At 36.4% G+C, this 124,843-nt stretch overlaps 8 protein-coding genes and 1 long non-coding RNA gene across 12 annotated transcripts in view; 3 read left to right on the top strand and 6 right to left on the bottom strand.

Annotated features, from left to right (window-relative positions):
• Window positions 1–5,068: 5,068 nt before the first annotated feature.
• Window positions 5,069–21,274, bottom strand: LOC133875700 (uncharacterized). Of its 3 annotated transcripts, none has more exons than XM_062313907.1 (21): window positions 21,117–21,274; window positions 20,442–20,572; window positions 18,083–18,139; window positions 12,542–12,569; window positions 12,223–12,345; window positions 11,435–11,546; window positions 11,180–11,217; window positions 10,984–11,037; window positions 10,795–10,863; window positions 10,509–10,625; window positions 10,320–10,388; window positions 9,245–9,324; window positions 8,882–9,010; window positions 8,519–8,798; window positions 7,841–7,930; window positions 7,577–7,744; window positions 6,895–7,022; window positions 6,656–6,788; window positions 6,148–6,272; window positions 5,852–6,034; window positions 5,069–5,404 (listed from the first exon to the last, which is right to left on the bottom strand). In XM_062313907.1, the coding sequence occupies exons 2-21, from the start codon at window positions 20,534–20,536 to the stop codon at window positions 5,365–5,367; spliced, it is 2,118 nt and encodes a 705-aa protein (XP_062169891.1). In that variant the 5' UTR covers window positions 20,537–20,572; window positions 21,117–21,274; the 3' UTR covers window positions 5,069–5,364. The 3 variants fall into 3 exon arrangements, with proteins under 3 accessions (XP_062169891.1, XP_062169889.1, XP_062169892.1); XM_062313905.1 differs by having other exon boundaries at window positions 20,442–20,738; window positions 21,117–21,253; XM_062313908.1 differs by lacking the exons at window positions 12,542–12,569; window positions 18,083–18,139; window positions 20,442–20,572; window positions 21,117–21,274 and having other exon boundaries at window positions 12,219–12,332.
• Window positions 21,275–32,805: 11,531 nt separating this feature from the next.
• LOC133876256 (uncharacterized) lies at window positions 32,806–35,241 on the bottom strand. Its single transcript, XM_062314538.1, has 4 exons — window positions 34,694–35,241; window positions 34,101–34,546; window positions 33,416–33,911; window positions 32,806–33,271 (listed from the first exon to the last, which is right to left on the bottom strand). The coding sequence occupies exons 1-4, from the start codon at window positions 35,239–35,241 to the stop codon at window positions 32,806–32,808; spliced, it is 1,956 nt and encodes a 651-aa protein (XP_062170522.1).
• Window positions 35,242–36,259: 1,018 nt separating this feature from the next.
• LOC133874673 (uncharacterized) lies at window positions 36,260–36,728 on the top strand. Its single transcript, XR_009901346.1, has 2 exons — window positions 36,260–36,318; window positions 36,427–36,728. It is a non-coding gene; the product is annotated as an uncharacterized LOC133874673 (long non-coding RNA).
• A 20,062-nt stretch (window positions 36,729–56,790) lies between these two features.
• LOC133875795 (protein RICE SALT SENSITIVE 3-like) lies at window positions 56,791–59,579 on the top strand. 2 transcript variants are annotated; one of them, XM_062314031.1, is made up of 7 exons: window positions 56,791–57,342; window positions 57,479–57,529; window positions 57,837–57,965; window positions 58,104–58,209; window positions 58,407–58,448; window positions 58,555–58,611; window positions 58,717–59,579. In XM_062314031.1, exons 1-7 carry the CDS (start codon window positions 57,212–57,214, stop codon window positions 59,440–59,442), a joined length of 1,242 nt encoding a protein of 413 aa, XP_062170015.1. In that variant the 5' UTR covers window positions 56,791–57,211; the 3' UTR covers window positions 59,443–59,579. The 2 variants fall into 2 exon arrangements, with proteins under 2 accessions (XP_062170015.1, XP_062170016.1); XM_062314032.1 differs by lacking the exons at window positions 56,791–57,342; window positions 57,479–57,529 and having other exon boundaries at window positions 57,845–57,976.
• Window positions 59,580–62,734: 3,155 nt separating this feature from the next.
• LOC133875591 (probable membrane-associated kinase regulator 1) lies at window positions 62,735–64,342 on the bottom strand. The gene is made up of 2 exons (XM_062313766.1): window positions 63,720–64,342; window positions 62,735–63,264 (listed from the first exon to the last, which is right to left on the bottom strand). The coding sequence occupies exons 1-2, from the start codon at window positions 64,189–64,191 to the stop codon at window positions 63,014–63,016; spliced, it is 723 nt and encodes a 240-aa protein (XP_062169750.1). The 5' UTR covers window positions 64,192–64,342; the 3' UTR covers window positions 62,735–63,013.
• Window positions 64,343–81,967: 17,625 nt separating this feature from the next.
• Window positions 81,968–89,006, top strand: LOC133874973 (probable protein phosphatase 2C 39). The gene is made up of 5 exons (XM_062312928.1): window positions 81,968–82,169; window positions 86,852–87,100; window positions 87,209–87,485; window positions 87,880–88,034; window positions 88,644–89,006. Exons 1-5 carry the CDS (start codon window positions 82,137–82,139, stop codon window positions 88,779–88,781), a joined length of 852 nt encoding a protein of 283 aa, XP_062168912.1. The 5' UTR covers window positions 81,968–82,136; the 3' UTR covers window positions 88,782–89,006.
• Window positions 89,007–89,824: 818 nt separating this feature from the next.
• LOC133875873 (squamosa promoter-binding-like protein 3) lies at window positions 89,825–91,786 on the bottom strand. Its single transcript, XM_062314131.1, has 2 exons — window positions 91,315–91,786; window positions 89,825–90,354 (listed from the first exon to the last, which is right to left on the bottom strand). Exons 1-2 carry the CDS (start codon window positions 91,659–91,661, stop codon window positions 90,138–90,140), a joined length of 564 nt encoding a protein of 187 aa, XP_062170115.1. The 5' UTR covers window positions 91,662–91,786; the 3' UTR covers window positions 89,825–90,137.
• Window positions 91,787–115,204: 23,418 nt separating this feature from the next.
• On the bottom strand, window positions 115,205–115,883 carry LOC133876253 (pentatricopeptide repeat-containing protein At4g19440, chloroplastic-like). The gene is made up of 2 exons (XM_062314537.1): window positions 115,629–115,883; window positions 115,205–115,546 (listed from the first exon to the last, which is right to left on the bottom strand). Exons 1-2 carry the CDS (start codon window positions 115,881–115,883, stop codon window positions 115,205–115,207), a joined length of 597 nt encoding a protein of 198 aa, XP_062170521.1.
• Window positions 115,884–121,866: 5,983 nt separating this feature from the next.
• The window catches only part of LOC133876399 (uncharacterized), a 6,770-nt gene continuing 3,793 nt past the window's right edge, over window positions 121,867–124,843 (bottom strand). The window contains exons 2-3 of the mRNA XM_062314673.1: window positions 122,395–122,628; window positions 121,867–122,323 (exon numbers count right to left, since the gene is read on the bottom strand). Coding sequence (XP_062170657.1) covers window positions 121,961–122,323; window positions 122,395–122,481 — 450 coding nt within the window. The 5' untranslated portion in view covers window positions 122,482–122,628 and the 3' untranslated portion in view covers window positions 121,867–121,960. The remainder of the gene's footprint in view (window positions 122,324–122,394; window positions 122,629–124,843) is intronic.

Here is a 124,843-nt window from a genome sequence, read left to right as displayed (position 1 = left end):
AACAATCAAGCATGCTTATTTACGAATTTAAACAATATGAAAACCAAGAGGTTAGAGGTTAGATTTCCAAGTTAGAGAGGCAAAAACCTCAAAGAATAGCCTCTTCTTCTTCTTCTTCTTCTTCTTCTTCTCTCTCTCTCTCCAAGAGGTCTGGGAAAGCACATGGGGGGGTCTAGGGTTTATCCTAGGCCTCTTTATAGAGCCTCCTTACGCAGATAAGGTTAAAAAAATGGTCCCCCCCTTAAAAAAGAACGTTGTCTGGATAGAATCGAACGTTCGTTGGATAGCCTCGAATGTTCCATGTCGATCGTTCGAATGACACTTAAAAAATTCGTGACAATGAACGTTCGAATGCAACTTTGATTGTTCGATTATCATACAATTTAAAATATTATTTAAAGGATCATTTTTAAATATATTTTTATAAATCTTAAAAACATTTTATTTATAAGGGAATTTACATAAATAAAAAGGTGTAAGAATCTTCTCAAATGGACAACCGATATTTATTCTATTATTATTATTATTATTATTATCATCATTAAAATTTGAATACTAGTATTACATATAGTAAGTTTATGTTTGACGAATTTGGATCGAATACTTATTCATTTGATTCTTAATGTTATTGTATATTTGTCATAAACAATGTCAAACCTTATAAAACTTAAAGTTGTCGCTCTTGACATTTCTGGTAAGAATTACTTATCATGGATCCTTGATGTTGAGATTCATCTTGATGCAATAAACTTTAAAAATATTATTAAGAGAGGAAACCAAGCATCCTAGCAAGATCGTGCAAAAGCAATGTTTTGTTTTCGCTATCATCTCCATGAAGAATTAAAACTAAGTACCTTATGGTAAAGAATCTTCTAACTTTGTGGAATTATTTAAAGGAGAGAGATGAACACTAGAAGACCGTAATCCTCTTAAAAGCTCGTTATGATTGGATGCACTTGAGGTTGCAAGATTTTAAGAGTGTTAGTGAGTATAACTCTACACTTAATCAACTCACAATTAAAATTATGCCGAAAAAAAAAAAAAAATCTTTGAAGATGATATGTTAGAAAAAGCATATATAGCATTTCATGCCTCGAATGTGCTCCTGCAATAGTTTTGAACTAATATTTTTCCTTCTAATGGCTAAACAAAACAATGAGCTTTTAATGATAAACCACCAGTCTCGTCCAATTGGTTCTACACCATTCCCTTAAGTGAATGGAATATCATTTTCATGGTCATAGAAGAAGCCATGATCATGGACGTGGTAGGAGCAATAATTTTTCAAATAAGAGCAACACACCATACCATCGAAAGTGGAACCACATTGAGGCAAAACGAGAAAAAGCAAAGGTTTTCAAAATAAGCCTCCAAAGAAGAATGCAAATGCAATGCAAACAAAAGTAAAAACACATGCACTAGGATGAGAGATGATGCATGAAATGAAATCCTAGGCATGCAGGATAACCACCCTAACACTAGGTAGGTCTACTACCACTTCCCTCAACGGGTCAATGGTGTCAACTTTCCCAACCCAAGTTTTCCTGAAACTAAGTGAAGACTTGTGACTTTGGACTCTCTGTTTTTTTCAAATCACCTAACCTAGCTAATACAACTCTCATCATTTTGAACAACCCTCATGATCATTCCTAGGAGAGGGATTTTCATTCACATGCTCATGTGGTCTCAACTTGATGCACTTAGGTCGAATGTCTCCAACCTTATCACAATGATAGCAAGTAGGAACAAATCTAGTTGTTGGTTGTTTTTTATTAGAGGGAAAAGACTTAGGCTTTGACACACCATTATCACAAGCAACCTTCTTATCTTTATCAACCACAACAAAAACAAAAACAACTTTACCTTTAGCATTATACTTTTCATTAGAAGTAGAAGGCAAAGAACAACAATTTTCAACATTATCCAAGTTAGACATAACAATGGAGCTTTTGAACATTCAACATCTTTTCAAACTTATCATTAGAGAGTTTTTTTTTTTTTTTTTTTTTTTTTTTTTTTTTTTTTTTTTTTTTTTTTTTTCAATACATTTTTCAAAAAACTTAGTATATGCAACTTGCAAGTCATCCCCATCATCATAATCATCTCCAGATGACTCTCCCATATCAGGTGAGGCATACTCACTAGACTCACCACTACTCTTAACAAGGGCGATGAAAGCCATAAAATTTCCATTTTTGTCAGCAAGCTAATCTGAGTCATCAAAGTCTAACTCATCACTTAAGGTCATATTCATGGCCTTTCCCTTAGATTTATTATAATCGGACACTCAGCCTCAATGCCCAAAACCAGAACACTCATAATAACATCGAATGCCTTAAGAGTTCTTGTCCTTCTTTCCTTGGGAGGCTCCACTAGAGTTACCCTCGGATTGCTTATTGAACTTGGAGGACTTGTTCATACTGTTTCCTTTCTTTGTTTTGAGGAACTTTGTAAATCTCTTGGCAAGCAATTCCAATTCCTCATCATCAATAGATAACTCATAAGAGGAGCCACTTGCCTCTTCTCTCACAGTCTTTAAAGCCAAGGTCTTTCTCTTGGGTTAAGACAATGATAATTCATAGGTCTGAAGGGATCTTACAAGTTTCAAAACTTTCATGGTTTCCGAGTTTTACTTTTCTCTGTGCAAGTGACCTTAGCTCTAAACCGTTCAGGGAAAGACCTCAAGATTTTCCTAACAATTCTATTATCATGAATCTTTTCCCCTAGGTTAAAGTTAGAGTTCACTATGTCGTTCAATTGACCATATAATTCATCAAATGTTTCATCCTCTTTCATTTTTATCTGTTTAAACTTAGAGGTCAACATCTAAAGTTTAGAGTTTTTTTTTTTTTAAACAATCTTAGTACCTTCATGAGTCACCTATAAAATGTCTCATGCCTCTTTGTTTGTTCTACACATGGATATTCTTTGAAACTCCTCTTGTGAAACCGCCATAAAGATGTCATTTATACCCTTCCTGTTTCAATTGCAAGCATTTAAGTCATCCGTATACCACACATCTACATTTGTAGGGGGCCTAGTCCAACCCTTCTCAAGGAGACCCAGACTCGTTCATCTGGGGACTTAAGGAATGCTCTTATACATACCTTCCAGTAAGCATAATTGTTGACAATCAAAATATGGGTTAACAATAAGATATTGTGATTGAGCCATGACAGCAAGGGTCACAAATCACACTTTGGAAGTTAATCTTAAAAGAGTGAACCTCGTTCTGATACCAATTGAAATTCGCCTAATGACCCCTAATAACACTTGAGAAGAGTGAATATGTGTTTTCCAATAAACTCAATCAATTAAAAATTGCAACCATACACAATCACCAAAATTAACAAAGGCAAAAAATAAATCAAGTACAACAATTTTAGTGCCGAAGTGGAAACCTTTTGAAAAACTCTTCAAAAGTAAAACCGAACTAGAGCAGCAAAACCCAAGAAATAAATCCATTATAGAATATTAAAATTACAATCAGTTTATACTCAGAAAACCTTTGTAGTAAACACCTTACTTGTACCCAACAAATGACCCATTTGTCTTTTACCGCAGCAGCTTTAGAACTCTGACCAATCTTCTATTCAGTCATCTCTACAATCTGAAACTTCAGTGGCTTGAAGGTTTTTGTGAATTTTTGTGGTTTAAAGAAACTCTAAGAGAGGTAAGGATTTGAAAGCATAAGGATGCAAGGGATCTCTATTAGCTCACAAAATATTGGCCACAAGATCTTATGAAAATCGTGCAGAAGAATGTTTATATAGGCCTAGAGATAAACTAAGATTTAGGACTACCGTCGAGCCACTCTGAGCCACCACTGAGCTACCTCGAACCATCACTGAGCCACCCACGGGCAACCACTGAGCCACCCTGAACCACCATCGAGCCATCGTTGGACCACCACCGGACCACCACTAGGCCACCGTTGACCACTGTCGGACCACCAACGGGCCTTTGTCAAACCACTACCCAAACTCAAATTATTAGTTTAATTTTTTTTTTAGTTATTTTATATTAAGATTTTTATATTGTGAATAAAAATTGATATTTATAGGTTAGTACGATTGAATGAAAATATTAAAAACAAAATATTAGTGATTTTCCATAAGTGTCAAATGCCGATAAATGTTTTCAGCAGAAACTATTTTCCTAAAAAATGATTTCTCTAAAAAAAAAATTTCGACGGAAAACATTTTACGCCTAAACAAACGGATTCTTAGGTAAAAGTCGATTTCTAAAAAACATAATTAGAGGCAACGGTGTTCGAACGCGTGCTAGGGTTTCACATTTGTCTAGCTGGCGGCGTTCAAATATGGTACGACCAAGCATTTTGGATCTACCCCAATAAAGACCGTGATCAAACCTTCTTCAAACAGCTTGCAATCGAGATTCTTTGTGGCTCTTTGAAAAATCATGGCGTTCGAGCAACCATGAACCGTTCTTTTGATCAAACAATTCTAGAACTCATTATATTGTGCATTAAAGTCTTTTGTTCGAACCCATTGCGACCGCCACTTTAACTGACCTCAAGAACTTGAATTTTTGAAGTATAAAGACCTATTCAAACCTTTTGCAATTGAGAAAGCGATCAAAGCTCTCAAATCTTAGTTCTTTAAAGTACTTGAAGATCTCGTTCAAACGACTATTGACCAACTTGCAGATTGACGTTCTATTTTTCAATTTTAAGCACCAAATCAAGTTCCAACTTAATCACTAAACCTTGGCCTCAGTGGCGGACCTACATATGCCCCCCAAGCCCCAAAATTTTCCCCCCAATTTTTTTTTTTTTTCAATTTATCCCCCCTATATTCACAAGGCTGGGTCCGCCACTGCTTGGCCTACAGCTAACTTAATTTTGACACTGAATTATCCAGCATAAACCTAACAAACTTGAAAAAACGACGACTTTGGCATGTGCTACAAAACAGCCTTAGCTTCATTAGTTAGTCAGAGGAAACAATCTAATTAGTTGTGGTTGGAGTTTGGAATTACTGAGAGTGCTGAAGAGAGAGAAAATTACAAAATTTAAACCATCGGAAGAGTTGACAAAGATAAGCCATAGCAAAAAGATCGTCCTCAACATGTTTGGTCATTTATTCACCACAAAGCAAACAGAAAAATATTTAATAAATACAATTATTGGTGATAATATTACAATTTTAATGTAATATTAGCAAACCCCTAATTATAGCAATGCTGCCACTACAAAACAAAAATGTGAAAACGAAAAATAATAATATAAATTTAATAAATACAGTTTCTTACAATGATGATATGTACATCGAATCAGAATAAATGCATAAACAAGAAACACACTACAAAAAAAGATGTGCAATCATGGACAAACATCTTCAATTAAGCTGGGTTGAGATCCCGTGAAACTTGGCCTTGCCATCTGCATAAAAAAAATTAGCCACCTTATTCAATATTAAAAATTAAGTAAAATCTTCCCAAACTAACAGGTGTGAGGGGCAGAATTGGGGAAGGGGCAGCAGTCAAACAATTCCACCTGAAAGTTCAAGCACATATACATATCGAGTTGGACCTTTTAATTGCTTATCTTAATCTTTTGACTAATGCTACACTTCACAGCCATGTCACACCAGTTGACATGGCATGTTTTAAGTGGCTTACACTTTCTTTATTTTTTTAAGTAGTTGGCATTATAAGTCAGTTAAAACACGTCATGTCAACCAGTGTAACATAGGTGTGATAAGTTGGTGTGAAGAGTAACATTGTTCTAATATTTTATGTTCATGTGACATAATCTCATGATGAGTTTACTAAGGTATGAGCACTCTAAAATCAAAATACAACCATCAGAGAGAATCACTTGACTAACCTTGAGAGCAGAAATCTTGCAAGTGGGCTTAAATTGGAATTTGAATTAAGTTCCTTGTTCTGTAGCTTTTTCTTGTTATCCGTTTCTGAATTTGCATTTTGCATTTCTTCAGGCATTGTCTTGCCCTTGGTGAACAAGCGAGCAGCGAGCTCCTGTAGGTCTTTCAATGAAGACTCCTTTGAACTGCAGAAAATTTATCTTCTACATGAATTTCTATATATAACAGAACGAACCAATTTAAGTGACAAGACATTGGACCAAGATGAGAATATGGGGAAGCGAACAGAGATATGAACCTTGCCAATTGCTTAAGCAAACTCTTTACAAGACCTTCACAAGATCCAGGCTTCTTGCGTTCCATATTCATGAGTGAATTTGCAACAGCACGCACAACAGACCCTTCTGGATCGTCAGCAATGGCCTACATTATACACACCAAATAGGTGGTTGAAGTCACTCATTGAACACTCAAAACTTGAAAACAAATGCATGATGATGATATCTTATAATAATTTATATTGTATGCATCAGTATCAGTGACAGAATATCCCCCAATTACGTTTTTAGTATTAAAAATCTCTTTCCAGTCACAGTATCATTTTACCCCCATTATCAGAATAATTAGGCCCCACTTCACTGACAAAAAGCTAATTATGAGAATCTGCACCAAACATGAATTCATTACAGGAAAACCTATAGCTCATTCTTGACAAATCGTAATTAGAAAAAGCAGCTTCATATCACCCAACAAATAAAATTACAATTCGAGAAAGTGATGCAAAGAAGGCACTTTTGGGTGCTCACCTCTTTTAGTGAAGGAATAAGCAAAACCGACAATGGCACAGATGATGATGCTATTTTTAAACTTTCTTCATCATCACTTGCATGCTGCGATCTTGAAAATCCTTTTTGTGCATCAAAGTATTCACGAGAATGTCTGAGGTAGAAATGTTGTTCTTTAAAAATTGTAATAACCAAAACCTGTTTTTTTTTTTTTTTTTCTGCAGCAGAAAGACTTGCAGCATGTCAGCAAATAGATGTACCTGGAAGAATCTGGGCTGCTTGTCATCTGCTCTCTTATATTTTCCTGCCAGTCATTGTTGATCTTTCCCTTTGCAGATCTTTCTCTGGCATTTCCTCTCTTCAACCCTCCTTGAAGTGCAGCCTTTGCCTAATTAGACATATCAACCAAATAATTGAAAAGCTTTTCAACATGAGTTTAGCAACACATTCCGGCCTAGGAAAGCCAATAATAATATCAAACTCTGATATTGATCAGCAGAACTGTCAGAAAGAAAGTCAGGAACCCAAGTGGTAAAAAAATTATTCAACAGGAAAATCTTTAAAAATGTCAGAATAAAACCTGTAGAAAGATCATGGAGTTTAATGAGAAAAATAAAGGGTTAAGATGTCACACTCGGAGTAATCAAACAAACTTTCATAAATATATTTGGAAATATATACAAATTTCTTTGGTTACTTCAGAAAATGCAATAAACCGATGCATGAAGACGCATCTAAACCATAATTCACATAAGAACAGGCTAGGGAGTACTCTTTGGGTTCAAGACCCACTGGGTGAGTAATTTACAAATAAAAAGGCATCTAAAACATAATCTGTGCTAATTCAATGTTGGGAAGTTAACTCTTAATTATTTATGTTTGCTAGGCACATTAGAAGCTAACATAAAAAAGATTGAAAGCAACATGAAAAACTAAAACAACCTCTGCAAGGTTTGTCGCACTGTCTTCAAATGAGGCAGTATAAGTTCTCTCTTGAATTCCCAATCTGGATTTTGGAGTCCGAGGAGAGTCAGAATCATCATGTTGGCCACGGAAAACTACAGTTCCACTGGTAGATGAATCTTCAAAAGACGTGTACGTGCTGCTAGACTACACAGTACAGTTAATTCAAATCAAATGCTGGCTAGCATGGCAAAGGGAAATAGGCACTTCAATTTTCTAATAACAACCAGACAGAAAACATACTGGCATGCTTTGATCGCGAAACAGAGATGACTGAGATTCCCTCGGCGATCGAATAACAACAGTTCCTGACCCACTCTCAAATAATTCATCCTGGAAATTGAGCAATTAAAATAACATTAGAAGATTTGACACTGAGAGGTTTATTGTACATCAATGTTTTGAAAACAACCAATTAACTTGAAACTTGGATAATCAAACTTTTATGTAGATTATTAGAAGCTCAAATTTGGTAAATTTAGCTGCTTAATCTAATCACAAGACTTGAATAATCCCAACCACTTCTGCTTAATTTAGTCACAAAATTAAATCATCTTATTGTATGGTTTTTCCCTCCAAATAATGTACAAACTCTATTAGGCAACTCCTGAAAAGCCAAGTGTTTGATTAACCCAGATAATCACATGTGCCAAAACCTAACTCGATTCAGCATTAATCTGGGCATAAAAGCACCCCAAGTATTAGCTGTAATACATACATAGATTGGCTAAATTTAAGCATGTTGAGTTAAGGGTGACAATCATAGCTTGTGCTTCAAGTACTGTAACATCCCCCAACATAAAGTAGCCATATCCCCTATCTTTCGTTCATGATATAAAACAACTCCCTAGAGCCAAAAAAAACAGGCAGAGTTCGACAAGAGAGAGAGAGAGAGAGAGAGAGAGAGAGAGAGAAGATTACATCTTCATGGTAATTATCCGGATGTTCATTGTGGTATGCTTCACTAGCATTTTTCCCATAGGACAAAAACGCTGGCAATGCATGATTTGCATTTCCGGATGCAGGCAACCCTTGATTACCACTCTCTAGATTTCTTCTTTGAGCAGCCTGATTATATAAATTTTCTGGTCTCCTTTCTCTTACTGGAGGCGGTCTTACAACACTCCGAACAGTCCCTGTACTCTGTGATCCACTAATGCTGAAGTCCCATCCAGCATTTTTCAGGGGTTTCCCCTGACCACTGCAGTAGAAAATGTAAGAGTTCAAAAAAAAAAAAAAAACAAAACAAAACAAAAGCAAAAGTAATCAACAGATTCAACACACCTGGCTCGAACCGTTTCATCTCCTCTTGGATCTTTTGTCACCTTCACAGTATCAGATGCCTCAGCTATAGCTTTAGGGCCATTCCTTGAAATGTCTTCATCTTCCTTTATTTGGTATTTTGGACGCTCTCTATCAAGAAAATAAAAGGCAGGATGTTAATAATTGCACCAACACATCATTTTAGCATTTTATTAGCATGATAATCATGCTGGTGCACACATCTCAGAAAGTGTTATAAGAACTGAGACCTCGAGTGCAGTTCAGGATGTTTCATTGATGTTCACTCACTTGAACTTCAATAACCAAATTCATAAAGCAGAGAGAAAAAGTAAAAGAAAACAAGCACAGAACAACATATTGCACCTTATTCTCTCCAGAAGTCTTGGACTCTTCCTAGCATTCCTAATGAAACGGTGTTTGAGAAGTTCCTTGGCACTTGGCCTCTGCAATTGATTAAAAAGAATAAAATAAAAATAAAAAAATTACAGAACTCAAAAAAAGCTAGAAGATATTGTGAAAAATGACATAAAACACTTTTTTTTTTTTTCAATTTCTAATGAAGACTTGCATTAGATGTGAGGACCTTTTGCCCCCAAAGCAACTAGCCAGGCTAGAATTGTTTACTTGATAAATGTCATATGATTTACCATGCAAAAGAATATTCGACAAAAGAGCTCCATACGCATTTTTTCTTCACAGTACATAAGAAAATATATGGCATCCAGATAAAAAGAAGTCTGCTTATATGACAATAACCAACTCACTTCAAAAATTACAGTCAAAATGATAAAGAGGAAGAAATTATGGCCGACTGGATTTGCATGTGTTAGTGAAGTGGCAAAACAGTTCTATGTTGCTCCATCACCCTGCTGCAAAGGACCTAGGAAGCATCAACACGGATATGGGATACACATGATACGATACAGACATAACGATACATCAATTCTTGAAAATCTAGGATACAATATACAAAAATACTTTAATTAATTAATATATAACTAACATTTTTAAATACAAATTATGCTAAAAGGTGTAAAATGTCTAAATAATTAGATTCATAGAGAGAGAGGATTAAAGTAAAATGCAGTATCCAGGAGTATCCATTTATGTGTCCGATGTGGGTACGGTTACTCGTTTAAAGTATCTATGCTTCCTAGCAAAGGACAGCAGTCAGCTCATTTTGTGCTCTTCGGTGTTAAATGGGTTATGCTGAACAGTGAAGACGGTATTTGCTCTACTACAATGTTGGCAAAGGAAGCCCAGATGGTCCAAGGTATTGAATTCAATTGAATAGGTCCAATGTGGAAGGTATAATTACCATTTCAAAGACATGCACTATGTGATCATTTGTACTCTACTCTCCACACCCCAGAATATTCAACAGGGAAAAGAATATGAAATAAAAAGTGGGAGATATTTGGAGGCAGTAATTACTTGCCTCTGCAGGTACTTTCTTCAAACACAACGAGACAAATTCTTTCATAAAACGGGAAAAGTGCTCATCCAGCTGCACAAAAAACACAAATCATGATTCTTCTAAAATATGAAGAATGATGTTTCCATCAGGCAAAGAACATCAGTATTCTACATTCTTTACCAAGAATAATCAAATGAGTAATAAGATAACCTGTGGTGGATTTTCTCGAGGTATGATAAAAAGCACTCTCATAGGGTGAAGATCTGCGAGTGGAGGTTCCCCTTTGGCCATTTCAATTGCAGTTATCCCCAGTGACCAGATATCTGCCTGCATCAAGAAAAGGGTGCCAGTGTGACAAAGTTCAAGGCCTCAACAAGCTGACACAGAGAAATTGAGGTGAAAAAGGGAAGTGAGGAGTGGGCTTGAGGTTGCAAGAGCAGCAACACAAATCAAAACTCCCAAAAGAAAAGATTCAAAACACTGTTTCCAGAGATACCTTCTCATTGTAACCGTCTGAATTCTGAATAACTTCTGGTGCCATCCAGAAAGGTGTTCCTACAAATGTCTGTTATTGTTAAACAATTAGTGCATCACCAAAAAACCACCAATTATTCCACCAAAATTTTGAATTCGCATATCCCAACAGTTAACTGATTAACAGTTTAGCTTCGGCAAAATGGAGTACCTTTCTTCTCGATATAGTCCTTGTTAATTGTGCAGAAACACCAAAATCTGCAACCTGTGACAAGGTCACCCACTCAATGCAGAAAGCCACAAGCAAACCCATGTAACTCAACTCATATTATCTATGTTCCTCCACTTAGTCACCCTTCATACAGAATTAAGCAAATTGTAGTCCTCATTGAGCATAAAAGTTATACCTTAACATCACCATTCTTGGTCAACAAAATGTTTGCCGCTGCAAAAATCATAATATAGGCGTCAAAACAAGATAATTTACAAAGAAAAGGGAGAAAGTCACTTGAAAAATTATTATGAAGCTGCAGTTGGAGGGGACCAAAAAAAAAAATCAAGCACTGTATATCAAATGTACAAAATATTTAATAACAAAATAAATTTGGAAAATTTCTCAGAATTTCGGCTATATGGATATTCAGAGAAAGGGGGAAGAATACCTTTAATATCTCTATGGATCTTTCCTTCATTGTGCAGATATTCAATTGCATGCAGTAAGTCACGCAATATGCAAGCAATTGACATTTCATCCAGCGGAGGACCTGACTGGAGCTGCAGAAGCAAAGGCTCTGTTAGTTTCAAGAAGAGTATATGCAATATAGCATTTTTTTTTTTTTTTTTTTTTACGGTAATGAATATTGTCATTGATGAAAGGAGCAGGCTCAAGCATACATAAAGTACACAGGAGAACATCTATGCTACGTAGAGAATTATCTACAACACAAACATGCATGTGTAGATAAGCACATGTTTGCATTCACAAAGACGCGCGCAGAAAAGAAAATAACAAGGAAAAGAAAGAACTCAATCTATCAACTTCAATTAGAAGTGCCCCTTGATATTCAAAAGTGTGCAGAAGATATTACATTGGTAAAATAATTAAGCAAGCCCAAATTTTTTTTTTCTTCTAATGACGGGGAACCCCTCTAAGGCAGGGCCACTTCGTGTACCCACCCTTGTCGAGTAAACCTCAGACTAGTATAAAGCGACCCCTCCACACGGATCGGGTAAGACTCTGGCTTCGCCGGAAGGTATAGCTCCAAGGAATTATTTGCACCCAAGAGGACAAACCCAAAATATAACCAAATATAGAGGAAATACAATTTTTATTGACGTTGCACAATAAAAGAGAGATCTCATTTTCATCACTACTCAAATCCTTAAAAGAGAGCAACTTCAAACTTTCATGCAATAAACATGTAGAAGCAAGTCAATAGAAGTAACCTACTAGATCAGCAACAGAGCCACCAGCCATATATTCCATTATGATCCATAGTTTAGTTTGGTGGAGATAGGAACCATAGTACTCAGTAATATATTGAGATCGACATTGTGACAAAACAGAAATTTCCTGGCAATAAAATAAGATAAATGAGCAACATAATCGTTTATTTATTGAAGATTTGAGCCAATAAGCTGTAACCCAATGGCACTTTCTCCCATCATACGAACAGGGTGAAAGGTAAGAACCACAAGGTGAGTTTGTAACTTCTAAAAAAATAATGGCAGATTTGATAAACTAGGAGAACAAAACTGTGAAGTAATACCTTCTGAATGTCTTCAATTTCATCCTCTCTGCAGAAGGAAATGGAAAAGCTAGTTTTAGACATTGCTCATTAAGCAAGAGTCAGACAAGCATCGAGTAAATATGAAGCATGCTGTAGACTGGAAAGTGTTCACTAGCTAACAAAGTCACATAAAAAGACAATGAAACAGAGAAAAAGAAGCATGTCGTCAATTTATGTACTACAAGAAATAAATCTAATAGGAAAATTGGACCAAATCAAACGTGCATTAAATAGGAAAAAAAGCCTGATTCACCCCCAAGTGAAACGCACGTTTCGGCCAAGGTTTAAACCAACTTTTAAGTGGGTGGCAAAGACGCGGGCTGGGGCTGCTGCTTCTTCGGGCAAGGGCCTGGGTGCACAACCTCCGCCCAGCCCAGAGGATCTCAAGGCTGTGATGCTCTCCCTCATCTCTGGGCTCACCGATATCGGTGTTAGAGGTAATGTCTTCAGGTCTATAGAGTGGCCTTGTGCTTTTCGGCAATTGGGCTCTCGCTTAGGCATTGAAATTGATAATGTGCGTATTAGAAATGATGGTTTGAATGCGAAGGTGGTTTCTGTAGAGCCAGTGAAGTTCCCTGCTACCAGTCTAGGTCCCTTGGGTGTTGACTCAAATACTAATCCTGCAGAGTGGGCTATTGTGGTTCAAGGGGGGAAGTAGGTTCCTTTGCCAGACTTTTCTCCTGCCGGAAGGTGTATGGTTGTGATAAGAATTGTGTGGAGGGGGGAGGGTAATCGTTTGGATATGGGAAAGGGAATTGTATCCTCTAAGGTGGATGGTTGTGATAAGGATTGTGTGGAAGGGCTCAGTTCTTGTGATATAATGATCCCACCTTGTATGGATATGGAATTGTACTCTCAGGAGAAGCCTTTGCCATTGATCTCTTACCCCCAAATGCAAAGCTTTGAGATTGGGGAGATGATTATCAGCGTGTGGTGACGAAAGTTAGCGTGTGAGGATTGTAGTGTTCTTGATTTTGTCGGAGTTTCTGAAGCTTTTTCTGATGGGTTATTTGGGCTATTTTTACGTTGAAACAAAGGCATACGAGACTCGGTTTGGAGTTGGATATTCCTCTTATAAGTAGGTCTTTCATGTGGTCGAATTCTCGGGATCCTCCCTCTTGGTCTAAAATTGATAGGTTTCTCATCTGTCCAGTTTTTTTAATTATCTTTTTTTTTTTTTTTGATTATCTTAGAAGAGGTTGCCTAGAATTGGCCCCATTCTTCTTGATTGTGAAGGCGTTCACGGTGGTAGAAGGTATTTTTGAGAATATGTGGCTAAAGTCGGAAGGCTTTGTAGATAAGGTGAAACAATGGTGGACTTCTTACCAATTTCAAGGTTCCCCGAGCTTCATTTTGGCACACAAACTTAAGGCTTTGAAAGCAAACTTAAGAGTCTGGAATGAGGAGGCGTTTGGCAATGTGGAGAATCAAAAAAAAAAAAAAAAAAACTTCTCTTGGATGAATTACAAGTTCTTGATGGTTTGGAGAAAGAGAGAGCATTATGTGATCATGAGAAATAGAGGAAGGATAAAGTTGTTAGTGATTTGGAGAGAGCTACATTCTTGGAGAAGGTGACTTGGAGGCAGAAGTCAAGGCCACTATGGTGAAGAGAGGGTGACATGTGCATGAAGTTCTTCCATCAAGTGGCCAACTCGAAGAGGAACAACTCCGTTGAATCATTCATGGTTAATGGTACAATTACATCCGATCTTGCTAAGATAAGGTAACACATTGTGCAATTCTATGATAGATGGTTTACCGAGTAGTTCAGGTGGCAACCTAAGTTGGTCTGTCTTTTGATTCTATTGGTGAGGATCAGGCTATTTGGTTGGAGAGGAAGTTTGAGGAATGTGAGGTCCTTAAGGTGGTGAAAGCTATGAATGGTGATAAGGCGCTGGGTCTTGATGGTTTTACTATGGCGTTCTTCCAATCTTGTTGGGATATTCTTAAAAAATATATAATGAATGTATTCCATGACCTTCAAGCTAGAAGCAAGTTTGAAAGAAGTCTCCCATTCGGAAGAAATTCGGGGCTATTGATATTAAGGATTTTCAACCTATTAGCCTAGTGAGTGGAGTTTACAAAATCGTTGCAAAAGTTCTAGCTAATAGGTTGAAAATGGTTATGGAGAAGATTATCTCCAAGCCCCAGAATACGTCCATCAGGATAGGCAGATCCTAGATTCAGTTCTTATAGAAAATGAATGTCAGGATAGTAGGATCAGATCTAGAGCGTTGGGCGTGCTTTGCAAATTGGATATTGAGAAGGCTTTATAATCATGTCAATTGGGATTTCATGTTGTATTTGCTGAGGAGGTGCGGCTTTAGGGAGAAATGAGTAGGTGGATACCGCACTGTATTTCTTTAGTGGGTTGTTTGTTATGGTGAATGGCACACTGACTGAATTTTTTAGTAGCTCTCGTGATCTAAAACAGAAGATACTTTGTCTCTTTTGTTGTTTATTATATCATGGAGTCTTTAAGTAAATGATCTCGGCTAAGTGGACCGGGGCTTTCTATCTGGTTTTTCTATGGGGTATAGGAATCTTGGTGCAAACAACATCTCCCACCTTTTGTTTGCGGATGATACTTTGATATTCTGCAGGGTAAATTCAGAACATTTTTGCTACTTGCGTGGCTTGTTCTTACGCTTTGAAGTTGTATCTGGCTTGAAAATTAACCTGGCTAAATATTAATTGGTTCTTGTTAGTAATGTCAACAATGTTGATGGTCTGCTAGTATCCGGGTTGCAAGGTTTCCTCTTTGCCTTTGAAATATCTTGGCCTTCCGCTAGGAATTTCTTTTAAGGCCATATCTATTTGGGATGGCATGATTGAGAAGATTCAACATCGTTTGGCTAGCTAGAAGAGGATGTACTTGCCCAATGGTGGGAGGATAACTTTGATTAAGGGCACATTATCCAATTTGCCTACTTATTTAATGTCTCTCTTTCTCCTCTCTGCTAATGTTGGCATTGCATATAAAAGTTCCAGCAGAATTTCATATGGGGAGGGCTCAATGAAGAATTCAAATTCGACTTGATTAGCTAGTCTAAAGTTTGTTCTCCGATCTCTGAATGAGGGTTAGGGGTTCGGAATTTACTTTTGCTCAATTGAGCTCTATTGGGAAAGTGGTTGTCACGGTATGTACATGAGAGAGGCCTTGAGAAGAGTGGTTGTGGATTCTAAATATGGTAGCGTGGAGTGGCTGGTGTTCAAATGAGGTTCATGGGCTTTATGGGGTGGGGTTATGAAAAATATCAGAAGCTAAGGGGAGTTTTCTAGCCATACGAGATTCAAGGTAGGTGGTGGCTCCAAAATTAGATTTTGACATGACATGTGTAAGGATCAAGCCCTCAAGGTAGCTTTTCCGGTCTTGTTCTGTATTGCCCATTATAAGGATGCTTCTGCGGCAGATCACTTGGATTTTTCTAAAGACTCTCCACAATGGAATGTTAACTTTATCAAAGCAGCTCATGACTAGGGTCTGGGAGGTGGATTTGTAGTCCTTCAAATTGAGACAAGAAAAAGAAGACAAGCTATGTTGGGTTCCTTCTAAGAGATGGTTGTTCAATGTTAGATCTTTCTACAATGTTCTTGTTCCCCACGATAGTACTCTTTTTCCTTGGAAGAATATTTGGCAGAATAAGGTTCCCATGAAAGTGACGTTCTTTGCTTGGTCAATCACTTTAAGGAAAATTCTCACCATGGATAACCTAAATGATATGTCATATATGTTGATTAGTGTTGTATGTGCAAGAAGAGTGGGGTGTCAGTGAATCACATTTTACTCCATTGTGAGATTGCTAGTGCTCTATGAAATACTATTTCCAGTTGGTGTAGGATTAGTTTGGGTTATGCCTCGAAGAGAAGAAGACCTTTTAGCTTGCTGGAGAGGGCAATTGGGTAGTATTCAAAATATTGTAGTGTAGAAGATGGTTTCGTCCTGCCTAATGTGGTATCTATAGAGGGAAAGAAATTATCAAATTTTTTAAGGCCATGAGCATACAGTGGTAGGATTAAAGGCTTTTTTCTTCAAAACACTTTACAACTAGGCAGCTGTCTTTGACTTTAATATTTCTAGTTTTCATGTTTTTCTTGATCGCTTTTCTTCTTCTGGTTAGGCATATCCCTTGTAGAGTTATTGTGTACTTCTTTATTTGGGGTAGAGTGGGTTATGCCACGATCGGTATTGGACTTGTTGAATAGTTGGGGGCCGGCGATAGGGTGTGGTCGTGCTAAAGAAGCTTGGCGGTTAGCTCCTCTGTGCTTATTGTAGTGTATTTGGAGGGAGTGGAATGCGCGGCTTTTGAAAATGTAGAGACATTTATGGTGGAGCTACGGAAGCGGTTGCTCAATACGTTATATATTTGGATAGCGTCCCATTATAGTTTGAATGTTTTTACTTATATAGACTTTTTAAAATTATTCTCTGTTCGTCTCTTTTAGGGGTTCTCTTGTATACTTCCCGTGTATAAGGGTTGCGCCCCTCTGCGCTTTTTTATAAATTGCAATTATTTATAAAAAAAAAAAAAAAAAAGAGCTATTGTGTACTTGGGTTGCACCTTTGCGCTTTTTAATGAAATTGTGTTTACTTATAAAAAAATAAAAATAAAAAATCTAGCACATGAATTAAAGACTGCAATGCACCATTTGATTAGTTAAACATGTGTGATAATGAACTGTCAAAAACTATCAAAAGCTTCCTAAGATATTCTGTACAAGAAAGGAAATACAGAAGACCGATGGTGCTTCTTTCCCTTGGATAATTCCACAATACAACAGACTCGGTCATGGCAAGTAGACAACCTCCACATCTAGAGGAGAATACATGTTGTTGGTCAATGAAAACAATGGTTCAGGTTATTAGCTTATTCAATAATAATTTTGAATGCAAAAGGTTAAAAAATAGGAACATGAACCCTCTAAAATGTCCCCGAGTCCCCTGGATTGGGATACAAGTAATAGAGCATGTTGAAACTTACCACCTAGGACTTGAGGACACTGATAAATTGTCAAAGATTCTGGCTGTTCTTCTTCAGTATCCTACTGTTAAATTATGTAGCATAGCACATCCAACACAAGCATTGCTCACTCTTATTAAGGCAACAAAAGGACATAAGAAGAAAATTGTGGGCAACTTCTAGTTAACACAGAATATTATCCTTTTAAAAATGTCATTTGGGAATATGCCCAAACGTTTTTATCAGACACATAACAGACACTCCTACTTGTTTCATGTTTTGGGCAAGGGCTTAAAATATTTTCAAGTGTCCATGCAATAATACTGGTTTTTAGTATTCACACAACAAGGTATCAAGCGGTCCTGGGCATTTTGTCCTTCACTTTGTGCTTTTCAAAAAGTTTTATGTCAGAAGAAGAAACAGCTCCTAAAGTAAAACAAAAACCTTAAGTTCATTAAATAAATAAAACATTAAATAATCTCAGAAAGAGCAAGCATCTGATGCTTAAATTTAAAATCTAAAAATTCGAAAACAAATACGTGGGAAGCTATCTACTTACGACTCTTCCAAATCAATTACTTTAATAGCTACTTCTTTTTTTAGCTCCTTATCAAACCTGCAAATCAGGAAAGGCATCAGGGTCATCAGCAAAGTAGGCAAATGTTCATCAGATTATGATGATTGAACTTCAATGACCAGCTTAACTAGACATTAAATTTTCATGATCACTCAAAAACTACGATTAAATCTGTACATGAGACAATCATGATCACTCACAAACTACGATTAAAGCTATCATGTATATCCATCAAAATCATGGGATGTATTGGTATCTGACGGGGCCAAAGAGTCAAACAAGTGAATGCACCACTCAAATGAAAGCAACATGTCCCATTGCTTCAAGTATAAAACAAAATGTGAATTTAAATAATTGATTTGGAAGAAGTTGATTTCCTGCAAAAGCCTTTCACTTAGAGCCCAAACAAGAAGTTGATTTCTTCAAGATATCATTGATTTATTTAAACAATTATAACAGCCTAGGTATAGTGTAACTTCTTTTTACTAGTTTTTCTTCCTTGCGTGCCCCATGTACATCATTTTGCGCCTTCTGAGCTAAGGCCACATAAATAGTAGCATGCACACTTCCAACACATCATGCATTGGCCATAGATAATTCCCAATAGATCTAGCTTGTGCAACTAAAATTGATAGAGGGGATAGTGGTGCCACCTCAGCCTTTTTTATACTTGACATATTTGGTATAATCTACTCAACTCAACTGAACTAAGTCATTGTCCCAACTAATTGGGGAGGACTACATGAATCCTCAATCTTCATTTGTCCCAATTGAAGGCCAGTGTTCACCTATTTGATTTAATACCATATCCATATGAGTAGGACATGAACACAAATGTTCTCCTTAGCTATTACAGGATAAATGTTTTATCCGAGATAAGAAAGACCTAGTGAAATTTGTCCTAATCAATTTGGTTTTAAAGGGGGGAATATAGCATTGCAATAGCAAATGTGAAATATCTTATTGTCAAAACCAAGGTTCACCAATCATCTTCCTCAATCCACTCTGAAATTTTTTAAGGGATTGAAGCTCACTACTATACAGTAGCACTAGCTTCAGCTTCACTTTTTGCATGAGGCATCAATAACTCATTCTAAATCCTTCACACCAACGTCAACAATGAAAACTCTTACAAATGAAGTACCCTACTTCACATCAACATCCCGAAGAGACAACAATCATTATTCCCTCTTAAATTGCATGGTTCCACAAAAGATACAAAAACTGAATCTTCTGATAAGTACTAAACACTACATAAGAATACTTCCTTTATTATTAATTAACAGCGCAAACATAACTTAAACCAAACAGTTGTTTAGGGACACAAGCGAATCACTCAAATCCAAAAGTGCGCACATAATCTCTTTACAACACTATTACCTTATCTCAAATAAGGGGCATATCTAATCACTTAGAAAACAGGTAAGTTACTGGTTTTTTGTTGTGTCCTAAGCAAGCAAAATATTTCTACACTGATCACATGGTCTATATCAAGGATCTAATGACTTCATAACTCTGGAAAAGTTAAGGTTCTACCCATAGATCCCACAATATGATTAATACACAACATGACCTGAGCCACTAATTCAACCTTACACTGTTCGCTGTGATTGGTACAAGCTTTGGCTAACTGAACTACCAGATTGAAATGGAAAATGCAAGTCAAAAAACAGCAATAGAGCGACCGAGATTGAGAGCCAGACCCAACAATCAAGTGTTCGGAGTGATAATTTGTAGTACCAGCTCCTAAATGTATATTAAAATTGAACAGTGCATGGCAAATTTAACTATATGCATTAACAGTTTAATTTGGCCTAAATCTGGGAGAAGCATGATTCTATTTAGGCTCTTTTTATTCTCACTGGGCAACATACTAAATAAGAAACAAGTTCCTGCTTTTGTATTATACTGTGTTAGAAAAAACTATATAATTGTTCTCTCTTGTATACATACAACACATGTACTTGGGCATTGTGTCTCTACGCTTCTTCAACAAATTGCTTGTTACTTATGATTTAATTATAAGATCATCACTTTTTTCTTTACATAAGTGAGATCATCACTTTTTTAAAAATAACGGCATATTATATAGCATTATCATGATGCCACATTAAATAAATTTAAAGTTGGGTCTTGAACTAATGATCTCACCCTCCATCATGTTTTTACAAGGGGAGGAGGGAAACATAAGATCACTATTCTGCAAAAGAAACAATCATGAGGATCTCAAAACCTTGAATGGATGGCAAAACCAATAGCAGTACATAAAGTTCACCAAGAAAGCAAATGCGTATTACAATACAGAGTGATTAAGAAGAAAAATGGCACCAATAACACTTACCCTTTATAGACGTCACCAAATGATCCTCTCCCAATCAGCTCCAACGAACCAAATCTTGATTCTGCAGCCTCTATAAACCCTGCCGCATCGGCCATCTTCACAAGGAAACCCTTTCTCTCCTCACTAACCAACTACACAAATCCAAAACATCAAACAGAACAATGCTGAAACATGAACTCAAGCCGAATGCCACAACATTCCCACATTCTCCAAAACCCACTACCAATTCACAATCCCAAATTCACAAAACCCCAAATGGGTCTCAATAAACCCAAATGTTGGCTCCAAATACCAAATCTGAAACAACATACGCAAGCACTAAATGAATCGGCCCATGAACTCTCCCGCAAAATCTTACACAAAGCACACAATAAATCCCATATCCAACAATGAAAATTTTCAAAAAAGAAATATAAAGGGAAAAAAAAAACACATAACACAATGTAAAGAAGCTCTTGGACTCAAAGCAAACCACATGGGTCTGACATAATTTTCCAATACTTGTTAGGTAAAATGAGAGAATGATAAAGTGACAGCCCAACAGAACTGAATTACAGGACACACATACGCAGGCGTACAGAAATTCCATCAAAAAAATGAAAGCGAAACGACAACGCACATGTGCCTTAAGGCTTTGGTTTTTGAAATTTTTGATGAATTGGGTTCAAAGCTAACCTGGGTTTCGCTGCACGGAGAGAGCGAGCAAAAGAAGAGACTTTGGGAGCATCAAATGGATCAAGAGGAACTATGCGTTGGTTTAAGGAAGTCTCTTTGTTTTCGTTCTCAACGTAATTATTGGTACAAAGAAAAAAAAAAACAAAACAAAAAAAAAACTGTGTAATTATTTAATGGAAGAAAATACTTATTAGTCTGGCTGGAGTTCCGGTTCTTAAGAAAAACCGGTTTCCAAATATCTTTTTTTGGTCCTAATTTCCATAAACCTTAATGCACTGTTTTCCCCTTTTGTTAGAGAGAACCTTTTTTTTTTTTTTTTTTTGGCCAAATAAGGAAAAAAAAAAAAAGAAAAAGAAAAGAGGAGGAAGAGTTTATGGATAATATCATTAAGTTGATAATATCACTTGCTTGTATTTTCTTTTCTCTTTTTCTCTTTTTTTTTTTTTTTTTTTTTTTTTAAAGAAGGATTCATTGATAAACCGTTAAAAACCTTGCTCGGAGTGCCGAAGGATAATCCTCCAACCAAACATGATCCATCGTACCAAAAATGGCCAACTTGGCCAAAGTATGAGCCACTAGGTTGGCTTCTCGACAAACATGTGTAACCTCATAACACTGCAACCCAAACAACCGAGATTTAACATCATCAAGCAAGTGACCAAACGAACTCAAGCAGGAAGAGGCCTGCCATAAAGCCTAGACCACCCACAAAGAATCACCTTCGAAAAGAACCTGTTGAAGGCCTAAGTCAAAACACAAGTTGACACCATGCCATAATGCAACTACCTCCGCACCTGTTAGATCTATGATGTAAGGGATAACCCTGGCCATGGCAACCCGAACACTCCTCTGCTCATCCCATAATAACCACCCCCACACCCATATTCTTGGAGGTCTTGCACAGCGCTGCGTCCCAGTTCATCTTAAAGAACTCCTCTGCAGGGCGAGTCCATTGAGACTGCCTTATATCCTGAGGCTGAGTCGACCTAGCATAAAGGTTATTTGCACTCTTAAAGTTTTCCACAGCCTCTAGAGCAGACATACTGACCTGTGTGGGAGAACTGAACTCTCTACCAAAGATTATTGAGTTCCAACGTAGCCAAAGGAACAGGGCCACTGTGAGAGCTACAAGAAAATCATCATCATGCAGCCAAACTTTGAGCTGCTGAAACAACCCCAAACCATCACTTTCTAGCAAAGAAAGCTTCTGCAACCTTAAAGAGCATTCCTGCCACATAACCACGCAGCAGGGCAACTCCAAAGAACATGTCAAATACTCTCAGTACAATTAGAACAAAGAGGACAAAGGGGGTCAGGCACAATATGTCTGCGATAGAGATTTTCCTTTGTGGGGAAGGCATTCGCGCAAAACTTCCACACAAAGTTTTTAAGGACCCTCGGACCATCTAAGCTCCAAATAATTCTCCAAACCTTAGCATTCTCTTGTGAGGTGGAGCACTCCCCTCGAGTAGAAGATCTTCTGGACATCTCCATATGATATGCACTCCTGACTGAGAACCGGGCATTAGAGTTTCCCAACCACACCAGCTTATCTGGCTGCCCCAAAGGACTTAAAATCAGACTGCAGATGGTATTAGCTTCTGTAGCAACAAAGGAGCTTCGTATAAGAGGGACATTCTGGCCAGTAGTAGCCGGATCAATGAGACATCTGACCTTTGCCTCCGGGTCCAAGCCTTCCACCGGAGATTGGACCTGATAAGAAGAAGGAAAAGGCACCCACTTGTCCCCCAAAATCCTTATGCTTTCCCCATTCCCCACCCTCCAAAATAAACCCCTATCTTAGACCTTCCTAGCATTAACAATGCTACGCTAGGCGTAGGAAGGACTGTGGCCCAACCTGGCACTCAGAAAATTGCTCCCCCTAAAGTACGTCTCCCTCAGAATAGTGGCCACCAGAGAGTTAGGAAATTGAAGCAGTCTCCATCCTTGTTTAGCCAACAAAGCAGAATTGAAAACCTCAAGATCCCTAAACCCCAGCTAATCATCGAATTAAGAGTTGTGCACAGGGTCTTGGGCAGTTTAAAAACACACATACTATACGTGGGGATGGCCTGAATCACAGCCTTGATTAAAATCTCCTTACCTACCTGAGAGAGAAACCTCTCTTCCACCCCTCCAACCTTTTCTACACCCTGGTTTGAATGCTAGCAAAAGTATGATTTTTGGAATAGCCAACCGTTGTTGGAAGTCCCAAATACTTCTCATATCCTAGCGTAGCAGAAATCCCCACAGAGGAAGCAATGAACTCCTGGAACTCCTTACATGTATTCTTGCTAAAATAAATAGTTGTCTTAGCACTATTCAAATTTTGTCCAGAGGCCACCACATATTGGTGAAGCAGTTTCATAATGTTCCCCCACTCTTGGAAGTTAGCTCGGCAGAAAAGAAGACAATCATCAGCAAAAAAGAGGTGACTCAGTCAGAAACTGTTTGCTGAAACTGGCACACCCGAAATGAATCGCTCCTACACGGCCCAATGCAATAAGACACTAAAGCATTTAGCACAAAACAAGAAAAGGTAAGGGGAGAGAGGATCCCCTCGCCTTATACCTCTAGTGGGAGTAATCGGACTAGAAGGCTTGCCATTAATCAAAATAGAGTAGGAAACCGTAGAGACACAAGTCATGATCAAAGTGATCCAATTTTCAGCAAAGCCTAACCTGCGCGTAGAAGCCTCAAGGAAAGACCATTAAACTCTGCGTATGCTTTTGTCATGTCCAATTTGATGGCCATATATCCCTTCCTTCCCTTCATGCGTATGGCCATTGTGTGAAGGGTCTCATAAGCAACCAAGATGTTGTTGGAAATGAGCTTGCCTGGGACGAAAGCACTCTGGTGCTATGAAATGATCGATGGCAGAACTACTTTTAGCCTGTTAGCCAGAACTTTAGCTATAAATTTGTACAATACATTGCACAAACTTATAGGACGGTAGTCATTGACGGATTCAGCAAAGGAGTTCTTTGGGATCTGTTGTAAGTTTTATAAGTATTCGCAAATGTACGAATCGTTTGCAATAAAGGGTTTTGCAAGTGCGAGATCGATTCCACAGAGAAATGGTCAAAAATCAAGTTTTTGTTTAACTAATCTCATTGTAACCTAGTTCCAAATGTTGATGTTCAAACATGCAAAATAACAACTAAGTTAACAATGATGATAAACTAAATACAAAATGAACTAAGGCTCAAGAATCCACCAAACCAAATCCAACAACACAGTCTTGTTTTCTATTTAAAACACCCAAAGAACACTTAAGCTTTGTATTGTCATTCAAGTACTTAAGCACATGTGCTAGAACCATTTAATGAGTCCAACTTAAATCAAAAAGAGTACCCATTAGAAATCAAATCATTCATTATACCCATTCAATGAACAAATCACAATGGATACCCTATTTCAAACCGACAACTCGATATACTCATTGGTTGAAACACATTAAATGCCCTACAACTTCAATAAATTTGCATTCACTTTAAGACATAAGCAATAAAGAGAATGAAACTTGAATAACATTTCACTAAAAATGGAATGTACAAATAGCTTAACAAGAGTGTGAGTGTTATCAATGGTGAGGCTTCATCCTCAACCTTAGTTGAGGGTTCTAGCCTACCATGACTAAAAACACCACAAAAGCTTGAAGAAACAGCATAAAATCAAATGAAACTTAAAAGTAAATAGTTACAAAATAGAAAGAGCTTCTGAAATGAAGCTAAAACTGAAGAGAAAATGGCTTAAACTACTGCCCAACTCGTTGGCTTTCAAAGGGGAGAATGTTATGGCTTTATAGAAGAGCATTAGGGTTTGAAAGCCATGTAGAAAGACTCACCTACCCCTCTCTAGGGTTCCTCTCTTGCAAGAGACAACCAAAATCATGAAACCAGTGTGCTCTGCTGCAGCAATCAAAAGAATAAGTGTTTTTATCATAAGAAATGGTCTAATTGGAGTTCTGGTACAAGTCTGTGTTTTTGCTAGTTCTGCAGGTTGCGCTCGAGCACACTCGAGCTTGAATGACTTCCCTACGCACATCGTGGTGCGTTAATGGCTGCTGGTAGCTAGTGCACTCGAGCTCACTAGGCTTGAAAAGCTCTTTTGCACTGCATTGTTATGGGGTGACGGCATGCTGTGGGCGCGTGCACTCGAGCTCAATAGAGTTGTGCTCGAGCCCATTGCCTTAAAATCTGAATTTTCACCTTTTTTTAACCTCAAAACCTACATTTTTCACTTAATGACCTGCAAAATGCTAAAACACGAAAACGAACAAAATACATCTGAAAATAACAAAGCTAAAGGCCTAACTCATGCAAATTAAAGGATCCAAATATACAATATTTGGCACTCATCAGGATTAAAACAACATGAGTTGCATTGATAGAAAGATCGAACCAGCCATGGTTAAGAAACTCCAGGGCTACATTACGGACACCCTCCCCTACTGTTTCCCAATGATGTTGGAAGAAGCAGACCCCAAAACCGTATGGATTGGGCGCCTTAAGGGCCTGCATTTGCGCCACAGCATTGTCTACTTCCTCAGCAGTGAAGGTCCTAGTAAATCCTGCATTCATAGCTTGAGTCACCCGAAGAGTAACCACTGCCATGCAGTTGTCGATACCCCTAGTACCCTCCGAGGTGAACAGAACCTAAAAATGCTAACAAAAAGCCCTCTCAATGTCTGCATGTTGAGTCCACAGAATTCCAACCACATCCTTGATCTTCTCAAGTCGATTAGTTCTCATGTGCTAAGTGGCCCAAACGTGGAAGAACTTAGTGTTGTGGTCGCCATTCACGAACCAATTTCTTTTTGCTCTCTACTTCCATCTGGTGTCCTCCATCTCCAATAAAACATGAATATCTTGTTGGAGCTTTTTAATGCTCTCCACATTACCTAGATGCTCCTGGCACTACAATCTCTCCAGCCGGCAAGAAATGGATTTTATCTATCTGCCCACAACCCCATATTTCACAGAGCTCCACGTAGATAAAGCCGACTGACAGCCCTCCAACTGGAGCCGAGCTATTACCCTCTCCCCTCATTCTCCAAGCTAATTTCACAATTTCCAAGCATTCTTCATCCAAACTCCACCCGACCTCAGACCTGAAGAGCTTTGGAGTTCTCGTATAATAAGAGTTGGGTAGGAATTGGATCCATAATGGCTTATGATCAGAACTCCTAGTAGGGAGTACATTAACCACAACCTCCGGGAATTGGCTACACCATCCTTCCGTGGCTAGAGCTCTATCCAAACGTTCCTTCACAAAATCTGCTAAGTCTCATTGATACGGGCAGGGCTAATCAACGACCTCCACCAATATCTCAGGAGAAAAATATTCCCAAACTGTATACCTCTTGTCCTTCTTGCACTGTGAGCCTTCCTTTGGTTTTAAGGCTGACTTCTCCAAACTCCTCTTCTCAGATAGAACTCTAGCATCTAAGCTCAGATTATGTCCTGAAATCTCCTAACGCGCAAGTCTCTTCCAGTGCTTAATCCTACCTCCCTCTGACTTTCCTAAAGACTGACGTTGAAGAGGAGAAACACAACGTGCTGAATCACCCACTAGAGCAAGCTCCATGTTCTACCCCTTTGACTGACTAGGAGACAGCTTTGGGGACAACTTCAATTCTGGTTTCTTCATTGGAGCTTCTAGAGGAGCTAGGGCCACACGTGCTTCTGAAACCATGACAAGTACGACACTAGTGTTAATAATAGTTATAGGCTGCGCAATCTTCTTACACGTGGAATAAATCCCCTTACTAGGTCTCGATGAAAGTTCGGATCTATCCTTATTAGTTTGGGCCTGCCAACTGTTACGCCTAAGACCATTGTCAGGCCCACCTTTGGGAACATAAGCCCGATTTGAAACCTATTTTGAAATTTAGTAACCGCCTTTCTTGCCACCAGTTACATTGCCATAAAAAGTGAATCTCGAACGGTCCTCCATTTCATTATGGGAATTGCTCGTTTTGGAATGAGAAAGAGGCCTAGAGCTAGCCTCCGAGGATACCAGAGGATTTGACGCCACTAATGGGGGATTTTTTGAAGATGAGTTTCCTTTTTGAGAATGTCCATGCTTAAAAGGAAAGTTTGACATCGAAGCCTTGTCCGTTGCCACTTCACGACCATAAAGGATCGGAGAAAGAGAAGGAGAACGTGACGCCCCTTGAGTGTCAAATATTACTGGAGCTCTGGAAAAATCGTCAGCACGGAGCCAGGATCCCCAAGCTAGAACCCATTCTGTGTGGCTGTGTTTCTTGGGCATCTTCACCATACAACCCTTCTCTCCGTGAAGGATTCTCCCACCCCTGTAACAAAAAGAGGGAAGCTTCTCGTATTTAAAGGAGACCTAACAAGAGCTTCTCGTTAGGAGTAAAGCACGCCCTTGATCCAAAGGTTGATACAGATCAATATCGGCCCGGACACTCATACACCTACCCCAGTCAACGTCGTCCTCAGCCACTGCTACGTCCTCCACCATCCCTAAGGTTCCGCCTATCTTGACGCCTACTCCACTGTTCATGCAGCCAAAGGGAATGTCATGGATCTGAACCCAAATAGGCGATCAAGAAAAGCTCATCTGTGACGGGGGCGTCTTTCCATCGAAATCATTCAGCACCAAAATTGTCCAATCGTAAGACCAGGGACGCCCATCCAACACTCTTTACTTGTCCCCATCCTCTCTGAACTCGAACAACCATAGATTTTCGAGTATCTCCTTAAAGAAAACATAACCGTCAATGTGCCAAACACGTAGCAACAAGGCTTTGAATGCCTCTTTGTTGAATTTCTTGTCTATACCAAATCTCCCCACCAGGTATTTGGCTCTTTTAGCACGTAAATCAACAGTTTCATCATCTGAAATAGGGATCCCATGTTGTTCACCCCTCTTCAATGGAATCTTTCCCCCGAAATCCCTACATACCCCGTCCATTTTCACTCTTGTACCTTCTCTAGAGAGGGAACGATGAAAAAGAAGAAAGGGTGAGGGCACAAAACTCCTATGCCAGCAACCCGAGAGGAGACACCACTGACAACTCTAGAGGTTCATAGAGAGAAAACCCTAGAGAGCCAGACGAAAACTTAACCATAGCCAAATTGACAAGGACAAATTACATCTTGTATTTTCTTGATCAATGCATATCAAGTTAATAAAACGATGTAGATGTAAAATTAGTCAATGTAGTTTTATTGAGTTCCAAATAACTCTATGAAGTTTAAAAAGTGACAGGAAATTTAATGTGATAAGTAAAAAACATAAATATGTCCTTGAACATAACTTCCATCCAAAATTTTGACGAAAACTATTAGGATTTTCCATCAGTATCAATCATATTGTGGCACGTGTCACCTGGTGTAAGAAACCAAATACAGAGAGGGTAAATGTTACAAGTCTCAACTTCAAAGACTTGTCCAAGGCGGTAAAGAATGAATTCATCAAGGGGTTGCCGAAATTGGATAAGATAGAGAAGACGTTGTGCGGTCCATATAAGATGGGTAAGCAACTCAAAGCCTAGAACAAAAAGACAAAGTCAATCCACACTTATAGAACTCTCGAATTGCTCCATATGTACTTGATGGGGCCATCAATAACTAAAAGCATTGGAGGAAAAATGTAAATCATGGTGATTGTGGATGACTTCTCCAAATTTACATGGGTCATCTTGTTCCATGAGAAGTCTGAAGCCTTTGAACAAGTCAAGGCCCTCTTTAAGAAGATTCAGAACGAAAAGAGATACTGCATCAAGAGGATTATAAGTGACCATTGTAAGGAGTTTGAAAAAGCCAAGTTCATTGAATTCTGTGACGAGAATGGTATTATGCAAAAGTTCTCTGCACTAATCACTTCTCTACAAAATGGTTTTGTCAAAATAAAAAATCAAGTAATTCAAGAGATGACTCGAACCATAATACATGGCAATAATTTGGCTACATATTTTTTGGGATAAGCTATCAACATTGTATGTCATTTAATCAATTAAGTCTACTTGAGACTTGGTACAAACAAAACTCTGTACAAATTGTGGAAAAGGAAAAAACTAATTGCCAAATACTCTCATGTTTTCAGAAGTAAAAGCTTTATATTGAGAGATAGGGAGAATCTGGGCAAGTTTGATAGCAAAAAGAGATGAAGCAATTTTTTTGGATTATTCTTCATCGAGTAGAGCCTATTGGGTGTAAAACAAAATGACAAAAATAGTAATGGAAACCATCAATGTGGTGATTAATGATCACTCCTCAGATACAACTTATGAAGGGGAGGTACAAATTGAAGAAGATAGTAAAAAAGTGATTGCTAAGAAAACTATTGAAGACTTGGGTAAACATTCTGACACTAAAGAATTTGAAGAACCATCTACTGCTAAGCCCAAGATGATTACTGGAGAATCTCCTTCAATACTTAGATTAAATCACCCTGAAGAGAACATATTGGGTGGTCTTAATGAAGGGAAAAGACTAGGCCTCGTTTGATTCGCGAAATAAGTCATTGAAATAGAATGACAATTCCATTGGAATAACTATTCATTTATTTAGTAAGGACCTATTCCTTGGAATAACTATTCCCTTACGAAGAGGAATAGTTATTCCTGAGGGAATAGACAACCTTTTTTTTTAAAAAAAAAAAAATCATATTTTTTTTTTTTAATTTTTCCAAACTAAACTTAAAAAAAAAAACAAAAAAAAACAAAGAATTTAGATCAGATATGTGGGTGGCCGGCCACCCATAGATCTAAGGTCCAACATGTTTTTTTATTGTTTTTTTAAGATTTGAGTTTTGTTTGAAAAATAAGAAATTATGTACGTTTTTCAGTAATTTTGGGTCAATTTCAATTGTGGTATATATGTTGTCACCAAACTAAGGAATTTGAATAATTATTTCATTCCACTCTTCTTCATTTCCAATAATAACTATTTATTTTCTTAATGGAATATATATTCCGCAAACCAAACGAGGTCTAAGGAGTCGCGTGATCAATCAGGTCTTCTATACTTGTTATTTGTCTCAACTTGAGTCCAAGAAGGTCAATGATGCCTTAAATGATGAAAGCTGGGTAGAAGCTATGCACAAGGTGTTTCATCAGTTTATTCAAAATGATGTTTGGAGCCTAGTACTCAGGCCTGCTGACCACAACATCATTGGTACCAAGTGGATTTTCAAAAACAAATCTAACAAACACAGTACTGTGGTAAGAAACAAGACTCATCTAGTAGCATATGGATATACTCAAGTGGAAGGTATTGATTTTTCCGAGACCTTTGCTCCAGTTGCTCGCCTCGAGTCGATTAGGACTCTTCTTGGAATTGCTTGTCATCTAAAATTTAAGTTGTATCAAATGGATGAGAAAAGTGTATTCCTGAATGGTCTACTGCATGAAGAAGTGTTTGTGGCTCAGCCAAAAGGGTTCATTGATCTACATTAATCGCATCACATATACAAGCTGAAAAAGGCACTGCATAGGTTAAACCAAGCACCTCAAGCATGGTATGAGAGGCTGACTGCTTATCTCTTGGACCATAGATTTTCTAGAGGACAAGCTGATAGAACTCTCTTAAATAGGAAAAAAGGAAAACACTTGTTGGTAGCTTAGATCTATGTAGACAACATTGTGTTTAGAGCTACAATATATTCTCATGCTCATGGCTTTGAAGCTAAAATGAAGAAGGAATTCGAAATAAGTATGATTGGAAAGCTAACTTATTTTTTGGGTCTTCAAGTCAAGCAAACAGATGAAGGCATGTTTGTGTCTCAATCCAAGTTTGCCAAGATCTGGTTAAGAAATTTGGTTTGAATGGGAAAAATCACTTTGCGCACTCTAATGAGCACGAGTGTTAAACTTGGTGTGGATCCAACAAGAAAGAGTGTTGATCAAACTCTTTATAGGAGCATGATTGAGAGTTTCCTGTATCACACTACTAGTATAACAGATATTGTTAGAATATATTTTGGGATTTGACTTCATAGATTTGGTTGTAATTTATTGTAATCTCCTATAATCATATTTCATTCTATTTAAATTAGATTTGATTTGATATCCTACTTTTTATGTAATCAGATTTGATATTATCTCCATAGTTGTATCATTCTCATATACCCTAATTATCCTATAAATATGAGCATTTTGTACTGTAAATTTAATTAATGAATAAGAGCAAAATGTAGCCCATAAGGCTTTGTCCTATGAACGTAGGTCATAAACTAAATCACGTAAAATTATGTCTATTTTATTATTCTGTTATTTTCTTTTAATTTTCATAGCCTTATGTTTTCTTTCAAATATCTCCTTCAATGTATGAATACTTACAATATTCCATGCAAATCCCAAGAAATCACTCCTGACAGCTGTAAGTTGTAACGAGAGAAATTTATTATGTGAATGGCACGTCAAATTATAGGGTATGATATTCGAGAGATACAAATAAAACTGTTGCATTAGATTTTGTAATCACTTACAATTAATTGGTATACCTATTTACTAAATATGTGGATGGCAATAGCTTTGAGGCACTTAGATAAGCAATTGGTGTGCGTGACCTTAGTTAGAGGTCACTGGACATGCTTAGCAGGAATGGCCTCACCTTGTTGATCATTCTATGGCATGTTTTTCTTTTTGTTTTATGATTTTGCTTGCCTTGCATTTAGTTTTTCATTCTTCTATTTGTGTCTTCTTCTTCTTCTTCTTCTTTTTGGTGTGTGTGTGTTTGCGCGTGTGTGTTTTGCATTAGTTTGCATAATTCCCTTTTTATAGTTTTTTTTATTAAAAAATAAAGGGAGGAAAAGATTGTGTGAGTGAGTGTTCTTGTCACTTGCACAAGTTTTTGAATCATCATAATCTTTATTGTCTTGTATAAATAGATATTACAAAGTCTAATATATATTTATTTTTTTACATGAGAGTTTAATGATATTTGATGGAATGTGTGTGCTTATTTTATTTTGCATGATTGGTGTGTCATCTAAATCATGATTTAGTTTTTGCACTTGTTTTTTTGTTCCATTGGGTTGAGTTTGGCTACATTGGTATATGTTTGGTAGGCAACCATATGAGAGAGGTCAACAAGCTTGTCTGTCAAATTGACTAATGCACTAGTTTAACATATGGCTAAAAATCATGCACCTTAACCTATAATTGAACATTTGAAAGCACCATTTGAATAAAAAGACAATTCCAAAATTTTGAAAAAAATAGTAAAAAGTTGTCTAAATGTGCCTGTCTTATCTTATATAATTAGTCATGACCATATTGTTACGCCTCCCAATTAATTAATTAAAATAATTAATTCATAGTGCTTCTATACTAATAAACTTATAATTATCTGGATTTACTACATTAAACACTAACTATCAAAGTAAAATATAACAGAATAATAATTATGTGAGTCGAAACTAAAATATCTCCAAAAATATCATTCACTACCATCAATGCAAAACACAAAGCTTCCAAATAAATATAACTACAATATTCAACATCATCTAACTATGCTACGCAAACCTGACTACATGAGTCATTCATTAAGTATCTTTAGCCCATCGAAATGCTCTAACTAGGGACGGAGCCAGAAAGTATTTTGAGCAGGGGCCAAGGCATTTTTGAACAAAAAAAAAAAAAAAAACTAAACAAAAGTAATTATAGAAAATAAGGGTTTCATAATACATCAAATTTAATCCAAAACACCTATCAAAATGGAACCCGCCGTTTTTTTAAATCCCGAAAATCATCTATGATTGAATCTATGCTAATTGTTGCAGCAATTTCTCTTTCAATGTACACCATTAAAGAATCCGTCAGAAACTCGTCTTCAATTTTGTTGCGAAGCCTAGTTTTGACAATATTCATGGCTGAAAATGCTCGTTCTGTAGTTGCGGTAGAAAAGGGAAGAGTAAGCACAAGTACAATAACTCGAAAAACAAGTTGGTAGATAGCTGATTTTCCGGTACTAACCAACCATTGGCACAATTCAGAAATATTTGACAATGCTTGAAAACTCGAATGTAGGACTACATTATGCTTATAATGGTTAAGTTCTATTTCCAACTGTTCCTTTTCAAGATCGGTAAAATCTTGAGGATAAAACTTGTTTACCAACTGACAAATATCATCAATTCTAAAAGATTCACGTGCAGCTCGAGGATCAAGAGCTGAGCTGAAAATAAGCAACTCCACTGCATGCTCACTAAATCGGCGATTTAATTCTTGCAATTGAGAATCTATAGAGGCACAAAAAATATCCACTCGATAATGTTGCTCGATTGTAAAGTCAGCTTGTTGATGGCGAGCTCGACCTCACCTCTCAACATAACGGGCATTCATATCTGGGATATCTATATTGCGTTTCTCGCAAAATGACTTCACATTGGTAAGTAAATCATCCCATTTATCATCTCTATATTGTTGGATATATGCTTTGGTAGATGAAACAAGATTCATGGCACTTAAAATGTCTTGAGATTTTGATTGCAATTCTTGACATAGATGATCAGTAATCTGCATCGTTTCTTTCATGAGATGCAAGATGAAAACAAATTCAAATGAAGTCATTACTTGATAAACTGAATCTGCTTCTGCTCGTTGTGAAGAAGTAGTTCCCACATCAATGATTTTAAGAATAACTTCACAAACTGGACTAAAAATTTTGATCAAGCTAGAAACTGATCTCAAGTGAGAACTCCAACGAGTATCTCCAGCCCGTTGTAAAGTACTAATTTGATTAAGTCCCCTTCCACTCTCAATCTCATTAATTTCAATCAGGTAAGCAATTTCAACAGTTTGAGAAATCCGCAATTCTTCAAATCGATTGCATGAGGCACAAACAATATTGACAATAGAATTCAAATTAGTAAAAAATTGATGAACAAGAATAACTTCTTTTGATGCCGCTACTAATGCCAATTGCAAACGATGTGCGAAACAATGAATGTAGTAGGCATATGGACAATCATTTGAAATCAAAGCTTGCAACCCATTCCGCTCACCTCGCATGTTGCTTGCGTCGTCATATCCTTGCCCTCGAATATTTTCAATGGCTAACTTATGTTGAGACAATACAAAATATATACCCTTTTGTAGGGTTAGTGCCGCAGTATTAGCGACATGAACAAGCCCAAAAAAACGTTCCCGCACAAAACCATCTTTGTCGACAAATCTTAAAACTATAGTCATTTGCTCTTTCATTGACTCATCACGAGCTTCATCAACCATTATGCAAAACTTTGCATTACTAATTTCTTTGCGAATTGCCTCCTTCAATCTGGTTGAAAAAATATGTAAAATTTCTTTTTGTATCATTGGTGATGTATAAGAGGCATTTTTTGGAGCTTTAGCTATCACTTTAGCAATCTGTTCATTATATGAAACCATTAAATTCAATATTTCAAGAAAATTTCCACGATTCGTTGAATCCACACTTTCATCCCGACCTCTAAAAGCAACACCTTGAAATGCAAGCACTCAAACAACATCAATCAAGGCTTTTAACTGCAGTCGATTGTTTGCAATTTGTTCAGAAGTGAAATTTTCAAACACATTTTGTATATGTTGAGATTGGTTCTTCAAGTCTTCGTATGACCTCTCAGCAATTCTGTGAAATGAATTAGGATCTTTTCCTATATGATTGAGAAAAGCACAATTTTTTCCATCTCTAACTTTCTTCCAATTCTTGAATCCATCTATAGTGAAAACACGTTGCGTAGGATGTCCAGATGGCTTATTAAAGAGAAAGCATGGTAGACAAAATGCTGCATCTGTTTCGCGCGAATATTCAAGCCATGAAGGAAATAGATTGAACCACGAAGGTTGAAAGCTACGAAGATAATTTCGATCTCCGGATTTTGGGTAGTCTGGGTGGATAAATTGGTACGGACCAACTTTAATGTAAGCTCGTCGAATTTCATCCCGTTGATTAACATTATACTCCCATATCTGACGACGCAATCCAGGATCAAACTCCAATGAACTAATATCAAATTCATTGACGTCAACTCTTCGAGATTTTTTAGAAGAATTTTCAGAAATTACGATATCAGAAGTTGGCGAAGATGCATCACCAACATTGGCATTTGAACTTTGTGTATTTTTTCTTTTGAAAAAGTCAAATATTGTATTTGGCTTTCCCATTATCTACAAATAAATTTACATGGTTATATTAGAGTCTTTAGAAAAGCAATAAAAAATATTTGTAAGATAGCAATTAACAAACTCAAATAAAAAACAAATTAAATACAATAGTTTTTACGTATTAAATTCTCTAATTAATTGTTTTGACTTATCAACTATAATAACCAATATTCTCAATATTTAATAACCATAATATCCAAATTATAATACCATTTATATTAGGAATTGAGCTTAGAAAACTAACCTCAAAAAGTGCGACTTGCGTAGAGTGGTTTCGCACTGCTTCTGTGTTGCGAATTAATTGTTGTTCTGTGTCGTAAAAATCAAATTAAATCAACAATTTCCAAAATCAAAATTTTATAATATTGTAAAGTAAAAACTAATAATAATAATAATAATAAAATTGTCAACGAGGCATTCAATAATCACTAAACAAACTATTTAAGCTATTTAATAATTCTCACCCTTACCAATTTTTCATTTTAATCAACCTATTAACTTTACTTGGACTACTTTTCTGATCCCCAACTTTAAACATTATTATAATTTATCAATAACACAAAGTAATCTCACAAATGACACAAATAATCAGTCTCACTCTCACTGTTCTCAACTTCTCATGGTAAAAGTAGCGGTTTTGAATTTTTGGTTTCTCCTAATTCTCTTATTGTGGATGTGAGATTTAAATTTTTTTGGGTAAATAAATTGTTTGAGCAATGCAAACATTTGTCCTAATTCTCCTAATTTTTTGACTTGCTCAGTTGCTTGTCCTGTTGTCCATCGATGCAGATGGAAAAAAATTGAAAAGACAAATACAAATTATGCATGACCCTTTTTTTTTCTTTTAAACACAAATTATATTTGTACATCAATACATGACTTGCTGTTGTCCATCCGTTCACTGTAGTAGATGGAGAAAAGTTGAAAAGGCAAACACAAATTATTATTATACAATTACATTTTTTTGTTTGACTTCCTTGCCTTTTCCTGACCTCTTCTTTTTCTTTTTTTGAGTTATCCTGACTTCTTCTCTTTCTTTAGTCTAGAGACTCTAGACTCTTCTAAATAGACTAAACAGTAAACTCTTCTTGTCTTCCTCTTCAACGTTAAGTTTTCTTTCTTCTTTTTTTCAGTTCTTCACGGTTTCACCATATATGACTGGAAAAAATGATTTTTTTTTTTTAGGGATTTCAGATTTGAGAACTTACAAAGCGATATTGTACTGGCTGGGCGATGGGTCTGTTGGCTTCGTGACTCTGGCAGTCCGTCCCTGAAATTTCCGGTGCAGTGATCGGTCGAATGGTCGCTTCATATGTAGGAGAAAGATGGTGAATCTAGAAGTGGTGATAGGCGAATTTGGTGGGTGTGGGTCGGCTAACAAAACTGTTAGGATCTGGAGGAGAGGGGTGGAGAAGACTAGAAGAGGTATTTTTGTTTGATGTTTCAGTTTTTTTTTATTTATTAAATAATAAATATTTTTGTTTTAAGTTGTTTGGTTTGGCTGTGTTGGAATTTGAAAGGGCACCGACGCCCTGTTAAGTGCTTGACGGCGCTGTTGATGTCTATAGCAATTTAGCAAATTTGTGGATTGTAGACTTGTAGTGGGTTTCTTTTTAGGTTTATTTGGTTAAGTCAAAAAAATTTAATTGGGTAAGGGCCAACAAAATTTGTTGAGTAGGGGCCAATGGGCTTGAATTTTTTTTTTTTTTTTTTTTTTTTTACAATTTTATTTTTCATCTGTATAAATTTTTTTTTTCAAAAAATTGGGGGGGGGGGGGGGGGGGGCAGGGCCCCTGCCGGCCCCCCCCTCCTCCGTCTCTGGCTCTAACCCAACAGTCTATCAAACTTGTTAATATGCAAAACACTAAGGTGTTTTACAATCGAAAAATAACTGCTTAAGTCCACAACTTATTAAGTAAATTATTACGAGACTTGTTATATAATGATTCTTAAATAACAAAACGTATTTCTTAAACTTTGGTAATCAAGAATGTTATGGATTTTGCAAAAATGGTAAGTGCTACCTTTGTTATTATACCAATAAAGAAAATATTTTTGAAATAGAGTAAGCATAATTTAAGAGACAATTCACATGTTATTTAATCTATAAATCATGCTAGTGGAAATTTTATACATAATTATACATAATCATAACTTTCTTCCATATGGTGTATTCGAGCTCTTAACCCCTTATTGAGAGTTTTTCACTGTCCCGAGTGACCTCTAGTACGACACCGATAACTCAGTGAAGCACGCATATTGTATCGCTAGTGGCTCGATCAAATTTAAACCTTAGGTGATCCACACTACTAACAATGTTGTCTATGTGATCACCACTCAAACATGGTTGTGTTGGTTACCTATAAAGCCATTGGATCTAAGGCCAAACAATAAACATAATTCTTTAGACCATAGTGTCAGGCCTTTATACCCATGTTCCTACCATCCGTACATGACGATCTACACAACATATGTTCAATTATCTTAACTCATTTATTAATTGCAATTATAATTGTTTGATGCAAACATTAGGCTCACAACATCGCATATACTAAAGAAGTTAATTGTTTTGTAAGTATTTACTTACCTCAAATGCTCATCCTAAATCCCGAACATCTTAATCTCCACATCACTGCAATTCGTACTCTAGTATTAGATATATATTATGTAACGACCCACCTTAAACGACACAATATTATTCTCTTTTGGCTCTCCTGAACCAAACTTTTCAAGAGGTCATCCGTTCAAGTATTACTCTCGTATAAGCATACTTAATTGCGAAATTTCGATAAGTTAATGACCATCACGACTTTAAAACGTATAGTGTCAAGAAAGATGCGAATAAACATATAAGCACATCCTCATTCTTATACCCAGTCGATGTGGGGCGTCACAATCACCCACTCTTGGAATCCAGCGTCCCCGCTAGCGACCCTTATAGAATTACCCTACTCTTGGCATCCCAATGAGTGCTCGCTAGTGACCCGCATGGGCTTGTGCACGCTCTCCCGACAATGGCTCTAATACAATTTGTAACGACCCACCCCGAACGATACAATATTTTTCGCTTTTCACTCCATTGAACCAGACTTTGTATGACGTCACACATCATGGTAATACTCTTGTATAAGCATGCTCAATTACAAAGTTCTGATAGGTTCATGATCATCACAGCTTTAAAGCACGTTGTGTTAAGAATGATGCGAATATAGGAGTAGAGCTATCGAGGGGCTTGGGGGGCCTGGCCCCTCCCAGGCCCCCCCAAGCCCCAAGATTTTCCAAAAAAAAAAAAAAATTAATGATTAAAATTTTACCCCTATTTTTTTTTTTTTAGTTTTGCCCCCCCAATATTTGTTTTTTTTTCAATTTGAGCCCCCCAAAATCCAAATCCAAATGCTGGCTTCACTCCTGATTGAGGATGTGCTTATATTTATATTCGCAGCGTATATTATATCTATAATGCATCCATGATGGCATTGTTAAATGATAAACTGTAACCTTGCACTGCTACATGTGATTTATATATAACTGAATTCACTACATGATAACTTGTCACTAGGAGTAAAAATGCGGGTGGATAATAACCGCCTGCATCCACTATTCGCACATAACTACTACCCTCATATGCGAATGCGGTTATCAAAATCCATTATCCGCATAAGCGGATAGCAATTTTAGGGTATGCGTTTGCGGTTAATAATCACATTCGCATTTTCTTTATATATATTTAATTAAATTCAATAAAACGATGTCGTTTTGAATTTGGTAAGTTTATGACCTTTAGGTTATGTCAGGTTTTTTTTCACTATCATCTCAAAGTCATACCTCACTACATTTTTTTTTTTTTCTTCTTTTCTTTGAGTAATCTAAATCCCGATTACTCTATGAGACAACAACCATCTATGGTTGATAATCGTGGATTGTATAACATGTGAAATCTTAATTTATTTAAACTTGTATATAGTAATAACCGCATTATTTAATGTTGCATATAGATTTAGATAGTAATTCAAAACACTAATTACCTCATATGCAGATAACGGATAATAACCACAGTAGTCGCGCGAATGCAGATATCACATTATGCAGATGCGAATACCTAAAAGTGATAACCGCATTATGTGGATACGGATAAAATATTGCTAATAACCGCAACCACATCTGCATATGCATTTGCACTCCTACATGTCACTGTGTGTATTATTACTCACTACGTCGTAGACTTACGCTTTTATATCTTCTACCTATGAAACACGTGTTGTTTTATAGTTGGATTACCTTTAAATGTCAAAATTGAGATAGACCTCGAGGTTGATGCAGGAGTTTACCGTAGTGACATCGATCCGGTTATGCTTGAGAACTGATTGCAAGATTCTGAAGATCACTCATAGTAATTAGTACTTTTTAGTGCTGCTGTAGGCTTAACATTTGATGCTTGATTGTATATTAATGTTTAGTTTTGATCTTTATTATCAACTATATGTATAGTTTGATTTCAGTTAATGTAATGACTCTTGCTTGATGTTCTGGTCTTAATTAATGTTGATAGAATATTTTATGTTTTCGCTATGTAGTATTCTATTTTTTAGAAGTAGAGATCCCTAAGTATTATTTCATACGGAATGAGACTGGGAGACGAACCGTGAAGTTAATAACCAGTTGATTAATTTATCGGGGGGTTACATATCTTAAGTCGATAAAATACACTTCTCGACACAACATTTTTGAACATAAGGCAAACGCCCTAGAGAAAATGCTGAGACTTCTTTTTCGGCATTCTTTTCCCCTATTAGCGTCGTTAGATAGCTTATTCTTTTTTTCTTTATATATGTATATATAACATTAAATAGAGATTTGTGAGGCCTTTAACCTTAAGAGGCCTACATCCACCATCCATGAAGCCCAGTAGAGTTACATCTTAATTATATTAACTTGAATAATATCGTACCATAATATGACTACAAAGAGAATATTTAATATATGATAATATGACAATGTAAATATAGTAAAAGGTGATAAGTAAAAAGTATTTTACCACGATTAATCGGAAAGTTTCTCTAGTTTAGAATCACACGGATGTTAAAATAAAAGAGCATATAGATGGTATTATTGGTTATTTGTTCTGCATTTATTAGTTTTTTAATCATATTTTTATCTATGATCTGATGGATTCAATCATTATTTTAATCGCAAGGAATGGTCTAAACTAAACCGGATATCTGTTCTGTTCTGATTTCCATTTGTTAAGATCTTTGTGGACTTATGAAGTATGAACACAACTAATGAATTAATTTAAGAGATAATTAATTTTTGTTTAAGATCTGTCCAACCCTGCCTTTAATTTGTGATTATCCAATTTTAATATTTGCAGCGCCCTTTTTTTTTTTTTTTTTTTTTTTTTTTTTTTACATATCCACACAAGAGGGGGGAGAGGGGATTCAAACTAGTGATCTCCGCTTCATGAGGCGTGGTCTCCAACCGATTGACATACCTCTTAGGGATATATTTGTAGCGCCCTTAAGTTGACATCGGTTTTAATTAGTAACTTAAGAGTATGTTTGGCTCAAGAAGATTTTTTATCTTGTAACTCAAAGAAAGGACAATCACAAGATATCTTGTCTGTAAGGGGTGTAGGTAATGTAGGTCCAAGTGTGTGGAATCCTCCGTCTCCTGGAGTGGTGAAAATCAATTGGGATGCTGCGGTAAATAAGAAAAATGGTTGTCTTGGTATTGGTATTATTGTTAGGGATTGTTATGGTTTGTTTCTTGGAGCTCGCAGTGTGTCCCAACAGTTAGTGGTGGATCCAAAAGGGGCAGAGGCAATTGCAGCTCTTCATGCGCTTATTTTTTGCAAGGAAGTTGGACTTTTTGATATTATTTTAAAAGGTGATGTGCTTCAGATTGTTACAAAAGTTAAGTCGAATATTTCTCCTAAGCATGGATCAGGTCATTTCATTGAGGGCATTCAAGTAGAGTTGGGCACTTTTAGATCTTCTTCCATTGTCCATATTAGGCGAGAAGCAAACTCAGTGGCACACGTTCTAACAAGGAATGCAGCCACCAATTTTGTTGATTTATTGTGGTAGGAAGATATTCCTAATAGCATTTCTGATATTGTTCTTAGGAAATTAGTTGTCCCTAAATCCTGATTTATAGAATCATTTGTTTTCTTGGTTCTCATTTATAAGATTGTTTGACTTTGTTTAAAAAATAAAAAAATAAATAAAGAGGGTATGTTTGGCTCAACGATTTTAACGGTTCAACAAGTGTTTTTAAATAAAATTACTAAAATATGAAAAATTTACGTTTTTGCATAGCATAAAAAGTATGGCAGTTTGAAAACATGAAAAATTCACATTTTTTTTAAAAAAATGTAAGCCAAACTGCATGTATTAAAACTACTAAACCAAACAAATACTAGTCTCAGGACTCGAGTCAATTAGTTAGGAACCCAGGCTAGCTAGAACTCCTAATTATTCAATTTGTGTCTCGGAAGGGCCAGGGAAAAATTGTTAGAGAGGTTAAAGAAAAGCAAAGGAAGATAAAAGAAAATTGATCGTTGAGTAATGTTATATATATTATAAAGAAAACTTCAATTATCATTTCTGATTTTTCATCACTTTTGCAATCATACTTATAAACTTTAAAAAGTATCAATTTAATATCGTATCTATCTTTCATTTTTATCCCTCCGTTAGGATTTTTCTTTAAACCCTGTAAAAATTTTTAAAATACTCATATTTTTTCTTTAAGAAAAAAAAAATCAAATATTAAGGCATTGGTATTTTTGCAAATTTCGTTAAATCTTTGCCCATAAAAAAAATTGAGGGGTATTTTATGAATTTTGACACACATCCGTTTGGATTTAATAGAAAATTGTAACGGAATGTTGAAATTGAAAAAAAAAAATAAAAAAAAAATAAAAAGAAAAGAAGAAGAAAGATGAATTCACTAAATTGACACGTTTTAAAGTTTAAAGATATAATTGCAAAAGTGATAAAAATTATGGGTGGTAAGTGAAGTTTTTCCTATATTATATTTTTATCTCACAAATGTCTTACAGATGTGATAGCTTCAACTAACTATTGGATCATTGTGAGATATTTGTGAGACTGGCAAATCAGTATTTGTTAGATAAAAATGTAATATATAGTATTACTCTACCGATAACCCATCATATTTGTTTGAGTATGAAAAAGAAAGTGATAATAATAATAAGGGAAAAATACAATTTAGCCTCCCAAACTACTAGTCATTTTCTGGATAGCCCCCCGAACTACAAGGCTTAAATTCTGGCATCCAAACAACCAAAACCTTTGAAAAAGAGGCAACTTTTGGCGAAATATCTCCATAGTACCCCTGCCACGTGTAATTTTTCAATTAAAAAATAATAATAATAAAAAATCAAAAAATTATAAAAAAGATTCAAAAAAAAAAGTCAAAAAATTTAAACAAATTTTTTAAAAAAAATTAAAAAATTAAAAATTAAAAAAATAAATAAACTCAAATTTTATTTCTTATTTTTTATTCTTTTTAAAGAAAGATGAGTGTTTGGAGTGGTGTTATTTCTCAATCGCGACCTGATCTTCCTAACACCTCTCCATCCACCGTCCGTTTTCAATGCCGCGATGATCGATTTTATAGCCCGACTCGACGAGTTGCGATTCATAATCGTCAACCTACTGGTCTCGATTGGGCTCAAGCTCACCCCGCTTTGGAAAATATCATCCACTTAAGAGAAAAGCTTGTAATCTTTGAGCCCCAGGTAGCTATTGGCCAACGTTTTGAGAGCAAAAAAATCACAGAAATGAAAATGGATATAAACATTGACAAACAAGGTCACGACCGTTGATTTCTTCGTTAGAAACCGATCGAGGTCTTCCACAACGATGATAGACTTGCTTGTCGTTTGTAATAAAACAAAATTCGGATTGGAATCGTTCATAACCTTTTAAAGATCAATATAATAGATATCAAATGATAGGAAATTAGCCATATTCGTGTTCGTTGAGACTGCAGGCATGCATCGTGCCCAACGACGATGCTGGAAAGAAGCAGTACGTCATCCGGTCGATCACAATATTTTTTTTTTAAAAGAAAAAGAAAATTTTAGTTTTTAATTTTTTTTGAGTTTTTTTTTTTAATTTGTTTTTTCAAATTTTATTATATTTTTAATTGAAAAACAACACGTGGTAGGGGTATTATAAGGATATTTCACCAAAATTAACATTTTTCAAATATTTTAGTAATTTAGGAGGTCGGAATCTAAGCCTTGATAGTTTGTGGGCTATCCAAAAAATAATTGGTAATTCGGAGGGTTAAATTATATTTTTCCATAAGAATAATAATAATAAAAAAGTCAACAAAATTCTCTTGAGAATAGCGGTATGGTGGTGATATATATTTTTTTGTTTAATTTAAAAAAAAAAATTGTTTTATATAGTAATTTTGTAGGCATACTTGTGATTTATTATTATTATTATTATTATTATTTTATATTATCATTCGGAATATCTACCCCACTACCGACAAACCAATCGCATGCGGTATGTTCAACTTGATCAATAATTACCAGAATCTAGTGGTCTCTATTTGACTTTATTATAAAAGCTGATGTAGACTCAATAATTCCCAGAATCTACTGCCTCTCATATATATGATCTTCCAGTTCCATCGTCGTAGCCTGAGAATGATCAAATCGTTTTTGGCCGTTGATCCTTATGTGTGGCACTGGACACAACCTCTAATTGTATAGTGGATTATTGCCATTGACACACCCTAGTATTGACTTCAACAAAAAGTAATGAATAATTGACGGCATAACTGCCTCTCTAATAAAAAGGTAGGAAGAAAGAATTGAGTCTTGCTTACGGTGAAAGTCTTTTTAATCTTTGTTCACGTGTTAAAATTATTATTTATTTTAAAAGTTTAAGTCCATAAAAGAAAATAAATTAAAGAAGAAATTTCACTTATTTTTTTAATTGTTATTTCTTTTCCAATGTCTCCCTAAAGTTTAAAACCCATCAATTTAGTATATCGTACTATTAATTTTTTGTAATGTCTTATTCTGTTATGGCTTGAGGTTAAATCAGATAGCGAAAAGTGTAAAATACCCTTTATACTCCTAAATTTTTTTATAAAATTTTAAATTTACCCTTATATATATATAAAAACAAAAACAAAGAAAAAACGTGACCTAATGGCGGGTCACGTACACTGTTGGGTCACATGAAGGGTGGGTTAGATCCACCCGCACCATTTTTTTTTCTTTAAGAAAAAAATCATGACATTTTGAGAATTTCACATCCCCTCCGTTAAGATTTAGTAGAAAATCCTAATGGATGGGAGACATTGCACAAAATTAAAAGTTTGATACACTAAATTGAAATGTTTTAAACTTTAGGAAGGACATTGCAAAAGATGTAACAATTAGGAGGTAAGTGAAGTTTCTCCTAAATACTCTCATTTTGTGTGTGGGTTCAAACTTCTCTTCAATAAATGAGGTCTTACAGTTACATGTGAAATATGTAATTGAAATGAGAGGTAAATTATTTAATTAGGGTTCGAACTCAAGACATCTATTCTAATACCATAATAAATAATCATTTATCTTCAAAACTTAAACAATAAAAAATAATAAATTTAATCATTAAATTAATATTTTAACACGAGACAAGGCATTGTAGTACCATCAACAACCACAAATTCTCAATGAGTTTCATGAAAAAATGAGAATGGTGTCCTGATTGAGACCCTCAAACACCCAAATCTTCACAAGATTTTCATATGATCTGAAGGAACATTTTATTTGTTTTTAGTACCATTAAACAAACAAATATGTCTTAATTTTCAAAGTTGATGACCTTAATTAGGACCAAAACAACATATATATATTTCATACGTTAGACCTAGCACCCTAACCATCATATATATATATATATATATATATATATATATATATATATATATATATATATACACACAGTTGACTTGTATAGAAGCCAAAGTTTTTGTATAAAATTGTGCTGTATCTTTAATTAATTTGATTATAGAACCTAGCTATGACCCTATGCAATTATATATGCGTGAACTTGGGCCAATCTCAACCTTTTAAGGGTCATCGTACCGACATAATGTTCATTCAACCACCAACAATAGACCAAGGTGGTATGCCTAGAGACAGGGTTTATTTGAAAGCAACATTTGCTGGCCGCGCGGCCGGATTGAAGTTGATCAACTCTCGCATGCACGAGTATTTGACGATCAGCGTGGAATTTTTGTTGTCGTCTTTGTTTCCTCCATAAAACCCTAGCTCCTTAGTTCATGAGCTTCTCTTAATTAGTTCACTATGAACATGTAAATATGTAATGCGTATGCATACTTTAATCTAGGGTTGGTTATCGACCCCTTCGCATCGGAAACCTAAGGAGGGTTGAAATTGAAAAAAAAAAAGGATTTCAGACTGAGCCGAATTTTGTCGAATTTCATGCATAGTAGAAAATTTTGGGTTGGCTTGAAATTTGGGTTTACTGTCTAGATGGGTCAAGCCTCTTTTCCAAGGTCGGTGTCACTGACCACCGCGCAGCGATCAAATTCAGGTTTACGAGGGTGGTTTTTACTTGTCTTAAAAGCTTAAGTTGATAAAAAATTATTGATGTAATCATTTAATTAATATTTGAAACTCCACTTTACGCGTGGGCTTAAACTTCCTCTTAATAAATGAAGTCTAACACATTAAATATTTAATTAAAATAAGAGGTGAATGACTGAACCAAGGTTCAAATTTATGGCATTTGCTTTTGCACTACAAAAAAAAAAAAAAAAAAAAAAAAAAAAATTCTAGACGGTTTAAAACAGTCCAGAATTGCAGAAAAACCGTCTGGAATTAAAACCGTCTAATTTATAATGTCGCTAAATGAATTTCTGGGCGGTTTGGGCAAAACCGTCTGGAATCCAAAAACAATTTTGGACGGTTTTTTATATTAATTAGTTTTTTTGATATTAAAACTAATTAATATGGTTTGATACCTTTTAAAAAAAATGATATGAACGTTTCATACGCTGGTCAGCGACAAAGAAGGAGAGAGGAAGAGAGATCCGGTCGGCGACAGAGAAAGAGAGAGAGGAAGAGAGAACCGGCCGGAATACGTGGTATTCTGGCCGGAACTCTCTCTGTATTCGGTCAGAGAGAGAGGCCAAGCGTGTGTTTCGGCTGGATCCAATCGGAAACCCAGATGACCTCGTCAGATCCAGCCGGAAACCCATGCACACTGGCGTGGGTTTGACAGATTCGACACTCTCTCCCGTCTTCCCGATCCCGTCGTTCCGTTCAGATCCCGTCGCCCATGTGAATCAATGAACCCAAAAAGGAAAGACCCTTTTGATCCAAAACAAACAAAAAAGTCACTGAATAGCAAAGCCTCAGGGCTGTCGTTCTTCCGGCTGGGGTTCACATTTTCGATGTGGGGTTTAGAGGGGATGGGTTCACATTTTGCTCTTCTTCTTCTCAATCCAAGTCATTTTCTTTAGACGTGTTTAAGCCGTTGATAGTGTTTTAATCTACAACTGAGGGTGTCAATCCGCGTCATTTGACTACCCTATGAATTTCAAGACGGTTTGAAACAAATTGTCCGGAAATGTAACTTTCTTCCAAACCATCTGAAAATTTACATTTGCATATGGTTTTTTTCAAACTGTCCATAATTAATAATTATTTTTTTTAATCTATGCGATTTTTGTCACCATTTTTTTTTTAATATCAATAATTCTAGACGGTTTGAAAAAAATCGTCTGGAAATGTAAATTTCCAGACAATTTGTTCCAAACTGTCTATAAATTTATAGACGATTTGATCAAAACCGTCTAGAAAAAAACCGTCCATAATTGTCATTTTTTTTGTAGTGTTAATACAATGTTAAATCATTACTTGTCATAAAAGCTTAAGTTGATAAGAAATATCATTTAATAGTATTTTAACATGCACTCATAAGAATTAGATCTATGACCTATACAGTGATAAAGGGCTTCCGGCGGTGGAGTTCGCAAGCCCTAACTCTGCCGAGGGGACCTCAAGGTTCAAGTGAAGAAGAAGGAGAATGTGTCAGCGGCGACAGTAGGGAGTGGTAAGTGGTAGAGTAGGGAGATTGGTGCAGGGACTAAGGGAGCAACGACAAAAATGAAATGAAAAAGAAGAGAATGACCCAAGGACTTGGGGTTTTTTGAAAAAAAAGTTTATATATGAAGAGAGCCATCAATTTAGGACTCTAATATTCAACGTTTCCAGCTATACTAGAAAGACACTCATATGCTAGCTGGATTACTAGCACAAGTGACAAAAAATCCACGTCCGATTAGGTATTTATCCTTGATGGATATGCTATTTCTTGAGCACGAAAGAAATAGACTTGTATTTCTCACTAGACAATAGAATAAAAAACTATACCATTGACGGTAGGAAAAGAGACAAAAGGACTTATGAATATGTTATTATATATAAAGTTGTAGCCACAACCTATGCCAACCATTTCCTTGCACTGTGATAGTAAAGCTACCATGTCTAGAGTATATAAAACATATAGTAAAGTGTACAATAGTAAGTCCATACACATTAGTCTAAGACAAGAATATGTTAGACAATTAATTTTTATATAGTAATTACAACCTAGTGTAGGTTGTGATATATAATAGGTTTCTATTTAAGTAAATCAATTTCAGTTTTATGCTTTTGTTATATTTTGGAGACAATTTACCAGCAACTTGATCAGAGACGAAGTCATAAAGTATTTTGGGTAGGGGCCAAGCTGCTAAGGCATGAATTACAAATATATTAAAATAAGGGTATGGGTCAAAGCATGAACAAGAAATATATTAAGATTGAAGATGAAATAAATATATAAAAATGAAAATTTTCAGATTTGACAAAAAAAAAAAATTAAACAAAAGAAAATATATAAAATAAATAAAACTTGTTTATCAATTGACAAATATAATCAATTCTAAAAGATTCAAGTGCGACTCGAGGATCAAGAGTCGAACCAAGAATAAGCAACTCCACCGCATGCTCACTAAACCGTTCCGTCTCTACTGTAGTGCTGTTGCATAAAACCGTCTAGCTTATTTCTCAAATAAGGTGTCAAGATGTAACATTGACTGGTTCTCGCTAGCCTAGAAATAGAAAATTAGGGACATCCTTGATTTACTTGTAGGCTCCGGTGGCACGTGTTAACCCATTTGATTGATATGGTCTAGAACTAGAAAATTAAGGATTTTTTTTAGGTTTAATTGGGAAAGGCAAATAATAATAATAATAAAAAGAATTAGTGAATATGGTCAAAATTTTTATTGGGTTGGCCACCATAATTTGTTGAGAATGGGCCAATGAGCTAAAAATATTGTTCTTTTTAGATTTTTTTTTTTTTTTTTTCCCAAAATTGAGGGGGGCGATGGCCCCTACGGCCCCCTCCCTCCGTCATTGAAGTTGATGGATAGCAAACTTTGATCAAGCGAAAAAAATATGGTCTTAAAGATAGCGATTCAACACGGCCAGGTACTTGTTGTTCATCGTTCTGAAAGGTGATCACGAGGGAGGGTCCACGTACTTGCTGTTCTGTTTCAAATTGTGTCCCCCGCTCCTGATGATGAACCAATGATCCTTTGACAACCTCGATCTGCCAGAGACATGCACGAACATGGCTATCGTAGAAATACCAAGTGCTTAATTCTTTGAATTTGTCTGCTGTCGGATGGGTTTTAGTCCAGTGGAGCCCCTCCCCTCTGCATTTAAGGCCCTTAAGGTTGTTCAACTAACCTTTATGGAGAACTTTTGTCTCTGCGACAAAAAAGAAAGAAAGAGGGCGATCCATATCCATATCATTGTCAAAAGACTTCTTCACTAATCCCATTAGCATATATGTATTGAATTATATATATATATATATATATATGTTTCATATATTGCAAAATTTGTTCTAAGTCCCTTTAATTTATGTCATTTTGAAATATATTTACCTTATAACTTTTTTAAAAAAAGAACGAAAAAAAAAAAGAGTAAAAACAAGTTAGAATTGTAATTTGAATTTTCTTAGAACCATTCATAAATCCAATCTTATTTATTCTAACGGCAAGAAATTTGGTCTTTAGCAACGTATGCAAAAGTAATCGCTAAGATTAGAAAATTATTTACTCTCAAAAAGGTCTTTAGCGACCATACTTTCAGCAACATAAAAGACGTCGCTAATATTAGAAAATTATTTACTCTTAGCAATGACAAATATGTAGGATTGGATCGACAATTTTTGACACGAATCTCAAACTCAACACAAAATTAAATGGTTAAGGTTGAGAAGTCTGAGACGTTTAATTAAATGAGTCAGATTAGGGTTGACTTATATAGTCTTATACCAAAGGATGGAACCAGGATTTAAAATGAGGGGGGACGAAACTAACAAATGAAGATCCTTAAGGGTAAAAATTTAATTTTAGGGGGGACAAACTCGTTAAAAAAATTATTATGAGAATTTTAAAAAAATTTACAAGTTTTTAAAAATTTTGGGGGGACAGAACTCAGAGGCAATTCCGCCCCTGCTTATACCCTTGTTTCGACACGACTAGAACTCAACACACGACATAATAGCATGCAATTTTTGACATGACTCATAAATCCGATACGAACCTAATACACAATTATAGGATTAGGGTTGATGGGTTTTATCCGTTTAATTAAATGTGTCGAATTATATTTGATATATATAGTCTTATACTCTTACTTCGAACCCAACACGCAAAAATGAATTATTACTCTTAAAAAAAGGTTGTCATTAATAACCTAGCGGGATTTTTTGCCACACACAAAATGTAGTAGAAAGATATTAGCGACGGCAAAGATTGTTGCAAATAGGAAAATATAAGCGACAACAATAGAGTCGTCGCCGATAGTATATATGATTTTTTTTTTTAAATATAAAAAAAAATGTTTAAAATTAATATTGGTTGGTCGCAAATTAAATGCCAAGACGAACGCATGGATGATAGGGCAAACAAAATTCTTTTTGGCAGCCCTCCTCTTTTTACTTTTTATTTGTGCGATGGCTTATTGTTCAACTAAAAAGGACAAAGATCGAACATCAACTAAAATTTGAAAAAGGTTTGCGTCTGACAAGGGGCAGGAAAATTTTGCCAATCTTTCTTGCTTCATTTTTCCAAAGAGTGTTATTAATTCAACAGTTTGTTGAATAGTCTGCCAAGCACGACTTGATGTTTCCAAGTTGCTTCATATTTTTATCACAAATAATGTCTGCAAATTTGCGATGACGAGGACGTTTGGATTTGCGATTATTTTTCAAAATTATGAATATTGAAAAAAAAAAAAATTATATTTGAAAGGTTTGAAGAATAAAATTCAAAATTGAAAAATAATGTTGGGTGATAGTGTTGTTTTTGAAAAGAATAGAGAAAATCATGCATCCAAATGGAGAAAAAGATCAAAGAGAATGAAAATTTAGTGGAGTCTCAACGCCGAGAAGAAAAGAAAAGTCGGGCCTTAAATAAAAGTTGTTTTATTATTCATAAACTCTATCTCTATTAGAGTGCAATAGCTCACTTAAATAGATTTAATGACTAAACCTAACCCTAATTTAGATACTTTGGGTCAAATCTTGAACTCTAGATTTGGATCAAGCATATATGGTAAATTCTTTGCAATGTATAGATCCATTATAAACTTGTGTATATGTACATGAGAGGCCATGAATGGTAAGACTCAAATTTAAGGGTATATCTAAGATAAATCCCTCCGTTAATACGCCTTTTTAAAATTTTTAAGTTTTTTTTTTTTTTTTTTTTTTTTTTTTTTTTTTTTTTCCTTCGAGTTTCATTGCATAAGTTTATCTCAAATTTGAAATATGTCATTTTGTGGAATTTTCATCCAAATTTGTACCGTCACATCACATTAAAATAATAATTAACTTTTTAATTTTACTAAAAAAACCTTTTAAAAAAAACAGAAACTCCTCGAGAGTAACAAGTCTGGCTTAGCCATAGGGTCACAGGCCACCACTAGCGGTGGCTAGCGGTTGGGTGCCCCTAAGGGGTTTTATTTGTTTACGAAATGACTCATTTCAAATGCGCAATAACTTATGCCGTGAAACTAGGGGAAAAAAATGTGGAATTCCAATAAAGTTATAATTTAAAATGCAATACTGAACTGTTGGTATTCAATTTTAAAACTTTTTTTTTAAAAAAAAAAAAAAAAAAAAATCATTTGACCAAAATGCATACTCACTACGATTTTACTAACATCCAGTAAATGTCCAATAAAAAAAAAAATGAATTAAAAGAAAAAAGAGAAAAAAAAATGAAGACAATCTGAATATCTTCTGTTTTAGGTTGCAATAGAAAAATCCATGTATACCAAGACCCATTTGAATTTGTAATTTTAAAAAATACGATTTATAATTAGTGATTTTAAAATATGTAATTTGAAAAAATAATTTTTAAAAATGCAGTTAAACATTTGACAGTTTGACCTTTAATATCACAAATTAACCGTTTAAAATTATGCGTTTTTAAAAAAGTATCTCATTGACTGCGATTTGAAAATGCAGTTTTATATGTTTTCAAATCATAATTTTTTAAAAATATAATTCTCAAACAATTTATTTTTTACGATTTAGTTTAAAATCATTTTTAAAAATCCACTCTAAATAACGAAAAAATATCCCAAAGCTAATTATTCCGTGAGATAAATTTGATTTGAACTTTTCACGTGGCACTTGATGCAGTGCACTAATTCTAAATGTACTATATATTTAAGAATTTATTTTTCTAATTTATTTTATTTGTGTGTAAAATATTTAGGAACAATTACTTAGTTTTAAATGAAATACTAAAGATTCAAGTACAATTATTATATCTGTCCTATAATTTTAAAATAAATTGCACTTTAAAGCTAACTGTTGGCAGTACTTTGATACTTGAAAAGACTGGTGAAAAAAAAAAAAAAACTTTTAATCATGAAAAAAAAAAATTCTAAAAATAAATATAATTTAGTAAAAATATTATTACTTTATCCGTCCTTTTCGTATTAAAATACTACTTGGTTTCACGTGAAGATTTCTTTTAATGTCTAAAAAAGACCTCAAGATTAATTTACCTGGATTTTCGATTTTTTTTTCTTTTTTTCTTTTTTAGCATGTACTCAACATAAATTCCAATGATTTTAGAGTTACTGATATATAGTATGTAATTAATAATTTTTTTTTTTAAAATTAACTTAAAATCAAAACCAAACTCTTGTCATTCTTTGTATCCTCCCAAAAGTCACATGACTCCTATAATTACCATTAAATTTGAGATGATTATTATTTTAAAAGTCATATGATATTTGAGAGGACATAAGAAAGACGAGTCTTATTTTTAACATTATTCGTGATATAGAATACATACAATATGTAGGGTAATGCATACAGTTCAATAGTTTTAATCTAAACCGATCATTTTAAATGAATGATATAAAGCATGATAACAATAAGAGAGACAAATTGTGGCCTACACGACTCTTAGAATGGCTGAACCAACTATGTGATCAAGAATTCTCGTGAGTTTGCAATTTTGTAGATAAATAATGCGATTTTTATTTTTAAACTAAATCGCAGAAAATAAATTGTTTGAGATTGCATTTTAAAAAAAATAAAAAAATAAAAAAATAGCATTTTCAAATCGCTGGCAATAGATTTTTTTTTTTTAACGTGCACAATTTTAAAGGTTAAACTGTAATTTTATCACATGTTTAACTGTTTGAGTTTATAAACTCAAATAAACCCTTAAAAAAAAAATGATTGGACCATCTTTAAAAGTTAGCTTAAAGGTGGCTGAACCACCGCAATGGAAAAGGCGGTTCATGACTTCGGATGATGACCCACGTGGCATGGAAACGATGGAATCCACTCATTCTCTCATTTGTACAAGCTGTCACATTATTGACCATTCATTTTGTTTGAAATGAAAGGACGAGATTGAAAATATTATACACAATGACCTTCAGAATCCCACAATTATGACCGTCATCAGTTTTATTGAAGAAGAACCAACGTGGATTAAGTTAAAGAGTTAGGTCGAGGATTTGAGAGTGGGACCCACAAAGATACGGTCGTGGGTTCGGAGCGAGGCCCGGGCCGGTCAACGCGGAGGAGAGGGAGCCCGATGCGTACATTTGTACTCTTTCACCGCCACCCGTTCCACGCGCGATACGTCCCACGCGCGGTCCTCAAACCGTTGTAAATCTGAATTTGGACCTTCGCTTTTGATGCGTGAAAGAAGACGCGCGTAATGAGGTCGGAGGGTGGCGCAGGTAAGGGACGCAGTGCCCCGCAATTCGTGCCCTCGCTTTGTTTAAGAGAAACGATGCACCGACTCACTGCCATGGCACGTGCTCACGTGACGCCTTAATCTCCCTATTCTTTTACCTTTGTTTAAGTAGTAGTAGTACTACTAGTCTACTACTACAACACCTGCTTTCATCAAAATGGCAAATGATTAGAGCACTCTGTTTAGATTTGACTATGACAGCAACCTTTGTTCGGTGAAAAGAAAACATGCATAGGATTGTAGTTTTTTTTTTTTTTTTTTTTTTTTTTTTTTTTTTTTTAAATATATATATATATATATATATATATATATATATATATATATTCTCAAGTTCCTCAAATGAAAATGAAGTTTTGCTTCAAAATTTGAAAAAATTTCACTTATTATTATTAATCTTTCAACACGGTTGTAATCATATTTATAAATTTTAAAAAGTGTTAATTTAGTATATTCATTTTTTATTTTATTTTTTTCAATTTCACTAATCCGTTAGGATTTCCTGTTAAATTATGTCAAAAATTTTAAAATAATAATAAAAAATTTAAGATTCAAGCATGCGTATTTTTGTAAATTCCGTTAAATCATGACCAACGCTTAAATCTTTATAATTTTTTTCTTAAAAAAGTGAAAGTATTTTAGGAATTTTGACACCCATACGTTAGGATTCAACAACAAAATTATAACGGACGGATGAAAATGAAAAAAAATAAAAATAAAATTGAAAGATGAATATATTAAATTGACATTTTTTAAAATTTATAGATATAATTACAAAAGTGATATAAAATCAAATGTAATAAAGTGAATTTTTTACATAAAATTTCATTACTTTCGAGTTTTATTTGCATAGCAAAATTATGGTTCACCTTCACTAACAATCAAAATAATTGACATGTAATAATATTAGCATAGTTCTATTAAACTCAAATCCATTTTTCTTGTGAACTTAAATATGGTTTCTTTAAAGGTTTGTTCTTCCCCTTTCACTAAAAACATGATTTTCGAAAGGGAATTATTAGGCTTAGAACTAGATGGTTTCTTAAAAATGAAGAGAATTAGAAAGTGAGAAAAACTTCTACACCAAGTTTTTACCTCTCGACAAATAAATTATTTTTCTCTTTTACTATCCAATTGATAAATATGACATAAAATTATGGAATTAGAAAGATGGGATAATTTCATTTAAAGGTATAAAACTTTCACCATTTTTAAAGGAAGATACATGAACTTCAAAACGTTTCAATTTTTTAAAAAGTCTCAATTAGGGGTCCTTCGTTAAGATTTTCCGTTAAATCCTATCAAAATTCACAAAATATATGTGTTTATTTTTTTAAAAAAATTATAAATTTTTTCAAAAATTCGGGCATAAGTATTTTTACAAATTCCATTAAATTCTAACTAACACCTAAATTTTAACAATTTTTTTTTTCTTCTAAAAAAAAAAAAAGGTATTTTGAAAATTTTAATATGATTTAACGGAAAATCCTAAAGGAGGACATCTAATTGAGACTTTTTGAAAAGTTAATGTTTTAAATTTAGACGTTTTGAAGTTCAAACATCTTTTTTAAAAAAGGATGAAAATTATATATATATACACATAGAAGGGTAATTTTGGTTTTGGGATTTCCTTAATGTGCAAGATAGGTTAAACAATAAACAAGAGGGAGGGAGTGGCCATATGTATGATTCAGATTTCCTCTTTTAACTTAAAATAATATGAAAATTATGATGATTACTCTAAGTTCGTCCTTTCAAACTGACATAATAACATTATCATATTCCTTTAAAATACTAATCCAAATCCAACGATCAGAATTCCCACCCTGCCTCTTTTGACTGGTAAAGATTCTGTGCCCTGCCAATTGTCCTGGTTATCCTCCACCTTATGCCATTACAAAATGAGATCTTGGGGGGGTCGTTTGGCAAATTCTACAGTATAACCAATTAACCATGTTTTTTAGGCACAAACGACGAAAGGGTCTTGAATCAATGCTTTCCATGATATATATATACATGGGATATTAACCCTAAAAAGCAATGAAAAAGTCATGCCTTTACTGGGTTTTGCAATTGAAATCAATCACTATGCTTGTCCCCCTTGTTGGAGGTTGCCAAATCTAATTTGATCTCTCTATTTCACACCCTTTCACCCTACTTCACTACTGTAGATATTCGGCTCCGTTTGTTAATGTGTTTTGAGACGGCGTTTTTTGTTTTTTATTTAAAAAAGTGTTCAAAAACGACGAATATAATTTTGATTTTGAAAAGAGAAGATGTAAAGGAGAAGAAAAATGTGTTATTAGATAAAGCTTTGTATGAAAATAAATTAAATAGCGACTACTTTTACTCATGCATTTGCTTTACAATGTTTGTTATTGTTAACAAAATGATGAAAGCTGTTTTTGCGTTTTAAGTTGTTTGTTAATTTTTTTTTTTTTTTTTTGAAAAAGGAAAAATAAAAGATAATTAACAAACATAGTCAGGACAATACTTTACCAATGCCTGGCCCACGTTAAGGATGACAATTCACGTTCGTGTGTCGAGTTTGAATTATGTCGAGACATGTGTATAATATTATATAAATAAACACTAATTCAATCAATTTAATTAAACGGGTTAAACTGCTCAACCCTAATATACAAATTTTATATCAAATTTATGGCCCTGTTTGAAATTTACTTTTCCCCTCTTTTTCCTTTATTTTTACATCTTCCAAAAAATATGGACTTCAAAATATTCTTAATTTTTTTTACTTTTTATATCATATCAACACTTTTTTATTACTTTTTAAATAAAAAAAATTCACTACAATACAAATTTATTTTACTTTTTCATATAAATTATTTAAACTTTATATCATGTCAATCATATTTTCTAATCATTAAAAAAAAAAAAAATTCCTTAAAGAGAAAGAAAAGGTAAAGAATTATCAAATTCACGAGTCTGTATAAAAAAAATTACCGGCTGTAACTCACACTACCAAAATGGGTTGATGAGGAGCCCAGCCTGGTTGACCCCTTCGCCAAAACAAGGTTTGCATTGCATGGTACAGAGCAACCAAAAAGCCAAGGTGAAATGAGACAGAGGGTAAAAATGTAATTTGGCTATCACAATTTTGCTTTATTTATTTTTTCTTCTCTTACCAGTTGTGCTTTGTTAAGAGACAGAGAAAGCAGAAAAAAGCTGTCCCCACGGTTTTTCATGGTGAATGCGTACAACATTCATCTCTCCCTCTCTCTCTAGCTTTTTTTTACCTCCCCATGGTCCAAGGTCACCGAACCTGTTCACTTGGGACAAACAAAAGGGATTAGTACAGAGAAAGAGAGAGAGCAGAGCCAAGCAAAGAAAAAATAAAACAGAGAGAGAGAGAGAGATGAAAGGGTATTCTCTGTGGTGGTTAAGCATTGTGGAGTTGGAAAAGAAGATAAAAAATTGAGTTGAGGTAGAAGAAGCAGTTTTTCAGAGGTTGAGAGGGGGGATAGAAGGAGAGGAAACTCAAAAGGGTCTAAGTGTAGTGTGTGAACTGTGAAGTGAAAGAAGAAAAAAAAGAAAAGGCATATATATTGGAGAGAGAGAGAGAGAGAGAGAGAGAGAGAGAAAGGGAGAGATGGTGGGCTCAGGAGCATCAGATAGGAGCAAAGAAGCTGTTGGGATGATGGCCCTTCATGAGGCCCTCAGAAGCGTCTGTCTCAACACAGAATGGACTTACTCTGTCTTCTGGACCATCCGTCCTCGCCCGTATGTCTCTCTCTGTGTCGCTTTGATTCTCTCTGTCTCTCTCAATCTCTCTCTGTCCCTCTCTCTCTCTCTAGCTTTGTGTTTTGCTTTGATTTGAGTAGCTTCCTTAAATGGGTCTCTCTCCCTTTAATTGCAGAAGAGTCAGAGGTGGTAATGGGTGCAAGGTTGGAGACGACAACGGCAGCTTGTAAGTATGCTTTTACTTTACCTAGGTCTTGTTCCTTAGTAAAACACAAGAATTAGCAAACAAACTAGAATTCTCAAAACACTATTTTCTTCTTTTCTGACCTTTGCTCAGCGAGGCAGAGCGTTACTGTTTTTCTTGTCAAAAACAGAGTGAATTCGGTTACTGGGAGATATATATATATATATTGGATTTTTGGATTTTATGATTGATAATTGAAGATGGGTATTCAGTAACTTGTCATTTTCCTGGTATGTGTTTTAGTAATTTTCCAAATTGATGTGATTTTTGTCTGTCAAATTTTGTGAAGAATGTTGATGTGGGAAGATGGATTCTGTCGAGGAAGAGTTGGGGATTGTCTCGAAGAGATTGATGGTGAAGATCCTGTCAGAAGAGCCTTCAGCAAGATGTCCATTCAGTTATATAATTATGGAGAAGGGTGGGTACTGGGTAGGTGTTTTTTTTTTGTGGTTTCAATTCTCTGTCTCCCTCATTCTAATCTTGTGGTAAACATAGAAAGTAGTGAGATATAAGAGGTGTGAATATGGGGTTTGATTGGGTGAATTTGTTTGAACAGGTTGATGGGGAAGGTTGCATCTGATAAGTGTCATAAATGGGTCTTCAAAGAACCAACAGAATGTGAACCAAACATATCCAACTACTGGCAGAGTTCTTTTGATGCTGTACGCCATAAAACGCAAATATCAATTATTTTTTATTTATTTTTTTTTCCTGTCTACTTAGAAGTTTGTGACTCATATTCTTCCATCTGAACTATGAGATTCCATTTATTATCCTATATTTTGATCTACTATTGGTTAGATGGTACCGTGTTAATGATTGATGATAATCTTCCTATATTTGGTGCTATTGAATGCAGCTTCCTTCTGAATGGACTGACCAGTTTGAGTCAGGAATCCAGGTCTGTATCGAAACAGTAATTTCACTGTTGCTAGTCTTATGCTATTTCTTTTCTCTGGTTTGTTTCTTCAATTACTTAAAGACTTTTTTGCTCCCTATTTGACCAGACAATAGCTGTAATTCAAGCTGGCCATGGCCTTCTACAGTTGGGTTCTTGCAAGATTGTGAGTTTTTTTTTTTTTTTTTTAATGATTATATACTTGGTTGGTTTCCTGGCAGTAATATTTTTGAACTGTTTGATTGAACTGATAGATAATGTGTAATAACAGATTCCTGAAGACCTGCATTTTGTGCTAAGAATGAGGCATACATTTGAATCTCTAGGCTACCAGTCTGGTTTCTACCTCTCCCAGCTCTTTTCTTCAACCAGAAACACTTCCTCATCTTCTTCACTCCCTTCAAAGCAATCCCCCATTCCAATCCGCCCGCCTGCTCCGCACTTTAACTGGGGTCAAAGGCAACTTCCATCTGCAACTTCTATGCTTTCTTCACCCAATTTCCCAAACTCTGCCAGACTTGGATTTCCACAACCTAAAGATGAGACCCACATGTTTCTCCTACCTCATTCATCCGAAACCCGAATTGAAGATATGGTGGCCGGAGAGCACGAAAACGACATCAAGTGGCCGAATGGGCTGTCGTTCTTCAATGCTCTCACCGGACGTACCGATGATGCCAAGCTGTTGTTTAACCCGGAGAGCTTAGGAAACAAACAAGACCAGAATCACCATCCTCTAAACCCTAATTCAGATGCCTCAAATATGCATAATGGTGGTGGAGCAAACCCCAATGAGTTCTTGAGCTTGGACAGCTGCCACCCGGACAGTGCAAGAAAGATTGAAAACAAATTTAAGAGGAGCTTTACTTTGCCTGCTAGAATGGCTTCATCCTCTTCTTCAACTTCTGTTGATCATCACCACCAGCACCAGCCTGAGTATAGGAATTCAGAGGCGGCCGGAATGTACTCCGATGTCATGGAGACCTTCTTGGAGTGAATTGAAGATGCTTGTGGTCGGATGTTGGTCTAGGAAAAAAGCCTTTGTGTTCCTTTTACTGCTCATGTTCTTGTGCTTGTTTTGATTCTCTTTGTATGTCGTGTTTCTTTCATCCATTACTATTGACTTCACGATCATTTGTTGTAGTTCCTCAAAATCATAAGTTCTTCAAATTTCCTCTTAATACCCGCTAAAATTCAAAAGAATACGGCAGCGACGAGCTTCGATCTGAATCTCAATCTAAGCACCTAATTCAATTTCATAGACGGAAATTTTGGCTATTGTTGGCAATTCTTTTCAAAACCGAAAAGTCAAAAACAAACTTTTCTTACAACATTTAACAAACAATTCACTTTCCATAAACGCATTTACAATTTAGCCACTCTATATAAGTTGATAAATGATTCATTTATTCTAATGGTTCTTTTTTTCATTTTCACTATTTAAAATTACTATTAGATTGTGCGGTCGTGTATCTTACACATGATCCTGCATATTCAATCTTGATTTTAAAAAATAGGAGGATAAGAGAATGATCAAAGGAGGGTTTATAGCGCGTCTTCATCTTCTTTTAATGTGAAATGGATATGGAATCCTACGTTTTTTTTTTTTTATTTTCTTTCAGCACTCCTTCCGGCTTTCGTTGGACATTCTGTGGCATGAATACGATTCAGGCAACTTAGTTGCTTACGAAGTAGGCTCGGTAGAGATGAAAGATTCTCTCAATCCCTTGCTCGTTAGAACAAGCGACGGACGAGCACGAAAGCCGTTGCTGTGCTAACAAACAAGCAACGAACAGACGAGCGACCATCGTTTCTTTCCATTCCAAAAAGGAATGGTTGATATCTCTACTATTTAGCCTGAGAGGGAGAAGGATAGTTGAAATAAAGTTAATTATTCTTTGATTTGTTTTATCAATTCATTTTGGTTTTCTATCTTCAGATTACCAAATTGGAGAGTCACAAGGCCTTTCAGCGATTCGACGCGCCCCACTAAAGCTAATATGCAAAGGTAGCGTCCATGTATACAAACGGTATTAAAAGGAAAACAAAACCATTATATATATATATAGGCGGATAGTGGATGCCCACATATGTGCGGATAGCAAATATGATATCTGCTCGCCTAGGATTAGGGGCTAAAAATCACCAGTAAACATGGGCAGATAGTAGATGCGGAACGGTTAAAAACTGCCCACCTAAACTAAACACCCCTATTTGTGTCATTCATGTATAGTAATATCATGTTTAGTTAGGGCAATCAATGAGTTATTCTTGGGCCGTTTTCATTTTGCAGAATTCTTAGATGGAGTCATGCAGTCGTAGAATGAAGTTTTGAAATCACTTTCGCTGAAAAGGCCCATGCCAGGTAGCATGATTTGGATTAAAAAATTATTATAAACTATGGGATTAATTACTCAATTATTGATCCAAACCTGCGATGGCCCATGTGATCAGATCAGTTTATGGATTTCGTATGCTATTACTAGACTCTCACTCACACCCGTACGGTTCTCACACATGCACAACAAAATATGGCAAGTTTGCCAACAATTTTTCAATTATTATTATTATTTTTTGGTAAGATAGATTTCATTAACTTAAAAAGATTAAGAGAATTGAGAAACTTCACTTACATAATCCGAATGTCACGGTCTACAACCCGGTGAAAATGAATAATGCTAGAGACTATTTTTTTGTCATTTTTTTTATTCTCTCAAAGTTGATGTAGCTATTAAAATCATTATTAGATTTAGGATGGACCATTATTTGATTTTGATTAAATGGTAATTTTAATAGGTACATCAACTTTAGGAGGATAAAATGAATTGAAGATGAAAAGATTGTCCTTAATATTACTCAGTGAAAGTTTATTCGAATTAGAAGAATTCCCTAATAGGAAAATAAGGAGATGTGTTCATAAAGCAAGATCTGAAGCAAGAAAATAAGGGATTTGTGTTTCATTAAAATTAGATTTGCTATTTACGTGTAGCCCAAGTTATTTATATTTCCACTATGTAATCTTCTATTTAAACGGGAGAATTGATCAATAAATATATGAAAAGTTTATGATTCAACTAAAGTAGTTGTTTTGGAAGGTTTAGGGTTTTTTGAACTACCATAAAATTAGGAAGCCCATGATTCCTCGAATTATCCTAACAAAATCTATCATTCTAGTTGATTTTTCCATCCCTCATTATGGAGGCCCATAACAAAAAAGGCACAGGCAGGAGCATGACTATCTCAATACCCTTCAACCCTATTTGAATCCCAAAGTATGCGGATAGAGGCATGACTCTCAAAATATTCGTTAACCTTACCTGGACACTTGTTTGGTAATAATAACAACCCAGAAGGCGGTTGAAGGGGGAATAGGACTGCTAAAATCCGAATAGAATCTGCCAACAACAATGAGCACCAATCTCTAGAAACAAGACTAAGCAACAAAGGATTAGTAAGATGGCAACACATGTCACTCTTAATAAAAAAAAATATAAATATTTTAAAAATATTTTTTTTATTAAGTATGACATGTGTTACCATCTTATTGGCACTGAGGTGACGTCTAATGGAATCAGTCAAAAATTTTAACGGAATTTGACTACAGGGAGTGATTTGTAAATTAGGCCAACCACAGTGATTTCTGAATTTATTTTGATACCACAGGGAGTGATTTGTCATTTAGGACAACCACATGAACTAATGATGTAATTTTTCCTTAAGTTATTTTCATTAACATTTCTTATGTTCTTTTTAATTTTAGAAAGTGTTTCCCTTTTCTTAATAGATTCTAGAGTACTTAAGGTTTAACGTGTCTAGCCCTTATATTCGCTTTCATATAAGGGTGCCAATTCATGTTTGAATCTCTGGTTCTGGTCGTGTTGATGCATAGGTATAAGATTATATAAGTCAATCCTAATTCTATAATTTTTTATTGGGTTCGTGTTGAATTCATGGATTACGTTAAAACTTACCTGCCATTATATCGTGTGGTGATTTCGGGTCGTATCAAAGCTAGCATAGATATAAAACTATATAGGTTAACCTTAACCCGATCCATTTAATTAAACAGGTTAGAGTTCTCAACCCTAACCCTTTAATTTCGTGTCGGGTTGTGAAAAAAATTACCAGCCCTACTTTCATTTTGCATCACTAATTGAGAACAATTTTTTTCTTCTAATTACTAATTGAGTACATTTAAAGCTCAAATGTTGATACTTTGCTTATACATGTGCCAATTCCTAATAAAATATATAGGAAAGAAAAAGAATGGGGGGGGAGACAAAAAGATAAAGAACTAAGGCACTTCTGTTTTTTATAAAAGGAAACCAGACACCCCACAATCATATACTAAGCAATTACAATAGTTTACAACACTTTACAAATGCTCTTTAATTTGCTACTTAGTGATCATCTCTCAATTCATCTAAAAAAAGAAAACAACATTAATAACACACCAATGATCGAATCTCTTCTCGGATTTCGAAGCACTTTTGCTTCTTATAACAGTTTCAAAACCAAGGAAAAAGCAAATCAATCAATATTCTCAAAATCAAATAATCAAAAGAAAACTAACGATGGACATGATGATCTTCATCTTTTCTCGACGGTTCCATGGCATGGCATTCTCTGCAGGCCGAGACAAACCACCAAAAGAATCTCCGGCAAGGCCACGACCCTTCCCTTTTCCTCTCTTTTGCTCCTTTCTTTGACATTACTTCCTTCCCCACGAGCTCCATTTTCTTTCTACGCGAAGGCTCACGACTCAAAAATGGTACAGGTGTTATATATTGCCACCTTTGAGAAGACCCATATACTTGAGCTGAATTATAGAATATAAATTTAGTTATTAAATTCATCATTTCTTATCCCTTTAATTTTTGAGATAAATTGTGAGTAAATCATAACATAAGTTATGAGTTAAATATAGTACCACACCTTTGAGAAAGATCCACACACACATATAAATATACTTGAACTGTTCGATAGAATATCAAATTAAATTAATAAATTTGTCATTTCCTATCGGTTTAACTTTTAAGATAAACAATAATTTAATATGAATATCAAAATAGATCGAATCAGGATTGTCTATAATTATTTGTCAAAATTTGAAAGAATTCAAGCACGTGATTATTAAAGACTACTTAAATCACCCGTCTAAATTCTCTCAAATTTGAATAAATAATTGTAGACGATTTTAATCTATCAAAGTAAGAGTTATTAGTTCGAGCTTTCTCTCTCATTCTACTCATGTTTCAATAAAATATTAATTACCTTGGTATCTGTCTCTAATCCCAGTTGTTGCGGATGAAAGTTTGCTCTGAAACAACAATTTTCTCTCAGAATTATCGCTTGAGCTTGTCCTTCCACTGCTGCAACTACTACTCCTGCTGTTCGTGCTATTACTTCGCGAAGACCTTAGCGAGTCCTTGCTGCTAATGCTGCTCGTTCGGCTCGTTGAGCGAGAGTTATTGATCGTGATGATATTGGGTGTTTGAACAGGAAAGGCATGTGGCAAGAGCCGGCCATTGAAGAACAAATGGTCGGCCGGAGAGTTTTTGTAGGGATCGGTAGAGGGAGAGTCCGGTGTGATAGAACCGAACTCGAAGTCGGAGTCTTGGTCCGGAGTCGGAGTGCTCGGAAATGAGAAGATTTCGCCGGAGCCACTCCTTTTCCGGCGATTCTCCATGGAGTTTTTTTTTTTTTTTTTTAACTGTTGTTGTGAGGGTTTGGAATTTGCTTGCATGGGTGATCGAGGTTGGTGTTGTTATATATTTATATAAGGCTAGCTAGCTTGTGAGGATTGGTTTTGTAGGGGGGACACGTGGAGTGATCTGGACCCTTTGATGGGGGGAGGAGGAGCCTGGTGGTATAAATGATCATGAAGACATAGTTGCCAACTCAACCTTAATTTTAACACATGGACGATGGTGTTGTAATTATATGCTTTGGTGTGGGATATTGCAAACAAGTGTCTCTTCAATAATGCATCTGATCTAGCTCTAATATCATTCCCAGTCAAACTCAATCCCTGCACTGTATAAAATGGGCCACCAAGATGGCCACACTCTTTAACCTTTTTGTACCCTAAAAACCTAATATTTTGAGTGGGTATATATATGTATATATATATATAATTTTGTGGGGGTGGCACCGTACCAGGGAGTAAGTCTACTGCACTTTTTATTAAGTTGATAATTTTTGACACGATTTGAAAATTCGACACGATCGAATCAAATACGAAATTAAAGTGTTTGGGTTGAGGAATCTGATCCGTTTAAATAAATGGGTCGGGTTAGAGTTGACCAATATAGTTTTAGACTCTTATATATACACATGCATCGACACGATTCAAAACCCAAAACGCGAACATGAATTGACACCCCTTCTTTTTATTTTTGAAATTGGTGAATCAAAAGTTGAAATGATAATTTTTTAACCCAACTCGAAAACTTGACACAAACCAAACATAAAATTAATGAGTTAAGATTGAGGGAGCTAACTCATTTAATTAATTGGGTTGAGTTATAGTTGACCAATATAGTATTATACATATGCTTCAATACGACCCGAACTCAACACGTGATATAAAGGTTGACAATTACTGATACAGCCCGCGAACTGGACATAAATCCACATGAAATTAGAGGGTTTGACTTGAAGGATTTGACCTGTTTAATTAAATAAGTCGAATTAGAGCTAATCCATATAGTCTTATACCTAAGTGTGACAGTTTGTGTTCGCGTGTCAGATTCAGGTCGGGTCGATGCCTTGGTAAAAGACTATATATATAGATCAACCCTAATCTGACTCATTTAATTAAACGGGTCAATCTCCTCAATCATAACTCTCTAATTTTGTATTAGATTCGTGTTAGATTTGCATGTCATGTAAAAAAATTTCCGACATTATGCAACATGTCGGTCGTGTCGAAGCACACGTATAAGACTATATATATCAACCATAATCCAACTCATTTAATTAAATGAGCCAAATTCTTTAACCTTAATATTTTAATTTTGTGTCAAGTTCATGAGTCAGTGTAAAAAATTACTAATCCTACTTATACTCATATCTCGATATAATTCTATACTAGTATATAACACTTGCCACCCCTAATCAGAGGTTTATTTCATAATAAAAAAACCCTAGCTGATAGTAGTTGTTTATTCCTAACTTAAAGGGTTGCCCTTTCGTGTTTGTCCACTTGCTTTTGTTTTGTTGAAGGGCACAGCCTCCAAAAAATACTCATCCATATAAAGCAAATAAGAGCTTTTTAAGAGAGAGGGAGAGAGAGAGAGAGAGAGAGAGCATATATTATTGAGCCGTTCGGCTTTCAGAAAATGAAGTAATGATGGGATCCTCATCCACAGAGCTTTCTTTTATGTCGTGGAAGCAAGGAAAAAGTGTGTAGAGGGTAGAGGGACTAATTATATAATTGACCAAAGTTTATTAAATTAAACACTTTTTTTTTTAAAAAAAAAATTAATTAAATTGGATCAATCAAATAGCTTTGATAACTGCCCAACAGGAGACAAAGCAGCTCTTGGAAAATTCGGTGGTCTCCCATTTGGGTTTTTGTGGAGGGCCCACGGGCCCTTTCAGCTCCTCATGTCTTGGGGACCACCGCCGGTCAAGCCACACTTGCTCCTCTTTTTCTCCCCCACCAAACAATTCACTTGCTAATCTTTTTTTTTCCTAATTAATCCACTTGCTAATCTAATCTAATCAAATCTAAGTAATCTTCCTTAGCCACCACTCCATTTATGCAACTTTCTAGCTTCCATAATAAGAGATCAACTTATTGAAATCCTTGTTTATATTAGTTTTTGATAACAAATCCCTCTTTTCTCTCACTCATTTTTCTTAACCCTAAAGTGCTAGAACTTCAATTGCATTTCGAGGAATACTAGACATCAAAACACTTTTTTTTTTTTTAAAAGAATTTAGTTCCAACATGATATGTCACAATCCTATGAGATCTATCATTTTGAGAAATGTGTCATAATCTCATAGGATTGTGACACATCAAGTTGGAACCAAATTCTGGAAAAAAGTATTGAGATGTCGAGCATTTCTCATGACATAAACCAAGCCTGATGAGAAGGAAGATGGATTTTCTGATTCTTATGCACAGCGTTACTAGGTAGATAAAAAATAACATTGTTGGCTACTTTGAGAGAGTCGGGCCTTAGACTTTCCCATGACAACATAACTACTAAATTCCTACTTTGGACAATAATTTAAGATTAAATACCTAGTTGAACAGAATAACTAATTAATGAGTGCAGATCGCAATCTGAATTCGCGAGGAGACGGACTTCACGAAAAGGAAGAATGGGTTGCCTAGTACAAAACAGTTGTATTCTCCGTGATGATAAAATTGTATAAAGTACAGTTTATTTATAGTTGAATAAGGCTGTCGAAATATGAAAGAATGATTTACGATAATTAAGAGTTAAATCAATGAGTAATACTACTTTTATGGATTTGATGAGAATTGTATTACTTTTGATAAATATTAGATTACCTTTAATTTAGGGATTTGATTATGAATATATTTCATCTTTAAACTGCTCTATAAATAGAGTCTTTTATATTGTACACTCATTAAGGAATGAAAGCATAATGTAACTCTTTGGACTTCATCTTGTTGGCATAGGTCATAGATCGAACCACGTAATATCATTGTTCTTATTTTATTTATTCCACTTTTCATTTTATATTTCTATTGCATTATCTTTTCTTTCACATATTCAAACACCGGTCAATAAAAAAATAAAATATTTAAAATAATATAAAATTATATACACCAAAACAATGGTTGCCTCAACCTTACGAATTATCAAAACAATGTGTGAATGAACTTACAATGATATATAATACCCTTTTCATCTCCATTATTATGGGTAAAGAGGGAGGTGATAATTTCAAGGTCCGTGAGAGTGAGTTATCAAGAAAATAGGAATTAAAGATTTGGCACTCAGCCTTCTACTTTTTCACTTTCTGAAGTCATAGTATAGTTACTGTCCTACAGTAGATAGGACCTTTTTCAAAGGCCACATCGTTGAAGGATTCTCTTCAACAGCTGCAGTGGCCATGGATGGTCTCTCTGTTGACGGTTGGACCCTATATTTTTCTCTTGGAAATGATTTTTGGCTAAAAACTACGTAGACCCACATTTTAAATAGAGATATAGTAATACAAAGTATATTTGCTGTAAAAATTTCATAAAACTTGTTCTCTCCATTCAATTGGCCACATTACAATCTCCAAAGGGAAATATTGTGGTTCCGATTGTTGCAAAATCTCTTGCCGCTTTAAGATCAGTTTTTTTTTAACTAAAGAAATGGGGTGGCAAAAGGTGGAAGTGGAAGGGTATGCCCTATAGGTGGTGCAAACATTAAAATAGGATTGCAAAAACTGGTGTCGCTATGGTCAGTTAATTGACGATGCCCGTATTGTGCTAAAATCCTTTCAACAATAAGAGTATCCCATGTAAGGCGGGAGGCGAATGTAGATGCTAATATGCTTGCAAAGCTTGCACTCTATGCACGAAAAGAAGTGTTTTACATAGAAGATGCTCATCAGTGTGTTAAGGATATTATTAAATTTTTGGAATTAGAATTCAATTCTAATTCTATTTACAAATTTCGAGACAAAAAATTGTGTTTGGGTGTTGAATTTTGAGATTGAAAAATATTATTTTTTAATGGTAAAAAATGATTGAAAATTTGAAAAGTTGTGTGAAATAATAATTTATTATATATTGATTGTTTAATTAAAAAATAAATAAATAATTTTTTTTTTAAAAAAATAAAAATGGATGCAACCGGCAGCCACCCCTTTGGGGGTGGCCGCGCGCCACCCCCAGAGGTGACCGGGGGTGGCGCGCGGCCACCCCCAAGGGTCGGGGGAGGCCGCGCGGCCACCCCCAAGGGGTGGCTGCCGAGCCACCCCTCTGCTTTTTTTTTTTTTAATTTCTTTTAAAATTTTTTTTTATTTAAGTTTTTATTATTTAAATGTGGGACCCACGCGTTTTTTTGGAGACAACTTCTCCTGCGCGTGGGTCCCAGTCATTAATCAAAATGTCAGAATTAAATTTTAATTCAATTCGGGTTAAATCCAGGTTTTAGGCGGGTGGACGGGTTTAAAAAAAAAACCCGAATGGAATAAATTTTATTTTCTAATGCCAATCAGACCATTAACGTTGTGATCAAGTTTATTTTCATTAATGAAATGAAATGCATGAATGATTTTAAAAAAAAAAAAAAAAAATTGAAATGAATGGTTATTACTAGAAATACAATGAGTTAGAATATAGGGTAAATGTATAATAAATTCCTGAGTCGACGTACGATTTAAAATTGGTTCCTCACTTTTTAATTTTCAACATTAACTTCCTTACTTTTTCGCGTTTTTGAATTGGGTCATTCTTTCAATTTTCCATCCAATGTTGTTAATTCCGTTTGGCCGAGTCACCATTTGGCTACGTCAGCATTGACACCTAAGCCTAAAACGACGGCGTTTCAATATTTTCTTATTTTTTTAATAATTTTATTTAAAAAAATGAAAATATAAAAATAAATAAATAAAAGAAAAGAAGGGGGTGGCTTGGCCGGTCTGGTGTGGCCGACCACCCCCATGGTGGCCAAGGGGGGTGGTTCGGCTACCGCGTGACAGAAGAAAAAAGAAAAAAGAAAAAAAAAAATGATAGATTTTGGCCCTTGGGGGGCCTGGGGGTGGCCGGACCACCCCTGTGGCCCATGGGGTGGTTCGACCATCTCATGGGTAAACCCTTAAAAAATATTTTGAGGGTTTGGCCCTTGGGGGTGGTTCGGCCACCTCTAAGGGCCAAAAACCCATCAATTTTTTATTTTTTTATTTTATTTTTGCCATGGGGTGGCCGCCCCCTTCTTTCTTTCTTTTTAAATAAAATTTTTAAAAAAATAAGAAAATATTGAAACGATGTCGTTTTAGGCTTAGGTGTCGATGCTGACGTGGCCAAATAGTGACTCAGCCAAACGGAATTAACAAAATTGGATGGAAAATGGAATGAAGGGCCCAATTCAAAAACGCAAAAAAATGAGGGAGTTAATGTTGAAAATTAAAAAGTGAGGGACCAATTTCATATCACGCGTCGACTCAGGAATTTATTATACATTTACTCTAGAATGTAATAACTATATATATTCTTTAATTTGGTGACATGACATGATTTTCTCTCTAAAATTGAATCAAAATTTATAAATAATAAAAAAGAGAAAATGTGAATCCGAAAACTTGGACTCGGATTTTCGTGATGACCTCAAACAAGCAGTTCTCCAAAAGATGTCTTCCTCTTTCAGATTTCAGAGTGTGTATCCAAATATAATTGTAATTGTTTTTGAGTGTGTGCACATCTGCCTGCTCACTTTTTTCAATTTATTTCTTTTCCATTCGTCAGTTTAATTCAGAAAAAATTAATAATAGTTACACGGCAGGATTCCATGCCAGAGAGCTCACATAATCTTCGATTTTTCATTCACGGTTGTCCATGGATTCCATGGTTACATAAAATGAAATATATATATATATATATATATATATATATATATATATATATATATATATATATATATATATATTATCTAGGTGGCTAAGGTTTCTTAAGACTTAAGAAGCTTTTTCCTTCTATTGCTATCTGACTAGAGATCTCTGTAGTCCTTTTCACTTTTCATGAGGTTTTATTCGTTGCCCTGTACGTGCGACTTTTTCCGCTTAAAATCGCAACCTTAGTGTCATGGCTATTGGCTCCACCACCGCACCGGCCTCCAATATTCGTCTTCTCTTCCGTGTTGTTAGTTGGTTTTGTCAAAGTTCTCAATTTTTTTTTTTAAAAGCTAAATCTATGTTCCTTCGATAGACTTAGCCTCCGACGCGCCACTCCATTGCTACAGCTCCCCGTAGCCACCGGCCGCTCCACAATTCAACATCCATGCATCAACATGTGGATCTCGCACCATCTTCTGCCGCAACACCTACTACCTAAGCAATTGATTTTTAGGGTTTTTTTTTTATTGTCCTTTTGTTTTTGTGACTCTTTGTTACTTGGGTTCTTGTCTTCCTAATCCTTTGTTGCTTTATCTTGTTTCTAGAGACCGGTGCTCATTGTTGGCGGATTCTATTTGGATTTTAGAGTGTTATTCCCCTTTCAACCGTTTTTCGGTGGTTGTTATTGTTACCAAACAAGTGTTCAAGTAATGTTGAAGGGTATTTTGAGCATCATGCATCTATCCGCATACTTTGGGATTCGAGTATGGTTGAAAGGTCTCGAGATGGTCATATTCTTGCTTGTACTTTTTGTTTTGGTGTTTTTACCGCTTTATGCAGCCCCTATTGACAGGAATGGATCAATTTTTGACCCATTTTATATTGCTTGTATGTATTTGTTGCACTGTTATTTTCGTTTTGGGTCTGTTGTTAGGGAGCCCACCCCTTTGTCTAAGTCTTCCACTCCCTCTTCCTTTCGAATCAAGACTGAAAAAGACCCTCCCTTATAACATTTTTAACATGGCTCCTGAATTATCAAGTGTGACATTATGATACGTCAAACTACCAACTTGTGACAAAACTGCCCCTCCGTTAGCGTCAGACATTAAAATGGATATTTCTTCTTAAAATACTCCCTTTTTTTTTTGGTTCCTAAAAAACCAAAATAAAAAATTAATCACAAGACCAACATAGGCCCCAATTTCAAAACTAGGATGTGGGCTTATAATGTAGGCCCATAATTATAATTTAATTCGTGGTGTAGTACTAGTAGCAAGTAGGCCGAAGTGATATAATGTAGTCATAGGCTAAATGTTTTTTATTAGGCCAGCTTTTTTATTGGGCCGAAAGGATACAAACATCGGCCCATGGATACAAGCAGTCTAAATTTGTAAGCGCCAATGAGGCCTAATGCAAGCAACTATGTCCGTCATATGTGTAACGATTGGCTTTAAGGGAAGATTGTCCACGACCACAAGACCAAACTAATAAATAATGTTTTTGGTGATAATAATCAATTTAGACCGATTATGGGTGTTTTTGGTAAAGTTTTTTTTTTTTTTTAATAGTAATAAAAAGTAATTGATGTGATCGATATAAAATAGAAATAATTTTTGAATTTTTTGTAAGGAAAAATGAAAAAAAAATTAAAACGTAAAAAAAAAAGTTGAAATGTATTAAAATTGATATTTTTAGAGAAAAGTAGAGGGTTGAGTTGAGGAGTTAGCCAAACACACCTTAGTCAATCATTTTATGATGTGCATGTGATGTTAATGAATCATATAAGGTGTTAGAGCATAAGTAGCAGATTCCCTATAATAGTTCACTTCCCTATATTTAGGGAAAATTTGATAAAAAACACTAAAAATTGACTCACACTAAAAATCATTTAGGGCTATACATGCAGATGCGATTATCAATTCTAGGAAACTATATTATAAGATTACTATTCGCATTCACGCGATTATTATCCGTTATCCGCATATCAGGTAATTAATATTTTTGTCAAATGTTAGCCTTTTGGACATTCTTTTAGTTTTTATTATAGCTTATTTTAAACGATTTTAAAAATAGTTTGTGATGTTTTTAGTGTTTTTGGCATGTTTTAATATATTTTTTTTTAAGCCCTAATGTTTTAAATGAAATCCATATCTCAATTTCACATTCCAACTTAAAAATAACAAAGAAAATACAAACACTCCATAATGGGTTTATCCCCAAAAAATACATACAAATTACAAATGGAGCAAAAAAAAAAAAAATCAATATATATATATATATATATATATATATATATATATATATATGAAGATGCACTTATTAATGATATCCACGTATGTAGATAGTAAATAGTTTTAGTTAATATCCACATCCATGTATGATACTAGATTATCTTTTTCTTTTTCTCTTTGAATTCCAGCAATTTTTATTTCTCTTTAAAAGCTAAGATCATTAAAACAAAACCAGAAGGCGTGCAACTGATCACATATAGACACATTCTTGAGTGGATTGACTTGGAAAGAGGATATAACTGTTATAACACTTGTTAAAAGAAAATATTATTTTACCATATTTTAAAGATAAAAGTTTTGATTGATTATGAAAGAACATATAAAGAATTATTTTTTAATCATGACTATTGTTTGATTTAAAGTGACTGAAATATAAAGTTAAACAAGAGCCATCTCACGTTTAATGACTGATTCAAGAAAAACATTAAATACATATGTGCTATCATTTCAAAAAGACTAATTAAGTTATAATTGGAGTTCTGTAAAACCCAATCTCTCTTAATAAGGAATCAATTTGAGACTTAATACCAATGAACTCATTAATAATCTATTAATTCTATGTGAGCTAATCGTATTCTCAATGTAGGATTGAGATATTACAATCTACTCCTTAATTATTATTTTTTTGTAACCTTTTTGTTAAGGCCACGTCATATATTGTTCTAGTACCACATGATGTTATTAGGTTGTTCTGACACCATGTGTAACAACTCAGTAAAAAGCTAGTCATATATGCGCTATCATTTTAAAAGAATTAGTCAAGTTGCAATTGGAACTTACTAAAATCGCTAATAAAATTCAATCTCACCTAATAAGAAATCAATGAAGTCGTTTATAATCCACTCAGTGCGAACTAATCATCTTCCTAAATATGAAAGGAGAGTATTACATAATGTCAAAAGATCTTGAAGATGCCTTTACTTAAAAAAAAAAAAAAAAAAAAAAAATATCTTGCTTGAGATGTTATGAATTTTTATGATTTTTTTTTTTACAAAAAGTGATAATAATGATATGGGCAAAAAACTTATTTTAGTCCTTTAAAAAATATATAAAGTTTGAATTTAGTTCCTTTGCGATTACAAAGTTGGAAACAAGTTCTTATTTTATTTAGAAGTCATAATGATGTAAAGCTTCTTGGTTCAACGTCACGTTGATGCCAGAAAGGAAGGAACAAAGATATGCAGAATCTCTCTGCAATTTGGACTCTCTCTAAAAATGATAGGTTCTAAAAAAAATGGCTACTGCGTTTTGTTCTCTTTCTTTCCATTATAAATAACCAACCAACGAAATACAATTTAGGAATCAAACTAGGAAACAAATAGCAAACAGGAAATAACAAAATAAACTAGGAAAGGAATAACAACGAATAATGGAAATCAGCAGCTTCCTAACAATCCTTTGTCAAACATCCTAAAAATCCTCTGTTACCCATGATTCAAGGACTATCCTAAAAATCCCTTGTTATCCATGATTCAAGGAATAGCTTCCTGATTTGCATCAATTGCCAGCTCCCCTGAAGAACTTGACTCCGACAAGTTGTGATGCACGTATTCAGCAAATAAATCTGGATGTAGGTGCTGGAGTTATGAGGCCTAGAACCAAATTGATTTTGAGTTGAGGTGATTTTTCCACTGCACTAAAAACTTGTAATAGCCTCTTCGACGGGTTGTAACAAACTGATGATCAAGGATAGAGGCAATTTCATCTCGAGGGGCGGTGTGAGGAGGAACACGAAGAGTAGGTGCGTTTGGTGCTTCCGGAGTTGAGCTATGGGCAAGTTAGTTGTATCACCCTTAAATTCGGTGATATCTTCAATGTTAAAAACTAGGCTAATACCAAAATCAGGAGGTAAGTCAATGACATACGCATTTGTGCCCAATTTCTTGATGACTCGAAAGGGACCTACGCATCGTGCATGCAACTTGGTAAAACTCCCAGGAGAAAATCGTCCTGGTCTCAATCGGATAAGAACCATATCGCCAATATCGAATTTTCTGTCTTTGTGCTTTGTATTTGCAAAAGCCGCATATGATTCTGTACTAAGGGCAAGGCGCCCTCGACTTCTTCATGAACGTCCTTCATATAGCTAGAAAAATCTAGCGCAGCTTCACTTGGCCTAGGGGGCAAAGGTAGTGGATTGAGGTCGAGGGGATTGTGGGGTCGAAATCCATAGAGCACTTCAAAAGGTGTGCACCTTGTGGACCTGTTAACGGAATTGTTGAAGGCAACTTCCGCATGTGGAAGTGCAAGGTCCTTGCTGGTGACATGATCTACAACGAGGCAACATAATAAATTTCCCAAGCTCCGGTTAGTCACTTCAGTTTGACTGTCGGTTTAAGGGGTGGAATGCACTATAGAACATCAGTTTTGTCCCCATTTTTGCCCACAAAGTTTTCCAGAAATAACTTACAAATTTGACGTCTCAGTCGGAAACAATAGAGATTGGAACACCATGTAATCTGATCACCTCCTGCAGAAATAAAGTAGCAACCTGTGAAGCATCATAGGTCCTATGACATGGGATGAAATGGGACATCTTAGAGAAATGATCCACGACAATCATAATGGAATTATGTTGCCAAATAGTCTTGGGTAACCTAAGAACAAAATCCATGCTAATATGTTGCCAAGGCTTGTCTGGAAGTGGAAGAGGAGTATAGAGTCCCGCTTGGTGCTTGGTGCCTTTGTTTATCTGGTAGATCCTATAACGGTCCACCACCTTATGTACATTTTTATGTATTTGAGGCCAATAGAATCGGTTAGCAACAATGGCATAAGTTTTATCATATCCAAAATGCCTTGTTAAGCCACTGCCAAGGAGCTCTGAGATCGCGAACTCGCGAAATGACCCATGAGGCCATGAGGGATGCACAACCGGGTGCCATAAAATAAATAACCCTCATGTAAAGAATATTCACCACTAGATACGTTCGTCTTAGTGGATAAATTACTCCAAGTGCTGCCAAAATCCACATCTCCAGCGTACTACATTTTGAGATTGTCAAATCCTGCAAAATTAACTAAGGAAAGATGCAACAAATGAGGTCTCCGACTTAAGGCATCAGCCACCTTATTCTAAGTCCCTGCTTTGTGCTTAATAACAAATACGAACTGCTGCAAATAATCCATCTAGCGAGCATGCCTAGAATTTAACTTACTTTGGGAATTCAGATGTTTCAAAGAATCATGATTAGTATAAAGAATAAATTCTCTATGGATCAAATAAGGACGCCAATGCTTGAGAGTTTGAATTAAAGCATAAAATTCCATATCATATACCGAATACCTTCGACGAGCTTCATTAAGCTTTTCGCTGTAAAAAGTAATGTGATGACCTTCTTGGCTCAATACACCCCCAATTCCCACATGTGAGGCGTCACAAGCCACATCAAAAACCTTAGAGAAATCCAGCAATTTCAAAACCGGTGCCTACCCCATCTTTTCTTTAGTTTCAGTGAATGCCTTGGTGGCTGCTACACTCCAAGAGAAACTCTTGGCTTTCAAACACTCGGTGATTGGGGCCATTATAGTGCTGAAGCCTCGAATAAATCACCGGTAGAAAGTGGCAAGCCCGTGGAAACTTTGGACATCAGAGAAAGTACAAGGTGTGGGCCAGTTCTAAACAGCTTGCACCTTGGTGGGATCGGCCTCAACACCTTGATAAGAAATTATAAAGCCCATAAAATTGGCTTTCTTCTTCATGAACGAGCACTTGACACGATTAATATAAAGCTGCTCAGCCCTCAAAGTGTTCAAGACTTGTCTTACATGGGCTAGATGGTCCTATAAACATCGGCTAAAAATTAAAATGTCATCAAAATACACAATGACAAACTTACCTAAAAATGGTTTGAGAGCTTGTGTCATAACACGCATGAATGTGCTTGGCGCGTTGGTTAATCTGAAGGGCATGACTAGTCATTCAAATAACCCATATTTCATTTTGAAGGCCGTCTTCCACTCATCATCGGGACAGAGAAAAATTTGGTGATATCCACTTCGAAGGTCGATCTTTGTAAAAATGGAGGCGCCACTTAGTAGATCCAGCATGTCGTCAAGCCGAGGGATAGGGAATTGATATTTCACTGTTATCTTATTAATTGCTCGGCTATCTACGCACATCCTCCAACTACCATATTTTTTTGGTGTAAGTAAAATCGGGACAGCGCAGGGACTAAGGCTCTCTCGGATGAAACCCCTATCCAAAAGTTGTTGAATTTGTCGGTTAAGTTCTTCATTCTCGGTTGGGCTCATGTGGTAATGTGATAAGTTGGGCAAAGATGACCCGGGGATGAGGTCGATAGCATGCTGCACATCCTGCATTGGGAGGAGTTGTTTTGGCATTTCATCGGGCATAATATCCTGAAATTCTTCCAGCATGGTAATGAGTTCTACAGGGATGGAACCATTATCTTGCTTGGCTTCATGACTCACTACCAGTAGCACCATATTCTCTCCCATGAGAGCTCAAGAAAATTGGCGCATGGTCAACATTGGGACAGCGTCTTTTGGTGTCTCAAATTTTGAAATCTGCAAAGGATCCAAAACAGGTTTCTTACCCTTAAAAAATAAAGGAATAAGTATTGGCATACCCGTCGTAGTGTGATAAGCGTCGAATGTTGCACATTCAAGCCCCTTAACTTATATATGTTAATTCCTTAGCATTGTTATTTGTTTGATTTTATGTTGTTTTATTGTTTTCAGGTTTTAAATAAAGATGCAATTAATTTCATTAATTTTGGGCTTAAAGCACACTTTGAGCAGACCTAGAAGATATGTTTAAGCTTAACCAATCATAACAGAAGACCTATATATTGTGGTTAAGTTTAATCAAATCATGTGAAGGATTAAATCGGAATTTCTCCACTAAGAGTCAAAATCGGATTGGATTCAAATTTGGATTCTGCATATATATCAGTGTTTTAATCATAACTTTTGACTCAGATATCTTATTGTAATTAAATTGGTGGTATTGGAAAGCTAATAAATAATGCAACAAATATGTCAGAAATAACTTTTTCCCAATTCGGATATTTACTATGCCAAAATTGCCTCGCAATAAAAGACCGCAATTTTGAACGAATTTGGAATCATTTTCCTACTTGGATTGAAGTTTCAATCTCTTACTTGGACTAGGAAGACTCAAGAGACGATTTTTCTGGAATTCCAAGGGCTTCTAGAACTTGTGAGCTCCCTATAAATAGACCTCTAAGCTTCAAGAAAATATGTACTTGTGCTTAGTTTTAGACAGAAAATTCTTCTTAGATGCTTGACAAGTTGAAGAGGAGAAGAACATGGTAAGAGGCCATCCCAGCACCATGATGAGCGGCTAAATTCTTATAAGGGTGTTGATGTAGCCATTTTTAAGTAACAATGGTTTAGTTGTATTTTAATTTGGGATTTTCTATATGCATGATGATTGTATAACTGTGAGAATTGATCTTAATGTTTATATTCAATCATTATGAATTTCTTATCTTGTCTTAGAAAGTCTTTATATTGATTGAACTCAATCCTTCAAATTTTCTGTTATTATGTGAATAATTGTTATACAACGGTTTTAATTGACATATGATCAATAGGATTAGATACGTCATGCTCAGGGAAGACGGATTGTACTACACCCTAGTTTAGTGTAATTTAGATAGACAGTTCGTACCAATCGAAGATGGGTTATACTATTCGATTGATTGTGTGTATTCTATTAAAGACATAGTTAATCCATACCTAAGGAAGACGGGTTGTACCGCATTTTAATGGTTAGGTAGATAGTCCGTGCCAATCGAAGATGGATTATACTTTTTCTTTAGAGGTAATTTCTTGACTACTCCAGTGAGACGAGCCCTATATCATGCATAGTATGAATTTTTCTTGTTAATTTATAATTGACCATTGTTATGCGGTGAGTGGTGAAATCAATCACATATTCTTTGTCTCATCACTCTTCTCTTTACATTTATGTCTTTTTACTTTTATATTTATTTTTAGAAAAATCAAATCAAACATCTTTTAATTAAGTTATATTTAATCTTGAAAAGTTTGATAACAACACATACGTAGTCCTTGAGATTCGACACCCTATGTATAGCCTTATCCTACAAGGATTCGTTCTGTTGCGAGTGGTTAATTTTATTATTGATGTATTTTGGTAAACAAAAGACCACATCAGAAGACCTTCCGATCATACAGCCACGGTCGTCCCAATAACATGTGACAAACAATCATAGGAATTACATCACACTAGGCCTCGCCCACATATTTCTTCCCCAATGAGAACTTCACCAAACAACAATGCTTCACTAGGACTGAATTCTCTTCATTGACCCAACTAATTCAATAAGGAGTAAGATGCCTCTCAAGTTTCAGCCCCAAATGTTCTACCGTTGTCTCATAAATCATGTTCATGCCGCTGCCATTATCAATAATGACGTTCAATGCTCGACCACCATGCTCCATACGCGTGTGAAAAATATTGGTGCGCAGCCACTCGGGATTATTCTTCAGTTCCTTCTTAGTTTCAATCAACATTCGATGGATCACGCAGCTAGGTAGGTCTGCGACGCTTAAGTGTTCTTCTTCCTTATTAGAGGTTTCTTCCGCCTCTGTTTCTTCAACGGTCTCCATTGCCATTAATTCCTTTCCACAGATGAAGGCTATCTTTTATCTCCAGTAGGACACATGACAACAAATTGCCCAAGGCCCTTGTATTTGTAACAATGCGGCCCTTCACTGGTAGTCGTTGATTTCCCCTTTTGGTCCCTTATCCCTGTACCCCTTGGTTGTCCATATGGCAAGGGTGGCTTTGGGGATGAAGGGGTTGCCATACGACCCAGCCTTGGATCCATTGACATCATTCTTCTTCCACTTGATACTCTCATGTGCTTTTCAATACGCAGCGCTAGTCTAAATGCTTTTTCTACATTGATTAATCGCGCAATCAACATTTCTTTGTGCAGATCACTACGCAATTCGTTGTGGTAAATGCTAGCATTTGTTGTTCAATTTCCACGATCCTACTACGGACAGTCAACTCATGGAAGCGGTCCGTGTATTGATCCATAGTTAATGATCCTTGCCTCAGTTGTAACATTTCCTTGAACATCATTTGCTCATAATCAATGGGCAAATATTTCTCCTTCGTCCGTTCCTTCATCTCTTCCCAATTAGCAATTGATGGTTGCCGAATGCGGCGCAATTGCACCTCCACACTTTCCCACCAAGCTCGTGCATGTCCCTTCAATTTTATTTGGACATAATGAACTTTTCGATCCTCCGATACAATAAACCAATGGAAATAATCTTCAATGGCCGTTAACCAATCTTCAAAAGCATTGGGCTCTAGTTTCCCATGAAAATCCGGTACATCCACCTTCATCCTCTTAGTGAGTTCGTCAAGAGGTTAATAACCCATGCCACGCCTACCACGGTTTCAAGAAAAATCTTCTTGATGACGGTGAAATTGAGGGCGACGATTCTCAAACTCCCTGTCTTCTTCATCCTCTGAATTCTCTTCTTCATCCCTGCTACTTTCGTCCAACAACTCCTCTTGGGATGAGCCGCACCTTCTCCTATTTGGAGACCTATGCCCCTCCCAAGCTTGACGTTCATCCATGACATCTATTTGATGATTGAGCTGCTCCAAAATGGTAGTGAGTTGAGTGATTTGCTGCTGTATATTGGGTTGTTTGGGATTTGATGGTTCGACATGTTGTAAGAGTTACCGTTACGGGTTGCAGATATGGAATGGTCAGTCCTTTAAAAAAGGATTGTTGATAGGAAGATTGGATCTCATGATTGTTGATAGGAAACAACCTCAGGGTTGCTTTGATACCAAAATTGATGTAAAGCTTCCTGGTTCAACCTCACGTTGATGGCCAGAAAGGAAAGGAACAAGGATACGCAGAATCTCTTTGCAATTTGGACTCTCTCCAAAAATGATAGGTTCTAAAAAAAATGGCTACTGCCTTTTGTTTTCTTTCTTTCCATTATAAATAACTAGCCAACGAATTACAATTTAGGAAGCAAACCAGGAAACAAATAGCAAACAGGAAATAACAACATAAACTAGGAAATGAATAACAACGAATAATGGAAATTAGCAGTTTCCTAACAATACTCTGTCAAACATCCTGAAAATCCTCTGTCACCCATGATTCAATGACTATCCTGAAAATCCTTTGTTATCCATGATTCAAATAGCTTCCTAATTTGCATCATATAATTAAATAAGTTCTTCACTGTAATAAGCAAAAATTGATTATATATTATGTTAATGTATTTTGTGACAATTAATGGGCTAAAGAACCTCCACTTAAATATTTAGAGGCATACTTGACCTAAGTGAAGATCATATGTTATGTTAATTTCCTTTTTGTTTTTGTAAATACATGGTATTAATATGGAAAAAGATTTTAATAGAAAAAAAAATCTAAGAGGGGACGAGCTCTCCAACAACAAATCCAAATAGAATAAACAATGCCAAAAAAGAAATAAATAATAAGAAATTGGTCCATAAATGATCCAAATGAGACCATAAACGACTCGATTCTCTATATCTTGGACAAAAACCAAGAAATTGGTTGCATAAAGTGGTATAATAACCAATGCAATGGACCCGAGCACGAGCATGACCCTTGCAAGATTCTTCAACCTTACTCGAACCCCTAATGAATATGACGCGATCAGGGGCATAAACTTCGAAAAACCCTTCAACCCTACTCGAATCTCCGCATGGTATCTACAACAACCATAGGAGAAAGGTTGTGGAAGGGGAGACACTGCTGAAATCTAAACAAGAAACGTCATCGAGGAGTAACGAACTTTGGATGCAAAAGTCTCCACTAGAAGAGAATATCACAAAGGGATAGGGAGACTTAAACCCACAAACAATAGAAACAAAAACAGAAGTACAAAATAAAACATAAAAAAAATACAAAAAGAAAACCCGACACTAGTAACATCAGGGGAGGGAGCAATAGGAGAAAGGCACACGGAGGTCGTTGATGGACGCGTGGGGGGCCCATAGAGACACGACAGATATAGGAGAAGAGCAGAAATGCCGATGATGATGGTGCGACGCGTATGAGGAAACTAGATCTAAGTTGGAAAAACTAAGATCTATTGTCCCTGGATGGCGTGTGGGCACACTCCTGGCAAAGAATGGAAGAAGGTGGGGAGAGGCGGCTAGAACGGGTGGAGAAGAGCCATGCTTGAGGCAGTGTAGGCGGAGGGGTTGCCATTTTGGTAGAAAAACAAAAGAAGAAAATAAAGAGCAAAAATAATTTATAAGAGCTCTCTCATAGGGAGACAATCTCTAAATGTTATTTATATTATAATCCACTAACGGACTCTGTTAACTTGGTAGACGGAAAACAGATTCAAAAAGTGATTTGTAATTATAGTTTGTCACAATGACCCTTCATGAACTTTTTGTACCATATGGATGATTCATAATTTAAGCCAACTCCAGAGACCAATGGTGCAATTATCCTATATATATATATATATATATATATATATATAAATGAGCTCTTGACGTGACTTTCTAAAATTTAAAGACCCCATATTTCATGAAAGAGGACCCATGAGACCGGGTAGCAAAAGAAAAAAAGAAAAAAGCGACCAATTAAAGTAGAAAAATAAGGCAAGTGGGGGCGGGAACGCGTCTTTGTACAGCGAAGAACGCGGCATTAGGACTGGAAAAACAGTGAGGCGTGTCAACAGGACTTCCATCCTCATCTATAACTCATCACACCTGTCCCTCCTCTTCTCTCTCTCTCTCTCTCTCTCTCTCTGCCCCTGCGTTTCCTTCCATTTCCAGTACATTTGTCCCGTACCGCTATATAAGCAGCTCTGCGGGAGAGACGCCATGGCCGGCAAAGAAATCCTCCTCAAGATGAAGGTACGCCTAAACTTTTCTTCGCATCTACTTTCATGGGTGTCGATCTCTTTTCATGTCTGCTCTTTTGGCTTTCTTTGATGATGTCGGTACGATCTGCTTGATCTGCAGTATTTTCTCACATTTTTATTTTGTTTGACTTGCATATATATTATATATACAAGGTTAATCACGCCCCGTTTCTGTAAATTTTGTGTTATTGTTGTAGACGTACGTCTTAATTCAATCATAGCTTTCTTTATAGGTTGGAATGAATGTATTGTGTCATTGGCTTTGGGTGCATCTTTAGCGAGCGCCTTTTTTGGAAGTGATACGATTAGACTGAGTTCTCAATGTGTACAAATATAAAGATTTAGATCGCCATAATTCGCATTAGTAATGTCCAATGCTGTTCTGTTTGGTTAGACTGACATTAGAGATCATGAATGATAACAGAAGATAATTCTTCTTACAAGGTTACTCTTCATTCTTAGGCCTCCTATTTGTCACTTCCTCTTGTATAATCATGTAAAATTATGAAGGTTAGACAAATGATGTTACATGTTGTTTTCCTGAGTAATTTGAAGGAGGAGAGGACTGGGTAAGTCCCATCAAGCATAATCCCCAAAATGATGTCAAATAAACCAAACATTAGGTAGGGTGCTGAAGTTTGATGCAAGAGTTGATTAGGTCCACAGAATTTTATTTAGGTCCTATTAGTATTTAATTTTATATTCAATTTAATTTTTAATAGTCAATGGTGTTGTTTTTTTTTTTTTTTTTTTTTTTTTTTTTTTTTTTTTAAAAAAAAAATTAATAAATGGGGTTGTCTTAGAGTCAGTTTTGTACTCTACTGCTTAGTCTAAGGGGTGTTGTCCTATAGAATTTTTGTTAATTCAATACATGGGCGTTGCCCTAGGTTTAGTGCTTAGTCTATTCATTTATACTTAAATGGAATTGGAGACAGACGTGATGAAATAAAAGAAGAAGAAGAATTGATTACTCTCTCTCTCTCTCTCTCTCTCTCCCCCCCCCCCCCAGCTTATTCTTTCTCTTCTTTATCTCTTCTCTTTTAGCTTCTTTCTCTCTCTTTTCCCCTGCGTTCTTCTACTTTCACTTTGCGATTCCTGTGATTATTGGTATCAGAGCCATAGGATCTAGGCCCCCCCCCCCCCCCCCCCCCCCCCCCCGGTACATGGGATTGAGTGGCTCCATTTAGTTTTGAATCAGTCTGAAATTTAGTTTCATAATCTGGTTTAGGGATCTTGGGGGAACGTCATCCGATAAATATCCTGGCATTGGTTCTGTTATTTCAATTAAATAGCCAGGTAGTAATACAGGCGTTCAGAACCATGCCAACCCAGTGCCCAGTGGAATGGGAAATCAGACTTAAGCATGGACTTCACCTCAAGTTATATTCTATTCAGAAAGTATGTAGAAGTGCCAATATAACTATGCAGAATTTTGTCCAATGGGTCGTCATCCACGATGTATTGAGCTCCATCCCCATTCTGTCACTGCTCTTAGCATAGCTGAGATAGATAGCGGGAAGGACGCTCCTGATTTGCCTGTTTTTCTTTTACATCTCAAAGAAAGAAAATAAATTGCCAACTTTTCGAATTTGTCAATAATTTTTGTTGATGGCTGCCATTTGATGTCATTGTGTACTTTCGGATTCAATTGTATGTAAAGAAGAACAGGGCTCTTGAACTTCGATTAGCATCAAATTAACCAACGAATTAAGTATTTTCTGGTTTAGTATTGTACTTTTCCAATTGCTCCTAATAAATCTTTGGTTATTTTATTTTGGTTGGCTGTATCCCACCCTTGTACAGGGCAGTAATTCTTGTCGCCGTCTCATATATTTTAAGTATTTTTCACACTTGTGCAGTCTTAAAAAAGTGAAAGACGTCAACATTTTCTTTATTTTTTATGAAAAGTAAAACAAAAAATTCCTCACTGTTAGCACCAATCTATTTATAAGCTTTGAAAGAAATGTCTCTTCAGTATGCCCTTTTATACAAATATATGTGGCTCCTAATATGGCTTTTATGTCATTTCTCTATTGGGAAGATAAATACTTAGGAAGTTTCCAAGTAAGACCTTGACATAACATGATAGGATATTATTTAACCAAAAGGCTTAAGCTTATGAGTTTGGTACTAACAGTGTTATCTTAATCACTGCTCACTTTTGTTATTATTACTTGATGTGGGATTCCCTCACGCAGAAATCAAACCATATCTCCCATGACTTTTATCATAACAACCATACTCCTTTTGAGTGGAAGTCTTTCCCAAGCTCTTTACTTCCAAGCTCTTGACTAAGTGACATGCATCACCACCAAGCTAAGAGTTCGCAATTCTAGAAGTATACTCTTTCATATAGGTCACATACTTTTGATGACACTATACGATGAGTAAGGACGTCAAGAACCTCATGAGTCCACTACACGCATCCAATGGAACTATCGGCTTTGATGCCATTTGTTGGCGAAAAAAATGTGGCAACTCTCTAACTGATACCTTGATATTAGTTTATAAATTTGGGCTCAACAATGTCACTTTCGTTGTTATTACTCTTTCTTACTCAATTTGGGATTTCATCATACGTGAAACTCTAATTTCTGTTGGATGAATTTTCTTCCTTAGTGGAAGTCTTGGGGCACTATTTGGGGGTGTAACTCTATCAACCCAAATCCAAAAGATATAGCTTTTAGAGCAATGGCTAATTCTAGTAATTGTTAAATCATCACTTATCTCAAAAGTTTAAATTGATAGGAATGGATGAATTTAATCATTTAATTTATATTCTAACAGTCCCTCTTACATGTGAGCTTAAATTCTTTCCCAACAAGTAAAGTCCAACACGTGAAATTTTTAACTAAAATGAGAGGTGAATTATAGATTCAAGGTTTGAACTCATGACTTATGGCTTTGATATAATGTTAAATTATCACTTATTTTAAAACCTTTAATCATCTCTTATTCTAAAAGCTTAAACTAATAGAAATAATTAATTTTAACACTCCCCTTCACGTGTGAGTCCAAATTCTTCTTTAATAAGGGATGCATAACACGTGGATTATTAATTGAAATGGGAGGTGAATGACAGAGGCAAAGTTCAAATTTAGAACATTTACTCTGATAATATGTTAAATTACTATTTATCCCAAAAACTTTTTTTTTTTTTTTTTGATAAGGAAATTTCATTAAAAAAAAGCGTAAGGTGCCCCTAAGTACACATGAAGTATACAAAAGAAAAACCCAGCTAATCCATAAAAAGAACCTAAGAACTTAAGTAGTGTTTTAATTATCCCAAAAACTTAAGCGGATAGGAAATGGTAAATTTAATTATTTAATTAATACTTTAAAACTCGTCCTCACCTGTGAGCTCAAACTCTTAATGACCCAACACATGGAATATTTAACTGAAATGGGGGTGAATTATAGAGTCAGAGTTCGAACTCATGATCTTTGGTTGTAATACTTTGTTAAATAATCACTTATTCCAAAAGCTTAAGTTAATAGGAAATTGTTGATTTAATTATTTAATTAATATACTAATATTCCTCGCGTGTGGGTTCAAATTTTTCCTTAATAAGAGAGGGAGGCCTAACACGTGGAACATTAATTGAAATGGGAGGTGAATGACGAAGACAAAGTTCGAAATTATGACCATTGGCTTTGATATCATATTAAATTACCACTTATCTTAAAAAGCTTAAACTAATAGGAAATAGTAAATTTAATCATTTAATTAAAACTTTAATAACCATGGCATTTTCATCTTATGTTTTGCTACAGGAATATGATAGATGATCCAGTGAAAACTGCAGCATGCATGGATATTGTTTTGCCTTTCTTTTTTTTTGTCTCCCCTTCACTACTTAGGAAGAGTGTACCTCTTTCTGGTAAGTTGATGTCAACTATCTTTACCAGAAAGAGAGCTGATATTAACTGTGAGCTGTCAAATGTATTTACCAGAAAGAGAATGGATGAGCATGTTTGACAGCACAGTTCCATATTGCATTTCAGGTTCTGTAAAACAGATTCTGTCATAGGAAATTTTAAATAATTTATTAGTATGTAACACTGTAAATGTATTTGGGCATCTGAGACCATATTTTAGAGGATGTTTCTGCCAGTCTAGCTCTATCACTATTGCCGAGAGAAATTAACATGTAAAGTTAGGTCAGATCCTGTACAGCATTGAGTTACAATATTTGTACTCATTCCGACTTGCTTTATTTTTTAGTTTGGAAGAGGTTGTCAGCTTCAAGTAAAGGAAACTCAACTGCCATGGAGGCACAAACCTTAGCCTACTCGAGCACTTAAATAGTAACAAGTAATGATGAATCGAAGTTACAATGGGTTAAGGTCTTAGCTTCACCGTGTAGACACATTTTTAAAATTGTTTTAGAAAGGCAGATTGCTGAGGTATAGTTTTTGGACCCAGGTAAATTACTGGTTCAAAGAATTTTGTAAAAAGCTCTATATACAAGCTTTATTAGCTCTATCTCTCTCTCTCTCACACATACGCACATACTAATAGTTGCTTTTATTATTAAGTGCTTCTAAAGAGCATTGCAATTAGACTTCTATAACTGATGGTTACAGTTTAGTGTGGTTATGCTGGTTTCTTCAACCTCTGAAATAATCTACTATCATGTCCTTCACTAAAGTATTCTTCTTTGGAATCAACAGGAAAAAGTTGGGTTAGGTCCGTCAGATGCTGACTCTGGAAAAGGCAAGAGCAAGATGTCAAAGCACGTAACACATGGCTTTCACTTGGTAAAGGGAAAATCGCATCACGCCATGGAAGATTATGTCTTTGCACAGTTTAAGCAAGTTGATGACAAGGAGCTTGGTCTTTTTGCAATCTTTGATGGCCATTTGAGCCATGATGTTCCTGATTACTTGAAGTCTCATTTATTTGAGAATATTTTGAAGGAGGTAATCGTTCAGTTGAAACCCTTGTTTCTTGGTATTTTCCTATATTATGGTAAAACTTTGTGATAGAGATATCAATATTTAATTTTCTTCTCTCTTTCCTCCTAGTAGCCCGACTTCTGGACTCAAACAGAGGAAGCAATCAAAAGTGCTTATCTAATAACCGACACAAACATTTTAGAGAAAGCAGTTGATTTCGGAAAAGGAGGTTCAACTGCGGTTACAGCAATATTGATTAATTGTCATAAGCTGGTAGTAGCTAACGTTGGGGATTCTCGAGCTGTTATCTGTAAGAATGGGGTGGCCAAACAACTATCAGTTGATCATGAGCCAAGCACGGAAAGGGAGAGCATTGAGGAGAGAGGTGGTTTTGTATCAAATTTTCCTGGTAACCAGATTTCTAAAAGCTAGTATTGATCTGGATGGAATTTGTTTGGATACCTAATTGAAAATGATATCATTCCACCATTAGAAATGGGCTTATTTTGTTTTATAATTATCTTAGACTCTAAACATGCTGTCTAATAGCCCCATTTGGTTAATGGAATTGAGATTCATTTGGTGGATACAACGGCTTTGGTGCGAGCAGTGCAACCTTGTTCTTTGTTTTAGTTATCTCGAAGATCATAAAAATTCGATGGTTCTCTGCGTAATTTTAAATGTCCTCACTGTTCTAACCTTTGCTGCTAGCACCATTAGATGTCATTATTGAGATTAATTAAAATTCGCAATGATATTAGTGTCTGGCAGTTTCCCCACTTATTTCCATGTTTTCTTCTCAGGGGATGTTCCACGAGTTGATGGGCAATTGGCAGTGGCAAGGGCATTTGGTGACAAGAGCTTGAAGAAACACCTCAGTTCAGAACCCCATGTAGCGGTGGATTTTATAGATGAGGACACTGAGTTCGTTATCCTGGCAAGTGATGGATTATGGAAGGTTTGTTTCATTTAATTTCTGGTCATGCTATCTCTCATTCATATTAGGGCTGGCCATTGGTGATGCAAACCCGACATGAAATTAACGGGTTAGAGTTGATTGGTCTGATCCGTTTAATTAAATGGGTCGGGTTAAGGTTTACACATATAATCTTATACTCATGTATCGACACGCGACATAAAAGCTGACAATTTTTTACATGACCCGCACACCCGATACAAACTAAACATAAAATTAGCTGGTTAAAGTTAACGGGTCTGACTCGTTTAATTAAATGGGTTGGATTAATGTTTTATTTATATAGTTTTATATTCATGACTTGACACAACACGACTCGAATATGAATTCCCATCCCTAATTTTTTATTTTATTTTATTTTTATCTTAAAATCATTCTCGCATTCATATCACTGATGGGAAAAAATTTGAACAATATGTTCAGGTATTACAATGTCATTAATACACCGAGGGGCTTTATTAATGTGAATCACTTCATCCATGAGAGAGCGCATATTTTGTTAGTCTATGAGCTGCACCATTCGCTTCCCTTTTGACGTGAGACGGAATTAAGCCGTATTCTGACATTGTCATTAATTGGCTATATTGCTAGGTAATGTCGAACCAAGACGCAGCAAATAGTATCAGGCATATAAAGGATGCCCGGGCAGCAGCGAAGCACCTTACTGAAGAGGCGCTTAATAGGAACAGCACGGATGATATTTCCTGCATAGTTGTAAGATTTCAGTGATCCAAGGATTGCTCTCCACACTTTTGTCCGGTAAAAAACTCTGTTTTTTAAGTGATGTGTAAACACCCTAGGAATAGAAATAAAACTTATGCCCTATCTTTGTGCCCTAGTAGAGGCTTTTTGTTGTTTTCTTTGTTTGAAAGTGTCAGATATGCCACCAATTTGCAACAGAACTGCCTAATTTACTAGTTCTGAAATGTATTCTTCCCTTTTTTCTGGAGTTTACCAGGCTGGCTTACAAATTGAGCTCACAAAATGAAATTGGAATAAGAAAAGAATAAAAATAAAAAATAAAAAATGAAGTCTCAGGAAAATTGTCAGCCGAAAAAGGTGGATAGGAGCAATGTAAAACAATTTTAGTTCTGTTGAATTTTATCGTCACTAATTCTTTTGAATTGTAAAATGAATAGCTCATGATGGGAATGCCCCCATTTTTGTTGCTAAAAAAAGGGACAAAATGGACAAATGGGAAATTCTATATAAAAAAAAAAAGCTGGGATATTCATGTTGCTGTTAGATGTCCCAAATGCCTTCTGAAGTAACTGGATGCTCTGTTTGTCTAATAAAGTGGGAAAGCAAGACAATCTGTGATATTTCGTTTACAATTTGGGGCATTTTTTTTCCAATTAATTATTGATAAACAATTTTTTTTTTTTTTTTTTTTCTTTCTTAAAACACAATATACTCAAACTTTTTCAATATAAAAACAAAATGCACCCCTCCAAAACACAATCGTATTAAAATTTATGAGAAAGAGGCTCAAATGGAAGTTGCTAGGTTGACAAACAGAACTTGAGCTCCTTTTATATATATATATATATATATATATATATATATATATATATATATATATATTTTAATTAGCCTTCTGGCGTGAAAACCATATAGTATGTGACGCTGCAATAGATTTCGGATAGATTAGATAAAATCGGAAAATTATCTTATATAAGGGCTTAATTTCCTAGCGTGATCATCCGTCATAGACTTCATTTGCAAAAAGGGAACTCTAAAACATCAAATAGTAAATTCTGACACTCATCGGCTTGAGAGAAACTTGGTTCTTAAGGTGGTCTGTGTAGAGGCCATGTCCTTGAAAACAAATATAAGGTTTAAAGGCATATTCCGCATAGCATAGTTTGCAGAAAGCCAGTTCATAAACAACAACATAAGTAGAGCAAAAAAAACAAGCTAGTGGCCGTGGAGGCTAGGTGGTTATTGATGGTCTTCTCTTAACATGAAGCAGACACAAGGAAGGAAACTATCTAATATCATATGCAGGGGCATATAAGGATGACAGAAGAGAGGGAGCGGTCCAGCTGATCGATCAGAGCAGATATCGATCCATAGCCATTGATCTTATCTGATCTGGAGATGCTTGTAACCGGCCGGATTCCCTGCTGGGATTGTTACATGAATTCTGCCTCTTTGATCATCACCTTGCCTAACCCCTCTGCGGCTTGAAACTTCTCCGCTAGATTCTGTCGGCCCGGCTTTCCGGCGCCGCTCGTTATGTCCAGCCAAGCGTCTGCGGCAGCTTCTTTTTGCTTCGTCAAACTCGGATAGCTCATGGAACCTACATATATAGTCCAATTATGAGAAGTTCTACATGTATAACCAGAATGATGATGCATTAGACACTAAAAACCAAATATATTACAAGCGCCTGCGGCAACCTAGTGGGATATAAATGTCGTTTGTAGCATTACTCAATGTCAAGTTTATTAGCACGTAAACTTTTCCGGCCACCGCATAAGATTTGACCGAACAAACTCTTCCCCAAGATATCCAGTATAGCTAGAGGAACCTACTATATATCTTTCCTCGATCTAGCTTCTAAATTTTTTTTTTTTTTAAATCAAGTTTTCATTTCTGTTCAGAAACCAAAAGGGTAGATGGATCCCTAAACCTACAATAACCAAGAAGAGTCTTAAATGAAGTAGTAGTTGTTGCAGTCTTGCAGATCTTATTGATTAGGCCATACAATTAAGGTGGTGGTGGAATATATTTCTAATCAGTGAGGTGATTGAGGAGAATGAAGCAGCATAAATTTGTCAAATGTCAATTAGTTACTATAATTGCATGAACAGATAGCAAATGGAGAGTTCACAGTGAGAAGTGTCTATCACTTAAGAATGGCAGCAAAGGAGAATGTTTATACGATAGGGGGCAAGGAAGAGTTTAGAAAAGAATATGGTAAATGAATATATATGTATACCCTGAAAGTATTTATGTGGAGGGCTTGCAATAATCTTCGCTTACCTCCTTGTATTCATGATATTGTATCTGTTGATCGTTGTGTTCAAGTTCATCTTTATTAATCAAAGATTTGTTAGAAAAAAAAAAAAAAAAAAAGGTCCAAAGAAATTAATATTTACAAGGAACTTTTCGACAATGAGAATATTTCTTTTAAAGCATAATGTATAAATCCTAATGAAAAAGTAATTCTTCAAGTATTTTCTGTAATGGAAGATTAGTCAAATCTCCATTTATCTCCATATATATATATATATATAGAAAATTAGGAATACCAGACCTGCTGCATTGCTGACAAAACCGTTGCCGCAGGCCGGCGACAGTCACAGCCGGCGCCTTTGAATGAATTTCACACACCTTATGACGGCGGTGGTACCGCTTTGCATCTGTCAAATCAGCTCCACACTTCTCAGCCTGGCAACGCGCCGGCGACACCCCACCGGAACTTGCAGTGGACCCTCCTCTTTTCCCAGAGAGAGGAGGAGCACCTGCTCTCTTTCTCTCATTCTGATCTGCAAAGCTTATCATTTCACCTCCTCCCTGATCTTCTTCATCCAAGTACTCGTCATCGATGTCATCTTCGACGAAAGTTCGCTTCCCTTCGACGAGGCTCTTGGTTGACTCCATTGAGACTTGAGAGAGGATGGTTAGAAGCTAGGATGTGGTGGAGAATGGTGGAGCGAATTGAAGGAGTGGAAGAAGCTATGAAGGTGAAGAAAGTGTACGGAAAAGGTGAAAAAGGTGGAGGAGCTAGGACCACAAGCTCCATTTTCTTCAATGTGTCAGGTTGTTCTTGCATACGATCGAGTTTGGAGCAGGATTTATTTGTTATAATTATTTGCTATTAGTCGAAAGATTATTTGAGCTTAATTAATATGTTTAGAGTATGCAAATTACATGCTTAATATGGAAAGATCCGAGAAAATTCCTCCAAACCTAGCTAGCCATTGATCTATCAAACTAAAATCTGCGTGATCTGCAAAAACCATGCAAAATAATGTTAATATGTTAAGTTTTTAAAATGGTTTAAAGCTTGTTTGGGTGTGCGATTTTTTTGTATTATATTTTATTATATTTAAAATTATGAATACATAGGAAATTTGTTTTTCGAAATTATGTTTGGATGGTTTAGAGAACTTGAGACAAAATTAAAAAAAGTTGGATAAAACTTGGAGTCGAGTTTTGATTCAAAAAAACAATCCAAACATGTTTTTGAAAAATAATTAAATATAAAAATAAAATAAAGTAAACAAGTGTTATCCAAACAGGCCCTTACCCTTTTAATTCTCCGTTCTCCCACATCTGTGGGCAAACAATTGTGAAATGAACATTTATGGGACCTATTTTCCTAAGCAGATCTCGGACTGCCCTCTCACAATATTACTTGTCCAAATTGCAAATAATATGAGCCGACAATTGCACTAGATCTCAATCGTACCTCAGAAAGCGTTCTATTCTCACACACTTTTCCTCTGAATCTCTTCTTCGTCATATCTCTCTCTCTTCCTCGCAGTTCCTCCGAGTTTTTGAAAATATATGGTAATTGTTATTCAATATGCGTATTTTTAATTAAACGTTATTTTTAGTTTTATTTTTTATTTTTTTATCGTTTTATATTAATATTTTTATGTTATCAGTAAAAGTTAATATTTATTGGATAATATGGTTGAATGAAAATATACAAATATTTGTTGATTTTCCATACAAACCAAACCCCAAAAAATGATTTCAGCTGAAAATATTTTACGCTGAAACAAACGGGATCTAAGTTTCTAAGCTAAAATCTGTCCTTGAAGCATGTAAAAATTAGAAATGTAGTGTAAAGATAAATGCCAATTTAATATATTGAATTGAAAGAAAACTTTGTGCACGCCTTAATATTTTGCATATTTTCATTGTTAATATTTGGTCCGTGTGAAGGCTCATTACTTACAATTCAATTAAACATTCTCCAATGCTTTCATATGATCATGATGCACCTTATGAAGGCGTAAGGGGACGAAATTAATTAAGAATGACTCAATTTTGGAAGTAGGCACCATGAGTTTCATTAGAACTTAAATTTGAGACAGCAGCTGCATGGGCAGGGGCGGAGCCAATTTTTGGGCTTTGGAGGGCACCAAATTAAAAAATAATAATTTGGGAGGTCCAAAGCCAAAGTGTGGCTCCGCCCTTGTGCATGGGTGGATGTCTCTGCAGCCAACAAAAAGGACATTAATTTTATTTTGTTACAAGTGCGTGTGTGAGTGTCGTGTCTCACGTTAAAAAATAGAATTAAAAAAAAAAAGTAAATTATTTACCAAGGTAAATAGTTAATATACTGAATATGTAAAGGCTTGGAAAAGTAGTTCAAAAATCAAAATGATGGGAGAGGGTTGAGAGGGACATATCATTTTAATTTTTGTGTGTGAGCCCTTTATTCTCACCGATCCATTCCATTCGATTTATACAAGCAACTAAAATTGTACAAGACAGTACCCTCTACGTTTGCCTTTAAGATGGCCTATAAATCTTTAGCCTTTCTTTAATGCACTTTGTCTAGTTACTTTATCTTCAACTTTTTTTATTCCATGAATATCGGATATAAATATTATCTTTTATCAACAAATATATATTACCTTTTTCTTCTTGGTTTTCAAGAAGTGCACCTTTCTTTTCATACTTCGAGTGACAAGGAATACAGAAAGCTTTTTAAAAGAGATAAATTTTAATTATTTAATTAATATTTTAATATTTTTTTTTATGTGTGAATTTAAACTTTATTTTAATAAGTAAAGTTCAATATGTGAAATATTTTAACTAAATAAAATTAATTGACAGAGTCAAGGTTCGAACTCATAACATCTGGTTCAGATATCATATTAAATCATACTTTTTTCTCTTAAGAAGTAAGGGCAGTTCATGATAGAAGTCCAAGCTTTTGCACTTATCATGCGATACAATGGGCCGTTTTTGGACACCATTCTGAATGCATTCTTATCTCTCCTCTGTCCCGGCTGTCCATCCCGTTAAACAGGAGGAAAGATCCCCCTTAAGAGAATTCATAATGGGCTTCTTCATATTTTTTTAAATTTAACTTTAAAAATCTATTTTAAGGGTTTTAGCTAATCACTTTTTTAAACCATCAAACAACAAAGTCTCTAAATGTTTTTCTACTTTAAAAAAATATTATGTTTTAATCATTCATAAAAACTACCATGAATACTATTGTCTTTAAATAAATACTATTTTTCTCTACTTTGGCACGGTTTGAAAAAAAATATTATTAAAAAAATTATAACATTGTCTTTTTGGCTCTTTGAATTTAGAGAGAAAATTTGACAAATGTTTAGTTTTTGTTAAAGAGTATGTTATATGGGCGTATTTGTGATTTTTGTTAAAAATATAAAGAAAAACTAAATATGAAGAGGCCGTTGTGAGTGCTCCAATATGTTTAGGGCGCGTTTGCTAACCCACTCTCTTTTTTCTTTTTTCTTTATCTTTTTTACAAAAAATAAAAAATTAAAAAAAAAATTAAAACATTAAAAATAACTTTCAACACAAAACACTCAAAAATAGAAAATAAAATCTCAAAACATCTTTCATCTATCTCACCTCAAGACACTTTTTCAACCCAATCACAAAAAGCATCCCCTAAAAGAAAGTATCAAACACACCCTTAATTTCTTGTTTTTCCTTTGCCGTCGTTTTGTTTCCTTTTTATTTATTAAAAAAAAAAAAGAAGGAAAGAAAAGTACCACGGACTCATTAGTGAAAAATATCAAATCAGTGGGTAGATGAGGACATGAATTCACGTGGGCATGGTACTAAATTGTTGATGAAATTAAGCACTTATATGACATAATTAATTAGTCATTAAGTATTGTACGACCCAACTGATCCCTTAATTGATTGTAAGTGGTGAGTGTATTAATTTATGGGAATTCGATCCTACTCGATCAGTCTCCATTTGAGTTCGCAAAATTGTTATATAGCATTCAAAACCATAAACATTTACCTGAAATACAAGCTACTAGCTAGATGTACAACTTATTTTGGCAATTATGGAGAAAGTTAAGGCCATTGAAAAGCCAAAGGAGAAGAAAAACTTCAAGGGTTGACTCGATTAACAAGTCATTTGGTTCCGATGCTTTATAAAGTGTCAGGTTTACGAGTCATTATTAAGTATAAACAATTCCTTCGAGTTATATCTGTAGGCAAAAGCGTGTAGAAGAGATGTTTGCATGTTTTAATAGAGAGAAAACCCTAAATACTCTGTTTATTAAAAAAGAAAAAAGAAGAGTAGAAGAAGTTTAGGCAATTTCTTTAAAGGATAATTTGCAGTATGAACTAATGGGGCGAAAGCGTGTGGAGGAGATGCTTTGCACGATTTAGTCGGGGTGAAACTCCAAATACTCTATTTTTTAAAAAAGCAAAAAGGGAAAGAGGAGGAATTTTAAGCAATTTCTTTAAAGGATAATTTGCGGTATGATCACTTGCATGTTATGATTCCGCCATAGGACCACCGTGCTCACCGGCTTCCGCGTCTCCGGCCCTTCCTTTTCAACTGAGAATCTGCATGCATATATATCACACTAACTTGATTTTCATCACAATAACATGCCCATCACCCTCACGATTGAGCTGGATTTTTGTCCCGTTGTCCCTCTTGGATTCTTCCCTTTGTATCCTTTGATCCTAAAGCCTCAATGATCATCAAGCATGCATAAAGACTTGGGGTTCAAAGTGGTACCAAAATTCACATCTGTTATATATATATATATATATATATATATATATTCACAAAGTTGTAGATTTGATTTCTTCGCTTATGTTAATTAATTAATTAATTTTCTGCATATTTTTTACCCCAATATATATGTTGTTTGTATATTTGTGAAGCTTAATTATGGGAATGAGAAAGTTGCGGGTCCTGTCAAAGCTAGCATAGATAGATGACTTGTATATCCAAAAATTTGGCTCTTGTTTTATACATGCAAAGCTTTAATTTCCTCACTATATATGAAGGCATGCAGGTCTATTTCACTTGCAAATATCTAAATTGTAGCACTTTGGAAACTGGAAAGCTGCTTTTCTATCGCGTTTTCTTTTTTATCATTCCATTGAGACTTTTATGAGTTCATCTATCAATGTATGCGCAGAAAATAGACAGCGTATCGGATTCCAGCACCAAAGTATTTTGACTCAAGCGAATCCGACAACAAACCAGGCATTTTGTAACAGCTAGGACAGCACCTAATAGTGCAGCACCCATGCAGTGTATAAAGGCTAACAAATGCCGGCCTCGACGACAGTCCAAAGTTTGGTGTCACAATCATGCATCTGTGACCGCACATCGATCTGATGCAGAACTTGTGTTCAAATGCCAACAACTTCCTGTGTCCCGTCACCCAGAGTTTGGATTACTATCATCAACAACCCGGCTAATCACGTTTTCATCTTTTATCTGTCCTCATGTAAAAGAGAGAGGATGTGTAAACAAGTCGAGTTTGAGCGAGTAGTGTATGTTCAAGCTTGACTCATTTAAATTTAACACAAGTTCGAGCCGCTCTCGAGCTCATATGACGAGTTTTAAAAATTAAGTTCGACTCGTTTCGAAAAAAGAAATATCGATCTTCTATGGTAAAGTGATCCAGTTACGACTGGTTCTTAATTAATCTTTATAGTTTACATTCCTATAAATTATATATTTAAGAGTTAGAATTTAGAAATTACGTGACATTATATGACTATAATTTATAGTTATAACGTTATATATATGTTTATTACATAATTTACATTATATAATGAAGATGCACTATACCCTATCAGCATATTACATAAATTCTAAGATTTAATATCATATAAATTAACGAACAAGTCGAGTTTTATATGGATTTGTATCGTTTAATAATAGTGTATATTTTCGTGTCTACGAATAACTCATTTAATAACCGAATCGCTCACGAACTGAGCTTTATCAAGTCGAACCCGAACAAACTCACAAGTAACTTTGCTTCGTTTCACGTCCCTAAAAAGAGATCATGAAGGTGTACCGTACCATTGATCTCTCTTCTATTAAAATGTTAAGGTGATGTAACGTACGTTAAGAATTTTAATGAATCAATGAAATCTAAGCTTTCATTTATTCATCTATGACTTGTTTAGTATTGTGGTCTTAGCTAAGCCACGTGCTGCAAAATTTGTTTTTCGGTGAGTGTGTACAATCTGACAACTAGACAATGAAGCAATAGTACTCGTCCGTGTGTCTTTTTCTAGCTGTTGAGATGAAATTTCTCTTTTTGAAGCATGCCTCTTCTTTTCTTCGGTGGTGAGTCTTTGTGAATGTGTGTGGAACCGAGCCTACACCAGTACCCTTAAGGGTTAGGATGAAGAGAAATACTGGGCATGCACCTGAGTATACTTTCCAAAAGCCTCGAAGGCAAAGGTGTAACCCCAGGATGATGACTAAAGTGGCTAGCTATATAGGTTCATCTTGCATCAATTTAAGGAGAGAAAGATGAAAAATAAATTGATGAATTGAAAGAGACATGTCTGTAAGGAGCCCAGCAGAATTCTAACTCCGGTGGTCCGGCCAAACAAATGCGCATGTCCGGCCAAACAATGCGCTGGCTTCCTGACATAACAGCTTTGGACTTTGTTGGAGTGTTGTGAGTCGTTGGTTGATAGTACGTACAATCTCAATTTTTTATGTTGGACAGGTGTCATACCGTACTGCCGGGGTCAATGGCAAGCAAGGGTTTAGCGCCACGTCGAAAGGGAAGCGACAATTCACCGTCGGGGCTTTTCAGTGCCACCTGGATTAATTAATTACTTGGCTTCTGACAGCTGCAGCATGTCATTAATGAACCAAAACAAGAATTTCGGCCAACAACAAAGGGACGACTAATTGATTTTGTGATGCTTCTCATAATTCTCTAATTTTTCATTTAGAAGATTTCCACCCCTTTAGCACCAAGGCTTTCCATAATAAATTATTATTATTATTATTATTTTTTTATTTTTTTTTTTCTTAAGAAGAGACTTTATTACCAAAAAAGCCGGTAGAAATACTGATGAGGAATTGCCTAACAGAAAGCCATGAGTGATAAGACCGCGTAAAATACGCTTAACTGCTTGCCGAATTGTGTACCCCTATATTGAGAGCTCTTTGGGCCTTCCAATTAAGAGGCGCTCGATAGACTAAGTGATGTGCACCCGTGAGATCGAATTTCCTTGAGCCCACAATCAAATTGAAGCAAGAAAGTCAAGAAGATCTAGATTCGTTGAAATTTTGTTCTAAGAACCTAGATTCAGTGAGAACGCCATAAATAGTTTGTCTTTGATAAGTTCTTAATTCAATCAAGAACAACTAGACAAAACTAAAGAAAAAAAAAAAAAAAATTATGGAGAAAAAACTTTATTCACATTCAACTTTCCTAGAAAATGTGGCTACAAGTCTTTTTAAACACCTCAATGAAACCCTAAGGTCTACTAAAGCCTACATCAATTAAAAGACATGAGCTAAATATCTTTAAGCCCAAAACATCATAAACTACATGCTTATAGCTAATAAAAAAAGTCCACTTAATAAATAAAATAGGCCCACACACACACACACCTATACTTAATGAAATAAAGAGTTTATACTAAACCAGTAGGCTATGCCATCCCCCTCTGTAGCTTGTATCACATGGATTAAAGATGGTTCTTTTTCTTTCAAGCCCATCTTGAATATTGGGGTCTTGCTCGATAAATTTGCAAACTCAGCCCAAGTGGATTGCATCAATCCTTGCATTGCTTCATTGACTTTCTTAGCTCTTAACCTTGTGATTGGCCCATCTGGAACTTGCAAGGGATCTTTAAGACTTGGTCCACCATGGTGCCCATCATTCCGCCTCTCCCAAAAAGGATTCAACCTCGAATCATTACCTGCATCATAGTGAGAAAGATTAGAGACATTGAAAGTAGTAGAGACATTATACTCACCTAGAAGATCCACTTTATAAGCATTATCATTAATTTTTTAAAGGATTTGGAAAGGTCCATCTCCTTGAGGATGCAATTTAGTCCTTCTATGGATTGGGCCGTCCCACTTAGCTTCTCACTGAAGAAGGATATGGGCCGCCTATCTTGCATTAAAACGGCTCCAATTCCTATTCATGAAGCATCATATTCAATCTTAAAAATTTTGTTAAAGTCAAGTAATGCTAACACAGGTGTAGAACATAACCTTTCTTTAATAGTAGCAAATGCATTCGCTTGATCACTCTCCCAATGAAATCCAGCATTCTTTTTAATTATTTCAGTAAGTGGTGCAGCAATTGTGCTAAAACCCTTAACAAAACGCCTATAAAAGCTAGCTAAACCATGAAAGCTTCTTACCTTAGTGATGCCTTTAGGTGTTGGCCACTCTTTGATAGCCTTGACTTTCTTTTCATTCATTTCAATACCTTTTGTACTAACAACATAACCAAGAAAAACAACTTTTTCAATACAAAATGTATATTTCTTAAAATTAGCATACAACTTTTTACATCTCAACACATCTAACACACATCTCAAATGCTCAATATGTTCATCTAAGTTCTTGCTGTACACTAGGATATCATCAAAGTACATGACTACAAATTTGCCTATGAACGTAAGTAATACATGGTTCATTAATCTCATGAAAGTACTAGCCGTATTTCTAAGTCCAAATGGCATAACCAACTATTCATAAAGTCCATATTTAGTCTTAAAAGCAATTTTCCCTTCATCTCTCTCTTTCATTCTAATTTGATGGTATCCACTTTTAAGATCTAGTTTACTGAAAATATAAGAGCCATGCAATTCATCTTGCATATCATCTAATCTAGGAATGGGATAACGATACTTTACCATGATATTGTTGACCACTTGTGAAAAAATTGAAATGACTTCTAACACAAAGTAAATGTGTGTGTGCACAAAGTGTCAACAAAATATCAATGCGGAATTTAAAAGACACAAGAATTTTTGTTAACGAAGTTGAAAACTTAATATGAGAAAAACCACTCTGGGGTAGTCAAACCCAGGATATCCACTATTCAGAAGATAAGACTAGTTACAAAGTAGTAGCATTCACATACCCCTGATGCAGTGGTCGTACCTTGCACTTTAACATGTAGCCTAACACGAATGCCTCCCAACAAGGTCTCCTACCTGAAGGGGTCTTCAATGGAATCCTTTACCTTAGGGCCAACCCTTAAGATAGACTTCAGATAAGCGCAGCAACAGCAGACACAATAATGGCTTCAGAGAGACAACTCAGCTCAATACTCTCACAATATAACTCTCTAAGCACTAATGAAATTCAATACCGAATTCTTGCTGTTCTCAAGCCTAGGGACCTCTATTTATAGGCTGAGGGTTCAAATGAGCGTCTGGCTTGATAAGAAATAGGCGTCGTTCGTATAGGCTGAGGGTTCAAATGAGCGTCTGGCTTGATAAAAAATAGGCGCCGTTCGGACGGTAGTCATAGGGCGTCCGGACGGACAACTATGAGTTCGACTTTCCGAAAATTTCGCTGAAATTCTTTCCTGATTTGAGCCCCGACCGAACGGTGGTGCCTTATCGTCCGGACGGTCACCCTTTCGCTGCAAGTAATTTTCATACCAAGGCTTCGCACGTCCGGACCAAGAGGACTGATGTCCAGGCGTCTGGATTTTGAATGCGATACTTGCCTTATGGATGAGCGCGTCCAGACGGGATTCTACGTCGTTCGGACAGTTGCAGTGATGCAGTGAACTTCCCATAACTGTGTTTTGGAAAGAAATCCTGAAGTTTGTCAAACACTGAGAGTTGTCCGGACGTGCTGCTGAAACGTCCGAACGGATGCAAGCTGGAGCAGTTCGAAGCTTCTCGACACAGAGAAAGGTCCGGACGGAAAGTTCTCGTCGTCCGGACGGATGATGCTTTGGACAGTTGGGCGTCCAGATGGTATGACACGTGGTTCGGACGGCTGGCAGGGAACCAAATTTTCTGATTTGTAAATTGTACAGAATCTTCTAGAATCACTCTGAATAGCGAAATCTCTGTTAAAAAGCATCATTACAAAGAAGTGATTTTGTTAAACAAAATGTGGCCAATTACAAACTAACAAACTCCCCCTTTGGCAATTATGGAACAAAAATCACTTGACCAGTTAAAAAATACAATCCTGGTCCAAATAAAAAATTACTCCCCATTTTTATCACAAATGGACAAAGGGTAAAACAGAGTAATGATAAAAACCACACAAAGATTACTCTCTCTAAAGGTCTCAGAAGGACCAGGGTAAATAGAGTAATAAAATATCCAGGAGTTTAAACAAATGTAGCAAATTATCAAAAAGATAACACAAATGTCTCAAAATATATCAAAAACTACAACGAGAAAAGAAAAGCAGGATGCATCTGCCATCGGTGCATCGTCCTCGTCATCATTGCTGGACGGGTGATGGAACTTGAGACACTCCTGGAGATCAATCTGATTCTGCTCCACACGGAGGTTAATTGAGTGACCTCCTGCTGCATGGCCGAGATGGACTACTGCATAGATGACATGGAGAGCTGCATAGAACTCATGCCCCCCTGAATAGCGGCCATTGCCTCCATAATCTGAGAATAGCTGACATCCGGCTATGGTGACGGAATAGTCTGAGAAGAGGACGCCACATCTGGTATGCCTACAGGAATAGGAGGAGGCGGGGGCACATCATCATCCTGATCATTTCTCCGTAGCTGAGCATTGGATTTTGTTAGAGTCTGCTTGCTGATAGAATCCTAGATCTTCATCTTTAGCTCGCCAGCAATTCTAATGCTTGACTGTAGAATAATCTGTGTGAGTAGTCAACCAAATAGGAGACCGGTATTGCCCTCACCACGGGCCTCCAGAATAATGCCCAAAATATGTTTGGACAAGCAGAAAGGCAGGCGAAGACTGATAGCATACACGAACTGGGCCCTCTTCAAAATCAGGTCACTGCGCCTAACGACGGGACAAAGGTTGTGCTGGACAATCTTGGCTAGCATGCAGTGTGGGACAGATAAGGCACCGATCCTGATGGTGGTGGCGCACTCCTCTCCTTGGGGAACAACATGAAAGAACTCTTTGAGATCATCCAGAGAATGAGGGATTACCACCTCATTATAAGGGCTGCCTGGAATCTGGAGAACAGGTACTCCTATGAATTGACTGATGATCTAGGGATCAACAGTGATAGTATGCCTGCCTACAATAGATTGAAGCACCAACCCGCGGTCATCATCCTGAACCACCTCGAGGTTGGCATAGAATAGCCTGACCAGCCTGGTGTACACAACACAGGCACAAGTGTGTAGATACCCCCAATGATAGGTCTGGATAGTGTCGTGGACACTGTCCAGAGGAGCCACCATGATGTCGGACCGAACAACATTCCTCTCAGCAATGACTGGTTAGTCCATAATCTTAGCTCTAAGGGCTGCCCTACCTCCTTCTGTCCTCTGTCTAACTCTGCGCTGTGGACTGGTTGCAGACATGATTCTGCAAAAGAAACCAACAAGATTTGCCAAGAATAATCCAAAAAAATATTCTTGTTAGTGCACATAGAAAATTCGGCATTATAATGGCAGTAAAATGAACTTTTCCAAAAATTACAAACATGAAATATCACAAAACAGTCCTCAATAATACCAAACCAGATAATCCTAACACAACAGATATCGCAAAAGGAAATTCTAAACATTTCCAAACGAAACTCACTAGCATTCCCAAAATTATCACTATTCTAACAGTTTTAAAAGAAACTGAAAAAGAATAAAGTTAACTTGAAAAAGTACCTAGAATGTGGTGAGTAATGCACAAAAGGACAAAAGAGTGCGAGAAAATGCAAAAACTCTCGAGAACTTACTCACTAAAAGCCAAAAGAGAGTGAGAAAATGAGTGGGGTAGGCTGAAAATGCGGCGGCCAAGGTTTATAAAACCGGTGGGGTCCCTGTTCGGATGGCTCATTAACCTGTCCAGACGCGCGTTAACTAGTAAACATGTGGACAGGCCGCGCGCGTCCGGACGTGTAACCTTACTGTCCGGCTGTCAGAGCCACGCACGTCCGGGCGTCTAACATAATCGTCCGGCCGACAGAGCCACACCCGTCCGGACGCTTCAAAATGAAAAGGCAGAAACTGAGGGAAAAATTAGCAGAAAATATTTTTCTAAAGTCAGCTTCAGAACACGCACGTATAATCAACTGATAAAGCAATCATCAAGCATCTCAAAACTATGCAGAGATATAAAAGAGAGTTTAGAATTCAATCAGCACAACGATTTTCCTGTAGATAGAAAATTTAGATACATTACTCAACTCATACAATGCGTGTGTGTGTGTGTGAAGACTTTTCCTACAAGGTATGACTTTCACTGATATGACAAAAAGCAACCAGATTTTCTAGACCAGAGAGAAAATTAGTGAAAGATTAGTCAAAAGTCAAACCTTATTCAGTACTAGGGCCTAGCCACCCTTATCTGATACACTCCCCCTAAGATCCAGCACCCAATTGTTTTACTTGTACCATGAAGGACAAGGTAAAGTTTCACTTGCACCATGAAGGACAAGGTAAAGTTTCACTTGCACCATGAAGGACAAAGCATATTGCAAATTCAGCACATAAGCAGAAAATATACATATATAGCGCAGAATTCATAAGAGTAACTGCTTGATTCTTTTGATGCTGCAACCTAAAGAAAATGCTAGAATTTTTAGGTTCTAGGTTCAACTAGCATTTGATCAATTTGGCCATCTTATCAAAAACCTCTTCTCTTATCCATAATTTCTTGAAGCAAAAGTCAGAGAAGGAAAGATGTACCTTTAGGGGAGTCTTGGATAATGTACATTTTCATCACATGAGGAAAGAAGCTATCCAACTTTTGCATAAACAGAAAAACACTTGGCAGATATAGTCATAAACTCTCAATCATATCTAAGCAAAGTAGATTAATGCATAAAGAATTGATATATCAAGTGAAAAGACATGCAATATCTGACATGCCAAGAAAAGAAAAAAAATTCCTGCAATTTCTCCCCATTTTTATTATTATTATTATTATTAAACAAAATGCTATATGTAAATGACATCATATAACATGCAAGGCATGATCAAACATGTGTAAGCTCGATGTTGCCGATACAAAAAAACAGTCGCTCGACCTGCTTTTTCTGTCTTCCTCAAATATTACCTGCAATATTCTCTCAAGAGAAATAGGGGGCCAAACAAAACTGGTTCCTAGATTGCACACAAAATATAGCAAGTAAAAGTCAAGCAATCAAACCTGATGCCTTTGGATTAGGAACCAAATCCTAGGCATGAACAACTTCTCATACTAGGTGCGACCATTCCCCCTCATGGGGTGAGTGTCTTTCTTCTTCTTGACCCAAGTCTGCCTTCCTGTGGGTGGTTGCTGGTAGGACTTCATCTGTTGACCCATCCACTCCATCATGCTTTGCATCCAAATAGGTGGCTCCCTGTAGTATTGATCATCTTCCACCTTCTGCGACCTTTTAAAGTTCTTGGATTTGCCATTATGATTGGCAGATACAAATCGCTGCTGAGGCCACTGATGCTGTGATGCTTGGTGCTAAAGGACATGAGACCAAGGAACTTGATATTGAGGAGCCTAATGCCTTGGTGCTTGCCTCCATGGAGCTTGGTAATGATCCTAATGCCATGGAGCCAGATACTGGGTCAGAGGTCTTGTGCCATAATTTGCTGGCCAAGGCACTTCTTTCTTGCTTTTTACTTTCTGGGCTTTGAGTAGGGAGAACTGGGGTCGAACATGCCCACTTAAACCACAGTGATGGCTGATGAGTCCAAAATATTGTATATTTGAACTCCTTAATTCACATTTGTTAAGCCTTTAGTTTTGCTATTTTCTAATATTCTTGATTAGTTTTTGTGTTCTAATATTTTTGCAGGTGATTGATAAAATATGATGATCTTTTAGCAAAATTGCAAATAAATAGAAAACACTTTATGTGAACACATGTCATGTTTACACGGGATACCTTTGATCTTTTGTTTACCAAACTCACGTGAGTTGGGCACCACACAAAAGTCAAGGTTTTGTTTTACATGATTCCTCCTACAAAGCACCAACTTGCAGCATAAATCACTCGAAAAGACTTAGAAGGGTGCAGGTGACGCAATCATCCAATGCAAGTTTGGTAATCTGTAGCTATTTCCATAACCTGCAGCTCCTATAAAGCACCGAGACCCACGATTTGCAGCTGAACCGGCCATGCATGTAAAAGGGCGGCACTAAAGACGCAAAAGAGGACCTGCAGCCCAGCAAAAATTCTGGATCTTGAGTGAGGCTTGAATGACCTGGCATGGTAAATGACCCAAAGAAGAAACGCAAGACTTACACGAAAGAAGGAGTCAACTGCCCAGCATAAATTCCGGAACATAAAAGAAAAGTTTGAATTTGCTATTTCCATGGCAAGTCTAACTCAAGACCCAGCAGTTATTTTATTTTCTCTTGTGAACGTGAAGGGCAAGGTGCCATTTTGCAACTCTTTTTTTTTTGTTTTTTTTTTTTGGTTTTTGGCAAGCCTGCAGTATATATTTCTCTCTTCTCTAAGGAAGAGGAGCGTGTAGAGTGGGGCACAACCCTCACGCACCAAGTCTTTCTTTTGAAAGGATATTGTTCTTCCATTTTCTTTTTTTGTAAGTGTTTAATTTTTATGCTTTTAATTTAATGTTTTAGATTTTTTTTTTTTTTAATCATGTGTAGCTAAAATTTCATCTAAGGTTGAGGATGAAACCACATCATTGAAAAGAAACTAAGTTTTCATGCTTGTTTATGCTATTTGAGTTTATGGGTTTTGATTTCTCATTGTTCTACTTCGATTTTTGAGATTATTCTCGGATATCTCTTGTGATTTCCGGATACATGTGATGATTTGAGATAGTTTCATTAAATTGATGGCTTGCGTTTTTATATATCAAAATGTTGGATATTTGGTGTGTTTCATTCTACGGATATATTTGATGATTTAGTCAAAACTAGATATCTTTTATGATTTGTGCAAGAATGGATTCATTGAATGATTTAAACAATTTTTGAAGCAAAGTAAAGCATACCTAAGATTTGTATGTTGAGAATTTCAAATGGTGTGGATGAGCATGAGAATATGTCGATATGATTTGGTGGGTGTGGATTTCAAAACCTTAGAACCCTTTATTTTCATTAATTTTGTTTATATTCTCTTTTGTTAAAAAATCCATAAACTTGGAACTAGGTTAAAATAGGATTAGTTTGAATAGAGATTAATTTTCGCAACACAATTCCCTATGGGATCGACCTCGCACTTGCAAAACGCTATATTGCAAACGATTCGTGCACTTGAGAGTATTCTGATGGAAGGAGGCCTCTAAGTGCCCGGAACATCTCCATCAATTTTTTCCTTCCCTTTATCTTCAACAGTGGGGGGAGGCTCTGGGACTGCAGGCTTGACAAAGACAGTCCTGGAAGTAGAGGGAGTATCAGAGGGAGGAGCTACATACCCGAGACCAGTCAAGTCGGTAGGACTCTTCTGGATAGATAGCATATGAGTCAGCTTTTCATCATTGACTCTCTCTAATTGGAGCTGAGTCTCTAGGAGCTTCTCCTCTAGCTCTTGTATTTTACACAACAATGAACTCTTCTCAGTTTGTAAACTGAGAGTATTAAAATTTGCACAACAATGGCATATAGGAGATTTTCTGATGGAAGGAGGCCTCTAAGTGCCTGGAACATCTCCATCAATTTTGTCCTTCCTTTTATCTTCAACAGTGGGGGGAGGCTCTGGGACTGCAGGCTTGACAAAGACAGTCCTGGAAGTAGAGGGAGTATCAGAGGGAGGAGCTACATACCCGAGACCAGTCAAGTCGGTAGGACTCTTCTGGATAGATAGCATATGAGTCAGCTTTTCATCATTGACTCTCTCTAATTGGAGCTGAGTCTCTAGGAGCTTCTCCTCTAGCTCTTGTATTTTACGCAACAATGAACTCTTCTCAGTTTGTAAACTGTTTAGATCATGAATGTGCTGCTTGCGACCTTCCCTTAGCTTTTTGTACTCTACATAGAGAGTTTTGTATGCCTCCTTGAGTTCTTCCCCATTATCACTGTGCTCTGAGTAATAAGAATCCTCCTCTTCTACAAGTGGAGCCACAAAGGCTAGAATTTTTCTGACTCAGGAGCTTCTTCTTCTTCTTACTCATCACTAAGAGTCATATTGTATGCCTTCCCTTTGCCCTTCTTGAGGTTCCCACAATCAGCTCGTATATGCCCAAATCCTGAGCACTCAAAACATTTCGGACCTCTGAGATCTTTCTTCTCTACTTCCTCAGGTTCAGCTTCTCTAGGAGTATTCTTCATCTTTTTAGAAAACTTCTTCTTGAATCGGCCATCTCTCTCTTGTCTTCTGAAATTTTTGGCCAACATAGCCACAACTTTTTCTTCCTCCTCAGAGTCATGTTCAGATAACGCTTCTACCTTTTTTTTAGAAGCTTTCAGGGCAATGGTCTTCAGCTTTTTGACCGAGGGCAGGGACAGCTCATAAGTTTGAAGAGATCCCACCAACTCTTCAATCTTCATTTCTTCCAAATCTTTGCTCAATTTTAGTCACCTTGATCCCGAAACGCTCAGGCAAAGATTTTAAAATTTTTCGGATGAATTTTACATCCGAGACAGGTTTTCCAAGACTCACCATGGATTTTCTTAGGTCACTCATTTTGGAGTAAAACTCTCCAAATGTCTCTTCTTTGAACATCTTAATTTCTTCAAATATGGAAATCAACATTTGAAGTTTGGTAGATTTTACAAGTTTGGTGCCTTCATATGTTGTTTCCAAGATTTGTCATGCTTCTTGAGCGGATTCACAATTTGAAATTTTCGCAAATTCAGATGGTGAAAGTACTTGACAAAGAGCATGGAGGGCTTTATCATTAGAAGGCCGTACGATTTTCTGAGGGACTAGCTTAAGGGTTGCATCCACTGGTTTAGTCCAACCAATTTCAGCAATACTCCAACAGTTAATAGATTTTAAAAAGAACTGCATACGAGCCTTCCAATAGCCATAGTTCGTACCGTCAAAGGCAGGAATAGTATTAAGAGTTTGAGACATTTTAATAACTAGAAGTCAAAGATAAAAATAAAAACACTCAAGAAATTAATCTTAATCATAGTGTACCAAGCTCTGATACCAATTGAAAAAATTGAAATGACTTCTAACACAAAGTAAGTGTGTGTGTGTGCACAAAGTCTCAACAAAATATCAATGTGGAATTTAAAAGACACAAGAATTTTTGTTAACGAAATGGAAAACTCAATATGAGAAAAACCACTCCGGGGCAGCCAAACCAAGGATATCCACTATTCAGAAGACAAGACTAGTTACAAAGTAGTAGCACTCACATACCCTTGATGCAGTGGTCGTACCTTGCACTCTAACGTGTAGCCTAACACGAACGCCTCCCAACCAGGTCTTCTACTTGAAGGGGTCTTCAATAGAATCATTTACCTTAGGGTCAACCCCTAAGATAGACTTCAGATAAGCGCAGTAACAGCACACACAATAATGGCTTCAGAGAGACTACTCAGCTCAATACTCTCACAATATAACTCTCTAAGCACTAATGAAATTCAATACCGAATTCTTGTTGTTCTCAAGCCTAGGGACCTCTATTTATAGGCTGAGGGTTCAAATAAGCATCTAGCTTGATTATACCTACGCCACGTCCGGACGGACAATTATACGATCGACTTTCCAAAAATTTCGCTGAAATTATTTCCTGATTTGAGCCACGTCCAGACAGTGGTGCCTTGTCGTCTGGACGGTCGCACTTCCGCTGCAAGTAATTTCCATACCAAGGCTTCGCTCGTCCGGACCAAGGGGATGGTCGTTCGGACGGTTGATCTGATGCACGCAATTTCCATATCTGATACTCGCGCGTTCGGACCAAGAAGACTGACGTCCGAACGTCTAGATTTTGAATGGGATACTTGCCTTATGGATGAGCGCGTCTGGATGGTTGCAGCGAACTTCCCATAATTGTGTTTTGGAAAGAAATCCTGAAGCTTGTCGAACACTGAGAGTCGTCCAGACGTGCTGCTGAAACGTCCAGACGGATGCAAGTTGGGGCAGTTCGAAGCTTCTCGATACAGAGGAAGGTCTGGACGGATGATGCTTTGGACAGTTGGGCGTCCGGACGGTATGACACGTCGTCTTGACAGCTGGCAGGGAACCAAATTTTCTGACTTGTAAATTGTGCAGAATCTTCTGGAAGCACTCTGAATAGAGGAATCCCTGTTAAAAAGCATCATTACAAAGAAGTGATTTTGTCCAACAAAATGTGGCCAATTACAAACTAACAACTTGCAATCAACGCACATCCTCCAAGTACCATCCTTCTTTGGCACTAGTAGCACTGGTAATGCACATGAGCTCATGCTTTCTCTCATATACCCCTTACTCAACAAATCTTCAACTTGCCTTTGAAGCTCCTTGTTCTCCTCCGGATTACTTCTATAGGCTGGTCGGTTTGAAATAACGGCTCCGGGTACGAAATCAGTTTGACACTCAATGCCTCTAATGGGGGGCAACCCACTCGACATCTCCTTTGGAAATACATCCTTGAACTTCTGCAACAAAGAAATAGTCAAACTATGTAGAGATTAGTTAGTTTCATCAAGATTAAGATATGATTCTTTGTAAACAAGAAAAATCATAGGCTAATCTACCAAGAAGGCCCTCTTAACCTTACTCTCCTTTGCATAAAAACTCATCTTTATCTTTCCTTTTCTCTCTCAAGGTTCTCTTTCTTTTTTCTCTCAAGGCTCCACTCTCTTTTCTTTATTCTCAACCCACTCTCTATTTTCTTTTCACTCCCTCATTTTCTTGAGGTTTCGGCCTCACCCTCATTTCCTTTCTTATGTTTCGACCTCATCCTTTTTTTTTTTTTTTTGCTCAATCTCACTTTTCAGCTTCAGTTGGTTCTCATAGACCTGTTTGGGGATTAAAGGGGCAAGCTTGATTGTTTTTCCATCCGTTACAAAGTTGTACCTGTTCCTAAACCTGTCATGAATCACCCTTATTCCATACTGTCACGGCCTCCCCAACAAAATATGGCCAACATGCATAGGAACTACATCACAAAGCACCTCATCACTATACCTCTCAATGGTAAAAACCACCAAAACCTGCTTATTGACCTTGACCTCTCCACATTCATTCAACCACTACAACTTATAAGGTTTAGGATGCTTCAGTAAAGGTAAGCTCAACTTCTCAACTAGGGTAGTACTAGCTACATTGGTGCAACTACCTTGTTGTTTACATAACATCTAGTATGAAATATGTTCTCTCTTTGCTGCTCCATATCATCTACCTTAATTTGCGTATTGGGTGCACGTCTAGTAACAAGAGACTCATCTTCTACGGGGTATTCCACTCCATCATCATCACTAGCATCGACCAACTCGAGCATCTCATCACTATCATCCTCACTATCAGTCATCACCTTCCTATTGTCACGCATAACCATCACCCGCTTGTTTGGACATTGAGACGTGATGTGCCCTAAACCTAAACATTTAATATCTCTATTCCTTAAAGGTTGGAAATCTACCTTGGGTTTGTTCTTGCTAGTTCCCTCATCTTTTCCCTTAGGTGGTTCGGCCTTCCCCTTTTTACAGCTCGATCATTTCTATCCCACTTTGGTTTCCAAGGAGTGCTAGAAACTAAAGTATACCTTATTGTCCCCTTTCTCTTTAACTGCCTCTCCACATTATGCTGCAACTCAACTACATTGGCTATGTCTCTATTCAAACCACTTAAAAATTTGGCCATTGTGGCCTCCCAATCATCCTCTTCATTAGCCCGAATTAGAGCCACCTTCATCTCCTTATGATAATCCTCTACACTCCTAGACCTTTGTGTAAGGTTTTGTAATTTTTGGTAGATGTCTTTATAGTAGTGGCTAGGTACAAATCTTTGCCTCATGAGAGCTTTCAACCCACCCCATGTTTCTACAGGTCTCTCATTATTTCTCCTCCTATTGGTCACTAATTGATCCCATCAAATAATTGTATAATCAGTGAACTCAATTACCGCCAACTTCACCTTCTTCTCCTCTGAATAATTGTGACAATAAAAAATCAACTCTATTTTCTTCTCCCACTCTAAATAGGCTTCAGGGTCATTCCTACTATGGAAATATGGTATTTTCATTTTGATGCTCCCAAGGTTCCTTTTTACCCCATCTCGACCCTTGGATTTCTCTTAGGTTCTCTTCCAAGCCTACCTCTAGTAGGTCTGCCCACTCCACTCATTCCAACTTCAGATGCTATGTCTTCCTCATCCTCTTCATCTATTTCCTTCTCATACTCATTTTCAACACTAGATGCACGTCTCCTCCTATCTTGCCCACCTTGCAGATTTCTAATCACTACCTCGTGCTGATCCATCCTATTCTTCACCTCCCCCAACACCAATTTCAACAGTTCAAACTGTTGTTGAATGGCTCACAATACAAAGAATGAATTATCCACCTCCTTTTTAGGTGTTGAGTCACTCTTATGAGACATTTTCAATGCACTGTAAAACAAGAATGTTGGTGGTAAAACCTCACACACTCCCTTACGTGTTTATGCTCAAATATTGTCACTCCACTCGTGTTTTCACTCTTTTGGCCTTTCACCTAACCTGTTTTTCCTTTCAAGTTCTTTAAGAACTAGTTGAACTAAATCAAGACACAACCTTGTATTATTCCAATCAGCAATAGATTCAAGAAACAAGAAAGGATTAAAATAACACGGATCTCAAAGAATTTGTACGAGAAAAGAGCAATTAGGAAACAAGATATTAAAAATGATAGATTCGACCACTTTGAAGATAAAGATCAATCACCACCAAATCACTTCAATTTTCGGATTGCAAAGTATATCAAACAACCATTTCTGAAATTTCTTTCTTTCTTTTTCTTTTTCTTTTTCTTATTTATTATTATTATTTTTTGGGGTAATTACCTTTTCCCCCCATGAACTACCAAAAAATGCGCGATGCCCCCATGAACTACCAAGTCGACCAAAATAGAGCATTCAACTACCAAAGATAACCATTTTCCCCCCTTCCGTCAGTCACACACCGTTTTACCCTCATTTTCTTCCTCTTTTCCCCCTATGAACTACCACCATCTTCCTCTTTTCCCCCCATGAACTACCATCATCTTCCAACATGCCCCCATATAAAACGGCACATGACCCGTTGACCGTTTGTTTTAACCCCTTTGACTAACGGAAGGGGGAAAAATGGTTGTCTATGGTAGTTGAATGCTCTATTTTGGTCGAGTTGGTAGTTCATGGGGGCATTGCGCATTTTTTGGTAGTTCATGGGGGAAAAAGGTAATTACCCCTTATTTTTTTGTTTATAACTATTCAACAACCTTTGAATACGCTGCCTTCTCTTCTTCTTCTTCTTCTTCTTCTTTTTCCTTTTTTTTTTCATTTGAATACAAATTCGGTCACAAGCAGCAACAACAATTGCAATTTTCGAAAAAAAAAATTTGATCTGATTTCAACAAGAAGAAACGAAAATAGACAAAGGACAATCGAAAACGAACTATAATTCAAATCTGGAAATTACATATATGGAAATTAAAGCAAGGATTCAAATCTGAAAATTACAGATCTGGAAATCAAAGCAAAGATTCAAATCTGGAAATTAAAGCAAAGTTTCAAATCTGGAAATTAAAGCAATGATTCAAATTTGAAACACGGACTAGAACAAGAGCAAAATGCAAACTTGTTGAGATCGAGAGGAGGGAATTAATTAATTAAGGTGTTGAATGAGTACTATTTCATCCCCCTCCACTTAATTTGTTTCTCAAAATCATGATAATTGTTGGCTAGAAATTAAAGGAAGCTATACAGTATTTCCTTACGTACATGATGAGATCTTCACATAGATGCAAGAAGCACTACATACATAACTTAACAAACAACAAATCAAAACCAATTCAGCTACAAAAAAGTTTGCAACAAATACTACGTACTCAGACTAACAGATTGTTTCTAATTGAACACATCCAATCCAATATTCCAGTTTTGACAAGATCCTTGGAAGTGAAAAACATATAAAACCATTGTCAATATTCTGTCTAAAAAACCAAAACTAGCTTCACAATCCATGAATGTCTAAACCTAGTAAAGTACGAATAGAAGTTGAAAAATTAAATGGACTTCTAATTTTAACAAGTGTGTGTGAACAGTGTGCAACAAATATTAAATGCGGAATTAAATAAGAGAAATATTTTGTTGAGGAAGTGGAAACTCAATTAAGAGAAAGACCACTTCAGGGCAGCCAAACCCATGATATCCACTATTTAGAAGACATAGCTAGTTACAAAGTAGTAGCACTCATTTACTTGATGCAGTGGTCGTACCTTGAACTTTGACGTGTAACCCAACACAAGCGCCTCCCAACCAAGTCTCTTACCTGAAGGGGTCTTCAATAGAATCATTTACCTTAGGGTCAACCCCTAAGATAGACTTCACAGCTGATCAAATCACATACTGGCAAAAGCTAGAGAGCTAGCAGATCTTCAATATCTCCCTAAACACCCTCTCTAAGCTGTAAGGAATTCACTATTGAATTCTGTGTCGAATGCATGCTTCGAGCCTCTTATTTATAGGCTTTAGAAGACCTAAAACAGGTCAAAAATGGAGTCTTTGGCACGCACGTCTGAACGGTAGTCTTGGCCGTTCGGACGGGCTACTGTTTCCGTGTCCGAAAAGCAATTCTGGAAAATTCTGCAGGGCCGTCCGGACGCTTAATGTTTCCGTCCGGAAGGGGACCTTCCGGATGGTTCTAATAGTTGTTTGGACAATTAATTTACATCATTTTTTGTTAGCTTTCCAACTACGCTGATTTCGTCCCAATCCGATATTTGAGTAAAAAGTTATGTCCAAAATACCGGAGGGTGTCTGGACGGTTTGACAGAGCGTCCGGACAGTAAGCTGCAACTGCCTTTCCAAAATAGCGCTGAAAGCTTCCATACCAAGGCCGCGTCTGGACGGTTGCACTTCGGTTGCATGTAATTACCTTAATAAGGCTTTGAGCGTCCGGACCCTGAAGGCTGATGTCTGGACGGTTGAACTAGTGCACACAATTTCCATATATGATGCTTGATCGTCCGGACCATGAAAACTGACGTCCGAACGGTTGAACTTTGTATGTACGACTTGCCTTATGGAGGACATCGTCCGGACGGTTGTAGTCGTCTTCCCATAACTGTGTCTTGAGGCAGAAACCCCAATGCTTGTCAAACACTGAATGGCGTCTGGCCTGTATAGCCATGTCGTCCGGACGGATTCTCTGGAACACTGGGATCTTCTTAAACTCTGAAGAGCATCCGGACAATTTGCCATTACGTCCGGATGGATGCAACCTTGAACTGTTCGAAGCTTCTAGACACTGATGGGCGTCCGGATGAAAAGTCCTCGTCGTCCGGACGAATGTTGCTGACTGAAGAGCGTCCAGACGGAATACCATGTCGTCCGGACGGCTGACAGGGAACCAAAATAAACTTCCATGAAAACTTCACAGAATCTTCTTGAAGAACATAGCTGAAGAGTAGACTCTGGATAAAGCAGCATCCCTATGAAAGCAGCAACATATTATATAGAAGTGATTTTGTCCAACAGAATGCAGCCAACACAAAAACTAACAGAAGTGTTCCTCCTACTCTCAATTATTTAAGCATAAGAGTCCAAATGTGTAGATTAATAACAAAAGCCATCCATAGACTCAATATGATGTCTCCAACAACAAATCATAATTTTTTAACACAGTACCATCTTGTAAGTTCAATTCTTGCAAAGGCAAAGGAATATCCAATCTATATATGTATCCCCCCAGAGAAAAAGCATTACACCATCTAATTACTATATGAAAATATTTGGCTGAAGGAGAAAAAAACGGACATCAACGCAAAATCTCTGATACTTTGCCAAGTATCTAGCAGTATAAACCCAACATCAACTGTCAATGTCTGTCAACTTATAGTCATTAGCTAGACTTCAATAGCCTAAACCACAGTTCAACTACCTTTGAATGCTTCCCATCCTTACAAAGTCCAACAACCAATGTGGTCAGCAACCCATCATTGGGTCTAGAGTTTCTTGACAGCACGCATCTTCTTGGTGAACAAAAGTGCAGAATCAAACTTAGACCTCATACATAACCCGTGAATGATCGAAGTATAAGCCACATGGCTTATAGGTAACCCACTCAATAACATCTCCTCTAAAACATGCTCAGCATGCTCCATATCATTACTTTCGCAAAGACCCAGTATAAGAGAATTAAGAGTAACTGTATTAGGAGTTATGCCCTTTGATATCATATCATCCGTTATCTTCAGTGCTTGACTAATATTTCCTGCTTTACAATACCCATCAATTAATGTGTTATATACAACCTCATTAGGTACAACCCCCCAATCCAACATTTGCTTCATCCAATTTATTGAGCCTAATAAAATTATTAATTAGTACACAGTATGTTATAACACTTGGGTTCACATTGTTCCTTACCATCCTCTCTCTAAACTGCAATGCCTCATCTAATCTCCTGTTCTTGCGTAGCCCATGAATAATATTATTGTATGTAACAACATTTGAAGCAATACCCAACTCCTCCATTTTCATGAACAACCCAATTGCATCTTCAACCTTCTTTCCCTTACAAAATACATTAATTGTAGTTCTAAACAAGTAAACATCCGGAGAAAGCCCTCGCCCTGTACGGATGGTGCTTTGAGGAGGTTGGAAGAAAGGATCGGAAGTCATCTAATATTTTTATGGTTGGGTGCGCAATCATAACGTGGCTAATGCCTCTGTTTTTAAGCCGTCGCCCCGGACTTCTTGGGATTTACTAATTTTTTTCCTTTTCATAAGGAAAAAAATGGGTTTTCAACTATATCCAAACACTGATTTTCAGTTTTTAAAAACACTTCAATTACAATATACCTTGAAAAAATAATGACTTCTAAAAAAACCAAGTGTGTGTTTATGTGCAACAAAATATCTTAAATGCGGAATTTAAAGAAGATAAGATATTTGTTGACGAAGTGGACGCTCCGTGAAGAGAAAAACCACTCTAGGGCAGCTAAACCCAGGGACTCCACTATCCAAAAACAAAGCAAGTTACAAAGCACTCGTACTCACAAAACCTATTGCAGTAGTTATATCTTTAACTATAACACGAAGCCCATCGTAAACGCTTCCCAACCAAGTCTCCTACTTGAAGGGGTCTTTGATGGATTCATTTACCTTAGGGTCGACCCCTAAGATAGACTTCACACGAACAAAGTAGCCCACACCGGCAACCGCTTGAGAGCTAGCAAATCTTCAAATCTCCCTAAACAGCCTCTCAAAGCTAAGAGAATTCAATACCAAATTCTGTACAAAACACATGCCTAGAGGCCTTTATTTATAGGCTTCAGAAAACCTAATTCTACACAAAATTGGAGTCCTCTGGGCTGTGTCCGGAAGGCAGGCAAAGGGTGTCTGGATAGTCAACTGTTTTCGTGTCTGAAAAGGAATTCTGAAATTTCTTGAATTTCTAGCAGCCGTCCGGACGCTACTCTCTTTCCGTTCGGACGGTGGGCCATCCGAATGTTTCTATTTACCATCTAGACATTAAAGTTGTAGGATTTTTTTCTTAGCTTTCCAACGACACCAATTTAGTCCCAATCCGATACTCAAGCGAAGAGTTATGATAAAAACACTAAGACGTGTGCAAAAATCTTCCTGGAAACCTGAAAAGCGTCCGGACGGTGTTGCCCTTCCGTCCAGACGGTTGCTGTTTCCCGATCCATGTCTGTACGTGAAATCCAATTTCTACTCGGACTCTGAATAGCTTGACCTAGCGTTCAGACGGTGTTTCTCTGATGTCCGAATGTCTTCAACGCTGAAGCTTCTAGACACTGTGGGGCATCCAGACACCTTCAAAGGCCCGTCTGGACGGTTGCACAGGAACCGGCTATTCTGACTTGGAAATTGCATGGAATCTTCATGGACATCTTCATAGAAACTTGTGACCATACACATGGCATGAAATGAGACACTGTCCATATTACTTGAAGACTCTGAATAGAACCAATAATCCTGTTAAAAAGCAACCGTTACATAAAGTGTTTTTGTCAATCAGAATGTTGCCAATATAAAATACTAACATACCTAAACAGTCAAAGTTTCCCAAATTTTTCATCTCTTGACCTAAGATCAAAATGAAGTCCAGGCTTTTACATCATTCTAAAATGCTACCCATGTCTGGCAAATTGCGCATCTTTCTCATTATCATCGAAAGTGTTGTTTGCATTTTGGCAGACATTAGAAAAAAAACACAAGAACACTCTAATTGCATAAACCAAAAACCAAGTGTAAGAGAAGAATCCAATCAATCTATCCCCTTTCAGGACCATACCATAATAAAGCAATGACATACACTTTATCCCCTCAAATTGACATTAAAATTGACCGAATATGGGAATCAAAGAACAAAAAAAAGGGAATCAAAGAAAAAGGGGGGTGGGGGGGGAATCAAAGAACAAAAATAGGGGAATCAACAAATGGGAGAGAAGAGAGTTGAGGGTTACCTGCAAAATGTTATCCTCTAGAGTGACGAAGAGAGCTGCTGCCGGGTGGAGGTGGATAGGCGATACGCCCTTGCACTGTGAAAGAGACGATCCTAGATGGAGTTTGTGAGAGATTGTGCGAGCTTGTGAAAAGAGAAAGAGAGAGTTCGGGAGATTGTGAATAACCTAAATAGATGGAGTTTTTTTCCTTTCAAAACAATCAAAGGAGAACTAGACTACTAGTGATTTTTTTTTTTTTGAACAAATAGTATATGCTATCATTAATGCTGAAAAGGACTGAAGGCTTACAACTTGAGATTATAGGGATAAGACCCCCTACACTCTAAGCCAGAAAGATCTGACTTAAAAAACAGCTGCCTAGCAGAACACAAACCTTACAAGAATAGCATTTGAGTCTCTCTTTACAATAAAGCACACTCTAAAAATAAAAGATGGCCGATCTAGTTACAAGCCAACAGATATTCCAGTAAAAATTGAGCAATACAAAGGCAGACTATGACTGGAGAAACAAAGGGAATATACAACACAACAAACGGAAAAATTCAACCCAAGCCGGTGGTAGAGGACACTGTCTTCGCCAGAAAATGACGCGTTTAGGACACGCACCGTCCCCGGAGTCACTCTGCAGCAGATCGGTCACCACAGCCCCCGGTGCCACCCATGTACAGCAAGAAAAGACAGAGTGTGGCCATCACGTGCAGCCCAAGAAGAAAAGGAACCCTAGCGCGTGATGGTCACGCGCAGGTCACTAATGACCCGCACAGCCGATGCAAGCGATTGCAAGACCGAAATACGATGATGAACGCGACTGAGGGACGCGTGTTTCACAGAAGCCGGCGAAAAAAAAGGGTAGATCTGGCTTCAAAACATAGAAATGAAGATGAAAATCCGGCCAACTCTCTGCTAGCAACATGAACCAGAGTAGCGTCACCCCACCGAACGTCTCAAAGAGAACCTTCCTGTCAAAGAACGATAAGAAAAGAAAAACAAAAAACAAAAAACACAAATTTCCAAAGCCCTAAAAGGACTATGGGAAGAGCAACCACCATCGAATCTTCCAGGGGGAACAAAAGCTCCACAGCCCTAAACGCTGGGAGAAAACCTAACCTCCACTAGTACACACTGTGGAGGGACAAAAAACACTCCATAGCCCAAAGAGGGTTAGGAGGTACCACCACTGGGAGGAGGAGGCGTGGAGCTTCCCCCCCCCCCCCCCCCGACAAGAAAACGGGAGCTTCTCTCTCTACCAAATAGTAATTTTGGTATTAGTATTGACTACTAGTGAATATTAACTAAATTAATCGTACGTGCTGTGAGATGTGGGAAAGCAAAGAGGGTGCTTTGAAATATTTGTTTCTGTCATTTCTATTAACAAAGGACGTTAGTTAATTGAATAATTCAAGTCGTTTTGTTGTGCAAACGACATGAATTATTTACATCCTTTATTAAAAAGGACGTGAATTTACGACCCTTTCAAAGAGACGTGAATTCACGTCGTTTCCTTAACAAACGATGTGAATTCACGTCCTTTATATTGAAAGACGTGAATCCACATCTCTTTTAAAAGTGATGTGAATTCACGTCCTTTTTTAAGAAGGGATGTAAATTCGCGTCTTTTTATAGAAACGACGTGAATAATTTACGTCGTTTGTTGTACAAAACGTCGTAATTTATTTAGTTCATGACATTTATTGAAAAATGACGTTAAATTTTTTAATTTTGCGTCTTTTAAAAGTAAAGGACGTGAAAATTACGTCGTTTTAAAAGAAATGATGCTAACTCAAAAATTAATATCGCTTGTTGTAAACAACACAAAAAAAAAAAAAAAAAAAAAAAAAAAAAAAAAAGGCCACAAAATGCCGGTTTTTATAGTGTAATAAATCTATGATGTAATTTTTTTTAAAGGACATGAACATGATATAGTTATTTCTTATTAGTTATTAGTTAAAGACTAAAGTGTAAACTATAAAGGATTGGGGTTTTAATGTAGATGGAGCTATTACCTAATGTTAGTAACTTAGAAAGTTAGTATAATAGTATTAATGTATTACTATATAAGTTAATTTAATTATGAATCTATGATATTATTTAATTTGTAATTATAAATAAACACATTACACATTGTTAATTATAATACTATTAAGTCTATTATACATTTATACTATTAACTTAAATTGGAATTACATAAATCACATTGTTACGTATCTAGTAATAATGTGTATATAATTATATAATTTATATTAGTATTATAGAATTTATAGACTTATAGTATATGATACGTTGATAATGATATGAATATATGATATGTCATCTCTCCTATCTGAAGTTCTAGTGGTAAGGTCCTAAGGATAGACTATTGACTAATCTATAACTTATTAATGCTTTAATATATCGGAAAGATTTAATGCATAAATAAGTTATAGATTAGTCAATAGTCATTAGTGTATATTTAATATACTAACTAATAGTTAATGTTAAACTATATAGTTTGTATATAATGTCACACGACACACACTCACACACTAACAAGTAACATAATTACATATTAACTAACTCTCTTATAATTACTTATATTATTATGTTTTCTAATCTAATATGTATTTAGTAAGTTATTAACTTACTTAATTCTATATTATAATATATGAACTGAGCGATTATGTAATACTAATTAATAATGTAACTAATGTTAAATAACTTAAATCCCAACATATTTGATTACTTATAATCAGTTATGACTTATGATAATATTAAATTTGTGAATTATGATTTTAAATAAACACATTGTTGATTATAATACTATTATGCTAACAACGTAATTTAATAAATTTATGATTCCATGAATCACATTGTTATGTTTGTAGGTTATATAACTTATATAGTTATAGTTGTATTCATATGATAATGATAAAATGATATGATCTATATATCATATATCATATAATTAATAAATTATTATATCCAAATTGTTTATTCGAATTTTCGAAATTTCGAGCCCTAAATGAGTCGGGGGAAAGGGTCGGGTCGAATCAAGCGTTATTCGAGCCGGAAATTTCAAGCCTTAAATGAGCCGGGCAGGCGAGTCGGGTCGGTTGGGCCTTAAACGAGTCGGGTCGGTTGGGCCTTAAACAAGCCAGGCTCCTGAGGCCTCAAACGAGTCGAGCGGGTAGGGCCCTTAACGGGTCGAGCTCGCGAACCCCCGTCGAGTTATGTTGGACGAGTCAGGTATGTATCACTAACTAATCAAGTGGGTTTCAACAGTAATGAACGGGTTTCAACAGTGCCAAGCTCGAGTTCGGATTGGGCTAAAATGGGCGGAAACCGAGCGGGACCTCGAGCCTGGTCAGCTCGCTTACAGCCCTAACTTTGATTGTTTGGAGTCCAACTTCAAATGTTCGGCATTGAATGTTCGAGATCCAACTTCGATCGTTTGCCTCAAACGCTCGTTATCCAACTTCAAGCATTCTCTATTCAACTTTGAACGTTCGGCTCACACAGAAAATCCTCAAAAGTTTTAAATTCTCAATCCTTTCTCTTAGATCTGACCCTAACATCTTATATTGTTTTATAGAGGCACTCTAAACCCTAATTAATAGTTTAGGTATTACAACAACCCCTACATGGTATTGATTCATGCGTTTCCTTTTATATTTCAGTTTGTGATGAAAATTGAGAAAGAAATGGGTTGATGCGATATACATGTAAAATGAGTTTTAATTTGAATTTTTTATAAGTGAAAAGTGGAAAAAGTTGTTAGTTAATGTGAAAATGAGTTTGACTTTTTTGAATAGAAAGAAAAAAGGAAAAAAGAGTGGGTTGCCAAACAGGCCCATGGTTCCTTTTTTGATTAAAAAGTGCAAAGGGTGGCGCAAACCTAACTCTAGCACAACAGCCTAGTATAAAAGCCTAAAACTGAAAATTAGGGGTAATTACCTTTTTCTCCCATAAACTACCAAGTTTTGCAGAAATCTCTCATGAACTACCAACTTGACCAATATAAAACATTCAACTATCACAATTACATACTTTGCCCCCTTCCGTCAGTCAGAGTGGTTAAAATAGACGGTCAACAGGTCACGTGACCGCCACGTGCCGTCTAACAAATTTCTCTTCCTATTTTACGTGATGGAATGACTCGTTTCAAATCGCCCTCCTACTCAAAAAGTGCTAAAACATTTACCCAATTTTTTTTTAACATATCCATGAGACACTAAATTCAACATCATCGCCAATTCAACGTTTCAATGACTAGCAACCCAAACAAACCCTTCAATCTAGTTCATCGCGCTTCGCGGCATCTTGAATACTTCGATACTCAGTGGTTTCAACCACATTGTTATCAGCCTCCGCAACGATTGTGTCTTTGACATCTTGGGTAGTCTCTGTTGTAACATCATAAGCACTATCCATTTCCTGCATAACATCGTCAGCCTCCGCCGCGTACATTGCTTTTATAGCACCTTGTCTCGCTGTGTCAGGTGCAAAACCTGTCGCGCCACTCTGATCATCGTCGTTGATATTTTGAGCTTGGCCTTTGGCTTCATTAGTTCTTGCATTATTCTTGGTTTCTCGGCCTATAGGTTCAGGCAGCACTGATGTCACATTTCTCCCTTCGGCTACCGCATTAGTACCCTGAAATATTATTCCAGAAGCTTAAACTGAAACAAATAATTAAATTGATGTAGAAAAATATAAATACTTACTTTAGCCGTGTTACTGAAGCGAGCCATCCAGAGTCTGCTAGTTGTTTGGACATAACCAGGAGATTTTGCTAAACGTATTGCCGCCATCTTTCTCTGGCTATGTTAATGGCTCTCTAGCTTTATCCCACCGGCCGGCGACACCACCGTTGTGTCTTCTCTATCTGGATTATATATATACTATCAAGCGGCGCATTTGCTCACCACGTGGAAGGTCTTGGACACGTTTTGGACATGCTGACAACAATAGTTTTGGTGATTTTAGCTACTCAACAAATGTCCCAAGTTCACAGATGGTCGTTTTGTGCGTTAAATGTAAAAGAAATTAGATAGAGGCAGAGACCACAATCATGCTACACTAGTCACATATGATTTAGTGTAGTTTAATTAAATACAAATATTGAGGGTGTGGTAATTTATTTCAAATAAAAAAAATTATTTCTAAAATCTTATGCTTTGTTTGTTTCGACGTAAAATGTTTTCGTACAAGCCAAACGTCGAAAATATTTTTCGACATTTGGCTCATATGAAAAAATCACCAAAAGCAAAAAACGACCGGCAATGGTGGTCAAAATCTGTCACTAGCCGGCCAGATTCCAATAGGTTTCTCCGGAATTTGGTAACTATGCCGGATTCCGGCTAGTTTTGCCAAAATCCGACGGCACATGCCAAATTCTGGCGCCGGCCGGCCGGATTCTGTCCATCTTCACCAAAATCTGATTTGGTAGGCCGGATTCCAGCAACACTGGCCAGATTCTGACAAGCAGCCGAAATCTTGTCAGAAATGCCAAATTACGGCCTGTCCGCCGAAACTCGGCGACGATAGCCGGATTCAGGCAACTCTGGACAGATTCCGGCAACTAGATCCCAAAATTTCGAGACCTTCGACAGCAGATTCGGGCTACCAACAAAATCCAATGCCGGACGGTGATAAATTTCCGCAAACGTGCGTGCAAGAATGAAGAGTTTAAATTCAAAAAACAATTTACGGTTTTTAATTTTCCAAAAATTAAATAATCTTTTTTCGATCAAACTGAAAATGATTCCAGTTAACTATCATTTTTTGTTGCACCAAACACCGAAAAATATAAAAAATATTTTACGCCCAAACAAACGGAACATTAATTAGGGTCGAATTCCAATTTCCTTGATAGAATGAATAATAAGGTAATATTCTCATTGAGGTCCCTACTCTAGCCTATAAATAAATGTAAATGTGTCTTATTAATAAGACATTATTAGGCATATAGACTAGAAGAAACCCCTCTCTAAAATTTTTTAGAGATTCTGTTGTTGAGGTTTTTTGCTTCAAATCAAAAGCAAGTTTGAACAAATATGGTGGGAACTATGTCTAAATTTTTTCCATGCATATTATGATATATATTTTATATTCTAACATGTGGTATATATTAGAGCCTCCTCCATGCTATTTTGTTCAGCATTGAATTTTGGTTCAGAAAATTTTGGTTTGTGTTTAATATGAAAAAAAAAAAAAAAAAAAAAAAAAACCGGCACGTGTTCATCTTGCAGCTTGCATGCATCTATATGGATGCTTGCATGTGCTAGGCATCACGTGTGTATGCGATAGTTGGAGTGCTCACCGCCGCCGCACACGCGTTTGCATTTGGAGCGATGGACTGATTGGGCTAGCCCAATCCAGTGGACCCATTAGGGTCCTAATTAATAAGCAAGTGGAGCATTTACTAGCTAGATTTTACAATCGGCAAATAGACCTTGTCAAGATTGATCATATATTGACTAGCAACACTGACTATTTTGGGAATAAATCTCACTCAACCCGATCCAAAAATGAGACAACAGACTCCCGGGAGATAGACACTTAGCAGCTATTCCCAAAAAATTAGGTATCATTTATCCCAGTAGATCTGGATTAGGACTCTACCCCAAGTTGAATTGAAGTAAGAGTCATAATTCGATTAGCAGTTCTATCCCGGTAGAATCGGGATAGGACTCTGAGTCTAAATGTAGTTTGATCAGTAGTCATATTCCCGGTATAATCAAAATATGACTCATGATCCAATCAGATCATATCAGAAGTCTAATAAAGGATCAGATCAAAAGTCTAATAAAGGATCAAAGTCTAATTAGAACTCTATCAGCAGTTCTAGATCAACAAGGAGCAGGAATCCTGATCCAGGTTTGACTCTACCTCTTTGCCTATAAATAAGTACATACCCCAAGTATAAACTCAAACTGAATTTTTGGAAATTAAGCAGATTCTTTTTAGCATAAGCTAATTTAGGCATCGGAGATGACCCCCGGAAGGGTCCCTTAGGTTTGCTCATTTTGCAGAATTTTTGAGAAGCGTGAAGAACCTCGAAGAACGTGCTAATTCATACCAAACCGAAAACAGTACCAACAGTTTGGCGCCGTCTGTGGGATATGATTATTCGTTCCTCATAAAAGAAAAAGAAGATCCAGCGTGGTGATG

The sequence above is a fragment of the Alnus glutinosa genome, chromosome 8, assembly GCF_958979055.1.
Source record: "Alnus glutinosa chromosome 8, dhAlnGlut1.1, whole genome shotgun sequence".
Taxonomy (NCBI): Eukaryota; Viridiplantae; Streptophyta; class Magnoliopsida; order Fagales; family Betulaceae; genus Alnus; species Alnus glutinosa.
The sequence above is the reverse complement of the archived record's forward strand: the minus strand, read 5'-3'. Positions and strand labels throughout refer to the sequence as shown.

What these genes read in the sequence shown, in the direction of transcription:
- LOC133875700 (XM_062313907.1), bottom strand. Translation starts at nt 20,536, where the DNA reads ATGGCCGATGCGGCAGGGTTTATAGAGGCTGCAGAATCAAGATTTGGT. An exon ending in CAGACGGTTACAATGAGAAG is followed by an intron (nt 10,626 to 10,794) that starts GTATCTCTGGAA and finishes TTCTTGATGCAG; the next exon opens with GCAGATATCTGGTCACTGGG. An exon ending in TTATTCCTTCACTAAAAGAG is followed by an intron (nt 6,273 to 6,655) that starts GTGAGCACCCAA and finishes TGTATAATGTAG; the next exon opens with GCCATTGCTGACGATCCAGA.
- LOC133876256 (XM_062314538.1), bottom strand. Translation starts at nt 35,241, where the DNA reads ATGGGAAAGCCAAATACAATATTTGACTTTTTCAAAAGAAAAAATACA. An exon ending in CGACGCAAGCAACATGCGAG is followed by an intron (nt 33,912 to 34,100) that starts GTGAGCGGAATG and finishes ATCGATTTGAAG; the next exon opens with AATTGCGGATTTCTCAAACT. An exon ending in AATGCCCGTTATGTTGAGAG is followed by an intron (nt 33,272 to 33,415) that starts GTGAGGTCGAGC and finishes GCTTATTTTCAG; the next exon opens with CTCAGCTCTTGATCCTCGAG.
- LOC133875795 (XM_062314031.1), top strand. Translation starts at nt 57,212, where the DNA reads ATGGTGGGCTCAGGAGCATCAGATAGGAGCAAAGAAGCTGTTGGGATG. An exon ending in GGAGACGACAACGGCAGCTT is followed by an intron (nt 57,530 to 57,836) that starts GTAAGTATGCTT and finishes AATTTTGTGAAG; the next exon opens with AATGTTGATGTGGGAAGATG. An exon ending in GGCAGAGTTCTTTTGATGCT is followed by an intron (nt 58,210 to 58,406) that starts GTACGCCATAAA and finishes TATTGAATGCAG; the next exon opens with CTTCCTTCTGAATGGACTGA.
- LOC133875591 (XM_062313766.1), bottom strand. Translation starts at nt 64,191, where the DNA reads ATGCAAGCAAATTCCAAACCCTCACAACAACAGTTAAAAAAAAAAAAA. An exon ending in GATTAGAGACAGATACCAAG is followed by an intron (nt 63,265 to 63,719) that starts GTAATTAATATT and finishes TCTATAATTCAG; the next exon opens with CTCAAGTATATGGGTCTTCT.
- LOC133874973 (XM_062312928.1), top strand. Translation starts at nt 82,137, where the DNA reads ATGGCCGGCAAAGAAATCCTCCTCAAGATGAAG. An exon ending in AAATCCTCCTCAAGATGAAG is followed by an intron (nt 82,170 to 86,851) that starts GTACGCCTAAAC and finishes TGGAATCAACAG; the next exon opens with GAAAAAGTTGGGTTAGGTCC. An exon ending in CAAGTGATGGATTATGGAAG is followed by an intron (nt 88,035 to 88,643) that starts GTTTGTTTCATT and finishes CTATATTGCTAG; the next exon opens with GTAATGTCGAACCAAGACGC.
- LOC133875873 (XM_062314131.1), bottom strand. Translation starts at nt 91,661, where the DNA reads ATGGAGTCAACCAAGAGCCTCGTCGAAGGGAAGCGAACTTTCGTCGAA. An exon ending in TTTTGTCAGCAATGCAGCAG is followed by an intron (nt 90,355 to 91,314) that starts GTCTGGTATTCC and finishes CTATATATGTAG; the next exon opens with GTTCCATGAGCTATCCGAGT.
- LOC133876253 (XM_062314537.1), bottom strand. Translation starts at nt 115,883, where the DNA reads ATGACTTCCGATCCTTTCTTCCAACCTCCTCAAAGCACCATCCGTACA. An exon ending in TGCAGTTTAGAGAGAGGATG is followed by an intron (nt 115,547 to 115,628) that starts GTAAGGAACAAT and finishes AATTGGATGAAG; the next exon opens with CAAATGTTGGATTGGGGGGT.